Source organism: Pipra filicauda, unplaced genomic scaffold (assembly GCF_003945595.2).
Source record: "Pipra filicauda isolate LSUMZ 115617 unplaced genomic scaffold, ASM394559v2 scaffold23_size5868930_pilon, whole genome shotgun sequence".
Classification (NCBI taxonomy): Eukaryota; Metazoa; Chordata; class Aves; order Passeriformes; family Pipridae; genus Pipra; species Pipra filicauda.
The window spans coordinates 5,538,577-5,660,472 of NW_024104354.1; the positions used below are offsets into that span (position 1 = coordinate 5,538,577).

Sequence of the window (121,896 nt, forward strand, 5' to 3'; positions counted from 1 at the left end):
ACCAAGAAATACTACTGACAGTCTTTTCTCCTAGTCTCTCTCCCTTTGCATTCAGTTCAGCCCTCTGCTCCACTGTAGGGATGTTACAGTATAAATTACAGGGACACTAGAAACTTCTGGAGGAGTGTTTAGAGGACCCACAGAGACTTTGGGTTCTTTGCACAAAAGGAGGTGTTTATACACATAAATCCTGGCTCTCACTGACTTCAGTGAGAGCCACAGGACTGTATGAATTTGAAAGGTGATGGGGAGAAGGCTCTGCAGACGAGTGATCCAGCTACATACTACATAGGCAACGCTGATGGCTCATGCATCCTCACAGAAGATATTAAACTGCCTTTGGGGTTAGGTCACAATAACTGGGTCCTGTCCTTACGTACATAAAAATCTGAGCATCACTATTACTATATTTTCTACCCCACAGGGGAATTTCAGAATCCCTTTGTGGCACTTTAGACACTCTGCACTGTACGTACATCAGCCTTCATGAAAGACACTTATGAGTAGCACCTTGGTTTCCCCACCCTATGTCACCCAAAGGAATAACCTAAAGTTAACATGCTAACCTTACTTACAACTACAACTGGAGCGGGGAGGTCATGCTCTCTGCCTTGGAAGAAATCTCTTTTATGGAGAGAAACTGCACTGCACTGTTAATTGACAGAGATGTGCATCAATCAAATAAGAGGAATTGGTCGTGGGAAAACATGCACTTTGACATGAGCTAGAGCAGGAAAAGGAGAGAAGAAGAAAGCCTCATAAGGGATAGCACTAACGAATTTAGTTGGTTCTTTTTTTGGTGGGAACCTGAGGAGGTGAAAAGTAGCTGCGAAAACCTGTGTTGTTCATTAGAAGAACAAAACATTGTTCAGGCATGACCCTGCTTCTTCCCATTAAAGACAGTATTGACATCTGATCCGATGTGGGAAAAAATGGCTGATGAAAAAAGGGATTTCAGTGAATAGATTTCCATTTAAAGCTAGTGACGGCAAGACAATAGGTAGATATAAGCTGCTTCCTCAGACCTAATTCAGTAAAGGTTTAAGGAAATAGAAAGCCCCTCAGAAGGCTGATACAGTCTGGTGACAGGGCATAACAGGCTTCCAGCACTTCAGGGGAAGATCTGTTATTACTTAAAAATAGCAGACACTTCTTAAAATTGTAGATATTTCTCATCGGCTTTAGAGGGGTACTATTTATTAGTTTAGACATCACTGATTCCAAATGGCCATAGTAGTTCCTGTGCAATTAGAAGAAAAATTGCTTTTGACTCCCAGGAAAGTTTCCGTCCCAGCTCCCAGTTTCCCGCTCAGGGTCTTTGTGAGGCAAGTGGTGAAACTGCCTTTTGTGAAGAAGAACCACACATGCAATCCAGACCTCTTTGGACAAGGCACCATCATTCATGTTGCTCACATGTTGACAAACACTTTGGTTGTGTTGCTAAGGCAATGGTGCTGGTGTAGCAAACACATCCCTGTTAAACAACCCCTGGGGGCAACAGGGCCGGAGGGCAGCAGGACCAGATGGCTCCACTCATTCCTGGCAGTTGGCCACTGCTCTCTGTAGGGCTGACTGGTAGCTGCTTTCCAGCCAGATAGCCAGTTCAGAAGGCTTGTGGGTTACTTTTCTGTAATTGTCTCTTTTCGAGAAACATATCAAAGGCCATTTTCTTCTTCTAAGCAATACATTCAGTGACTCGAAACATTTCCAGGCAGCACGGGCTGCAGCAGCAGTGTGAGCAATCACTGGGGGTGTTGAAACACAGATGAGAGAGGGACAGAAGCAAGAGGCAGACAGTCACTGGGGCTTATATCCATAAAGGACTGCTGCCCTTTGCTTGGCCTTTGCAAGTGGCTTTCCTCATGGCACACCTCTTTGTAAAACCCTAGGTACTTGGACAGTCCCATGTGTTTGTGGTGAGGGCACAGGAGCTGTCATGGGAATGGGAGCAGGAGAGCGTGCTGATGCCAGAAAAAAAATGCAGTTGGATGCTTTCTTTTCTCTTCTTTTTGTTCACACAAGCATAAAAAAAAAAAAGAAAAGCAATGTATACCTGCTTTTATTCCATTTCTTTTATTTTCATTTCTCATTGCTTGGAGGTGGGGGAGGGAGGTGGAGCATATCGATGGAGGGGGTTTGCCGCAAAACATGAGTTTCTCATCTTGCCTGTGTGTGCGGATCCAGTTTCCTATCCTTGATCCCAGATTATTTTCTCCTGTCAGGAGACAGCTGGTTTGGCAGAGCCAAGCAAGAGGCAGCTCTGCCGGCAGTGCTGGGGTGCAGGGTGTGGGGCAGGGAAGGAGGGCCGCCATGGCAGAAGCTGTGCTTGAGGCCTTGTGACCGGCAGCAGCGAGAGGTCCTGTGAAAGCTGGCGGGGCAGCCTCCCCTGGCTGCCCTCCAACAAGTGCTGTTCACAGGCCTGTTCTCAGCCTCGCCTCGTCCACAGGATCCAACCGGCAACGGAACATGAATCCCTTTTTTATTGGCCTCAAAGGGGTCCTTTGACAGGCAGGCCCACGCCTGCCATCACTGTTTGATCTGCTGCTGAGCTGACCTCTTGCCCCCTGCCCTCACCCCAGCTCAGTGGCAGGTGACATTCTCCCATCCCACGGATGCCCTGAGGGGGTTTGAGCTCTGGCATGGGGCACAGCCAGGTCACAGCACCTCCACCAGGACCTGTGGTCAGGGCTGAGCCCTGCCACCTCACAGGAGCAGGTGGTGGTCGCTTGCACAGTGTTCACAATGTGTTTCCCTGCTGAGACTTTTTTCTTTCACCCGACAACTGCCCTAAGAGAGGCTTTTGGAGAGTACCTGCCTCTCCAGAAGGGGCAGTCCTGACCATTTTGGGGGCCCTGGAGCAACCATCAGCGAGGCAGGCGTGCCCACAGTGCCAGGGTACAGCCAAGCCCTCACAGCAGTGGTGCAAAGAGGCTGTTTGTCATCGTGTGATGTCTGGGTTTTGTGGGTGGGCTTTGGAGACCATATATCCCAGCTTTCGTACACCTCAGGAAAGGAGTGGGAATTGACTAAAGGAAAATAAATAAGGACTTTTAAAGACATGTTTATTTATGGACGAGCTTTCATGCATGCATCTTACAGCACTCGGCATAAAACAAGCATCACACTGAATATGATTCAGAAAATAAAAATGTCTTTAAATACAGTTTAGCTGCCAGCAGCTCAACATTCTTCATTCCTCTGGGGAAGGAGTAAGGGAGACATGAAGTTATGTGATTACAGAAGCCACAAGACATGGGTATTTTTAGAGGAACTGGGGGAAGCAACTGACCTGTGACAAGGGTTTAATACCAGAAATGCTCCTGAAGCCACCCAGCTCCTGGGGGCAGTTGAGCAGCCTCAGTTAGGCTCTCGGGAGAAGGACGGAGAGGGAGGTCAAGACCCATGAGCTCTGCTCTTGCAGCTGGTTTCGGACACCCCATGGAGTGGGGTTCTATTGGCAGGCCTGTCTGAAAGCTAGTTAACATCAGTAAAACAGTGTGAGATCCTGAATGCCTGCCACGAGTTTTCTGCCATTTCTGTTCTTTTTTTTTTTTTTTTTCTCTATTCCCATTCAGGTCACAAGCAGAGAGGCAAGTAAAGTTGCCTTATTGGGGCACCCTGCAATGCCATACAACCACAGACACAGGAGGTGCTTCCTGCAGCTCCATGTCATATCTTACAGTGCCTGCTACCAAACTGGGGCAGTATGAGCTTGGTTACAGCCCTGAGAAAACAGAGATGCTTTTCTATATTTGTTGCTTTGTTTGCCACCAGCACTGGAATGAGCCAGCATGCTTGCTCACAGCCTCTGTTGAGCAATCAAAGATGAACACACGCAGAAGCTCAAGTAAACCCAACCTCTAATGGGAATCTTTTTCTTTCCTCCTTATGATCATATCTGACAAGTCAGAAGAGCACTTTTTTGAAGGTAAATACCAGTCTGGTGTCATGCTATAGAGCTGGAAAGGAGAGCATGGACTCACCAATTTTTTTTTACCTATGGACATTTTACCACTTGTGTGACTTTCTGAAGATTTTTGCCAGTATTCTTTCCATTAGACATACCAGGATAACGGTATTTCTCATGTGATTTAAAGGGAACTTTATTTTAAATACCTCTGGAAAATACTATGTCAGTCTAATAGTGTCTGTGATTTTCCCACATTCTTCATAGCAACAGAGGTAATTTTCAACCTTTCTACCATAATAATTTCATATTTTATGTTTATAATCTAAACAATTTCTAAGGGAAAAGCCTCAAATTCATTTTCACAGAAATGTTGTTCTAAACCTGAAGCAAGAGCATACAAATATTCCGAGGCACTGAAGAATCAGGCTTTTTAATGAGCAAATTAATTAATACTGTAGATTCACATTTTTTCTTTCTTATGTATTACAAGTCATCTCAATGTATGCAGCACAATAGGTATCAGTCTCTGTTTTTTAATTTCCCTATTCTTTTTGCAAAAGAAAATGCAATTCTACTACAGCTCCTGTTGCAACTGAGGGCAATAGCAAAAACCCAAAAGAACGTTAAAGGAGTCAGGATGAATCTTCTTTAACTGCAGAATCTATAGGGTAAAATTTACTCTTAAGAAAAACCCAGTTTTAGATTACAGATTTATGAAATCAAAGACCTGAAGCAATAGATTTATACATATAATTGAAAATTCTTGAAACTCAGACATTCTTATTTATTGTCAGAAGTGCTAGATAATTTACCTGCGTAATTGTAATTATACTGCAGTAGTTCATGGGTTTTTTTGTAAAATGAAAATTGCATATAGAAGACTGATGTATGTTTTTACTATTTAATTTTAAATGTGTTTTCCAATGGGTTAGTTTCTACTCTTAGTTGCTTTTTCTTATTCTGAGTGTTTAAATTTATTTCTAAATTTGTGTGGCAGATGGGTCCTCTAATTCGATGGATATCCTTTCTGCTTAGCATGCATCTAATTGGAAAAATATGACATCAGAAAATGAAGCCAACTCAAAGCTGTGTACTACTGTGTTATACAAATACAGGTATTTTAAATGCAGGGGTTTTATCTTGAGTTTCATCTTTCCATTGCACCTTATAACAGGTAACAGGTAAGAAAATGAAGAGTCAGCCTTGGAGCATAGAATCATAGAATCGATTGGGTTGGAAAAGACCTCCGAGATCATCGAGTCCAACCCTTGGTCCAAATCCAGTCCATTTACTAGATCATGGCACTCAGTGCCACGTCCAATCTGCGTTTAAAAATCTCCAGGGCTGGTGAATCCACCACCTCTCTGGGCAGCCCATTCCAATGCCTGATTACTCTCTCTGTAAAGAATTTTCTCCTGATATCCAACTTAAATTTCCCCTGGCGGAGCTTAAGCCCGTGCCCCCTTGTCCTATTGCTGAGTGCCTGAGAGAAGAGACCACCCCCCACCTGGCTAGAACTTCCCTTCAGGTAGTTATAGACGGTGATGAGGTCACCTCTGAGCCTCCTCTTCTCCAGGCTAAACAACCCCAGCTCCCTCAGCCTCTCCCCATAGGACTTATGCTCCAGGCCCTTCACCAGCCTTGTTGCTCTTCTCTGGACCCGCTCCAGCACCTCAATATCCTTTCTGAACTGAGGGGCCCAGAACTGAACACAATACTCAAGGTGTGGCCTCACCAACGCAGAGTACAGGGGAAGGATCACTTCCCTGTTCCTGCTGGCCACGCTATTTTTGATACAGGACAAGATCCCATTGGCCTTCTTGGCCACCTGGGCACACTGTTGGCTCATGTTGAGCTTCCTGTCAATTAGTACCCCCAGGTCCCTTTCTGCCTGGCTGAAACCTGAGCAAGGTTTTTTCTGCTGAATTGACTGGAATTTTGCCAGTGATTTTACAAGGGACATGTCTGAAACAGCATTTACCTCTAAAGTGTATGGTCTAGCTCTGCCATATATTCCAGATTATACACAATCCAGTGGGTTCCTTCATGGGTGAGTAGATAGTGACTAGATCAATGCATTTGACCATGGCAATGAATCTACTAACCTCAGTTTCCACCAATACAGAGAAACCCACAAAGGTCATAAATGGACTGTGTGTGATCGTATATTTAGGTACACAAATATATACCAGTAACCAAGGCATTAGGGCACTGCCCAGGTGTTTGCTGCTTGATGTGCATATGAGCAGGTCTGGAGGAGGAAAGGAGTCAAATAGCACAGTAGGGTGGGGAAGTTGAAAGGTGGTACAATAACGCAGAAAAGTATTCAGGCTGTTGTGGAGAACTGGTGTTCCCTTGCAACTTGCTACATTTGAGGAACTTCCCAGAAACTTTTACCTTTTTATTCATTTATCTGCAGTTTTGCGTTATGAACAGAGAAGACAAAAGGAAAAAATGGCATTTGCAAATAAAACCCCAATACTTTAATCCTGTTGTGGATATGACTGTTGCCTTGAAGACCTAACACTCCACCACCAGTTAAAATTAACTGGATCTACAGAGCATAATCTTGTGACCAGTGTAAAACCTAAACGTACAAAATCTCAAACTGCTGTATAAATGGGCTCTGACATCATCCAACTGCTCATTTTCAGGTACCGAAATGCAAAATTGTGAAAATTATGTCTTGGCTCTCAAGGCTAAAAAATGTATTTGTGTTCCTTACCGTTCACTGAATATCTCAGCTCTGTCCAAATGCATGGTTGTGTTTTCCCATGCATCAGGAGGAAATGGAGCATCTCATTGCCCTACAGCTGTGACTCCCCCTGCAGTGAATAGGTGATGACAGATGGGACATTGGTTTTGGAATTCACGTGATTTCTGAAATCCCATGTACTTGCTGGTGGGCATGGCAGTGTTTATTCTTGTCATTTTACACCCAAAGTTTCCCTCTTCTGGCTTATCTTAGAACATATAAAGACAATTACTATACGTGTATGTATACATTACTATTATTTCAAAAAACCTCAGATATTTCCTGCTCTTTTTCTACTCCTGCCTCCTGCCATGGCCCAGCCCAGCCCACCCCGGCAAAATGCTCTTCGTGCTGAGGGCATGCATTGTGATGGTACTGGCAAGTGCTCAGGGGTTACGCTAGAAGGGAGGCAGCAGCTGAGTCAGAGGCACTGTGGTAGCGCTGTGCCGGGGGCAGTCAGCAAAGAAAGAGCAGAGAGGCAGTTCTTCTGTTTCTGGCTGCTAATGAGCTTTTTGGTGGCAGCACTGTTCTCATCAGGACTGTTTGTTTTTACAGGCTGCCCTTTGTTGACTTTAGGCTTGTTTTCCTTGCCATGCAATACAAATATTCTCAGGCGTTAAGCTTTCCTTGCCCCTTCTGCCTTCTTTTCATGTGGGACCATGGAGGCGCTAAATTTAAACTTGATTGATAGTGTTTAATCCAGAGAGGGTCAGGGTGCTATTTTCCTCTTAAACATTCTCTGGTTTGCTTCTTCTGTTTACAATCATGTCTTTAAAGTACTGTAGTCAGTCCTTCTTCCCAATGAAATCTTTTCTGCTTTCCTTGCCGCTGTGGGATAGTTGCTCTTAATTATGTGGAGCCTCATGCCTCTTTGTCTCATCCTAGATGGAAAAGAACAACAGCCATGGGCCTTTAAACCAGATGATGCCATGACTTGCATACTCACTCCCATTATAATAGATCACAGGCCCTGAATTCCACTGTTGTAAACCACTAAACATGGAAATACGAAAGCAGTCCTGGTTGTGTTTTCCCTTTCCTGACAGTCTTTGAGAAACATCTTCCTTGAGCAACCACATGTTCAGCATAACCATATGAGTTCTTTTTCACAGTTCTGAAGACAGTAATCTTAGTGTCTGTCTCAGTACTGCAAATAAGTAAAACTTTTCTCTCTACCAGATGCCTGGGCAATCTTATGCACATTATTTGCACATACTTTGAGCATGATACCTCTTGCTGATGTATATGTATGCTGATGATACCTCAACTAATTGTATGCATAGGCTTTTACTGACTTGACATAATTTATACGATCATTGCCTTCATGGCAAAACTCTGACATTCCTATCAAGAGTTCAGGGCTAGAGAAGGAAAGACAGAGCATCTTCACTTAATGCTCTACACATTTTCATTTTTTTTTGTTCTAGAGAATATATGCTCTTTTACTGAGGAGTTACAGACCTTTTTTTCCAAAATAATTCCTCCAGCACTGATGAAACATGCACACATGCACACGCATAAAAGCAAATGAAAGAAAAACACCTCAACCACTATGTAAAGCTGGAATTGTTTTTAATAGTTTAAAAAGCCCTTTTCATTTGTTCGCCTCTGTAGTCATGTCATATTCTTCATGACATACCTGCAGTGTTCCTTACAGTACATTGACAGTCATCTGCTACAAAGGTGTGTGGGGTTAACTAATTGGTGCTTTTCCACGCTATAGTTCATCAGGATTAGAAATTAGATTTTGTGAGTTATTGGCAAATCTACCCTTAAAAAACAGGTCCTGACTCTGACACTGTTCTTGAGTAGTTGATACCATCTGTTCAGACAACCTGTGAAAAAATGTCTTAAATATACAGATTTTTGAGTATAAATTATTTTTTAAATGTATCACGGCAGTGACCCACATCACAGTCTAGAACTCTGACATTTTGTACACACGCTTCGGCATTAACCTGCTGCTGCTGCAAGAACTGAACTCTATATTTTCTTCTATATGGGTATGTGTACACTCACTCAAACCATCTACCTCATGCAGAGGAAGAACACATTTAAACAAGTAAGTACAAGTATGTTGCTAGAATCTTTAGAGCTTAACTGCTAGGAAACCAACAGCACTAGACTGGCTTATGTGTTAAAAATGATACTGGATGAAACACAATTTGTCAACTGGAAGTGGAAAATTTGGAAACAAAAAATTACTCTCCTGAGAAATACAAAAACAATGCAACAATCCCACCTCCCCGCCCCAATGTCTCCAAAAGCCTTACAAGGAAACATGAGGAAAGTACTTGAGAAGAACTGGGGACTAGTATTTGTCCAAGACTGTGTGACCCCGTGAGGTGGAAAATGAAGAAGGTCTAAATAATTTTTTTAAGAAACAATCACAGAGCAGATCTCTTCATGTTACATATCCAAGACAAGGGCTTCGTTTTACCTAGTTTAGCAGTATAAAAATCCATTGTCTCTCTGGTATGGTACTTTCATCTGACTGAATCAGCATGGGGCGCAGGAGTGGCCACAGGAATGTCTGTACTAGTTGAGAGCAAATGTCCCTTTTACCTGTTCTTTCTTCTCCATAGAAGTCCATAAATGGATGATTAGGGGTAAAGAAGGACACTACACATGGAATTGCCATGAGCCAGGTGTAGGACTGCTGGAAAGAATGAAAAAAAGCAAAATCACTGCAAATTCAGGCAGCATGTATATGGTGGTGGTATACAGGACAGTATAAAAGTAAATATTTTAATAGGCTTGGGAAGTGGTGCAGTCAACTTCCCTGGAAGTGTTACAAAAACAAGTAAATGTGGTGCTTTGCTATATGGTTTAGTGGGTACGGTAGTATTAATTCAAAGGTTGGCTTTGATGATCTTGGAGATATTTTCCAACTTTAATGATTCCATGATTCTAAGTAACACAATATTGACTGACTTTGTAAAACTACTACGGGTCTGTCACCCTACTACCTTGTCCCATTTCAAGGCAAAAATATTTTCACAGTACAATTCAGTTCTTGAACTACAACTGAACATTAGTCATAAAATATTAATGTGACCAGTATATATTAGGAAGGTATAGCCCAATTTGAGGAAAGTTCACCAGATTCCTTACATGTACCAGCAAGGGGAAGGAAGACCTCAGAATTCCCACCTGCCTTGTATTTTTAATTATTGTAAATGAACAGCGTAACAGAAAAGAAGGAAGGCTTCTGGAGTGCAACCTCAGAACTTTTATTCGTAAAATATAGGGGGTTATTGTCTCCTCTTCCTCTGAAGAGAAGTAGTCCAAACTTCACCTAGGGAAATGAAGTGACCTTGGGACCTGAGAACACTACCCCATGTGAAGTATGTAGTAAAAAGAATAGAAGGAAGAAGGAGCTGAGGATAGGGAAGTTTGACCTATGACAAGGGTCAGAGGATGTGAGTTTGTTTAGTCTGGAATGTACGAAAATGAGGTATAATAGCAGTTTTCTAATATATAAACAGTTATAAAAAAAGATTATTTTTTTTTCAATATGTTCAGTAATCCTAGGACAAGAAATAATCAGATTAAGTGAAGTGTGTTTAAATTATGTATTAGGAAGGCCAATTCCTAATAAAGAAACATTGAAACAGTGGTACAGGCAGCCTAGGGAGAGTAGAGGTTTTTAAAAGGAGGTATGATAAACCTCCCATTCAGATTGTCTTGGCAAATGTCATCCTACCTCTGAGTAAAAAGAGGGAATAGCTAATGGTACTTTGCAGCTTTTCTGTGATTAAAGGATTCATTTCTGGAGACATGTAAAGTCTCTAGCAGCAGCCTGCTCTTTCCAGAGAAGGCTCAGCAGCCTTCCAACTCTCTGGAAAACCCGTGGCACCTAAGGTGCTGGATCAAAGACCCTTTTCTCCTTGGCCACCCCCCAGAGTATTGCTATGTCTACTGGATGCAGAGAGAAAGTGCTAATAGGTAACTAAGATACTCTGTTTCACCCTGGAAGGGTCTGGTCTTCTCTTCAACCACCTTCAAAAGGCTACATACGAAAAATCAACAGACGTAATAAAACGCATGAGAACAGAAGATCAAGCCAGTCAGCCAGAACCTTGCAGTTTTAATATAGAAATGTCATGGCTGTACACATGGTGAGAACAAAGTCTAGTCTTCCAGTTCTCCGTCTTGAAAATCTTCTTAGCAATTACTTTTGGTATCTGCTACTATTGAGGCCTTGACTAGGTTTGTCCAACTAGGACAGAAAGATTTCCCTGCTATTTTCCCCCAGCTTTCTGTCTAGGCCTGCAGCTTCTATTTTCTACTGTCCTATCAATCTGTTGTCTTCTTGCCAAAGTATATCAAAAGTGCCCTGTACAAAGGAGGAATCTCACGTATCTCTACTCACTGCACAACTAGAAAAAACTAAATTGGGAGCCAAGAAAATTGTCTATTAAATTCTGAGTGTTGATAATCAAGATGGTTCTTCAGAGTGCTTTTTTTCTTGCTAGGTGTTCCTTTCTTCTAGTATTCCTTTTCTTGCTAGGTGTTCCTTTCTTCTCCCTGTTCTGTACTTACCAAAATCCGACACACTTTTAATGCTGCTCAAAAGGAGAAAGGTGACAGTGGAAAAGAAATGGTTTGTTGCAGTGTAGCTCACTTAAAATCCTTCAGCTGTCTTCCATGCTTAGAGATCCCTGTTGAGTTGCCTGATCAGAGGAGTTCCAAATATTCTTTGTGAATGTGACTGATTCCAACCCTTTTACTAAAAATTAAATTCTTTCTACCCTTTCCACCACCATCTTTGAGACCCAACACAGATGGGTGTGTGAAGATGCCTCAAAAGTCTCTGCAGTCCCACACCAGGCCTGTAACAGAGCATACATGAGTGCCCTGTGAGAAGGAATGCAGGGAGGCCACCAAGCTCTGCTTCATCAGTTCTCACCATCCCACCGGGGAGAATAAAACTCTTAAATTGTTTCTCATTCCATAGAGTTGTCTTTACTCTTCTAATTACAACTGTATTGTTGAGCAATCAAGTACGTGATTTCTAGCAACCCCAAACAACAGCCATTGCCCCAGTCTCTTCAAATTTGGCTCAGAGCAAGCTGTTTAGCTTGCACAACTCCTCATCTGATCATCATATATACAGCGAGTTCCATGAAATACCTGCTTCTCCTCTCAAATGGAAAATTCATTGCTTTTCTTCAAAGATGGTATCCCAACACATTTTGGTGCTCTTTGTCATGGCATGTTACATTTAAGACACTTCATTGTTTAAAATCCTTATTGTGTTGCTGTTTTACTGCGATCTCACTGTAGCTAAGAAGTACTCCCAGTAACTGCAAGTCATGTTTTCCTTGATTCGTCCTTCTTTCTTTTCTCCTTGGGACATGCTGCTGTATATGAAAATGGGCATGTCAAGTTGAAAAATTGCCTGTAATCCATCCATTCATCTTTAGTGTTTCAGATTTCTGCACACTTTCCCTGCGGAAGTTTCTTCCCACATTATTCTTTGTTTTCTTGGTCAACAACTTGTAAATCTTCTCTACTTTAGCACTGTTCAGGGCTCTCCATTGCCTCCTTGCTCTCTTTCCTTCTCTTTCCTACTCTTTCCTTCAGCAGCATTCATGGTTTATTGTATAAGCAAAAGTCCTTTCCTCCAAGTTTGACAGATCTCATTCAAAATGGGACCTTGATAAAGGGTTGCAGTTGGCTCAGACATTGGTCACCCTGAACTATGGAAATGATCCTTATGCAGTTAATAATTAAAATTATTATCTACTTTTGTTTGGATGCATTCTAAACGTCTCCATTTCATTATTCTTTGTTATCAAAGGCATTAGGTATTCAATATCTGAATTTGCTTATTCCAGAATATCCAGCAGAGACAATGCTCGGGAGAACCATGGGTTAAACAGGTTTGTATTGTCTGGAGCACTTATAGAAATCCTCTAGGGATTCATTGAACGACTCTGTGTTGTGTCATCATTGAAAAGCTCAATTCTGCACCCAAGTGTTGTAAAATTTGTCACAACCGAAGGTTGTAGTTTAAATATCCTCACAGTGAGGCACTGGCTTCCTCAGAGAGGAGGGTGTACAGTCTGCTCTTGTGGTTATCAGCAATGAAAATCATGTAAATTCCTTGGATTTTCAGGCATCAGCCGAGCCCAAATCCTCAAAGTACGGAGCTGGCATGTACATGACTGGCTGATGAACTGCATTGGCCCAGACAAGCTTGACTAGTATGCAGAGATGTGGCCATGGATAAGTCTGATGCAATGATATGACAAGACCAGACCACAGGTCCTGGACTGGCCAGGGAGGTGCAGTGGGAGTCAGTTCCAAGTTTGCAGCATAAAAGAGAAGTGTCTCATCTCCTTCACCAAGGAATGAGCTCACTGCACATGGCAGAAGGAGCACTGCTGCTCACCTCATTATAGACACTCTGAATTACAGTGGTCTGTTTTAGACATCTGTGGAATAGAAGATTAAAGAGGCAGAGCTGTGAGTGGATGGTCCATATAAAATGAGTTTGTTACATTTGTTACAGAATACAAGCTTACTAAGATTGTAGCTGAAATTCAAAGCACAAGGTATCTGAGTCTGCGCTTAGTTAAATATTTCATCTATGTCTTTAAGAGATACAAACTGGTAAAAATCTGAAGGTAGAGTGACATAATTTACTCTGCATGTGTGGAGATGTAAAGAGAGAAACTATCCATTGTGACTGTTATAGTACAGCATTTAGCAGTATCGTAGGCATATCCTCTTAGCGCTTAAAGTAGCAAAAATAATAAAAAACCCCTAGATTGAACTTCCATTCTGAGTGTTTCATCATAGTAATTTGAATTTATTGTGCCCTGTTTTGAATTCCTGACCCAGATAAAAATTGCTGTAACTTGTTTCACAAAGGCCTGAGCAGGGCATAGAAAACTGGAACCATTTTACATGATAGTTTTGCAATCAGATGGGCATGTCTTTGAATGAAACCAGTGCAAATATTAAGCATTGCTTTCTGGGATATTTAGCATGGAGATTATTAGCTGATCTCCAAGAACACAGCTATGTGTCAGGTATTATTTTTTCTCCTTCTACACATAATACTGCATAACTATGCTAGGTTGTGGTGGAGTAATGTACCCTCATACTCCCTTACTTAAAATGGTATTTAGTAGCTTAGATCACAACCAGTTTTATTTCACCATCGTTCCTTTTTCTATTAGAGTTTGGTTTTAGTAAGGAGTTTGCAGAAGTGTAGGCACCTGGGAGGTGTAAGGCAATGTGGAAGAGGAAGCTGAAAGTGAGCATGTAGCACATTTTTGGTTCCTCCCTGGAGCAGAGATGACAGCTGCTGTGCCTAAGCAGTGTCTAATGTGGGAAGGCTCACTGGCTAACTGCCATGCCACAGGCTACGGCATAAGACGTTTAGAAATGAAAGGAATAAAACCATGTTAAAATCCACAAGTTACTTAAAACTTAAGGAAAGAAAACTTTGCCTGTCTTACACAAAATACTTATGAAAACAAGCTTTAAACGAAAGGATTTTTGGAAGTATTCTCAATAGCTTCAAATGGCGTGTTTCCAAAGTGTCTTTTGAAAATAAGGAAGGGAAGATTTATTGAAAGGTGCCTGTAGGGGGAGATGGTTGCCCGGGAGATTGGCAGTAAACATTTCATCTCCAGGTCACCAGCTCAAGCCAGCTCCGCTCACTAATGGTCAAAATCCTACTGCATTATTGTCATTAGGAAAGGACACGAATCACTCAATAGTCTGTGGAGACGTGAAAATGCCTGGTTCAATAACATATATAAATTATTTTCTTAGAATCCTTTTGGGGACTTCTGAAGTACATACAAGCACAAACATTTTCTGAATGTTTATACAAGTGCTAGTCTAGAAAATACTAGTCATTTTTATTTAAGAAATAAACTCACTAACTACACCAACTATCTGAAAATCTTCCTTCCTTTCTTTCTTTCTCTTTCTCTTTCTTTCTCTTTCTTTCTTTCTTTCTTTCTTTCTTTTCTTCTTTCTTTCTTTTTTCTTTTTTCTTTTTCTCTTTCTTTCTCTCCCTCTCTCTTTCTTCCTCCCTTCCTTCCTTCCTTCCTTCTCATGTCATTCTTTCATTAGCTCATTCTTTACTCCTTTTCTCTTTCCTCATCTTCTCTCTCTTTTTAAAAAAATAATTTCAATTTACTTATGAAGTCACTTAAAGAAGACATAAATCTTTATAAGAAGCCTTTATCATCTGTTTTCTTTTAAAGTATAGCAGACCATTGGAATTCTGGAGAAAAATAAATTATGTTTGGGACCATTTTTCCACTTGCAAAACAATAATAAACAAGACACTAAACAAAATGTCATGGAGCAGCCACTGTCCGAAGCACATTGCAACAAGGCATGATATGCAAAAAGGAAACTTGATCAGATTTGATTCGGGGTCATGTCTTTCTTTAATTCAATGGAGAAGAGAACAAAGCTTAAATGATTTTTATTTAATAACAACCAGACAATAATATCAATAGTACTTCCCATTTAACTTTTGGCAACCATCAGTATGTGCTGCACGCATACCCAAGAAAAAAGAAACATTTTCCCCCTTTGGTTGGTTTCATCTTTTGAAGCATGTCTCCACCAAAAAGCAGATTTCAATTTCCTTCAGGGACCACAAAATACCCAGCTCTTTTCCTCTCCCTCACTGTGGTTAGAAGTTTATTTTTCAGTTGTGGTAAGTGCTTTGCACCATATTTATCTGCATGTTGTTTGTTTTAGGAGTGGAGCATAGAACATAGAGTCTTCTACCAGGGGAAAGACTAACAAGCAAAACACTGTACAGAAACAGTTTAAAGAAATTGTTATGGGTAACCATACTGGTTGAATCAGAAAGTCTGTGAGAGTCTTTAGACCACAGCTGAGGAGCTCCTTCAGCAAGAAATATGCAGCTGAGGCATGTACCCAGGCACAGTTAGCAGTGAAGCTGGGCTGCCCTTGGATTTATAAATAACCCCAGGCAAGTCACTTCCCTTTACAGAAACTTTGTCTTCATAAGGGACATTTGCTATATAATTTCTGCTCTTGCTTCTTTCACTGGCTTTACAAACATGTTCAGTGTTCCTGCAGTTTTTTATATTGCTGCAATGGTAAATAATTGACATCGACAGGTGCTGAAAATGTAAAGTCTCATGGAAAGTGGGCAAGCTGTCCTAGGAGGCCTCCCTATTTCTGTAATTTGTTTGTGTGATGATTCTACTACCAGCAATTTCAACAACTCCCATACATTTCTACTTGATTTGCAGGTGTGTAAGCCTAAATAGGATTTGGCCTTCTTTTGGAGGACATCAGGGAGGTGGTGGTGGAAGTGATCACTGTGTAGTGAGAAAAGGTTTGTCATCTTCTTTTACTCTGCGTAGGCTGAGGTAAAGAGACAAAATAGTATAGAAAATAGAAAAAAAAAACCAGAGAGAAAATAAGAATTAAATCAGCATTAAAATGCTTGTTAAATATGTTTGTGTGTACATGCCCATTTTTCATGTTAGTCTCGGCAGTTTGAAAAAGAAGATTTTAATTCATTATGTATATTTATTTGTTGTGAACTTCTCTTTAGTACAAACACTCCAAAAGAGTTGAATGGGAAGACCTAGAAGATTCCTAGAAAGCAGGAAAGAAGCAGAAGAAATTCTGATACTTCCATGTAAAATTCACAAGGCAAAATGTGTATGATTCTTGCTTGCAAGTGGAAAACATGTTTTGCTTGTTTCCTGATTTCTCAGGTTTGCTTTATACATTTTTGCTTTGATTTTTCTCCTTCAGATTCTGGCCTTTATTTTCCATGTAAACATTGGCAAATTTTGCAGCTGTAGCGATTCTGATCCCAGTTTCATTACCATATGACTCCTCCATCTCCTGATAATATCATGTCGAAACAGAATAAAATTAGTGTGTCTCTCCATCTTGTCACAGCATCCCTCTTACACATCACCACTCTTTTTCTGAAGTGGCTGTATTCCAAATGCATTTTTTATGAAAAAGCACTCTTGCTTCTATTTCCAGAAATCCTGCCCAGTCTTGCTGTTGAAGTCATCTTTCACCCTTACCTTTCCTGCCTGTCCTTAGTTATTTTACCTGTGTGGCAATAGATTCTTCGCCTTCTATAGTTGCCCATGTATGTATTGACCTCATACAGAGTTGCATTAGGCAGCATCACCAGCAGGTCAGTGGAGGTGATCCTTCATCTCTGCTCAGCCCTGATGAGGGCTGGGTCCAGTTCCAGGCTACTAAGTACATGAGAGACATGAACATCCTAGAGCCAATCCAGCAAAGGCCACCACCTTGTGCCAATCTCCTGGCTGTGGGCTGTAGCACTGAACTTCCAAGCAGAGGCTGAGGGAGGTGGGTCACCCCAGCGTTAAGAGGAGAAACCTCAGTGGAATCCTCAACACTTGGAATTGCCTTTTCACATAAAGAAATTATGAATTAAAAATTAATGTAATGTCATAATTAAAAGGAAAATAAGGTAGCAGGTGTGTTTCAACAGTCTGTTGAGGTTTTCAGCAGCTTCAAGAAAATGTCACATGAATTAAAGAGTAACAAGGAAGGTGATAACACATGCAGTACAGAGGTATCTAAATCTTGGAAAAGAGTGATATTTGTTTACCAGTAAATATAGCACACCATAATGGCCCATCATATTTTGAAGATAATTTATCTAAATCATGCCACATTTCTGGCTTGAGAGAGACACTAAGGATTTGAGTATGCAACACATGCTTCCAGAAGTTAAAATAATATGGCTGAGGAAATGCTCTTTATTAGTTTTTATGTAATAAATTGATATAATAAACTTTTAGAATTTTTGGAGAATTGCCTTTTCAACATCAGGGTTAGTTTTTTTTGGGGGGAGGGTGGTCAATAACTTAGAATTGATGACACCAAGACAACATTGTTGTGCATATCGCATAACATTAATGTGCAGTGTAATTTAATAGAATCATAGAACAGTTTGAGTTGAAGGATTGCCCATGGGGGCAGGGACACTTTCCACCAGACCAGATTGTTCAAAGCCTCATCCAACCTAGCCTTGAACACTTCAGGGATAGGGTATCCAGAGCTTCTCTGGGCAATCTGTGCCAGTGCCTCACCACCCTCATAGGAAAAATTTCTTTCTAATATCTGATCTCAATCTATTCTCTTTTAGCTTAAAGACATTACCCCTCATATTATCGCTACACTCCCTGATAAAGAGTCTCTCCCCATCTTTTCTGTGGGCCCCTTTTAAGTACTGGAAGGCTGCTATAATGGGTTTCCATCAGAAGGTGAATTTGTCCCCTTGAAAATGAGGTCTGTTTGTTCATAGCTGAGAAAACTTTGTCTTTCATTAGTTTTTGACACTTAGGACATTTTGGAAGGAAATATTCTATTTAATTAAATAGAAAAACTGGATAGAGCCTGAATGACAAATAAAATACATGAATGAAAATGTATGGGAAACTAAATGAACATTAACAGATGGGGCTGTTCTATGACATTTTTCAAATCTACAGTCTCGTTCTTTATTTTTTGATTTGTGCTTAAAGATATGTTTTCATTTTTTTTTCATGTACTTGCAAGTGTGTATAGATCCTTTTTATTAGTCTGCAAAGAAATGTCAGATTTAAAACTGAAAAAGTGGAATTTTAGCAGCTCTACTAACTCTAACAAAAGGCACATTCCACAAAGCACTCTCATCTAGATCCCTGTTTAAGCAGCATTGAGAAATCCTAAGAGTTTACAGAAGCAAAGATAAAATTAACAGATTTTTTAGGAGGGAGAGTGTAATTAAAAATGAATCATATAAAAAAGTCTTTACAGCTTTTGTAAGTAATTTATCAGGAAAATTTGCACTGATATCAATGAAAGCCTTGACTTAGTGTACACTGAATTAATATTAAGAAATGCCTACAGGGAAATCAGAAGCTTTTTACTGCGAGCCTATAATATGCTCTATTTTAGAGCCATTCCCAAGTTTTTAAACATTCATTTAAAATACATAATATTTTTTTAATACCTAGTTTCATATTAGAGAGTGTTTAGGAAAGCTGCATGTTAAATTGTGACACACCATCATTAATGTTAAAACTGAACACCCTTTTTTCCTTCATTTTGGTTATGTTAACTTGTGCCTCTATTCTTCTTCGATATCGTATTCAAAAAAATTCCCTGTCAACATGACGTTTAACCAAAACAGTCAGAACAGTGACTCTTGCACAATTCCAGTTTACTGAGTTTTCCCCCAGCTTTCCAAGCTGCTGAGGCCAGAGTATTCATCAGCATACAGCAGTCATCTTGTAGAGCTCACCTCAGGTTTGGGCTGATTTCCAGCAGCTTGCTGAGGCTCAGGTGCAAGGAGGTTTGCGTGGGGGCCTTGGCAGAAGCAGTGCACTTCCCTTCAGAAGTGCTTAGCAGTAGGAGGTAGTAGAACCATTGCTGACCTGCCCTGAAATGAGTTTCCCTGGGCAGAGCCATCTACAGAAAATAGCTGCCCATGCCAGGCACAATGAGGCTGTCCTGTGCTATGCTGTAACTCTGCGTGAAATGGCAACTTGGGTTTCAGATAGCACAGCTTTGGGTTTTAATCTAGGGTTTATTTACACACAATTCCCCCAACTCATTACAAGACCAGTTGAGGCATAAACTAGGGCTTTCGTGCCTAGGAAAGTTGTGCATGACCTCCAGTAAGGAACCCATCAGCCACTACCAACTCTGCATTAAGCAAAGATGCTGAACAGTGTAAGTACTGTGGATGTTGACAGGTCAATAAAAGCAAGTGGTCTACAACCCAACTAGCCCAAAGAGACCTGCAGCTTTAACTGGAAATGTCTGTAAGCAGGAAGCGTTTCAACAGCAATGATGAGGATATATTTTAGTCAGCTATTTTTGCAACATAGTGGTTACTGTTCACACGTCTAAAATGCATACAGCAATTTACACAGCTTTTAAACAAACACGTGATACTATATCTTAAAAGTATTTACATAGAGACAATGACTAGTAGTTCTGGATCTCAGCTGCAGGGTGCTATACTTGTTGCTTGATGTTTGGCCAGTATTCTGCTGCCTGTCATACCGCCTGAATGAAGAAAATTTGAGTAATGAGTCGGATATCAAGTTGAATTTGTAGCAAGGGGGGGATCTCATGTCTCTAGTTAATGGGAGTGGTAGCCCTAGGAGAAAAAGTCATTTCCATCTCCTAGGAGTCCGAATTCCATGCCAATGTCTTCTCTGCAAGACCAGCATTGTCTCAAGCACTGATTCTAATCAGAGACCAACGCAGAGTCTCCCTTGTACATGCTCAGCTCCATTTATCCAGCAGCTCTCTCAAAACAGCTAACAGTGTCAATAGCATGTGCTGTTAGCATGAAATATTTGCCTGCACACAGGCCATGTGTAGGGTCTACATTTGGAACAGACCTTTTGCCTAAAGGATCCCAGACCTCTCTTGTGGACATCCAGTACTTCCTACCACGACAACAGCAGTACCTAATTGTCAGTCACAGCTACTTAGCTTTTTTTGACATTAGTTCTTTGCTTCAGGACTCACCCTGCAAAGTAGAAGATAGGATGCCACGTGCTTCCTAACAGCAACAGGAAAAATTTAAAAGGAGACCCCTGATCTAGTAGTGTGTATTATAAAGTTGTGAGTTTTGGTACACTCCATATTACCTCTCTGACTTTATGATCCTGGGACAAACTTTTCCTGAGACCCTTTCAGCAAAGCAAGCAGACAATTTGCCGCAATCAATAGAATGTATTACAGGTTGAAACCTGCTCAGGGTACAGACACAGTCCCCTTGCCTGACTGGGAGGAATCAGCTATTAAGCAGCACTAGAAAAGAGTAAGAAGAGCCAAGTAATGTGTGACTGCCCTGTATGACTCATTGTCATTTCTGTTTCTGGAGAGCGTGAATAAATGCGATGTCAAGAAGGCAGTATTCTATATCCCCTCTGTATAAGGAGAACAACCACCTAAATATAAAGAAGCAGCACCATGCTCAGTATCTCCTACTGAAACTCAGAGAAAATTAGGTTGTCCAACTTTTGTTACTTATTCTGGAATTTGGCTGAGATAACAAGGCTAGTCTCATTCTTGCCAAATCTATGTCACAGGATATTCATGTGCTCAGCACCTTGGCAGCTACAATGTATACAGCCCCTGTTTAGATAATTCTTTTCATACAGATACTCTAGAAGGACCTGGCTTTTACATACAAAGAAATTGTGAACCAGAATGTACTTACTGCATGAGTGCAGAAAAATATTTCTGGAAAATTATTTTCCTCCTCCTCACTAATCAGTTAAAATTGGATGGGATAGCCAGGGTGTAGTGCAGATGGAAACAATCAGGAAAATATTCAGTTTCCACTAGGAGATTTACTTTTTTTTTTCCTCAAAGCTTAGAGTTTGATTACTCTTATTTTGATATTCTCCAATCTGTAACAGCAAAAGATCATCCTCTTCTCCTAAGAACATCTTGATTACAAGTTTTGGAGTTTGGGGTTAAATTCAATAGAGCTATTGATTTTTTTGGAGAGGAAACCCATGTCTTGCCCAAGGTGACTCTCCATAGACTTCCACTATAATCAGTGGAATGAAAGATACTCCTCCAACCAATGATTCACAGTTCCCACTTCAGGCTCCTGCTCTGAATCTGGCAATTACAACAAAATTAGATGTGTAAGGTGAGGCCAAGTGAATTCTTTGGTTCTTTCTGATGACTAATGGGCTAACTTGGGGTAGATTGGCTGAGGTATCTGTTTATTTTCAGAGATAACAGTTAATATCCAGATAAATGGTTTAGACAAGTACAAATAAAACAGGAAAGTACTGTGTCTAGTTGCCACTTTATGCCTGGTTGACACCTGCATTGTGGAAAGAAAAAATACCAAAGAGCCACCACAAATCTCTCTGACTATTCCTTGTACCAAAAGGTTGTCCTCATTCTAACCCCCTACATACAGGGAGTTCCAGAAGAAGGCATTTTGGGGCAAGCTGAGGAAGAGAGACAAAATGCCTAAAGGAATTTTGTACACTGGTGATTTTGTAGAGGGTCATTCAAAAGGAAAGCCTGTAGGGGTTACTGGTACTGTACCAAGTTGATGCCTATTAGGCCTTAAAAATTTTCATGTCATTAACTTTGGCACAAGGATATATTTCCCTATTATCTTTAATAAAATCCAGTACGGAGGAAAAAAGATGGAAGGGAAAGCATGACAGATGTGAATCACCTCTATTAACTTGTAAAAGTCATGTACATGTGTCAAAACAGCATATTAAAATGGATTAGCCATTCATACAAATAAGAACAACATGTGCATTTGTTTCAGCTAGGATAAAAGTCACAAAGGCAATCAATTCTCATACAGCATATGTGAAAGAAAACTTGGCACAAAGGACGGCTTACCCCAAGTGTTCAGATACATGTTTCAAGTACGCATATTATTTTTTTCAGCTTTCAGGTTACAAGTTTGCTCCACCAGGCCATGAGAAACCACAGATTGAAGGGAGAAATAATGACTTTACACTCCCAGTGCATTCTCTAAAGTCACTGTTTTTTGTTTTATTTGAACTTTTTTCCATGTGGATTTAACTCCTGTTCACATAGCCAGGCCAAAATGGCTTTAAACTGTACAGTAAACCCTGTTTTTTGGATAATAAATTGGTATTTGGGCATTTTTCTCTTTTTAACTATAGTTTTTCCATAAACGGGTGCCACTTAGCATGCACAGAGCACAGATTCTACCAGTTGGACTCTCACTGTCAACCATGTATGACAACCATATTGACAGATGGACCATGTTTATTTGACAGGTTTTGGACCAAAGAAGGAGGTTACAGCTTAGATAAAGCATAAGTATTCTGTTATTAGCACATAATATCCCCATTAATTTTCCCCTTTATTGGTATTTTGTAAATAGGTCCCAGTCATGTCGCAGAGATGACAAGAAGTGTCACTTTGGTCATTGGTTCTCACATGCTGCAAAACTATTTTGTTGTCCAAGAGCATGCAGCCGTGTCACATAAAAAAAAAACCCAAACCAAGAAACAAACAAACAAACAAACACGAACCAAACCACGAACCAAACCACAAACCAAACCAAAAAACACCCAATCCCAAACCAACCAAACAAAAAAACCCAAAATGGGGTAGAATCCTGGAACGATCCCGGGGAGGATCCCTTGGTAAAGCCTTAATTCCTTAGCTCCAATATCACTTTCACAGGATCAGCCTCCCAGCTTTCTGAAAAGTAGTCAGATAAAAGAATTTTGGGTAGACAAAATCATAGTGGTCAATTCTCCTTCATTTCCTCTGACAGTTCAGCACATCCACACATTGCTCACTCTCAAATTAGACCCCAGTGATCTGTTTTTCAATGGCAATCTTACAGAACTACAGTGTTGCTTTGGAAAGTAATTCAAAATCCTGAGATATTATTTTGGTCCTGGCAATTGCAAATATGCTGCTACAGTTGTCCCATGTTTTTAAGCATAGAAGCATCACAGATTCTCTTGTGAAGTAGAAGCATTTACACTTAGCACAAATTTTATGGACACAGAGCCCTGCCAGCACAAGTTGACTGCTAGTGGAGACAGGCTGCTCGGTAAGGCAAGAAGTGAGCCTCAAGGGTCACTGGTGGATTTTGTTAAGTGTTGGTTCTATTCAACCCAGGGTATATTATTAGGTTGTGGCCATACACAGAGATTGCTGCCTGCTGCTGTTGAATCAAATTAGCTTTGCCGCTGGTATCAATATCAAAGGATTTGATTCTCAGGCACCTGTCTGACAATTCACTTGAAGTCTTTTGTTTTCAAATAATGTCTCTTCTCAAATATACCTAAGTTGGTCACTTTCATGTTTCCCCTTAAATGCCAGAAATCAAATGAATTAAAAACAACCTCAGCCATCCTTGAGTTTCTTTGCATTCCCATCATTCAGGCATGGAGGCTTTTCTATTTTAATTAACTGGAGAATAAAAATCAGTATCCAGCTGAGATGTAGGATCTTTTTTTTTCCCTGTGGAATCAGGTCTCCCACAAAAAATAGGCATTTGAATTGGAAATGCCGACTCAGATGAAATCAGAAGACTGTGATCAGGCATGTCAAGACCACCAGAGATTAATGTTGCATTAAATCCTTGCAGTTGAAAAGAAGCCACAACAGTCGAGCCCCTTCTCCCTGGACACCCACTACACTTCATTGGCCTCCCATTTCTCCCTTCTTTCTCATATTTCACGATGTGAGTGTATATGTGTGTGTGCATACACATGTGGGAGGGTGCTCAACAGTGCTCTCATTATGCTCTGTTTTCTCTGGTAGTGCCTGCTTTCTTCCCTGCTGCTTGTGCTGCCGTGCATGCCAGCAACATCTATGCACACTCAGTGAATTATGTGCAGTTGCCCCAGAAGCCAAAGGAGGAGGTGACAATTGCTGGACATCTTTCTCTGCCTGACAGCATATGTAGAAACAGCCCAGCTGGACAGACTTCTTTCTGTGCTGAGGGGACCAGCAGATTATTTTTGCAATTTACTGACTTGAAAGCTCAGCATTTTAATACCTCACTGACTAGAAAGCTATTGGGCACAAAATCCTGAGAACATGAGAACTGACCTTGGAAAATGGTGTTTGTGCCTCCCCCTATTTTTAGATCTTCTTCTTCAGCAGACAGAGAGTATGGTCATTGTTGAAAGGAGAAGTATAATAATGCTGATAATTTATAAGCTGGCAATGGGGTGTAGTTTAGAGAGTCAAGTAACAGCCATTCAAGTTTCTGAAAATCCCTATAACAAGTACAATTTTAGCTGAAGTTTTGCCTTCTTCCTGTCTCTTCGGAGATAGTTCAGCTGGTTATAAACAGTGATGGAAACAGAAGAGGACTTTAATTTTTAGATGTATTCCCTTCAGTTGAGGTGGAACCACCAGGGCAAGGAAGGGTAAAAAGGGAAATGCTGCTTCTGCATCAGCCATAGTTACAGTTCTCTGGTGTCAGCATCAGACAATGTCACATCTTTTAGGATCTGGAATTTTTTTTAACTCTTACAAGAGTTTAAGGGTTACTGTCATTTTACCTAAAGCAGGACATGTCAGGGGATGTCATTCTGCTAGAAACCAGTGTGGGAGCTTTTTCATGTACTTACCAGTGAATTTCATATCAAAGGCACTTGTCTTGCTCAAAAGGCCATTCACTTCTCACGGGAATTATGTTCTTGGGTTGGATCCTCACATATGATAGGTTGTACTGTGCCTCTGAGGCCTTGTGTTCTCCAGGAAAAAAAAAAGGTCGGTCCTCTGAGCATGTTTGCTCAGGGCTCCTAGCCTTAGCCGAAGTATCCCTAGGGAGCTAATCTCCACGCTGGCCAAGGGCTCTCCACAGATTCACAAATAGCACTATTAGTAATGGTACTTAAGCTGTGCATTGCTGAAAGGTCCTCAGCACTAATCCTGATGCCATCCCCCAAGCTATCAGAGATCCTACACACCCCCTCCTGGGCTGCCCTTGTAGACTTTTGAGCACCCCTGGTTGGCATAAAAAGACCAGATTTTGCACTCCTGCTTCAGAAATATTTTGCACTCCAACTGCCTTTGCAGGGAAATTGTCTTAGAAAGCAATTGTTCTCACCCAACCTTGGGGAATAGTCTGAGAAAGAAGCCACGTTTTGAACCAGCATGTCTTGGTACAGGCCTTTTGGGTAATCAAAGGATATGTGATATACAAATGATATTTCCTTGATAGAAAAGTGCTGGTGCCTTTAGGAGAGCCAGAAGAAGTTATTTTTAATTTATGCATTTGGCCAAACACTGACTCTTACGAGACAGACAGTTTAAAGGAGTTCTGTAGGAACATTTGACATGTAATGTGATTATTCAAGTGCTTAAGCTGGGACACGCTTCAACATTTTCCTGAGTTTGGCATCATATAGTCAGTTACCATGTCCCCTTCTGCCATGGAAAACATAAACTCTGTGTTGCTCAGATCAGGCTGAAGTCTCTCAAGTGTGGGATAGCACAGATCTGAATTCCTCTTTGCCTGATCTGTGAGAGAACTGTAAGCACAGGAGTTCTCCACACCTAGTTGATGTGTATTGTTTAGGGCAAAGGGTATATTTCTGTTTATCTCTTACCTTGTAAAACACCACATTTCCCCATCGTTATGATGCTATAACCACTTGTTGCATTTGCCCCAGAATTAAAAAATGTGTAATCTTGAATTTTTTTTGTCTAAGCAGAGTTTCATGTCTGCAATACGCAGATTTTTTAGAGATGGGAAATCTCAAAACAATCCTATGACAGAAAGTGAAAAACATAGAAATAAATAAGAAAGTGTGGTACTGTAAACTGTTTTTTGAGGTAATTGTACTCCTTGTAGTAAAATAAAAGCTACAGTTCTTTACCTCTGACAAGCTGAAGGACATTTCTTTTTTTTTTTTGCTAGATTCAACTTTCTCTTTTATCATTCTTCTTTCAAAAGGAGCCACACTACAAAATAAAAGATGCATAGAAACAAAAGGCTTGGATTAAGTAAAGACGAGGTACAACAGATCTGAGACATATTATCTTCCACATGTGAAAAAGAGACAATCACAAAAAAACCACCTCAAAACACTTCATATTATCACACCAATTAGTGAAAGTTCTAGTATAAGATCTTTCTCAAGATGCTTCCTAAAACCTATCTGGAACTCAAATGAAGTCATGTTATATACTTGCTTGGAATTTGTAAATCCAGGTAACTTGGCCAAAGAGGGCTTCAAAGTGCCTTTTTAAGTATGTTTTTGTAGTATTAATTTAGAAATAGAAGGCATTACTTTTCTAAGACTAGTAAATTTTCTAAAACCAGCAAAATTTTATGGCTCCAAGAATTACTTGTTAACCATCCTACAGAATCAAAAATGGCAAGTAGATGTAGTAAGAAATCCTACTGGTTTTGTCTATTCACATAAGGGTATTTGGGTATATAGATGCAAACTCTTCTTTTTATAGATGCATACTCTACCCTGGGTATGATGGACATGACAGACAATTCTTAGAACAGCAGTTAACGTGCAGCTATGCTGGTGGATCTCTGCAACCATCACATAGAGGCTATTTCTGTTTCTTGCCACTTCTTTCATTACACATCCCCTGCAGTATTCACTTACATGCTTCACACCTTCCAGACACACAGCCACAGCCACACATATACATATAGATGTAGTCTCAGAGAATTTACAGCCCGCTATTCATTACCAATACCTAACCCACTCTGCCTGGAAAAGTCATTATTACATATAAAATGCCCAACTAGACTGAGTAAGAGGTGATTTATTAGCCCCATATTTAAATTAAATCATCATAATCTGGGAAAGAAATATTGTCATTCTTTGCAATGGAGTTACTTTTGATTTCTCTGACAATAATTTTAGCTTTGCAACATACCTGCTTGCAGAGAAACATTGCTTCTGAAAGTATGGAGACTGGCATTTTGAACTCTGGCATCACTTCTTTTGTCATAGATTACCCAGCAATTGCATTTATTTATTGCGCTCTCCATGGATCCTACAAAGAACATAGGTTTCTTTTAGGCATCAGTGGTTCTACTGACATCAACTGAAGTCAGATGAAGTTAAGTTTATTGTTAAAAAGTATTCAGGATACCGCTTGGACTTCTTCTGAAATTTAGTGTAACAGCTAGAAAGACAGGTCAGCTGCCTGATATTTTAGAAAACTTCAGAAATAAATTCTGCAGAGCTTTCTGCAAATCTTCTTAGTTTTGAATGCAATGGGAACTTTGATGCTCCAACCCTGACTTTGCCTCAATGTTTTTGGAGGTTGTGAAGTTAGGTTATTTGGAAAGGTTCCATTGAGCTGACCTGTCTCCACTTGCTCAAAAATATCAAGCATCCAGGTCATAATCAGTGAGATAGTGAGATAGACCACGATGCCATCCTCAGTCTGTAGGGTTGGGGCCCACAACACATAGTGCAGAGGCATGTTGCTCCATCAGTAAGAAAAGGAAAGACAGGGGCTAAGCCCTCGTAGCCTACTCTAGTAAATCTGCTCTTGTCTCAGACACATCCACCACATTTTGATCAAAACTTCTATCTTCCTCTGCCATGTTCTTGTATCTTCCAGTAGCCTAGCTCAAAACAACATGTCTGTATGAAAATGTTTCCTAGCCCTAACCTATTGGAAAGGCTGGAAAAGCATTATTGGCCAGTCACTGTGACAGTGATTTTATGTCCAGGTTGCTCTCCTGCTGAGGCAGGGGCACGACTCAGCCTGCGGGCTGCTGTCGTCCAACCTCTCCACAAACCTCTTTCTGCTTTAGCCCATGTCCCTAACTGCACCCACAATGCTCTGGAGGGTCTCCAGGATGGCTTTCAGCAGTGCCTACACAACTCAGCTGGGTTCAGCATTGCCCATCTTTGACTCATTTTGATCTGAGTGTCCTCCTGCCCTGCTTCTAGACCGTGACCCCAGCTTCATGGGTTCTCCCACAATGATTGCTTACGATGGATGGATGCAGGTGGAGTAAGTCCAGACACCAAAGAAAAAAAAAAACCCAGACGGAAGAGCCTTCTCTTTTATCTTTTCAGTAAAATTTGTAACTGCCAAATGCATTTTCTCTTTCCTGAAGTGATAATTGTGTCCCTCTTCCTGCATGACCCAGTTGTAACCCTGGGAGGAGGAAGTAATTTATTTCTAGTTCTGTTGTTCGAAATGTGTCTCAGCTTTTAGGCTGTCATCTGAGGCCATCTGAGATCATGTTTTTCACCTGCCTGCCTGCTCATCAGTCTCCAGGCCCCTGTCAAGAGGAGCCGGGCACTGGGCAGCCACAGCGATGGCCCCACACAAAGGGCTGACAAGGGAGCACAAGCGAGGCTTATTTGTTTTAACGCCATTTCCCCAGCGCCCGTGCTGACAGACAGACAGCCTCCCACCAGTCCCTGTGGGGCATGGAGCAGCCCCAGCACCGCAGGCGTGCAGCTGAGAGGATGCCAATGCTCTGCATCTCCTACCTGTTGCCTTAGAAACAAACAAAGAGACATAGGCCTGCTTTCTTTCATCCTTTCTTTTTCTTTCTTCTTTTTCCTTCATTTTGCTACTCAGATAATGCACCGTGTGCCAAGTGTCAAGGTGGGAGGGAAGAGTGAGGAGGAAAAAAAGAAGGGAAAGAGAGGAATGAGAATATCAAGACCAGGAAACATATTTTGAGACTAAATATGAAAGCAAGATGCACTGAGGCAGCTACTGGGCTTGTCCCTGACTGCTGCCCTTGTGTGGTGTGTGGTAGGAGGTCACATTGCCACACTGAGAGCAGTTGTAGGAACCAGCTGGGACATCTGGCTTACATTGAGGGATCTGAACGCTGGAACCGGACAATGTTTGTTTTCTCTCGCTTGAGCACGAATCAAAGTTTTAATTAAAGAAAGCTCAGAGATGCTTTCAGCAAGACTGCCCAGGGTCAGTGTGCAGATGGTGCTTTTTCAGGGATATAAGCTGGTTGTGGTCCAACATGCTCCCTGAGGTGACGGGTGTGTTTTGAGGGGAGGGAGTTGTTTCGGAGCCTAAAGCAACAGGAATAGATGACACTCGGAAAGATCCTACAGCTGCCTTTGCTTATGTGGAGGCCCAGACCCCAAAGAATAACCACTGTCCCCAAGGATCCCATTGCCTCCTGCATGCCGTCTCTTCTTGCCAGCAGCTATTCTCACGGCTGATCAGCCTCACTGCCCTTCTCCTTGTAAAATCGTCTGATCTTTCCTGTGCTTCTCCTTCATTTAAAGCCACTCTTAGGGATCTCCTTTCCCCATTCCCAACAAGGATCACTGGAGCTATGCCCTCTGACACTGCTGGCTACAGCTCTGTTGCTGCTTAGCTACTACTGTAAGCTGTTACTTCTCTAGCTTTTGTACTAGGCAATACTTTTTTTTTTTTAAATAATTGTTTTTCAGACTGTTAGTAAGCCTTTAGGATAATTTCTGAAATAGAACAATCCTATCCCCATGTCTGAGTGGTCAGTACCACCATAATAACATATTTCAAACACATCGGATCTCTAGAAATCCCTTAAGTCTGTTCCCAATCCCCATTAAAATTGCAGCAGCAGTACATTTCTCCAAGGCTACACTGGTTTGGAAAAACACCTGGCACACATCATATGACTTCAATGCAGAGCACACACTGTACAGCTGCAGCTTAGGCGACACATCTCATAGTCACAGTCAATCCGTAGCAACAACTGAAAAACAGGAACCCAAAGTAGAGGAGTAGGTTTGTGGGATCCCTTTGTATAAAGAATAGTATTAAAGGGCATTAGTCTTTTGGATACAGCTGAGACTTCTGGACTGGTTGCTGGCTCACGGCCACACGTGTACCCTATAAATCTATTTTTTGTTTTTATGTGTAAATGATGTAATGCCCACAAGCTTCCTCAGTCAGGGTTCATTACTTAATTTCTCAGGTGGCTGAAGTCATAGGCTTTGTGGCGTCTATGGCCACCCACGATGTGCTCTTACTGCCCAGAAATGAACTTCCTCTTAGACCTTGTATTCTAATTGGCATCTGCAGAATTAAAAGTCCACTGACCACTGCATGTCATGGGAACATTTTAGAAAGCATCTCTGGAATGATAAAACCATTTTGATCCCAAAATAATGTATGCGCTTAACCTAAGACCTTTTCTGATAGAAAGAAGACAATTAAAGCCAAGTTTTGATATGATGCCATGTTAAGAAAAACCCTGTTTTCATGAGCAAACATCTACTTGGAAAGTAACACTAAGTAAGATAAAATCCGTGCTTTACCTAATCTAATATTCCACATTAACAGAATTTTATCCCAGATTTTCTTTACTAAATGGAAGTACATCTTTACTAACATCACCAGTCATTCCTGGGGTCAGTTATCATCAGTAGAGTAATGAGGATTTATCTGCTTCCTTTGCCTTACCCATTAGTGATAAACATACCTCATGTTTTCTTTTAGTCCTGCTAAACTCATACCCTTGCTGTTGTTTTACCTAAATGTTTATAAATCCAAGAAGTTAATAATGCATGAAAAACAGTTTCTTGGGCACAGAGGCTTTCCTACACCGGTTCAATTTGCCCTGAGAAATTAGCCTTCTCCATAATACTGCCAAATTTCATGGTACCAAACCCAGTGGTTTTCTGATAATAGCTGTGATCATTTGCTTTTTCGCAAACTGAAATACTGTGCCTTATTAACAGTTAAAATAAATTGAATGAAACGGTGCACAGGTCAAATTATTACCATATAAACACTGATCATCATTTCTTAAACTGTGTAAATTCTTAAACTCTGAAAGCATAATCTTCACAAATTACAGGTATTTTCATGAGCCTAGAATCAAGTATCTCAAAAAAAATTAGATGGATGTGGTCTAAAGCACAGTGAAATCTTTGTATCCCAGAGACTTTGAGTAAAATTCCTCACTGCCAGAGTTAGGATTCTTACTGAGGAAAAAGAACACAAATGACAACAGTAGATAAAAGCATGTATTTATATAGGAACACAAATATATTATATGCTTGCGGGCAAGTTCATCAATGATGTCCATCTGTAAGAAGGGTCAGAAGGAGGATCTGGGGAACTACAGGTCTGTCAGCCTGAACTCAGTGCCAGGGAAGGTCACGGAACAGATAATCTTGAGTGCCATCATGTGGCATGTGCAAGACAACCAGGGCATCAGGCCCAACCAGTGTGAGTTTGTGAAAGTCAGGTCCTGCTTGACCAACCTGATTTCCTTCTGTGACTAAGTGGCCCACTTAATTGGTGAGGCATAGGCTGCGGATGTGTTTACATGGACTTTAGTATAGCCTTTGACACTATTCCCCAGAACATTCTCCTGGGGAAACTGTCTGCTTAAGGTCAGGAGCATGGTTTGTTGAGTAAAAAAGTATCTGTATAGCTGAGCCCAGAGTGGTGGTGAATGGTGCTACATCCTGTTGGTGGCAGGTAACCAATGGTGTTCCCCAGTGCTCAGTCTTGGGGCCAGTTATCAATGATCTGGACAAGAGGATTGAGTGCACCCTTAGTCAGTTCTCAGATGATACCAATTTGGGTGGGACCGTTGATCTGTTGGAGGGTAGGAAGGCTCTGCAGAGGAATCTGGACCAGCTGGATTGATGGGCCGAGACCATGACGTTCAACAAGGTCAGATGCCAGGTCCTGTACTTGGGTCACAACAACCCCATGCAGTGCTACAGCCTTGGGAAGAATGGCTGGAAAGCTGTTGGGTGGAAAAGGACCTGGAGATTTTGGTTGACAGCGGCTGAACGTGAGCCAGCAGGGTGATCAGGTCAAGAAGCCAAGAAGGCCAATGGCATCCTGGCTTGTGTCAGAAATCATGTGGCCAGAAGGACCAGGGCAGTGACTTGTCCTCAATTCTGGTGAGGCCCCACCTCGAATCCTGTGTTCAGTTTTCCACCCTTCATTACAAGAAAGACATTCAAGTACTGGAGTGAGTCCAGAGAAGGACAATGAAGCTGGCAAAGGATCTGGAGCAGAAGTCTTATGATGAGCAGCTGAGGGAGCTGGAGGTGTTTAGCCTGATCCGAGGTAACAAGCAACAGGACAAGAGGAAATGGCCTCAAATTGCATCAGGGGATGTTTAAATTGGATATTATAAGAAATTTCTTGTACAAAGGAATTGTCAAGATTGGGACACTTTCCTGGAATCCATCAGGGAAGTGGTAGAGTCATTACACCAGGAGGTATTTAAAAGACATGTAGATGTGGCACTTAGGGACATGGTTTAGTGGTGGACCAGGCAGTACTGGGTTCACAGTTGTACTCAATCGGAGAGGTCTTTTCCAGCCTAAACAGTTCTATGATTCTATGATGCATTTTTCAACAGCAGTAAAGTCATATACAAGAATCTTCAGATACTGGTTATTTAATTTCAGTCTATATGCATTATAAATATTAAAAGGAGAAGAAACACACCATTTTCTCACAGAAGAAAATCTGTTTAAGAGTCTTTAACCTGCAAGATTGTGAGTAACTAAAACATACTGTTTATCTTCTCCAAGAATTTTGGCAAAAAATAGTACCACGAGAAAAATGGATGTTCATCCTGTAGACAATACAAATGGCTCCTGCCTTTTCTTACAGTGAAAATGCTTGAAGAACATTTTTGGACAGGATGTTTCCAGCAAAGAGTCTCAAAACAACTTTTTGCTTTCTTTCTGTTGAATATAAAACAGAAATAAAAGGTGGCAATGAGAAAAAAAACTCATAAGGAAATTTTTTGTCCTCAGCAGCACCTTACTACTCAGAGAGAATTTTATCTGTGGAAGAAGAGGCAAGAACAAAGGTTCATTGGTCATATGAAGCTAGTAGCAGAATCATAGAATCACAGAATCAACCAGGTTGGAAAAGACCTCTGAGATCATCGAGTCCAACCAATGACCCAAGACCACCCTGTCAACTAGACCATGGCACTAAGTGCCACGTCCAGTCTCCTAAATACCTCCAGGGATGGTGACTCCAGCACCTCCCTGGGCAGCCCATTCCAAAGTCTGATTACTCTCTCTGTAAAGAATTTCTTTCTAATGACTAACTTAAACCTCCCCCGGCACAGTTTAAGACTGTGCCCTCTTGTGCTATTGCTGGTTGCCTGGGAGAAGAGACCAACCCTCATCTCACTCTGACATCCTTTCAGGTAGTTGTAGAGAGCGATGAGGTCTCCCCTAAGCCTCCTCTTCTCCAGGCTAAACAGCTCCATCTCCCTCAGCTGCTCCTCATATGGCCTGACCCTTCAGCAGCCTCATTGCCCTTCACTGGACACTCTTCAGCACCTCAATATCCTTCCTGAAGGGCCTAGAGCCTCACCAGTGCTGAGTACAGGGGCAGAATCTCTGCCCTGGTCCTGCTGGCCACACTGTTCCTGGTACAGGCCAGGATGCCATTGGCCTTCTTGGTCACCTGGGCATATTCAACTGGCTCATGTTCAGCTTCCTGTTGATTAGAATCCCCAGATCCCTCTCTGCCTGGTCACTCTCCAGCCACTCCCCAGCCTGTAGCACTGAAGGGGGTTGTTGTGGCCAAAGTGCAGGACCCAGCACTTGGCCTTGTTGAACCTCATCCTGTTGGAATCAGCCCAACTCTCCAGTCTGTCTAGGTTCCTCTGTAGAGCCCTCCTACCCTCCAGCAGATTGACATTCCCCCCAACTTGGTGTCATCTGCAAATTTGCTAATGGTGGACTCAACCCCCTTGTCCAGATCATCAGTAAAGATATTAAACAGAACTGAGCCCAACACTGATCCCTGGGGGACACCACTAGTGACTGGCTGCCAACTGGATGCAGCCCCGTTCACCACCACTCTCTGGGCCCGGCCCTCCAGCCAGTTCCTAACCCAGCACAGGGTGCCCCTGTCCAAGCTGTGGGCTGCCAGCTTTTTCAGGATTATACTGTGGGAGAAGGTGTCAAAAGCTTTGCGAAGTCCGAGTAGACCACATCCACAGCCTTCCCCTCATCCACCATTAGGGTCACCTGATCATAAAAGGAGATCAGACTGGTCAGGGAGGACTTGCCCCTCCTAAGTACCCGTCCTAGTTAGGACAGCTGAGACCAGTTCATCACTGGATAGGTGTAACCCAAAACTGTGTATTCTATAGCCTTTCATGCCATTTCCCAGAAACTGTTATCAATGAACAATTTACACTATCTGCACATAGAGCCTGACTCCTCAGGCTATAAACTAGGTGCTAAGAGGCCTGCGAGATAGGAGTTGCTCTTGTCCTCACGCCCATTAAGGAACCCCCTGCCCTGAGGGAGATACTGAACATTCCTGCCTGAACTGGAAGATATATAATCTTGGAGTCTTGGGACCTTTTTAACCACTCGTGGGATCCAGAGGAAGACTGCAGACCACCGCTCTCAACCAGACTGCAGACCACCACTCTTGACTGGGCTGCAACCACCACTTTTCAACCAGACTGCAATCACCACTCTTGACCAGACTGCAACAGCACTCTCACTAACAGGTTTTCCCCTCTCCTTTTCCTTTGGACTTAGGGGGCCCAAAGAACACCACTCTGTTCATGCCCCAGGGTGCTGAGTTATATATTTGGGTTTTGTGGGTTAAAACCAATTGTTTGTCTGTATAATCGTACTTATTGTATTATTTTATTAAATTGTTATTCTGATTTATAATCTCTCTTTTGAGTTGAGTTCATTTCCCCTGCTGGTTTACCTTTAAACCAGCGCAGTACCTCAGCCTTATCCTCGTCTTTGGTAACTATGTTCCACTCCATGTCCAACAAAGAATGAAGGTTTTCCTTGCCCCTCCTTTTGCTATTGACGTATTTTTAAAAGCACTTTTTGTTGTCCTTACAGAAGTGGCCAGATTAAGTTCAAATTGTATTTTTGCCTCTCTAATTTTCTTTCTGCATGACCTAACCATATTCCTAAACATTTCATGAGTTGCCTGCCCTTTTTTCCAAAGGTGATACACTCTCTTTTTTCCCTAATTTCCTGCAAAATCTCCAGGCCAGTTGTTTTCCCCACCAGCTCCTCTTTCAGCACATAGGGACAGTCTGCTCCTGTGTCTTTAAGATTTCTTTATCGAAGTATGTCCATCCTCCTTGGACCTCTTTGTTTCTAAGGGCTGTTTCCCAAGGTGCTCTCCGAACCAGCCTCCTGAATAGGCCAAACCTCTACCCTGCCCTCTGGAAGTCCAGGGTAGAGGTTTTGTTGATGCCCTTCCTTACTTCACTGAGTATTGAAAACTTTATAATTTCATGGTCACTATGCTCCACACAGCCCCTGACCACCACATCTCCCACCAGCCCTTCTCTGCTTTTAAACAGCAGGTCTAATGGACCCCCAGCCCTAGTAGGTTCGTTTATCAGCTGCAACAGGAAATTATCCTCCATACACTCTAGGAATCTCGTAGACTGCCTCTCCTCTGCTGTGTTGAGTTCCCAGCAGACATCCAGCAGATTAACGTTGCCCACAAGAACAAGGGCTGGTGATTTTGAAACCTCCACCAGCTGCTTGTAGAATAATTCATCACCCTCTTCATCCTAGTTGGGTGGTCTATAACAGACTCCCACCAGAAGGTTGGCCTTGTTGGCCTTCCCCCTGATACTGACCCATAAGGACTCAGCCTTATAGACACTGACCTCAAGTTCTGGAGAGTCGTGAGACTCTCTAACATATAGAGCCACCCCTCCACCTCTCCTACCTCTCCTATATCTTCTGAAGAGCATTGCAGCAATCCAGTCATGCGAGTCATCCCACCATGTTTCCATGATTGTAACTATGTCGTAGCTTTCTTGCTGCATGATGGCTTCCAGTTCCTCTTGCTTGTTTCCCAAACTGCGTGCATTAGTGTACATGCACTTCAGCTGGGCTGCTGATATCACTCCTAACCCTGGCTTTCCACCCTTGAGCTCTTCTCTGGAGAGCTTCATTTCAACCCCTTCCCCCTTCAAACCTAGTTTAAAGCCCTCTTGATCAGCCCTGCCAACTTATATGTTAGGGTTCTTTTGCGCTTGCTTGATAGATGAAGCCCATCCAACCCTAGCAGGCTTAGTACCATAAATTTTGCCCCATGATCAATAAAAACAAAATTCTGCTGGTGGTACCAATCCTTTAGCCATCTATTGATAAAATGTGTTTTCCTACTCCTCTCCTCATTCATCCCTGCTCCTGCAGGAATTGGTGAACACCACCTGTGCTCCTGTCCCACCAATTCATTGATCCAAAGCCCTAAAGTCCTTTTTAGTTGCTCTGGTACCGCTTTTATCGATCTCATCGCTCCCAACCTGTACCACCAACACTGGGTAATAATCAGAGGGCTGAATTAGCTTGGGGAGTCTCCTGCTAATATCCCTCACCTCGGCCCTGGGAAGGCAGCAGACTTCCCTGTGGATGGGTCCGGTCAGCATACAGGGCCCTCAGTTCCCCTCAGAAGGGAATCCCCCACTACAACTACCCTCTTTTTTTTTTTCTTAATAGCTGCAGTTGTGATCCATCTAATAGACAGGGTGCAATGGAGAGACATCCAGACAGATGTTTATCTTGAGTGTCATCTGCCTGACTCTCTAGGCCCAGAGCCTTATACCTGTTCTTTAAGGGCACCGTGGCAGGTGATGGGGGTCAGGAGGGCATTCTTTTACCTCTCTGTCCAGGGACCCGTTTCCATTATCCCCTTGGTCTGTTCAATCTGCCTGATGGCAAGAGGGGCAGGGCTTCTCTGACTCCCGCTGAACTTCTTTTGGGGTTGAAAGGATGCAACTTCACCAGTCTATTTCCCCTTCACTTTCCCTAATAGTCTTTAGCCTCTCTACTTCTTCCTTAAGTTCTGCCACTAAACAAAGCAAATTGTTCACCTGATCTGACTGTATACAGGTGTCTTTCGCATTGTCCTCTGGTACTAATGCAAGGCTCAGACACTCCCTATAGCCAGTGGCCTGGACAGCTGTGTCCTTCTTGGGGGGTTCTGTCTGGGTTAGAACACTCCTGCTGGCAGCAGCAGCAATGGCTTTTGATCCTTTGGAAACCATCGATGGATCTACTTGAGTTGGAGAGAGAAAAAAACCAAGAAAACAAACAAAAAAACCAACCACTAAACAAAACCACACACAGCTACCACAACCCACCAGCAAAAGCCAGAAGAGTGGCTGTGCCCTTCCTCCTCACTCTGCCTTGTGCAAACTGCTGTGCCACGCCCTCACCGCGGTGCCATGTCCCTGTTTGCCCGCTCCTGTTTGCAATGCTCCCTAGAGATTCTTTAAATCACCTGCAAATGGACCTGGCATCATCCCTTGCTTACCTGGTTGTCTCCCAAGAGTAGCCAAGCCCAGGTCAAAGGGTTTGCTCCCAAATATTTCTTCATGTATTTTTATTCAGTCTTTTCTACACTGGATGTCTGTTATCCAGGGTTTCATCATTGTAAACCTGTTCCCCTGCACCTTCCGTCTGATTCTGATGTCTTTGGTTTATCTTAGGACCCATGTTCCTTACATGCCTTTTCTTTAAATAATCCTTCCCAGTGGCCTGGACTCTACCTTCTGTTTTGCTTGTTTTCCCCACAAAGCACTTTTGCCTGGCTAGAGCTCTGCACCAGACACAGACTGTCCATTGCCATACACAGGACCCAGCCTGATGCTCAGCCTCCATGGGCACTGCCTCCCAGGCACACCACACCACCTTCCATAAGCCTACTCACTGTGTTCAGAGAAGGGCACAGAAGGAAAAAGGCAGGTCCTGGAGGACTGAGTGATGTACCAAACCAAACCAAATTTGGCAGTGCTAAGTTCCAAATATTACAAAAGTGATACCATTTCCACAGAGGATATGAACAAGTACTTTGAACTGGGACACGTGCTCTGCCAGGAGGGTAGGCGCTTAAGCAAGTCCTCCCTGTGTCCAGCCCTCTAGGTTTAATGGCAACACTTGGCCACCTGGAAAAGCCACCTCACTTTGCAGACCTGCAGCTGACATCCAGAAAGCTTAACTGTGATGACAGCCAGGCTCAAAATCTCCCCTACACACACACAAGGCCTGCTGCTTCCCAAGTCTCAAGATGTCAACCTGGGCCCCAAGGGTTGCATCGTGGAGGCCAAAAAATAAACAGCCAAGCATTGCAGGCAGCTGCCGGGCACCCTGCATTCCCATGAGAAACTCGCAAAACTGGATAAACTGCGTCACAGCAGCCTGCAGACTGGAGGCCTGGATGGTTTAAAAATACTGCCTGCTGCAGATTTCCCAGGCCATATATAGTTCACACATCTCATGGTAGCAGGAAGGAGCTGCAAAGACACAGAGAGACAGAGAAAGAAGGAAGTAATGAGGGATGTGACTGCCAGCGCACAACAAAACCAGGTTAAAAATAGCCTGAACTGCAACAGCTCTCTCCTATTGGGGGAAGGCAGAGCTGCTGGTCCTTCCTGGCCTCTTTGACCCCTCTCTCAACTGCCTATTTTGTGCCAGGAGGAAAGGGCAGGAAGAAAATTTTTGGTTCCTGTAGGCAGAAGAGAAAATGACAGCCCTGTTTGTTTTGATACTGGGCAGGCTCCCTGGGGCTTGCACTGACACCTGGCTAGTTCTGCAGGACCCCCTCCCCGAGGAGCAGGCTGAGGGCATGCAGAGAGCACAGGCTTGAAATGCATCACTCACACTCCCCAGCAGCAGCAGGCATAACCCTGAGGGATGTGGTGCCACACTGCCCTGAGTTGAGGTGCCATGCTGCCAGGTGAGGAATGCAGCCTGCACATTGAAAAGAGCTTTGAAACAAGTCTCATCTTCCTCCCCCCAACCTGTGCATGTTGAGTCCTGATCTGGAGGCAAAGTCAAGCTGTCCAACCCTATTCTGGTAAAATAAAGAAAAATCACAAAAAACTTGTTCTGCCCATCACTTCTCCTCTCCCACAGTCTAGCCTCCCCAAAGCCATTGCAAAGGGAAAGCAGCCACATGCCAAATGGAGTTATTTCTCTGTAAGGATCTTCTCCATCACCTTGTCCTAGCCCAGTCCCCCGAAAGGAAAGCAAGAATATGAAGTTGTGTGCCATCAGGCCAGGGTGTGTGACTCTAGCCTCCTGAAATCCTCTCGCTTGTTGATATTTCCAGCAGCCAGGTGAGCACTGTCTGAGCTGTGGCTTGGGTGGAAAGAAAGATATGTTGGTGTGTCTCCAGAGGCCAGGCAACTCCTCATAGGGCCAGCTTTAATGAATGAATTAAATTAATTGATTTTTTCTTTTATTCCTGGTAATTTACATCACGCAGACCTGGGTACCCCAGCTGCAAACAACTTCGGTCAACTCCTAGATGCTGACACGAGGCACTGAGAGGGGTCCAAGCCAAAAGCCCAGATTCCAAACGTCCCTGAACTCTGGAGAAGTTCAAATCAGAGCACACATCTTTAGTGAGAAGAGGAAGGCTGTAATATGATCCTAGGCCTGGGCAATAGAGGTAACATTCCAGTGTGGTCTGAAGGTGACTTCCAGAATATGTGGTGTGGAGCAGAGTGGAGGAGGAGAGGGAAAAGCAAGAAGGCATTTTTCATATGTGAAAAAAAAAAAAAAGCACTTTAAGGGGAGCTGGGTGTCTGCTGTCTGTGGTGGGAGGGCGAGAAAGGTTGATGACAGAGTAAAGGGGGTTAAGGAGGTGGATGAACTCTGAATGGAACTATGAGTGATACCAAAGAGCCCTGTAGGCTGTCAGAGAGATGCTGTGAAGGAGTGGAAAGACCAAGAATGCATTCAGGGAAAAGTCCATCACAGCACACCTGTATGTCTATGAGATCTTGAGAATATAGAGGCATTCAGGATCACACACTCTCTGCAGTGCTCTCTGCCTCCTTTTCATATGGATCAATACCCTCCTAATGCCTCAGGTCCAGTTCTGTTTGCAGGGCAAGAATGCCTTCGCCGAGAAGGGCAGCACTGGGTGCTGCCTGTGCCAGTGTGGGGGACAGCGAGCAGTATCAGTTCCTCTGCATGCTGCCAGCATTTCCAGCTAGTGGAGCAGGTGGAATTTTCCCTCTGGAGCACAAGAAGCTGCATTCTGCTCCGTCAGCTCTCCATCGTCTTGGGTCTCAGTTCATCACTTCAGCTTGCAAGAATTAAGGTGGGGCACTAACCATGTCAGGGTGTAGAAGCACAGATGCCTTTTTTATTCCACATCATAATATGGACTCTTTGATCCTTGCTCCCAGAAAGGCTCCCTAAATGGCCACAGAGAGACAGCAAACAGCCTAACTGGGTTCCCCTAATGCTAGATCAACATGCTGAATGTAATTAGACATATCAACCTCTGTACACCACAGGAGGAATATTTAGCCTGAATTTAGAGGGCACCAGTCTGCAGGATTGGGAAGCCACCCCCATCAGATTACACAGGGTTAAGGTTTAAGGTCAGGGCAGTGCACGGCTTAAGGTGATAGCAGCTCAGGCCTTGATCGCAGGAGGGTGTCATGACAACCCCAACTGTGACCATGCATGAGGTGTGCATGCAAAGGTGACTGTGTGTGCAGCACGTCCCTCTCATGGGTCACAGGAATGAACTCCCTGGTGATACCTAACCTCCTTTTGTCCAGCTGATGGTGACTGGTTATATAGGTTTTGTGCCATGCCACATCACTGACTTCCTGGCTCTCACTTCCTCAGTTAATGAATGCTACCACTAATTAACTGACAGTATTGGAGCTATTCTTGGCCACAGGTGGATCTTACTGAGGTCATACTGGTTGTTGGTAATATAATTTATTACCCTGTGAAGTACTTTGGGATATAGAGTGAGAAGGCCACTCGAAAAGTGCCAAAACAATAATCCAACTCAGGATTTTCCCAGCAAGGTAATATGTTCCATACTTGCTGTGCCTCTGAGAAATAAGGCATCGAAGTTGCGTTGGCTCTGGTGGAATGCTGTAAAGATTTCCAAATACACTGATGGAAACAGAGGAGTACTGTGCGCAAAAGGTGGGTCCCTTTTTAGAGAAAAAGAAGGGCAAAGCATTTATTTTTTCTTAGAGCAACTCTGAAGACAAAAAATCCCATCCTGTGGAAAGGCACTCATCTGCAAAAGGGAAGTACTGTGCTTCAGGCAGGCGGGCAGCACAGCAGCAGGGTCATGCCATCTGGCCCATGTTAGGGCTGGAGCTGTACTCTAGATGAACTCTACCAAATTAGCTGTACATGATGCTGCATTCCCTCCTTTCTCGGAGGATCAAAGTAGTTGGATCCAATCCCAGCTTTCTGCAGATAAGCAGGTCACAGGACTAGTTTGCACCTCTGTGCTGCTTGTAATACACTGTGTTACAGATTCTTCTGGATTTCCTAGTTTGTGCCCATATGCACTGGATACTGCTAGTCACATTTTTTCTCTTTAGTCCTCTGAGCTAATCTAGGGACCTGGGATACTTCCACAGACTCTTACTTGCCAGTACAGACTCTCTGGCAGTGCTATATCTGATTACAAACTACTACCACTGTTCTTGCCCACATGCATTTTACGTTTCCTTGTTTTATCTAAAAAGCTCATTCTTTCCTTGAAAAGGCTTCTCCCACCAGCACAGCAGCACGAGGGCAGGCACAGCAGCTCAGCAGCCTGGCTTGGATTAAACATTTGCTGAATTGTGGAGGGAGAAAGGAAGAAAGACAAGGCTATCTGGTTTGGTAAGCCACGAGGCATCCTGAAGGCCTAAGCAAAACGCATGTGAAGAATAGGAAGGAGGGGGGAGGCAGCAATAATTGGAAATCCATTTCACTTGTATAAAAGTGCTAATTAGTTGTTTATCTGCAGGCACACTGAGGGCTTCACAAAGGCACACACAAGTTACAGCGACTAATTACTAGCAGGGTCTGGGAGACTGTCTTCGTAATTCAAATTTCTGATCAAGCGGCAGCAGTAGGTGATTCAAAAACAAAAAGGAGAATATATACATATCTATTCTTCTTTAAAAAGATAATGTAATTTTGTGTCATAGGACTGGGTGATAAACTGATTGTAATTTTAACCGTTGCTGTTTAAGCAACAGATACATATCCAATATGTAAGTAGTAGCTTTAAAGCAAGTAATTTTTCTTACCTATGCAGTTTAGAAGCAGACACATGTTGAAACTATGCAAAAATTTATGTCAAATTTGGCAAATAGTTTTGGATGAAAAATAGAAGTAAAATTGAGAAAAAATATTTTAAGAAAGATTTATTTGAATTTTGAATGATAGTTTGTGAACTGTGTTCTTATTTTAATTAAAAAAAAAAAAAAGGTCTGATTTGTCCAGAGTGCTCTGTTGATTTGAAGAGAAATAACTTTTTCCTGTTCTCACACTCAGTATAGTGGCAATTGAGAGAACATGCTCCCATCGTCCCTCTTTCCCGGGACATAAAAAGGTTTTAAGAAATGAATGAGGAAGACATTTAAACAGAGGCATTCTATGAACAAAGAAAAAACATGTAAATGCTTTGGATAAAGCATTTAAATGTTGTATTTCACCTGTCAAAAATACATCGAGTATAATAATAGAATAGTACTCAATTAGATTCGCACAGCTCCAGTGGGATTGGAAGCATCCTGAAGATTTTGGCCTGGGATCCTTCTTTACAATGTGCTTTTTCGCAAATCTGATACTGGAGCAGTGAACACCATTACCTAAATGAAAGTGCTTTTTGTAATTATTTTGATAGACTATTTTTGACAAGTCTGCTTAATTGAAAATGATTTCCAATGAGTGTATTTTAAAAGCAACACATTTGTATTTTCTTGTTGCAAAAAGTTCCATTCACAAAAATATTTGGTATTAAAAATTACTCATGACCTCTTTACCAGAATATTTTTTTTGCCAGAAGATTGTTTAACACAGCTCGTGAGTGTTGTGCAGCCTGTGTCTAAGCTGTGTTCCTCACAGACAGTGACTGTGGCATTTTCTGTGCTCTGCTAGGTGGCTGAAAAACACCTGTAAACAAGTGTTTGGAGGCACTGCTTCCCAACATTTATTGAAACTCCCATTTCCATGTTCTGCAGGTCACGAAAGATCTGCTTTTTCTTTTTCCCCCAGAATATTGCAGCCAAGAAGCCAACAGAAAGGTTTGCTGAAATGTTTACATGGAGAAAACAGAAAAAAAAAGGAAGAGAATAAAGTTCCAACTGATGCCAACAGATTGTATTTGGTACAGTACAGCATGTTGCTCACAGCTGCATTCAGAGAAGAAGAAAACATTTTGCTGGGTCTAAGGACTCCCTGCACAGGAATGGGCTTCCCGCAGGGAGAATATGCAGTGCCATGCAAGCACTTCACAGCAGTGAAGCACAGGATCATATGGCAGCCGTTTGCTGTAGAAGGTCTTCCCTTTTCACTTCACAAGTCACAAATTCAAAGCAAAAAGTTGCATAAAATAGAGCTGTAACTCTATACCTAAATCTGTAATTCAGTTATAAACTGAGCACCTTGGCCATCAGCCACAATAAATTAATATTTCTAAAAAAAAGAGTTCATATTTCCAAAATTAAAAATTGAAATCCAAGACCAGCCCTTATTTACCTGGGTAATGACCACAGACAAACTCACAAAAACCCAAATTCAATTACCTGAAATGCTATTGCTTCATAGTACTTTAGTCTTCTAATTTGGACATTCTTGATGCAAAAACAGGGAAGGGCGAGACCAACATTTTTTCCTCTGCCATCAAACTCAGTTTTGCAGCTTTTGTTGAGCAAAATGCTTTTTTATTTCACATTTGTATCTACTTAAACAACTTACCTTATAACATAGCTGCTAAGATTTGAGGGAACAGGAAACTGGAAAAAAAAAGTGGGGAGGGGAATAAATTAAAAATAAGTTGAAGAAAAAAAACCCTGAAATTGAAAAAAAAGGCAAACTCAAATAGAAAAAAAGCGCAAATAAATCTTTGATCATACAAAATACGTTTTGTGAAAAAGAAAGGATTTATCTTTCACCCTTCTGCATATGCTTTTTTTTTTTTTTAATTTTTACATCCAAAAGTTCACAAGAGAAAGTCAAGTAACAGTGATGAATAACTGACATCCGGTGTGAAAAAAAAAATTTAAAAAAATGCAAAATACTTATGAAATTGGGGATTTGAAGGGGATTTACACTCACCCCTGGGAGTATCTTGAAAAGAAAATGAAGTGCTTACCATAAGTAGAGAGTAGAGTCACAATCCACATCAGGGAAGGTACAAAACTTTAAGACATGAACCAAGGCTGAGGAAAAAGTCTTTATGAAATTAGCAGAGCTAAACTTCAGTCAACCAAGTAGAAGACTCTCCTTTCAATCAGTTAATTTAGATAGCCAGTCCTTTCCAGCTCAACAGCCATCTGCACCTCTTTAAGTTGTCATATTTGGTTTGACTGAAATGTTCACATAGAAAAAAACCCAGAACTTTGAGAGAGCAAGAACCCTACTGACAAGCTTTGTAAAAATCAAATCTATTAACCAAAAAAAAAAAAGGCAGCTAGACAAAGAAGGTAATAGACAGACATTTTATTGGGGTAGGTTTTATTGTGAATTGTGAATGGCACAGTAACCAGTTTACAAAGGCCGACCAACTACATTAAACAAGACAATTACAAACTTCACCCCAACAATTTTATAATGTACCTCTTTTGTAGCATTCATTGGAATGACCCTCCAAATAACCAAAAAACAGGGAATATTGTTCATGTGGAATCACCATTCAAACATTCCTGTCATCTTCCTAATGTCACCACACCGACCTGTCAGTGCCCTGCAATGGAACACTTTTGCACGGCACTTTATCAGGGTGTCTTGCACGGGGTTATTGCAACTTCCAGCGGTCCTGGAATGCTTTCTTGAGTCTTTGCATGCACGCTGTGCCACTCTGACACTCAGAGAGCTCTCTGACAGGGATCTCACTCTTCTGCTTATGAAAACATTCATTAATGTTACTCTTAGCAAAACAATTAGAAACTAAATACATATTCTCACAGAGCAGATACACAACTGCACATAGGAAGGCATATATAAATGACATCTGCCAAAGCACTCAGTCGAAAAGCTTAGCTGTGATACAAATTTCACAAAAAAGCATATCTTCTATTTAGATATATCCGCACTACCTGCAAATTGATTATAAATTTACATTAAAACATAAAATATATTAAGACCAAGTGTCCAAATTAAGTCTTTTTCAGAACAAAACAGAAGTAACTGTCTAAATATTTGCCTCATCTTAAGAACCTTAGTTTAAAAGGCAGGTAAGTTAAAATCAGCATTTATCTGCACAGCAGAAATTCTGATTGATATTACAGTACTAGATTTCCCATATGAAAAATACAAGATATGAAAAGCTGCAGAACCTGAGAAGACAACTAGTAATACTGAAAAACACTTGGGAATTTCAATGGTACATGGCTGCAGGTTTTAGCTTTAAAATTTTTTGAGGATTTATGATCCAGTTCCAAAGAAACAGTAAAATTGTGGGCATAAAGAATTACTTGATAAAATCCTTACTCAAATTTTTTACATAAAACTAAAGAATGTGGACTCAGCGAAGCAAAAAGTGGAAATGTTAGCATCTTTTTAGTTCTCATTTTACTGTATCCTTTTTTTTTTTTCCACTTAAACAGATGCAGATGGGAAGTTCCTCTCCTTGTAATGGTGTCACAAAGGGATGATATTTTGTCAGTGAAGATGACAAAGAGATATTGCAGAGTCTCCACCCCTGGAGAGAGTCAAAAGCTGTATGGACATGGTCCTGGATCACCTGCCCTCACTGACCCTTCTTGGGCAGGGGGGTCAGACCAAATGGTCTCCAGAGGTCCCTTCCAACCTCAAACATTCTGAGATTCTGTGGTCTTCACTAACAAGAATGACATGTGATGTTGCGAGAACATATCTACTAATCACAACTCAATACTGTGTATGTGATGTACAATGAAAGGAATTCAAGTATTTTTAACAAGAAAAAAACAGAAATAACTATGATATTAAATAATATTTGATTATTAAATTCTGATTTCCTAGGAAGTATCTTTCAGGTGAATGCCTTAATGCAATCCTATAAGACTGAAGAAAATTTTCTTTTGCCTGAGTTCTGTAAGTCTTTATTTGATGATGAGCAGACAAAACAAGGGTGATAGCTTACAGCTCTAAACATTGCATTTCATTAATGGTTCATCATGGCATACACGATTTCACATGTAACATGTAACAAAACTGTCACTGACCACCCCTACTCTGCTCTATGTGTTTTACAAGAAAGAAGAACTCCACAACACAAGGATGTAAACTTAGAAATTTTCTATCTGAATCGTCAGTGGGGCCTTTCCTTTTCCCTAGACTGAGTCTTCTTGAGCAGTGAATCCATATAAAACCAAAAATCACAACATCTGTTTTTCAGTGCATGCCATTTTTTATGCTTTGTCAGGAATGCTCACCCACAGTTGGCTCCTCTAGTCCCATTTCAATCTTTGTACTGGTGAAGAGCCTAAACCAGGAAGAAATGGTTGGACTTTGAATGCATGGTCATCCTTAATAATTTTTCCGTGCACTGCATATACTACATCCCTCTGTTTCTTCCTTATCCATGTCCTGGCCAGGATGAACTCTCCAACAGCCCCAAAGTAGATCCTCACATCTTGCATGCAACAGCAATCATTCGCCTTCACATCAGTGGTCGAGCAAAAGTACAATCATTCCCAGTAAACTGTGCCTAAAATAAAAAGATTTGCTGATAAAAATTTGAGGTGTACGAAAAGTTGCTTCTGTGTTAAGAAGTGTTGGGCAGTTTTAAACAAAATATTATCTCACCCTACCTCTTGGAGACTGTAATATTTTTCCAGCTCCCCCTTCATAGTTCCCCACAGTTTGCAACTGCATTTGGCAAAAGCTTATCTTCCACAGTCTGAATGTGCAAGAGTTTTGTTTATCTATCATGTTCATTATTATGTGATTAGACAGTAGCCACCACCTGTTGTAACTATGATGTGAAATGAGGAATGTGTAAAGATTTACTGCTTGCTGTCTAAACGCAGCTTGGAAATATATCTCTACAGGAATAAACTTGCTTTTCAACTTAAAAAGTGTAACATACAGCTTGCTTCAGAATAGAGGAAAATAAACGTAGCAGGAAATCCCCATGTTGACACACTCAGGTTGGTGCCACTGTTCTGACCTAATCAGTAAAGGAAATGACTTACAACAGACCTACAAGCTGGGGTCAGCAGCCTCCGTGAAGCAGCAGCAAGGGGTTTTCAAGGCTTGGACTTGACTTTCATGGTGGCATTCAGTCACTTCTATAGCATCTCCTCAGACTCCCAGTTTGTTAGAAATAATAGAGTCAGAGATCAAATTAAGAAGCAAAGTGTTACAGTGGAAGCCAAGTAAGGCTGGTTTCTTCCTTCCTGCTAAACCACTGATGACAAGACTGCTTTATTCCCTCATGGGTTTCCACGGCTCCTCCAACACCGTTCTTCCTGGACAAAAGATCATATACTCTCATTCGTCATGCTTTGCCTTCTACAACTGTTTCACGATCCACTGATCCACCTTCTGATTACAGCCATCCATTGCCATAAAAGACACTTCTCATAACACCTGAGAGGGCTTGTGGGTGAAGGTAAAGCTGCGGGTGGGCAGCATTGCACACATATCTGATTTTGGGAAGGTGGGAGAGAGAAAAAGTGCCCAAGTGGTGGGTTGAAAGTATTCCCTCCAGCCATATTTGGGTTGTGGAGAGGAAAGACATACACACTTCAGCCTCATCACAGTGTGCTCTGGCCCACTGCCTGTCTGTGTTAGTGGGAGACCAGGACCTGGGGAATGCTGCTGTGCTCTCTGGCAAACCATTGCTGTGCCCTATGGGAATGCTAGTTCCTTCTTAGGGTATGGCAGGATGCCAGAGCCTCAGTGAAACCACGTAAAGGTTGTTTGCAAACTAAATGATTCTATGATTCTATATGGAGACAGACATACACCAAACTGAGGTGTCTGAGAGAAGATGCAAGCCTTGCGTGGCTTCCCCATGGTCCATGTCCCTCACAGGCTGGTTCAGAGGCAGAGACAGATTTAAGGAGTGGTATCAGGGAATGTGAAAATCCTCACATTTTCAGCTGTCAAAGCTCATTAGGATTTTACCTACATGCCTTCTCCCAGCAATAGCAACTCAGCAGCATAGTGCCCCAAGACACAGTATCAGCCCCAAAAACTGCTGACGGCTGGGTGCCCCCTGGGCCAATCAACCCCTCACAGCTACTTCAAAGATGTGAGTCCTCCCCAGAACTTATTCATGAGTTTTCTTTAGAGTCTTCCCAGCTGAAAAGTACAGTAACATTAAATCTCATATGCTTTTTTTTTTTCCCCAAACAAAGTCTCCAAGCCTGACAGGCAAGGACAGGGATGGGATTAGGCAAACATCCTATACAGACGGTTCCTCTTTCTGTTTGTCAGTTTGTAAGTGCTTTCTCTTCTGGAACTATACAGTACTAACTGAGCCGGAAACAGCTATTTAAAAAGTGATTATAGTGTGACATTTTTGTTTGACCTAACATCAAGCCATGTGCAGCTTAAATGTCAGCAAAGCTATTTACTATAGGGACAGACAGGCCCTAGCATGCTTACACTTACCCAGCGTCTTAAAACTGATTGCTGTCTCCACTCATTGCACATGAATGACACCAAAGCCAAGATGTAAAGTATAGTGCTCTGTGAGATGTGATGATTGACTAATATGCTGGGTGGCACAATGCATTCAGCAGGAGGCTCACAGGGAGGAAGGCAAAATAATGGATAATTAAAGTCAATCTCAGGTTAGAAAGCAGGGGCCCATGCAAAAGATTTCCTTGGATTAGCAAGAACATGCCAATAGCTGGTGTGTTTTGTCCAGAGACGTCTGAAAAGCTCAAATATTTAGACAAAATTAGCAAAGCAGATTTTTCTATTAGTGTAGGAGCTGTACTGTTCACATGAGAGAGGAGGGAGTGCAGCCCCCAGCTGTGGCCAGTGGCCCTGCCCTTAGAAGACCCCTTGAAGCCCCTGCAGCAAAGAGCTGTGGCCTGAGGGTGTACCCCGCTCTCTCTCCCCACTCTGGGGCTGGTAGGGAACAAATCAGGCCGCCCAGCAGTGGCTGCCAGGCAGGGTGATAGAGGGGAAGGGAGGCTCCAGAGCCGTGTCACCAGCCATCAAAATAATAGCTGAGCAGTGGGGAAGCATGAGGCCAAAGCAGCTAATTATGTGCGTCTCTCCCTGTGTGAGAACCGACAGGAATGAAGCGGCTTCAGATCCCACAAGGATGCAAGAGCACATACAGCTATAAAGAAATAGATAGAGTTAGGTAGGACTAGGAGTTCTCTCTGGAAGACAATGAAAACTTTTGCAATGGATGGAGATAAGGGCGCTTGTAGGTCCTTAATGGGACTAGAGGCATATATCTGGACAGCGTTCCAGTCTGACCTTCTTCTCAGAGCCTAAAATAACAAACAAATCACTGTGCCTTTATTTTGAGAAAACGTTGCTCACAGAAATAAGGGTGGGTGGGGGCACTCAAAAGGAAGTAGAGCTGTGATAAAACTTCCATTTTGTTCTTTCTTGCATGTCAGAAAAAAATGTACATTATAATTCAGAGTGCCTTTCAAGGTTTATTTTTCTTTACATTGTTACATGCCCGATCACATCTGATTTTGGAAACTAAGCAGGGTCTGACTTGGCTGACATTTGGGAGACTGCTGAAAATTCAGGAGACTGAGCCGGATCTGTGTGCTCATTATATGAATGTGCAGTGCCTAAAAGCATGATGGGGGGAATGACTAGAATATTCATAGCTTTTCTATATCTTAAAATACTGCTTTTCTCCACATTTAGCAACTGAAAAAACACTATGACTGAAAATAACATAATGAATATTTAATGAGCATTTTTTTTCAAATAATAAAAAGCTTCTGAATATTGGTTAATACTTTCCAAAAAGCACAGAAAAACCCTTTGAGCAAACTGATCATCAGATCATTAGAGATACTGCCTGCTTGCTATTTACTTTACTAAGTGCTGACATGTAGGGGACTGTTAAAATCCCTTCAAAAAAATCATTTAAGTGCAACATGTGCATGTGCAATAAACAGTATAAACAGTATAAACTTTTTAACAGAAAAGATATCAGAGGTAGCTAGAGGATTTTTTACACACAGGATTTACTCTTTTCTTGGTGTTTCCAGTGACAAAGGGCTTAATTATAACAAAGCTCCTTCATTCTCACGTTACCTTAGAAAATTTCCAAAGATCAAGGCTGATCTGTTACTATTTTAGTTTGAGGGTCCCAAGCAAGAGTTAAAATTTTAAGAAAAGTTTCCTTCTTTTAAAATGCTCATTAGTTAAAACAAATGCACTTTTTAAAAAATAACAACTGTAACTAGAACTCCCTTCCTCTTTTGCTCTCTTATCAAATGTCATCAGTGGGTACCTCTCAGATCCTGAGCGGGCCTTGCAGTCCAGGGTGAGCTCCTTTTTTTTTGTCACCTCTTCCCCATGCAAAAGTTAAAAAGGCAAAACCAATAGTGAATTTGTTATAAGGTAAACAAACATCAAACAGATTTTTGAGTATCTGTCATCCATCCTTAAACAAGAAATAAATATGATACGGCAAAGCAAGGCAAGATTCACAGGCTGTAAGCCTCTCCCATGTAGTGCCCAAGATGCCCTCATTCAGTTTTGCAGCCCTTCTTTGTTACAGCAAACTGTAAGGGATTTCTAAATCCTAATTTGGATGCATCCCCCAGCAGCAGAGACAAACCAACAATTACTGAAGCAAGGCAAGTTGTTTTCAGTTTAGCAGGTTTTTTTCTAAGCCAGGCTTGTGGTTTCATTTAAAGTTTGAATGCTTCCATTCTCTGAGAAGGCCAGTGGCTTTTCAATAGCAGAAGATCAAATGATGTTAATCGGGCAGTGTGACCTAATCCTCTAATTCAACTGTCTTTTTACATTAGAAATGTTCTGCTCCTGTAAGATTGATTTGCTCTTAAATTGACTTTTTTCTGTTGTTCATTTTTAAAGGTGCTATTCTAAAGTTCTACTCCTGGTTCTGCAGATATGTTACGCAAATAAAACAAGACCACTTTTTCTCCCTTTTGAAGGGTTAAATAGGATAATCTGATAGAAAATCTCTTGCTAATTACAGAAAGCCCAAGATGTTACGCAACAGCAGCAAGAAGAACATTTTTCTTTTTTGGTAGTGATCCCACAGGTTAGCTACACTGAATGTGGATACTCTGGACAGCTATTGCCAACTATGGGAAGGCTACCATAAGTGTACATTCTCTTCAGCCTTCTGATATGCCTTCCATTGGAGTTCGCACACATTTCACCAAAAACTGAAACAATCTTCTCATTTCATTTTTGTTCCCTTGTTTTTTCTGATGCGGTGGTTCTGTTGCAGTGCCACATGTGAGGGGACTTCCACAACACTGCTGGGAAAGGGCAGCTGTCCCAATGCTCCTCCGCAGCTGTCCCAGCACTCCCCTGCAGTGTCCCCAGTGCTCCTCTGCAGCTTTTTCCTTTGGAGCCCAAAGACCAGACTCTCCTGAAACGTTTGGCTTTGCGGTCAGATGAGTGTTAATGGCCAGCATAAATGAAGTGGCATTCACTTACCCCTAGGCTGCATATGGCCAATATTTACAGATAATAACCAGACCACAGGTAACATTATTAGTGTTAACCTACTTCCCATGAGGTGTAGAACATGAATGGGCTTTTCAGCCTGCAGAAGAGAAGGTTCCTGAGAGACCTCACAGCAGTCTTCCAGTATCTAAAGGGGCCTGCAAGAGATCTGGAGAGGAACTCTTTATAAGGGCATATAGTGACACTGTCTGAAAGAGAGTAAGTTTAGATTAGATATTAGGAAGAAATTCTGCCCTGTGAGAGTGGTGAGACATTGGAACAGGTTGCCTCGAGAAGTTGTGGATGCGCCATCCCTGGAAGCATTCCAGGACAGGTTAGATGGGGCTTTGAGCAACCTGGTCTAGTAAAGGTGTCCCTGCCCATGGCAAGGGGGTTGGAACTAGATGATCTTTAAGGTTTCTTCCAACTCAAACCATTCTGTGATTCTGTGAAGTCACAGCAGATGTTCAGCCCTTGGCACAGACATCAGTGCATGGTGCCTCTCTCAGGTGCCTCTCTCACCTGCTTTGACAGCCTGCGCAGGGCAGTACGGGGCAGTGAGTGCATGGCAGAGTGAATGGAGCTACGTGGCACACAGGTACCTGTCACTCCAGAGGTTTGTTCTTTCCGTACCCTTACTGAAGTATTCTTGAAACAGATTTTCACTAGCTAACTCTACATTGTTGATAAGATTGGCTCAGATAAAGAAAGACATAATACAGTCTGGAGAACTAAAACAACCAGTTACAGTGTCTGGCAGGTGCTCTTCAAACTTTTGCCTCTTAAGGAGGACATCAGGTCTGTTATTGCTGCCTGATGGGTCTGTGATATGCAATCATTTTGCTATGTCCACTGAACTATACAACTTTTTCTTTTCTTTTTTTTTTCTCCCACCAGATGAATCCCATCAATTAATTACTTTTCCTGAAGGTATTTTGCCAACATAAGGTTTATTGTGTCCATATTGGCAGAACACATAAGAGTTTTCAAAACCCAATTTGTTATTGTTGGTGCTACGTTACTTAAACCACAAACGGATCAAGATTCATGCTATGAGTAGTTAATGGGTCTGCTCTCAGTTGTCTGACATCTGGAGAGATGATTTTCATATTACTGAGCCAAGCGTGTGAAGCATTCCCTTTTTCCCAGAGCTATTTCTTAAAGAAATGGAAGCACAATTTCAGGCTGGCATTGGGCAGCAGCAAATGCAGTCGAAGCAGAATTCTGTGGACAGAGAGCGCCATCTCCAGCTACTAAATCAGAATTACTCGGTGGTGACAAATCAATTAATTTGGAATTTCTCCTTTGGAATTGCCATCTGTTCTGGAAAAGATGGAGAAAAAGCCAGCTGAGACTGATGAAAGATTGAGATTTAAGCCTTAACACTATCTTAATATCCTGTAGGGAGACTTTGCTAATCCTTGCTAAAGTTTCTGAGTTAAATGAAAAAGCCGCTTAAAATTGCATGGAGATAAGCATCCCAAATTTGTTTCTTTTTTTCAGGCTGCTTAGTAAAGAATAAAATCATGATAGAGCTAAAATTTGTACTATATTAGTGTCCTCCAGCCTACAGAAAGTCTATGTTTCTAATATTCCACATGATGCATTTGATAAGTACTTGAAAAAGCTCATAAATGATACCTCCAGTACTACATCAGAAAAACCGGGTAGCAAACCAGTGTCAATAAGCAATATGCAAAACCAGCACACAAAGTACATGCAGAAGAATTATATACATGCACATGTTACAAAACTGACAAATATTAAAAAATACACTACATAAATATTACATAAATACATTTTATATAAAGACAAATATTACAAAATACTAAAAATATTACAATTTTTACAAAATCACAAAAGTTATATAAATACCTATACAAAAGAATTACAATGGTTGTATTAAGTGCATTATTTTGTGTACATTTTATCCCATGTAAATGGTACATATGTCAGGGTATACTTTTAAAGAAATAAGTGTTGCAAAAATAAGTCAAGACGTTATTTACGGCTGATGCCTGGAAATGCTTCTCCACCACAATGTCAAATGATGTTGTTGCCATCCTGTTGCCCATCAGTTTTCCGTACTTCCCAACACCATGGGAAACCTCGGGTCTTCAGAGCAATCACAGCTCCAAAGGGTTCAAATCGAGCAGAGATATTAAGTGCATTAGAAAATCAATCTGTAAATGAGAGTATGCTGCTTTTGATAGTGTTTTCTGAACTAAATAGAGAGCTGAGATCAGTGCCTGTGAATCCAGCCTCAGTAATGTCCCACAAGAGTTTGTTCTAGAAACCTATCTTAAGGACACCAGTGGCAAAGAATTTGTCAGACAATAAAACTGAAAATCATGCCTCCTCGTGTGTGCTGTAGAAGACTCATCCATATTAAAGAATTATTAATGGATTTGCAAAAGCAAATGGATTTAAAAGGCTACAAATACTAAATATGTACATTGAATACATACATTCAAGAGGGGTTAAAAGACAAAGCAGCCTTAATACGCTCCTCAACTGGATACAGCATCTTATTTAAAATGCAAATTATTAACTTACTCTGTATTATTTTCATGACTGAGTTCAGAAGGCATGTTTTTCAGCTGTTAAAGAAACAATAAAGATTCTGTTTGCAGTCACAAAAAGAAAGTTGATGAAGCTCTATTAGAGAGACCCGTACAGATCACGAAGGCAATCAAGAACAGCTGGCATTGATTTATGAAGAAAAAAACACACTTGGTCAACTTGATTGCACCCTATAATGGAACGGATGGTTACATGGACAAGGATGAAGGAGTGGGCACAATAGATCCTGACTTCAGTACAGGGATTGAAATGATTTCCTGCAGCACTTTCACTCACAAACTGAGGAAATATGGCATGAACAAGCTGTTTGCTAGATGCATTGAAAACTGCCTAGGCTGACGGGCTCAGTGGGTGGCAACTGGTGGCTTGGCAATGTGCCTGAAGGCCCATAGCACGTTCAGTACTTTAGGGGTTGATACTAGGGTATATATAGTGCATTGTCTTCATCAAAAATGTGGACCATGGGACAAGATGCACTCTCTGGTTATTTCAAGGTAACAATAAGTTAGGAGGGATGGTTGACACACTAAACAGTAAAGCTTAAGTTCTGAGAGACTTTGCGAATCTTCAGGACTGGGCTGAGAGAAGCCTTAACACGTTCAACACGGAGAAACACAAGGATAAATGCTCAGTCCTGGACCTAAGGCCGAATAAGCCCTTCCATTGGTATGAGCTGGGAAGAAACAGGCTGGCTATCAGCTTCATCAAAAATGACCGGGGGTTATGTGAAAGCTGAGTCCAACACAAGCACATAGTGTGCTCTCATCCCAAAGATGGGAAATCACACAGTAGCCTACATTAGGAGTATGGCCAACAGGCTGAGGAAAGTTACTGTCCCCCTTTGCTTGGTGTTGGTGAGGTGCTGGCTGGACACAGGGCCCAGTTTGGTGCTTCCTCAGCTCCAGTGAACACTATCAAGACAATCAGGACCTAAATCACATCATCTTGAAGGAGATGTTGAGGTATCCTGGGACTGTCTTGCCTGTTGAAGAGTGTTGGGGGTCATATAACAGCAACATTCAACTGCTTGAAGGGGGATTGCAAATATGGGAGAGCTAAACTCCCCTTGGTATGGTATGCATTACAACAGGAAACCATGGGCACAAGTGGCTCAGAAGGTCCAAAGAAGACATCATGAAACAAATTATTTACATGGAAGGTAGTTAACCTGGACAAGCTATGTAATTTTTATTTTGCATGGTTTCAAGAGCTGTCAAGACAAAACTGCAACAGATGTGATTCACTTCAAGCAGGGAAGCTGGACTGCAATACCAGAAGTCCCTTACAACCTTTATGATTGCGCACAGGTGTAAAGGTGATGACTTTCCTGGTCTAGGATTCTTGTTTATTGTTGGAAGACAGCCTTAAAACGGTCACCAAAACAGTGTCTGGACTTTATTATTAATTTATGATTTTAGGCATATGCATGAGCAAAAATAAAAATACTCTGCCATCTGTTGATATCTGGCAAACTGCAGAGGTTGTTTTCTGAAAAAAAGACTTTCATCATCACATTTAAACTGTTACTTGCTATTGCAGTCGGCAATATAAAAATAGCAAAGAAATGTAAGGTATTTTGAAAATCCACCAACTGTCAAGTGATTCAGTGTGTTATTTATTCAACTTGTAAAAGTGGTGGAAGTGCCTGTAGCCAGACTCTGTGAGTCCCCAGAATAATTTAAAACTCATTAGCAACCCTGATAACTAACCTATCTTCTGTTAAAATATACATGAGTTTCCAATATCTACCTTTCGCTTTTTCTTTTAAAGTATGATAAAAGTCACCGAGATGCTCAGTTTTGGCTGCAGTATGAGTTATTCCTGCCTTCGAGACTGCCTTTCACTCCTCCCCGCTGCACCCTGGGACAAGAAAGGACAGGCCGCCCACCTCCCTTCCCCTTTCACGACCCGTGAGCAGCCCAGCTTCTCTTGCTGTTTTCCCGTTACAATCGCAGTCCGAAGCATTCTTTTTTTATGCATCCCCGAGGAGGCAGAGCTTCGGGAGCGCTGTTCCGCCACACACCCGGCACCCCGCAGACACCGCTTCCCTACAACCCGCGCCCTCCTCCCAGCGCTCAGCTGGAAACGGGGCGGGCAGCGCAGCACTGGCCCGGCCGCCCGCTTCCTTCCGCTCTCGGCAGGAGGAGGTGGAGCGGGCGGAGGCGGTGGCTGCCGGGCGGTGGATGGCGGCGAGCGGCGGCGCCGGGCTGCTGCCCTTCCTGCGCCTGCTGGGGCAGCTCAAGGTGGGCGCGGGCGCTGCGCAGGAGGGGCCCGGGGCAGCAGCGGGGCGGCAGCGGGGCGGCAGCGGGGCGGCAGCGGGGGCTGCCGGGGCGTGTGCCCGCCGGGGTGTGCGTGTGCCCGCCGGGGTGTGCGTGTGCCCGCCGGGGTGTGCGTGTGCCCGCCGGCCTCCCGCGGGGCCGGTTTCCCCGGCAGTGCTCTCCCCGGTGGAGGCCGGCGGAGAGCCGATGCCTTCTCCCGAGGTGTGCGTGGCGGCCCCGCCGCGGCGCCTGCTTAGCGGAGGCGGCCGGGCCGGGCCGGGCTGGGCTGGGCTGGGGCTGCGGCGAGGAGAGGGGGGCTCTGGGCAGGGCAGGGCAGGATGCCCCGATCCTTCGGCTGCGGCTGGGCCGTGCTCCTGGCACAGTCTTGGGGAGCCCGGTCAGGTCGTTGGGGCAGGTGTTTCCTGAAAGCATCGAGGCTCACCGGCGCGTGGAGGTCACGGTGGGGCAAAATTTCTTCTGGTCTCTCTGAAGAGAGGTAGTTCAGTTCCAAGAATTTTAACGTTTACAGTGCCATGGTCTAGGAGACGTGGTGGCGTCCTGCCAAAGCTTGGATTCCGTGATCTCAGAGGTCTTTTCAAACCTGACTTATTCGGTGATTCTGTGACACTCGTGCAGAGAGTACCACGGACAGGATGGGTGTACAGGAACGTGGCGAAGCCAGAGAGCGTATCCGATCATATGTACAGGATGGCAATGATGGCTTTGGTGACTGAAGACAAAAGCCTTAACAAGGACAGGTGAGACTGCCTCTAGTTATCAAGACCATGTGTTAATGTTGTGGGAGAGTTGCAGACAAAATGCTAAAAAGAGCTGTCGTCCTAAGAACTTTTAAAACACACTGAAGGAGTTTGAAAACCTTTCCCCTCTTCTTTTCCCTCCATCCTTTGGACAGGATGCTGTTTACCTGGAGAACTGAAAGGGGCTAAAAACTTCTATTGCTAGACTGTGAGTGCAGAGGCAAGTCCTTAGTGCAGAGGCTCTGAGCTGGCCTTCTCTCAAACCATAAGTAAGCAAGCTGAAGATACTTGTTGAACATAGTCTGAAGCAACAGACAGCAAGGGCAAATCCATACACCATGTGGATTTTGACTGAACTAGCACTTAGCAGCAGTTAAGGAGCCTCAGTAAACCTCTAGCACAGTAGAGAAAGCTTCATTATTGAATGAGTTGTCGAGTCCTCTACAGGATCATGCTTGCTTAGTCCCTTCAGAAGCTGATGTGAAGGCTTTTTTGAGCATTTTGCTGCAGACTGGCATAGCCATAGAGCTGTGAGTGTCAGATTATATAATGAATTTGAGATGGCTCTAATCAGATTACCTTCTACCTGTTGGAGGAATAACATGAAGTATATCATAGTTAATTATCACAACATCTCTGAAAGCCAGGTGTACAAAAGCTAAGTACATGACTTTTGAATGCTATGCTCTGGTACATGGTGTATTTATACTTAAATCTGTATTTACAAGCAGCAGGAGCTAGAAATCAGAAACTAAAAACATGTCTGGGTGGAAACTACTTCCTGTGGCAAAGAAGTGAAAAATGTAAAGTTTAAAAAAAACTCCAGCCAACCTGTAGAATATAGGAAGGGTATAAATTCTGTCATCTCTTAGCTTTGTGGATAACAAGATTTAACTTAAAATGCTGAAAAGCTAATTATTCTGTCTTTGCTTCTTGTCAGATGCATACGATTAGCTTTGGTTCATGATATGGCTGAATGCATTGTTGGAGATATTGCTCCTGCAGATAATATCTCAAAAGAGGAGAAACACAGGAGAGAAGAGGTATGGACATAAGGCATGAAAACACATCTGCAAAGCATTCTGTGTGTTTTTAATGGTTTGGTGAGGGAACACTAAGCAATATAATACTGTCATTGGCATTGCACAAGTCTGCCACAACCAACTACAATTTTCAACTCATTGTGATTTTTGTATCTTTAGCATCACCAAGTACAAAGTTATGACAGGGGAACCTTTGAAGTAATCTTCATCTTGGCCATTTATTTCCAAACTAACTGTAGTTTTGATAGCCTGAATAAGTCATTTCAGCAGCCTTACCAAAAGGTGGAGAGCAGGGTCTGGGTGCACTGACTGGGATGGATGACAGTTCATGTCAGATCATGTGTGGTGCCAGGTCGTGCAGTTGTGACAAAGACTTTATTGAAACCTTTTGCATGGGACTCCAGACACAGGTGTCTTTTTTGTTTTGTTTTGGGTTTGTTTTTGTTTGTTTGTTGGGTGGTTTTTTTTGTTTTGTTGTTATTGTTGTTGTTGTGAGTGCAGCATGCCTAGAGTTACTTTATTTTTGGTCTTGTACATATCCAAACTGTTGGTTTGTCATTTCTGGTTTGTGGCATTATTTGAAGAAAATTGAAGAAAATGTAAACCACTTCTGTAGCCACAGCTAGAGGGCAATGTGTCGCCTCAGAAACTCGTGATAGCCTTTTTGTTCAGTGTAGGAACATGCTAGGAAGTACATTAAAAAAATGAAATACCACAATTACAGTCAGTAAAGATATTACTTCAACAACACTGAATATGAATAGATCTGTAGTTTTCACTTTCTTAGCAAAAAGCTTACTCGTAGAGTTAGTCACAGCCCCCCTAATCCCAAGTTTTAAACAGATAAGCATTAAAGAGGGAGGGGAATAATCACTGAAGCATTATGTTACACTCTTTGAAGAGCTTCAAAACACTGAACAGAAAAAAAAATCTTTCCTAGAAGCCTTTAAAGGTTGTTGTGTCACTGAGAATCAGGCTTCAACTTTTGTCTAGAGAGAATTTTGATTTAAATTTAGGCAAGGAAAAAGGTATTTTGATGCCTAAGTATATTTAAAAAGTTTTCTTGAGTATTTTCAGCTCCTGCTCTCATTTCACTCAGTGAGAACTTTGCTGTTGACTTTGTGGGAAGGAGAGTAAAGCATTAAATATTTAGGATGATTCTGAAATACTTTGTTGAAAAAATACAGGAAGGGTGGCAACTTCAGGAGGTGGCTTGAGGGGAATTATCAATATTCTGCTTCCACTGCAGAGTTCTTTTTTCCTCTTTGCTCTACAGCCGATGTTGACCTGGTTTTGAAGTTTGCTGCTTGTGCAGTAAGTCTAACCAGTGAGTCTTGCCCAAGGCTAAGGCAGCAGAAAATGAACTTGATTTAAAAAAAAATTTTGGGTTTTTTGAGGGGGAAGTTTTTCAGGTTGGGCTGGGTTTTTTTCCAGGTAAGTCATTTTGGCCTGCTAACCTTGAAATCTGATGAGCTCCAGAGCTGGAAGGAGGTGGGAAGGAACAAGACCTTGATGCTTCAGTGGTGGGGGGCAATGGAGTGCAGTTGCGCAGGATTTTTTTCCTCCCTTCTTAAATATGTTATTCCAGAGGTGCTACCACCTTGGCCTTGGCCAGTGCTGTAGCCCTCTTCCCTTTCCCCGCCAAAACCTTGCCATGCCAACACAATACAATAATATTCTGTCTAGTGTATGTTTCTACAAACTTGGTAACAAGTAGATAATTATTCAGAAAAGACAGTGATAGAAATGTGTTTGCTCAAAAGATAGGTAAATTGAAATGGCCTCTTTTTTTCAGGCAGCTATGCAAGAACTGACCCAGCTTCTATCAGAGGACCTCAGAAAAGAAATCTATGAACTCTGGGAAGTAAGCTTGCATTCTCTTAATCCTATGGTAAAATTCAGGGTGACCCAGTCTCTTCTTCCTGTATACCTGTGAAACTGTGCCATCTCTTATTTTGACCTCAGAAAGCTAGATTCATTTGCTTAGGAGATAAAGTGTAATGGTATGAGTCAGTGTCATTTTAGAATCCTTGTCTAACAGAAACCCTGGACTTTGCCAAAATAACCAGTTTTGGCCTCTGGCCTCTCAAAGTTCCAGATGAACCTGTCCAGGGCTTGATTTGTACAGCTGAAAGAAGGGTTTGTCCTCTACATCTAGCTCACTTGGGTATAAATCTGGTTTTTTTATTACGTTACCTCGTTCACATCTGGCCCTTTGCAGCTTTTAATACAGGAAGAAAATAATGGGAGCTGATGACGCCACAGATTATTTTTTGCTTTTTATACAAGTAATTTCTGTGGTTTCTGTTTCTTGATTATAAAGCCCATTAGGCTAAAATATTCAGTAGTAACTTAAAATGTTAAAGTAAATTAAAACTTAAGTTTGAACTTAAATATGACACAAAACAGCGCTTTTCGACAAACACTATGGATTTCTTGCCTTGTGTACCTTAAATGTTTGGATTGGAAAGTATCTTCTGTATTTGAAGGTGATTTAACTTTTTTATGTGAATTCATGCAGTTAATTGATAAGATCTTTTTTACTTGTAAATGAGGGATGATTAGATTGTTTCCAAAAAATTCAGTTTTATAATTACTGTGCTTCATCTTCTCCTAACATATGGTCACATGAGGACAAGTCTATCCACAACCTCTCGTTCACATGTTGCTGCAAACAAAGCATTCTGTGTTTCTTGGACCTGATTCTGTATCTTATATTGATATTCTTGCTTTTCTGCTTGGAATGTATTTAAATTCCAGATATTTGCATCCAATTTCTGTCTTTTGTTACAACACCCTGTTTGTGGGGGTTTTGTTTCGCTTTGGTTTTTTTTCCCTGTTATAGTCGTGTGGTGAACAGGCAGTGAGAATGTGTTCTCAGAGCTATATTTCAGGGTAAAGAGGGTAAATCACCATCATCAGATCTGGGAAATAAAGTGTATGCATTTTTTTACTGAGCACTGGTTCCTTCTCCCTTGGGAAGCTGTTATAGTTGAGGAAAATGAGGTTTTGATAGATAAGGTTAGTCCTGTAGAACTGGTATTTTTCTTTGCTGGTCTCAGTCTTCTCTTATGGTTGTATAAGAGCTGGTTCACTATGGAGTCAGTTCTTCAGCATGTTAGCTTTTCATCATTCTCATTAACCATAATTTAATATATGTGCACTTTTGATCATTTGGTCTTTGTTTCTACCTTCAGGATAATTTATAGGCATTGAGTCTGCAATGCATAGCATGAGTGCAACCCACATAACAGCGAGGATAACCTAAAAATCTAACATTCATATGTAGTCCCTCTAGTCTTAAGTGAAACAACTAGGTGCTTCTTAAAAAGAAAAGAAAGAGGCAGAAAATAAGAAGCCTCCAATCATTTGGTATGATACTCAGCTCTCACCTAGCCAGAGGCATTTCCCTATGATTTCTTTTGTGAGTGAAGAAAGTTATGGACCAGAGCTGAACGGTGGTGGGGCAAGATCTGTTGATACTCTTAGCAAGTCATTCCTGCACTGCTCTACCCTTGTCTCTCTACCTCTCTTTGCCTTTCCGCTTTACAAGGACTATTGCTTTGGGCTGTGTTGGTGGGCACTCTGCAAGTGTAGTGTAGGGGGGAGAGGCAGCAGAAAGATGCCTCAGATATATTTTCACTCTATAACAATCCAGAATATGTTAGAAAAAATAATTAAGTAAACGAGTCAGCACATTTTGGCACTGTCCTGCTTTTTTATTCTCAACTGCAAAAGCATGGGAGTAATTTTTAAAAGATGGCCTGTGGCGTTGGAAAGACTAGTTACTGTTTTTCCAAAGTGTGCTGTTGTTTCACAGTCTTAAACACCTTTGGGGAAGAAACAGTGTTTATTTCAGCACTGTGCACAGTTGCACATATAATAACTGATGTTTCTTGAGGGTAATGTGAGCTGACCTATGAATAAGATCTGGTGGGTTGTATGACCCAAAGAGGCTGGTAACAGATTGATACTCCCAGTTTAATTGCTGGTGGTGGGACCGACCTTTACAGGAAAACAGTCCTAGTTGTCCTTCTCCCGAAGTTCTCCTTTGTAATGCTGCCAAGAGTTTGTTGTCTTTGGTGGAACACCCCACTCCCCCCCCAAAAAAAAATAAGAAAAATAGTAGAAATAGATTTAAGAAAATAAGAAGTAGTATTTAAGGCAAACAAACTCAGGTTGAAAGGAGAAAAAGAAGATAAAACATTGAAGTGAAATTGATTACTAAACTAACAATCAAAATGTAACTGAAAATTCAAAGTATCATTGAAATCCAAGTAGAATAGTAAATGAGTCAGTCATGGCTGTCAAAATCTGGATTTTTGACTTCAAAGGTAAAGTAATAAGCCGAAGTACAGGCTCCTAGTAGTATGTCAGACAAGGAAATGACTGTCACGCTTACCTGTGCTGGAATTACAAAGCCAGGATCTTGCCACTGTGGTGACACTCACACCACAGCTGTTGTCTTAAGATGCAGAAAGGGATGCCATGTTCTTTGGTCAGTAGGAAAACCTCTTCCTGTACTTGTGCTGCTCTTATCTGCAGAACTGCTGTGAGTCACAGGTTCTGTGCATCTGGGAGCACAGATGGGATGGTGTGTACTTAAGACTGATTAATGGTGATGATGAATGGAGTCGGCCTGCCGAGGGTATCAAGGTGATTGGTAACCTGCACAGAAAAAAACCTTTTTCCTGGGGTTGATTTTGGAAGTCAGGAGAAGACCAGCTAATGAGACATCACATGCAGTGTGACAGAGAAAATGAAATGGCAAACCTGTCTGCAGCCATCATTGGAAGCAAATGACAGCAACATTGTTCAAGTTGACCAGAAATGGGAATAACTCACAAATATATGCTGATGATTACTGTAGAGAGGGAAAAGATAGCACAGAGATTAAAGGACTTAAAGTCTGACGGGGGGGAAACCCCTCAACCACTCCTCTTCCTGTCTCTTGGGAGAGACATAAGGACATAAGCAGCTCAGACAGATTAGACCAAAAAGATTAGGAAGGAATGACAGGAGAAATGTAAAGAACAGCTCCGTATGGAAACAGCAAGTGGTGGAGAAAAGTGCAAAATAGGTCTTAAAAATAGGTGATGACAATGCATAGGCACACTCTGTGGTAATCCATATTAGGCCAGGCCTCAAATGATCTTTATATGTAAAATGTTATTAAATGGAACCTATTGTTTAACTTGTATATGGTGCAGGGTTGCTTCCGTATCATCCCTGATTCAGCCAAAACAAGTGATATATTTAGACTTAGATTATGCAAAAGAATTGTGTTCTGAGTCCCATTACATTTAATATAAATTTGGCACATACTTATTTCAAGTGTTTTGCTGAATAGCGTCTTAAAAACAAAGTGAAAGACGTAACTGCGGTGGATATTTATGGAGTGGCTTGTACTAATGAAGAAAATTCTTGATACATAGAGAGCTTTTAATACTTTGTTTCGGAGAAACAAAATTATTTTCCTATAACTTCAAATCTTTTCAGGAATATGAAAACCAGTCTACTGCAGAAGCCAAGTTTGTAAAACAGTTGGATCAGTGTGAGATGATACTACAAGCATTTGAGTACGAAGAGTTGGAAAACACACCTGGCAGATTGCAAGATTTTTATGATTCAACTGCTGGTATGACATTTGGGCTTTTTATTTTTCCTCTTTCATAAATGAAATAGATAAATTGCCTTTTTTTCTGACAGACATTCAGAGCAAGTGAGAACTAGTTATTTTACTCATTGCTCAAGTACCCTAAATATTTTGAGGGAAACTTAATGCAGTGTGAAAATACCTTATATTTATCTATAGATATTGAGTCTGAATTTCACTTATGCCAAATTCCTTTTAGATCACTTTTTATCTAGACAGAGGCCCAGCTTTCATTACACTTGCATGTGTTTAAGGAACTCCCTGAAACATCAGAGGGGGCCTAAAGGAGTCTTCAGCCTTCACAGATGCTCGGACAGCAGCTTGTTTCTACTTTGTTAGTGTTTCATGAGCCAGTGAAGTAGGATTTGTTATCTCTACATGAGCTGTGGTTGTGTGTGACCTGCCCAAGGTTCATGTATGTGAGAACCACCTCAGTGAAATGGTTTAGCTGCAATTGTATTACCTTTTATTCTATCCATTACTTTTCATCCTTTGCAAAATAAACTGATAGTTGAAAGGAGAAATAGGTAAAATAATAATCTTTATAATTTTAGCAAGGGAGCTGAACACCAGAAGAGAACTTGTGACTAAGTCAGCCAGTCCTGGAAAAAAACTAGGGGTAGACAAACTCGGGAAGAGGACTAGCAGTCACCAGACACTTCCTGACAAGTCCCATTTATACTTTAGAGATTCCTCAGGGAGATAGTAAGCTCTCTGAAAAATGTAGTAATTTGTAGGGAAGACAAAAAAAAAAGGACAACATGAACAAAGCTGGAATACTTAATTTTCTAACTGACATCTTTGCCCTCCTACCACAATTCAGTAAACTAAACTGAGCTGGCGTCTGAGTAGAGCCTACAGCATACACCCCAAGTTCACCTGTAATCGGAGTGGTTTCCTGTAGCAGGATACATAGTATTGGATTATCTTGGTCAGGGTGCATCCCTTTTTCAGCTCTTAAGGTCTTAATATGGCACAAAATATAAGCTTTTTGGTAAGAAGGGCTGTAACTACTCTTACTCCATAGTTGGATCAAACTGTGAGTATTCACTTTCTTAAATAATTTGACATTTATTCTGAGCCTGAAGTGACATCACTGCTATCATTCCAATGCCACCCTTTCACAGGTGGGAAAATGACAGCCTTATTCATTAAATTTCCCTTTCTTTTCTTTTGCAGGAAAGTTTTTTCACCCAGAAATACTTCAGCTTGTATCTCTGATTAACACAGAAAGGAATAAAAAAATAGCTGCTACATCTCGTCCACATTCCTGAGGTGTTCCTAAATGCTGTAGCTGTAATAAATACTTTGTTTTATATTCTGTACATTATGTTTCCTTCTGTAAGATCACTGATTCTGCCAGCAAATTTTTTTTCCTGTGCATTCATTGCAGGGAATCCCAGGACCACTTAGATACGAGCAGGGAGCATAGTTACCTCCCAGATCAGAGTTTGTGTCAAGGACCAAATATTTAGAATTATCTTGTTTGGGTTTTTCCTTTTTTTTTAATCAGCTTTTGATTAATGCAGTCTCAGTTACAAATAGATTCTCCGCTGGGGAAATTCAAGTACGTTTACAAATTAGCTGATTGCAATCTAATCAGTTCATGTAATGCACTGTGTATGTCTTGTTCTGTGACTTCCAAGTATGTATGGATTTAATTTCCTTTCAGTGGGTTAATATCCACTCACAGTGCTACACAGAAATGAGACCAATGAGCACGTTCCTCTATGAGCTCTTGACTGAGCCTAGAGATGAGATTTCCTTCGAGTACATAAGCCTTAAGAAGTGATGGTGGATAAAACTGGTAATCTCATTAATTATATTTTCTCAATATCTTCATTGTTTCATAGGACTTTCCCACTGTTCATGTGCTGTGTCAAGGACTGGTGTCAACATTTCCATAATTCCAATATTCCTTACTCCCTCTCACCCCAGACTGGCAGTTTTACAGACTCTTTGACAGGTAATTGATAATCACAGAATAGCTGAGGTTGGGAGGGACCTTTGGTGTTTGTGCAGTCTAACGCCGAAGCCTCTACACCTGTGTAAAGCTGGTTCCCTTCTTCTGGCTGTTACACACTGGTACTGATTCTGCTGTAAATGAGTTTCTGGCAGAAGTAATATTGCCAATGTAGAAGTACAGAATGATTGGGAAGCAAAGCTGTAGTGATGGTAAATGCCATAATGAGGCCAGTGTCTGCACGGCCAACTGCTGAGTTGTGTGCAGCTGGAGATTAGGGCAATGTCATGATTACCAAGTAAGCAAAGTTTGCACCTGGAAAACTTGCGTGGTCGAGACCTGGAGCTCGCTTCTCTGTCTTCCACCTCATGTCAAATGAAGCAGCATAAAACTAAATTCAATTGTCATTCAGTTTAAAGATAGGTAATGTAGCTGAGCACACATTTTCAGGCACCATGACTCAGGAAATGTTTCCTTTATGCAAACCTCAGGGGCCTGACCGAAGCTTGTGCAGCATTCTGCAGCTGGTGCCTTTGGCAGAGGCACAGAGTGCTGGGCACAGCTGCTGGGAGCTCTTGTTTTAGGGGTTGGCACAGTGCACAAAATCTGCAGAGCATATTGGTCCGGTCCAGAGGAGATGTGAGATGCCTGCTCTGCTGGGAACCCCACAAGGGAGCAGTTGTGCCCTGTGGAAACCCTGGAAGAACAGGTTGTGCTTTGCTGAGCAATAGGAAAGTGGTTATTGGCAACAGACAGTCATACTGCAGGTGGGATGGAGTGGAGCCCACTGAGCTCTCTTCAGCATATTTATTCCTCCAGATTGTAGTCTCTATTAGTTTCCACTGAATGCTGAGCGTGAAAGAGCTACAGATGCATTGAAAGACAGAACTGAGAACATTCTTAACCAACCAGAAAAGTGGCCTTGAAGAGATGCTTGGTAGAAACATACACAGCACAAGCACTACCCTAAATGGGAACAGTCCATTCCTGCAATGGAGTAAGGAAGCTTCCCTGTTCTGCAGGGGATGTAGGGGACAGTGTGAAACCCCAGTGCAGTGGTGCTAGCCTGAGAAGTGGAGACATGGTTTGGGTATGCATTGTGTTGGATTTGGTTTTAAAAAAATGTGTAAAATTACATTCCCTTCTACTTGCTGCCACTGCAATCCTATGTCAGTTTTGGACACTGCATTGTGACAGAAACAGGAGTTAGTTGGAAGGAGATGGGAGAAGAAGGTGTGATCAGAAAGCACGAGCTGTGATGAGAGGTTGACAGATAGGTTAGCAAACAGCCTGTGGGGTTTCAGGCTTCCTAATGCAGTTCTAAAGTGCACTACTCACCTGTAGGAAAAGGTGCTGGACCCATGACCTGCAAGAGGAACTTGCCTCCTCATGTCTTTCTTCTGATCTGTTCATATCAGCATTGACCCTACACCTAGTGGCAGCTGCTGTCATGACAGTAACATTTAAGAATCTTTATTGAAGTGAAGCTTGCCTGGCCAGCCTACCTCCACTAGCACTATTGAAATTATGCTCTTAATGAATCCAATTAAATGCAATTTACTGCTCCCCAGAAGTATTTTCAATGTGTATACATACATACATAAATAAATAAAATGAGGTCTAAATTAGTGTCCCAACAGTGTTTGAACTCCATGTTTTGAGCTTGGTTTGGCTGCTGGCCCTGTTCAAAAGGTCAGTGGTTTTAGACCTAGATGTTTTCTGCCATGCATTTCACTTTTATTGAACTTAGTTCAAGTATGTTTCTCCATTGAACCTCAGAATTTTCAAAACTTGGGCCCCAGATTTTTCATGGGGAATTTCAGGCCCGGAAGAAACTGAACAGATTTTAAAAACTGTAAGTAAAAATAGCAGATTATGTTCATGCAACTTACCTTGATATTCTTCCATGCAATAGCAAGGCTTATAGATGCACAGTAATCATAGAATCACAGAATGGTTTGGGTTGGAAAGGACTTTTAAGACCATCTAGTTCCAACTCCCCCCTGCCATGGGCAGGGACACCTCCCACCAGACCAGGTTGCTCAGTACTACTAGTAAACACAGAATTAAAACATCACAAAGGGTAAAAGAGTAAGAGAGAAATTTATTTTTAATAAGAATATCAAGAACTTCATTTACACAAACTAGACAATTAATAGCTTACATTTTAAATATGCAAAAAACCACATAAAATAAGCTAGAAAATTGTCACAAGAATACTAGAAAAGCATAATTAGATTTGCTTCCATGCTAAAAATCACACTAAAGAGGCATGTGATATAAATGTCCAAAGTTAACTTATGTCCAGTAGAACATTACAAAAAGACTTTCAACTTTGTAAAAACTACCAAAAGCCACATAGGAAAAAAAAATCACTTAAAGCCAAGTTTTCTCACAAAATTTTAAGCAGTCTGTAATGTCAAACTCACTAACACTGATTTGAAGCTTTGGCGTATGCTCAAAAAATGCATCCATTTTCAAAGTAGCCAGGCTTTTTTCCATCTTGTTTATTGATAACATTGTGCTCTCCTCAATCTGGTGAACTTAATAATGCAACATGCATACTGACACGTGCTCACTAGACAGCCAGATAGTGTCACAAACGTGCTGCTCTTTCCTTAGAAAAAATGTTAGAAGAATGCAAGAAAGCATGCTGAATCAAAGCTGAGAGATGCCTGGCTCTTGGTGACTGAGCAGAGATAATGGAGTTGGTGGAATTTTGTCCCAGAGCGAAGCATGACAAAATTTGACACCAAGAGTGAAGTAAAGTTTTTACTCGTCCGGTATATTGTGAGATGACAGGGTCTATCCTAGCAGCTCTGAAATGTGGCCTGAAGGCAAGGGCTCTCTAACCTATGGCACATCTGAAGCCAGTTGTTGGGTTTGTATTCTTTCACTTAAGGCTGTAGCTTGACTGAAGCTCATAAATACTTTCCTTATTTTTGAGGGTAAGATATGGAGGCAAAAATATTAGAGGTTTCCTCCGCTCCACTTGATTTTGTAATTAACTTATAGTGTCAAGCCTTACCAAACCACAGAGAGCGAGCAATGGTACATATTTCTAAACTGAAACTTTTCCAGCCACAGTGACCATCTTGAATCCAGAGCTGTGATCAGTTCAGTTTGTGCATGAATAACTGGGGGTCTCTTCCTGTCCTTAGATCTGCCGATTAACAGGTGGAAGGCAATGCCAGACTGTACCAGTGAAGGAGAAAAATTTTTTTGTGACAATAAGTGATTTTAATTCTGTTAGGAAACAGATCATGTACTGAAACTCCTGAACAAAGGGCACCTGGTATGGCTGGTAGACAGCTGGTGTATGGGCTGCTGCTGGCAGCTGAAAGCTTAGCTCTAGGTCCACCTGTCTGATGTGGCACTGAGAAACCAACACATACAAAAGAGTAAACTAAAAGAGATAAGAAACAGGAACTGGGAGACTGTTGGAGGGAAGTCATGTGAAAATGAAAACTATGTTAGTCACTTAACACAGAATTTAGTGCATTATAGCCAATGACTGGTGTGTGGTTTCGATGATGTACAAAGTACCTGGCGCTAAAACGGCCCATCTAAAATAGAAACAGGGAGAGGAAACATTTCTCCAACACAAGGCCAGGGAGGCAGTTTTCCAAAGCTGACAAAACCTTGTTGCACAAGTTGTGTGGTGAGAGAAGGTTGCAAATCACTGTCTGGGCAAGTCTCTGAAGAGAAGTATGTGGGGCTCAGGAGGGCCTGAAGCTTAACACTGAAGCTCTTCTTCACTCTCAGGAAGTCGGGTACCAGCAAGAGAGCTCTGAGCGCTGGCATGGGCTGTAGAGCTGAGAACTTCTTCAAAACTGCCTCCTGTGTGGCTTGTCCCACCAACCTTGGTCTGAAACAAGGCAAACAGAAAACAGAAAGTTCTTCTGTTCACATTGAAGCAAGTCCCATTTGCATTCCACCCCATGGTCATGGAGGGCTGAGAACTGTTCAGGCAGAGAACACGTAGGATGTTTTTTCTTAGAACAACAGCTACAAAAACAGTCAAATAAAGCAAATTCTTTCCTCCCCCAATTTCTAAACTAGGCTACCATTGTAAAATCTGCCAGTGGCATGTCTCGTAACACTTAAAGGAACCAGTCCCTAAGCAGATCCCAAGCAGAATCCTAGACCCTACCACTAAACCCAGTGTGAGTAGCTCACACTGGTTTCACTGTTTTTTTCCAGTTCTATGAAGCCTGGATAAGAGATGGGTATTAAAATGAACTGGTTCATTTGCTAAGTGGCCCATCCGCCTGCAATGGTAACACACCTTCTCGCAAAATACATAAACCGTACTGGGATTTTGGACAGCAGAAGGAATGTAGTAACCAAAGAACAAACCCATCAGCTTGTCTCCCTTCAGGCACTTGCAGCTACATAGATATTGACATACCAAACTGCCTGCAGCATTTTCATTGAGGAAGGTGGTGAAGAGATATCAAATTACATTAATGAAATATGTGACAATCTGCTTGCACATCTACTTCCAGAATGCTTCAGGTCACTGAATTTGTAAATGTAGTAAAAATAAAAACCAGTAAGACCTAATCTATGAAAAAGAGTTTTCCTAACAAAGACAGAGCTTTATCTAAAGATTTGGAAATGACCAAGCCAATGTGACGAAGAGACAAAGCTGTTTTGACTAGGTTGTCTTGGTAAGAAAATGTTCTTTTGTGGCTTGGCTTGCTGATATGCCCACTCAAAGTTGACTCGAGTCTGAAAATAGGGCAAAACTCTGTAGTCCATCCTAGAATTGTAGCAGGACTTAAAGACAAGCTGTCATTTTTCGAGCCTGTCAGCCACTGAATGCTCAAGAAGGTTATTTTAATTAAATGAACTTGGTGTCCTAAGTTTCCAAAGGGTTAATCCTATGTAATCCTTTGTTTCTTTAGCTAGCTCAGCAGTTTGCCTAGCTTGAAATAAAATAAGGTAGTACTGGGCTTGATATTTGCTCTGACAGTTTGAGTCACTGATTAAAAGTTCCCATCTCAAGAGGTAAAAATCTGTATCCAGTCTAGTTTCAGAAGGTGTCGGTCCATCACTGATTTTTACAAACAGCAATATGAAATACATGTATTGTAAAATGCTGGTGGGCCCAGAATTTCCAGCAAAAAGGCAGCTACTGCCTAGTAAAGCTAGTATTAAGTTTTTATGGCAAGGCTCATGACTTTTATTTGCCAATTAAAATTCTCAAAAGAACATTGATTCAGACTAATCAGGGTGATTGTGAAAGTAAACTATTCCTGCACTGCTTCAAATGACTCAGATAACGTGCATTTTGATTTGGACACCTCAAAATAAGAAACATTAATGCAATTTCATTTTCTTTTTCTTTCATTTGCTTTTCTGCCTACTCTTCCATCCAGAACCAAGAATGAGGAAAGTCACTTCACTGGCCAGTACCCCAGTGTTTATGCAAACATTTAATTCACCTGTGTTCAGATTTTCAGAAAAGCTGAAAAGAATGAGGCACCCAGATGCTGTTTGATTACCAGGGGAAACTGAACTAATATATTCTCCCAAGAAAGCTGCAACCCACAGACCAAACTCCAAGAGCAAATCAAATTTATTTTTAAATTTGACTTCTAAATGTATGAAATCTAAACATCAGTTTTGGCTAATACAGGAGGTGCGAGGCACATGATAAGACTGCTGTTGTCCTTTTCTTTTTCTTTAGAAGCCTCTCTGGGAAGTTCTCCACTTTTTCAGACCACAACAGGATCCTAGAATTGAAGAGGAACCACATGATTTCTCCCCCCATCCCCCAGTCCTCCTAATCTTACAAGGCTTGGAAAAGAGGCAGGCAAAAGGAAGAACAGTGCTGAGACATTCCCATTTGTCCACAGTCTATACTGGTGGCACCCTAGGTCCATAACTCCAGCTTCCCCATTTGCACAAGGAAATGAAAGAAAGAATGAGAAAACAGACAGAAAATATTTCAGAAAATGCCAGTGGGTTTGCCAATGGACAGTGAATTATTTCAGACTCAAAACTTACTGTACTGTCCTTCTTAATTAGAGATTCCTTAAAGGATGATCTAAGAGCACTCTGAACACAGCAGGCTGAGCTGACCTGACAAATAGTCTCCTCTAGAACACCTTTGCTTCATCAACAGAGTAAGTTCTGCCTCCTCAAGTGAAACACTGTGAGAGGAAATGGTCTTCAGAGCTGTGTAGTTTGAACTGACTTTTTCTGAATCACACTGAGGTGACTGGAAACAGACAACCCCTCCTTTGATGCAGAAAGAACATCACTCACATTTGTCCTTTATCCCTGAAAGCAAGGTGTTAAGCTGTCTCTCTCAAAGGTTGGCCTATGTGTAGGAAGTATGGATTTCTGGAGTCTAGAGTAGTCTAGATGCAAACTTGGGAGCTAGAAGTACTACTGAAAGCCCCAAGAGTAGGTTTAGTGACTAAATGGATACAAAAAGTGCTGCACTTCTCCTGCTCGTGAAAAATGGGGGAAAAAAACCCCCACCCTCCCCAAAAAAACCAAACCAACCAACCAACCCAAAATATTTCAGACTTCAGGTGTTCCAGTGAGCTGCATCCCTTATATCAATAGGTAGAAGTAGAAGGATTATAAAGTGATATATGCAAGCAATAGGCTTGACTGCAGGAGACAGGAATTCAGATCTTCCGAGCTGATGCACCCCACTGCATGAATGATTCCTCCTACAGTAAGGGTGACTATAAAATGCATTTGCAGCTAAAGTAAAAAGAATAGGAAAGCATATACAGGCACTGTTCTGGGGCTCTGGGGGTCTGAGTTCTGTTCTAACTCCTCCTCCTAGACACACTCAGTCTTTCCTGGGATGCTGCCTCCCACCTGTGAAACTGAGATGACTGTTCCTTCTCTGACACAGTGCAACGAAGACGAAATTGCCCTACACCATCATGACCTAAAGTTGTCAGAACAATCTATCACTAAATAAACACGAACACTCAAAATCTGAAAATGATAAAGCATTCTATCACAGCCAAGTAAAATGCCATGTTATGAACACACTTGACTTTATCTGATCAACAAGAACCATTAGGAGACAAACCCTCATGTTGCCCCTTTGTGCCTCACCATGCAGCAAAGATTAGCTAACTGCAAATTTGTCATGCTCTGCCCTGCTGAGTAAGAGCCTTAACTAGTGCTGCCTGGTAACTTTGCCATTAGATGTTCCTCTCCTGCAGCAAATATGTCAATATAGTTTTGAAATTTTAAATCCAGATAAAACATTTAAATTTTAAAGGAAATACACCTGCAGACAAAGAAAGACTTAGCGGCTTAGTGGCTAAGAGCTGCTAAGAGGGTAGTATCAATCACACCTGAGTTACACGACAGCTCTCACCACTGTTTTTGGCATTTCTGAGACCACTTGCTCACTTTGGCAGGCAACAGAAATAATTTCTTACTAACAAAGCAGAGAAAGGCAGTTTCTTTGCATATTGCTTTCATTCTCCATATTGCTTTCATTCTCCATTAGTGCTCTTGCAGTTCCATGAAATTCTTGATGGAACAGCAAATTCAACTGGTCTCGTGTATAAATGATAGGGACAACTAAGGTGTCACACTTTAACACACACAGCCATGTAACTCTGCCCCTAACCTTTACCTTAAGGCTTGTGACAGTGGTTTCAACCTTCTCCTCAAATGATTTGAAAGTTGGAGAATTCCTACAAGAAAACAAAAAAAGTTGAAGGAAGGAAAAAGAGTCAGTTGCAAACATCATGGGATAACGCCACAATATGATCAGTTCTTACCAGGCAACAATGCCAGGACAGAATGAAGGCTGCCTGGCAGCACAGGGCTATAGGCTGATAAGCTATGAACACTCAACTTGTGCTCTGTCAGTTAAATCCAATCACGATAATTGGATGAGTATTTTTTAGCTACAAATTTGCAAAAGCAGAACCTGCCTAGTAATGGAAAACAAATGGTGACTGGCCTGCCTACTCTGTGATACATTTATCATGCTCTCAGAAGAACAGCCTTAGAATGCTGGCTGTAGAGCTGCATTTCTATGGTTTTATCATTTTTGTTGTAGCTTTATCCATTTGTGTTGTTGCTGTAAACAAATGAACATTTTTTTTTCAGCTGATGAGCAAGTTTGTAACCTACATTATTAAAAAGATGACAAGTTTAATGTCCTGTGGATGAGAAAAAGGAGATTAGAACTACATAGGAAGTGGGTCCCAAATGTCTTTGAGGAATCCTGACCCCCCCCCTGTAACTTTGTCACTGCAGATGTATCCTGCTGCTTTCAAAGACAAAGACTTTAGGGAGACTCTGTGCCTAAGGTGCCTCTCTGACAAAGCTAAGCTTTTCTCTGTGTTCAGCCAGCACAAAGGACTTGGGCAAATCTGTAGTGGGTAAAGGGGACCTTCTGGTTCTCTGCTCCTCGCTTGACACCTGAGAGCTCAATTATAGTGCTCCATACATTGTGCTTCATAATTAGTGAAGGCTCTGCAGCTCAGATGCTGATGTCCAGCACAGTTCCTATTTCTGCAAATACATTTGCATTGTATCCCTCATCAGGCTAAGTTAAAATGACCTTAATTTAAGGAAAGGGAAAACAAAAGCCAGTTGGAAAAATGACGTAGATTTTGTTTCTGTTAATTAGATGACAAATTTTTCACAGGGCAAGAAGGGTCAAAAGGAGAGAGAAACTGAGTTTTATGACTTGCATTTGACCCATAGGTCACATCAGTGGGTGAATGCTTGCCTTAAACTATTCACCTGTTGAAGCTGAATGAATTAGCATCCATCATATAGTTGGGAGATTTGTTTTTCCCCCATGCTTGGCGAGGAGGGGGGATATTCATGTATTTACAGGCCAAAGGAGTAAAAACAAAGCTGGATTCTAATTTTATTGAAAAAATAGTCAGAGCTTTACTTGAACAGACGTCAATATTGGGCTGCAATCAAGTAAAGCATGATTATAGCCATTAAAATATGAAAGCACTCATGTAAAATCCCTCCATAGGAGCATGATCCAAAGCCTGTTTGAGTGGAAAGCATCTCTGACATTAATGGGCTTTGGACAACGTTCTAGAGACAGCAAAACAACTGAATTTCAGATTCAGTAATACAAACCTGATAACAATCAGCTACTCAAATATATCTCAGAACTACTTCATTTACTCAAAGGCTTGTACAAGAGATTACACATTTAATACAATTAAAATAAAAAAAAAAAAACCACAACAAAACAGATGGCCTGTCCTGCAGCCCTCATCTACATGAATAACCTTAATTGATTGAAGTGAGACTATTCATCTAACTAAAAACTGCAGGATCAGGATCAAAGTACGCAAATCCCCCTTAATTACATTGCTGAACATTATCATAGCAACAGAATATGGGTAGCATATTACCTCATTGCAGGCATGCTTATGGAATGGCGAATAGAGTAGCTGTAGGACAAAGGTAAAAAATAAAGAAAAAAAGCTGTAAAATCCAATTTCCAACATGATTATAATATATTTTTTTAAATCAACTTTAAATGTACATATACATATTTTCAAGAGTGCTGGTTTTCTTCCTCTCCTGATGGCAACAGCTTGTCAAACTTACTTGTGAACTCCAGCTCACTCTCAGCACTCATGTCAACTGACTAGCAATGGGGCTCAAAACAATTACGCAAAACAGTTCCTGGAAATATGCATTTAAGTGGCACAGGGTCCTGCTATCTAGACAGACACACAACATGTGAGAGTGGAACAGAGAGCCATCCCTGTGACTCAAAGTGACAGGGGATGAGCTCTATGTTGGGCAAGTGCAGCACACCTCCGGTTTGTGAACATCCACAGAGCTGGCTAAAGGCAGTAGGTGAGCAGGCAATTGCCTTTGCCGCACGTGCAACATATACAGTCTAAACAGCCAGTGCTGACTCCCAATTTGAACAGGCTCCTGCACAACTGGATACCTAAACAGCTACCTTCAACCAGAGAGGCAGCACTCTCAGTTGACCACATCTCTCTCAGATGTTTCACCTCCTCCTTCACCCCTCAACTTTACCAAAGGTAGGAAGCTGTTTTCCACAGCTCTCGTCCAGCTTTCCTTATGACACTTCCCTCCTCAGACTTCCCAGCAGCAAGAGCATTGGAAGGCTGCAAGCAGAGGATGGAGCCTCTGCATCAAATCATCTTGCACACCTTTAAACTTGCAGATGACCACCCACACTAACTGCTTGACTTACATTAACCAAATTCTCCCACCTGAGCCATCAAAACCAACTCTGCTGTCACATCATCACCTGCTCCCCACTGCTGGGAAGCATCAAGCCTGTTCCAAATAAGAATCTTTATTTAAGATTTAAGAACTTTCCATAAGCACATTTAGATCTGAGCATTTTAGGTAAAGTGTGCGCTGCAGGAGTATGTCTTTTTTCAAAAATCCATGCATTGCCACTTTCAGTGTTGACTGACAGCTGCAGCCTGGTCTGATTGAGAACAGTGAGAGCTTTACTTAAAGAGCCACTAACATTTGGCTGCACATAAAGCATGATTATAGCATTAAAAAATGAAAGCTCTCATGAAAACAGTATATGTGTTTTTTCTAAGCTGTACAAATTCAGAGCAGCATTGAGTCCATATACAGATTTTTTTTCCAGATTAAAGATTCAGAAACGGGGGTGGGGAAGGGAAGGAAGAACTATTTGGCAAGCAAGTGAAAGAGATCTAATACGAAATGTTTGCTGTTGTGTATATTTTAAGGCTTCTGCTAAGCTCAGATTGACGAGAACAGACAGCAGTCAACGCAAATGTTTCATGTTCAATTTTGCATATAATTTTTAAGAGTTATGAAAGATTAGCCCAAACATTTCACAAGTGCAGCAAATCTTTAACAATCCTAGTTAAATTAAACAAGCATGCTTGCCTTTTTAGTCTTGCAACATATGACAAATAGGCAAAAATAGAGTTTGGAAGTATTTCAGCATAGGCTGCTCCTCTTCTAATAGCAAACATTCCAAATATGAAGGTTTAAGTAAGAAGACTACATTCTGCCAAATTAAATTCACACATGGACATGACAGACAATCCAAATATTAAGTGCAAATTGCACAATATTTATTTATTGAGTTCATCTTTTAATTTCTCTAAAGAGGATGCAGGTTATAGAAATAGTGGCAATATCTTCTTTTAAGAGAAGCCTAAAACAATAAGGATTTTTTTAAAGACATACATGTCTGTGATGGTGATTAGGGCAGAGAACAGAGATCCTTCATGACAAAGGTTGCTTAATATTACATTTCGGTTTCATGTCAGAGTGAGATAGGAAGGTCAATCTATGCCATGTTTTGAAGTTTTCTCAAAGAAGTAAGAGTCCATGTTAGGATAATTTAGCTGAATGGAAAAAATATTCTTGGGCTCTCCTGTACACTGAAGTCACTAGAAGGCCAGAGGGACTGGGAGGGGATTCAGGGCTGTTCAGGCTTTCTGCAGGGTGACCTGACATAAAGCCAGACTACTTATAGAATCTTTGAGTACACATAAAATTGTTTTCTTATTCATCATATAGTGAAGTGCATTACAGAATCAATAAGTTCAAACTCTAAATATAAAGAACTCTGTTATCATGTTCAGAACTTGGCCTACTATTGGAAATTTTGCCAGGACTCAAGAGTCAAGATACTTTTGCTTCACTGAAGAGGAGGTAATTAAATACTTCATAAAATCTTTCTAAAATTCAGCTGAATAGAATTTTTAGTTTGTTGCTTTTGTTCCAACCTCTGACAGAAAACGATGGTTGAGAGAATGCAATTATGTATAAATAGGTTTTCCCAAGACCAACATCTTTTGAACACATTCATTATTTGAATTTCAGACTAATATACTCAAGGCAAACACTTCGTCCAGTCCATTTCTTGTTATATTCACTGTGCTGCATATGCTTTTATCCTATATAATGATGCTAAAAAGAAAGAGGTTACTGCCTTACAGTCCATAAAACAAATCCTGGCAAATACAGAGGCAGTATTCAAGGAGAGTAATGTTTCTTACCTAATTGAATGTGATCTGTGGTGGATGCACAAGGAAAGAAAAGCAAGAGTTAAAAGTAATAGGAAAAAGGAACAAATATATACATATATATCTGTGACATGTCAAACTGCCCAAGGAGAAAAATAAAATAATTTGCATTCAAATCTTGATGCTGGAATTCACTCTAGAATGTGAATCAGTTAAGATCCCTTCAAAGCAAAAATTTTCACAAAGTCCTTCACTATGCAGTCACCTATTCTGTATGGATTGGATAACAGAAGTATTGTCTGCTAAGTTTTGTGTTCTCTTATTAGATCAGATTTAAACAATGTTAACTGGTTTCCCTACCCATATCCTACCTTAATATTATTACAGTATAGGTGTACTGGAATTGTACATGTACATCAATAGCAAATGTCTTTTTTTCCCCACTGGATTTCTTAATCATCTCTCAGTTAAGAAGGCTGGGATAAAATAAGGGCTTTTAATTCCTAAAATGACATTTTCTAAAAGATTTGTGTTGAAAACAATACTTGAAACACTTTGACACTGTGTTCCAGCTCACAAGAAACTTAATTAAGGCAGCAGAACTGGGAAAGGCACACTGATATACAATATTCAAAGGATGTCGTTAATGTTCCAAAGTTGAGACATGATGAGGCAGACAGCCTCTCTTCATCCGTGTTACTGATGTAGTCTTTAATTACAGACCACTTCAAGGGAACACTTGTCTCATACAGTGAGCCAGATAGATGGTGCACTCTTAATGAACGTCTCTTCGATACTTATTTCTCACATCCTTTCTGAATGTGTGGAGTGATGCATTATTTACTGCACAACATTCATTCCTTCCTCCAAAGAAAAGTATTGATTTATTCAGGCTTATTTACAGGGTTATACATATCATCATGTATATTGGTGCTTCTTCAACGGTCATGGGTTTATCTTTATAACACAGTTCTGCTTAGACCAGCTTAAGTAAAACTGTTGCCATATACAGCCTCCTTTTACTACCTGCTGCCTCTCAGCAGCAGCCACCCTCTTCTCCATGCTAATACAGATACTTACACAGCCATATGATAAGGAAATCTGTTACTGCAAACCACTAAAAACCGGCGCAAATGAACGGGTGTCAGTAGAAATGAGAGAAAACAATGCCTCACCCATCAGCAAAAGAAATGCTTATGAAATTATGTTCTGAAGCAAGACAGTATTACTATTTCCCCTATAAGGTTATCAAAGACAGAAAGGTTTAAGAATGGTAGTTTTGAGCATGACAGCTACAGTATCTGAAGGAATTCAGTTCCAGCAACAGTTTTAAGTGCCCAGAACATTCTTAGATCACAGAAATCGTAAAAGGCTGTGCAAAAACTCCACCATCACCACAAACCACAACAAAGAGCTCCAAAAGGCACAACAATAAAGGCACAGCAAAAATCAATTCCCAAAGCGCTAAAACAAATTATACCTGGGCCATCACCAATTGATATTGGCCCAACCTGCTTCTAAAAATGTTACATGAGAGAGATTTCATAGCCTTCAGAAATAACCCCTGTTCAGCTGTACATGTGAGCCTCCAGCCTAGCATTTGCTAGGCCCTTCTCTGCAAAGCTGGCTGGTCAGCGCTCCCCATCTCCGATTTTGTTGATTTTTTTTTCTATCTGTCAATAAAGCACCTTATACTTTCCTACATTGAATAAATGTGGAATTCTAATCCTGGTGTCTAAAGTGCTTGCATACTGCCACTGCATTCATATGGGAATTCAAAGTGATGCCGTTGTGATGCCTTCATCTAACCCAGTAATGAAAATGCTGATAATTAATAGGCTCAGGACAGATGCCTGTAAAATCCTGCATTATGGTGAGCTACTGAGACCTATTCTTTGGATATAATTTTCAACTCCCTATGCTCTCTTCCTGCTAAAGCAATATCACCTAAGCTGTATTTCTCCAGTTCTGCAAAAACAGTACAGACAGCCTTATCAAAGTCAAGCTCTATGACATCTCCTGCCTCCCATCTATCAGCTATGACAGGTGCTGTCAGTTCAAGATAATTGTTCTTGACAAACCCTTTTATGTTTTTGTCTTCATGCTATCTTCTAGATCCTTAGAAAATAACAGGTTAATGCATTCTCCCAGTATCTGCTTTGTATTTCCCAGAACTTTCCTTGCCCCTTGCCAGAGGGATGAACTTTGCCTTACTCCATCCCTCTGGGGCCTCGTGCCTTCTGTGCTGATTCCTGTCATCTCTGAGGGGCACAGTCATGCCCCCAGGCTCTCCCTCCCTGCAGTCTTTTGTCTCTTTCCACATGTGCCTTCCAACTCCTGGCAGGAATGAGGCATTATATTATCTTCATTCATCTTGAGAGCTGGCTCATCCCAGGCACTGAATTTGAAAGGGGTCTGTGTGATCATGTAATTAAAGAAAATGTATGAGACAGCTCAATGAAGCCTCTATAGGCAGTACAACTGCTGACATCCTACATTGCATGCATGCCTTTGTTACCTTAATCTTTAAATACATTTACTTGAGTAGTAGCAACGTATGTGGTAGCGTGCACATAGTAGTGTAAGTAGTTTCCTTTTTTTTCCCCTTTTTTAATTTCTTTTAAAGCAAACCAAAAACCAGAAAGTCTCCCACTTGGTATCACAACTTGTTTCTAAAAAGGTCATCAGCAGGGATGAAACTTAGATCCACACAGATGGCTGCAGAGCAGTCCAACAGTACTGCATGAAGAGATCCAAACTTTAGCAGTATGTAAAGGGGAAAGGGATAAAGACCCTCAACTCTTATCACATCTGTGCTCTACATAGCAAAAGCCATGTTAAAATGTCAGCATAATAACTTTAATATTGAGACATCTGAGCCCATACTACTGCCTTGTAAGCGACCCGAGCCCCCACTCTTCCCCTTTGCCTTCCATGTCAGAAAAATATTAAAGGAGACAATATGAGCTGGGGGTGGAGAAGCAACAAAAAATCTTGATGGCATATAACTAATCACAAGAGCTATTCATAAAGAATCTATAATCTCAGCTACATTGCTAGTGTCTGATTTGTATCCTAAAGCAAAAGTACCAGTACACTGTCTTTATATGCATTTCTGGTATTTCTAGTAACATGATAATATTTAGGATAGGATGCATTATGACTGCAAATAGACCTTACAAGCACTAATATAAAATTCAGAAAATGTAAAATGCTACTGATTATTCATGCACAAAATGAATTAGAGAGTTGTGACACCTGAAAGCCAGGGTGGGGATGAAAGAGAAGCCCAGCAACTGCATAAAAAGCACTTGGTCCCCAAAGGCGGCATCTCTGTTCTTTCAGACACAGAATTTTCTCATTTTTCTTTCTTGTAGATTTTATCTTCTTGAATGCTAACACAGCAGAATAGCACATTTGGAGGAATCTATCTGGCCTGTTGCTGTTATATGATGTCTTAGTAATATTTTTAGAGATAATACAAGGTGAAAATTAACATACAGCATCTTCAGAACAGAAATACATGTTTCATGTAGTGCTCTGTACAGTTGACATAGCAGGCAACATAGAAAGCAGAATTTTGTTTCATAAAGAAGGCAGGCTTCAGTATTTAGTCAGGCTGACTACAAACCCTTTCAAAATCACCATCGCCACAGGCAGGGGGTAAGACTGCTGAACATACTGGGAATTATGATGACATCTGGATTTTAGAAATCAGTTTCAAGTGTCTGCTCTGAATGAAAGCAGAACAGGGATTTGCATCTGGGTGCCATTGGTGACTATCAGCCTTAATGCCTAACCAAGAGAATTAAGCTAGAGTCTGATGTTTGTTTAAATCGGCATTATGGGAGGGGGTGGTGATAATCCATATACTAGATCACTGAAATAAAATTATTTGGATTAGCAAAAAAAGCAAGTAAACAATGACACAGAAAATTCCTGTCTCTTTACAGTTAACTCCCACAAACACAACTGGGATTGGAAAGGGAGGGGGAAGATTTTTAAAACCAGGTTATGTAAGTGATAAGGTTTACAGTGTGACCCCACACAGAACTGCATCTGCCCAAGCTGAGCCAAAATCTTAGGCCACCTTTGTTGCTGTTAGGATGTTCAGCAGATGCAGAAGGCCCAAGTCATGCCACTCTTTCTATAACTATGGGAATCTGGCTAGACCACTTGCTTCTTCATCAAGTGCCAAGAAAACTCTCCTAACTGAAAACTCAACTGAAAACAGTATGTGTCCACAAAAAAGGCAGTGCTGGTAGTTCATATTTTCTTGAAAAATTCTCAACCAATTTCAAGAAAAAAATTTCAATCAAAGGAAGCTACAATAAACCATCTTCTTGATTAATCAAAGTGCCTAGGGACTCAGCCTCTGCCTTGAGCCCTTGGCTAAAGGGCTAATGGGATAAATACCTTCCATCTGCCCTCCGAGTGCCAGTCAGAAGGATGATTTCCAAGGGGATGAGAATTGATAACGACAAAGGCATTTGGTAACAGTGATTAATTAGGGGAAATAATAAAGGATAAACATGCTCTATTTCAGTGAAGACATTTCTGCCTTTGCAGTTAATCTCACACCCTGTGCGAAGCATAAGTAACAGGAACTAAGAAATCTTGAACTGTTAAAGTCATCCTTCCCTTTGTGATCAAGAGCCAGTGCTTAAGGTATTTGCACACCAACTCTTTGGTCACTGCTGTAGGGTCTAAAGTATGGAAACAGCAACAGCACCTGTTTGCTAAGCTGTAGGCTTTTTTACAAGAGAAAGTGCTCGGAATGAACAGAAAATGAAACAGGGAACACATGCATCACACACATCTCATGCACTTCTCAAGAACATAGAATACAACTATAAATGCATGGAAGGCAGAAAGAATATACAAAGGTAGCAAAAAGGCTTGTGAAAGTGACTTATACAACTGGAGCCTGGAAAGAGGGAACTGAAGTGAAATAAAATAAAACCACAGGAAATAACGACTGACATGAAGGACAGAAGAAGGACTCACTCACTGTTTCTCATAATGGAAGAGCCAGAAGGCATCAAAAGAAAGACATCAGGGAGACTCCAAATAGGGAATGAATGAGTGAACAAACAAACCACACACTTTACTACATAACTGCCTATTCATCTGGGGAGACATGAGATGTTATGAATGTCAAAAGCTCATACAAATTAAAATAAATTCTAAATAAAGATAAACTAATTAAGAAAAATCTTAAAAACTTTTAAATGAAAGCTCAAATCTATGTTTTAGAAAGTTTTCAGCTCTCAGATTGCTGAATGCTAAAAAAAAATGTAACAGGAAAACACAATTGCATGCCTCTTTTTACAAGAGGCTATTCTTATAGCCTTTGATAGGCATATACTACCCATGAATGTTTAACTGCATCAAGTCAAAAATTCTTAGTTATGTTGATACCCTGGTTGCAAGTCATGCACTAAATTTCCATTTTGAACTGCAGTGTGGAAAAAGACACTGTAAAGCTGATCATATTGTGATGAAGATTTTCCTTTTCTATTTTCACCTTTACAGCACTTCTGTAAAGGGTTTATTAAACTGCATGTAAAAGGTAGGTATAAAGGGGAGACTCTAAAGATAGCTTAAGATTCAGATTCAAATTAAAAAAGTGGAAAAAGAAGTTTTAGCTGCCAAGAACCATGTTTCAGCCATTTGCAGCACATGCGTCTTAGAATATGGTTACCTCATAGAATACAAAATGACAAAAAAGTGAATATATACCAATATCTCTAATAAATGAGACTCTAATTCTGCAGCTCAAACAATACATTGCAGAGTTACCCATGTCCATTTATTTCACCACAAAAAAGAAAATCAACTTCTTCAAACACTCAAGAAGTTCTGTAATCTTGCTACCTAATGAAAACTGGAGTGCTGGTTTACAGTGTACAATTTCTGCTCTCATGCCGAGGGACTTTCAAGATCAACATTTTAAAAGCCACATCAACATATAAAGCTTGACACTGAAGTTGCATTTAAGTGACAGTTCTTGTACTGACCTCAACTCCTGTTACTTCCATCGTATCTATTTTTATACAACTTCAGAACAAAATTTTGCAGTACACTTCGAAAAAAATGACAAAAAATAGCCTAAAATATTTTTTTATCTTTTCACAAGCAGCTCCTAGGCAGGCTTCTTTTCTTCAGATGATATTTTTCTCCAGAGTCCATGTATGAATAAAATTGGGTTAATAAAGATCTAACAGCAATTTTTTGTTCCATTTTACTTGTATATTTCCTTGAGCTTGCAAAGTTATTTCAAAGGGATTTCCGACTGTACTTTAAAAAACAAACAAACAAACCAGGACTCTAATAAAAATTACATCTTCATTCATCATTATACCTTCTTTTCAGTTAAAAACATGAATGCTGCAAAATACTCAAGACTACAAACTACTTGAACCCGTAAAACACTAACGTAGAAGTAAAAGAAGAGCTGACAAATAATTTATACATTTTGTTCTCAAAATAAGACCAGAGAAGCAGCAGATGCCTATACCTCATATCTCCAAACTTCTTGCTGATAGCTGTTCCTACATTACTGATAGCTGCTGTTGCTTTTTGTCCTGCATGGCTCAGGGTCTCATGTGTTTTCTTGTAACTGAAAGCAAAAAACCAGAACAGAAACAGTGGTAAGTATTAAAAAAGAACAACTAGAATCCCATGCAATTAATTCCCTTTTCCCTTATTTCCACATCCTAAAGTCCCAAACACTGAAGGGTTAAGAAACAAGGTAACTGTAGCACAAAACAAATGGTGAGGAAGCCCACTTCTGCGCTGCTTCCCAAGTGCAGTTTAATCCTCATATGAGCAAAACGCTCTCCCAGAGCAATCCTTTGCTGTGTCTTTCCCGCTGGCAAGTAACATCCCCCAGATGGGCCAGCACATGCTGTTTAAAAGCAGAATATGGCGATTTGTTGAATACCTGTTTGATAAAACTTCGGTTTACGTAAAATCACATTTACATCAAATAAGCATTCTTACAGCACACACTGACCTCATGGCAAAATCTGTTATCTGGAGCACAGAAAAGAATCAGGACAAATACAACTCTGCTCTTCCAAGCTTATACATATTAGGTACATTTAACAAATGCACTTCAAAATGATTCTGTGACATTTCATATTGGAAAAAAAAGATCAAATCTGTTTTTATATGCTACAAGTTTCCTTTTTTTATTTTTTTAAAATTTCTTTAAAGGAAGAAGGTTTGGGGAAGGACACAGAAAGAAAGATGAAAAGACCTAGACGATAAATGTATACTGTTGGGATTGAATTCTCTTAGAAGTTACTAATTTCAGTTATAGCATACAGATTCAAACACAGAATCACCTTAATTACTGTTTCAGAATACATGCTCTGACCCACACAGACCCTTCAGTAAAGTTCTCTCTTAGAGGAATCAATAAGCTTTTCTGCACAGATGCTATTCTGCTGACTAAACCAACTCTCAGCATGTCAGAGCCTTTCTTCTGAGTAAATTATCTGATACTCCCAATGACGCAGACAAGCTCAGAATTAGAAGTACTGACCTAGTAACAAAAGGAGAGCACATTATAATCAGTCTTGTATCCTGTGGTGTGTGTTGGCAGACAAGAACTGAAGAAATGATAGTGAAAAATTCAGAAATACAACTCTACTGGTTCTAATTCTCCTTTGAACAAAAACTATAGAACTGCAAACATGTACTAAAATACACTGGAGATTGATTAAAAAAAAATCCCACTGCATAATTCCTGCAGCAGAGTATTTTCTTCTTACTTTTATGTATATGAAAGCAATATGAATTTGTGGAGGCAGGAGGGAAAACAAGATTAACGTTTGCAGCATGGCACATCACATTTTATGTCATGTCCTTTTAGCTCCAGCAGTAGCTGTTGCTGAAAGTCCTCTGTTCAGGACTGTGTTTTACAAACCACAGGTTGGATGGCAGATGTCAAGTAATGCTCTGGTCTTTCAGACAATATACTTTGATTTTATGTTCCTAAGCCACAATATTTCTTACATCCTACTGGCCTAACAAGTTCTAAAACTGCCAAGTGAAAGGGCTCCTGCTATGAATGTACTTGTCTCTGTCTTCACTGACTAACAAGGCAATCTACAGGGAGCAGCTGAAGACTAGGGTACCAATTCCCTAGGAATCTCCAGTTAGATAAGCAGAATCAAACAAAGGTACAATGCTGAATGCCAACAAGGGCTAAAACATGGCAACACTGACAGGAGCACATATTATAATTAGGAAGGAAGGAGCACTGGTTATGCCTGTTTTGTTTATCCTGATAAAATACAGAGAAGATGGGAAAGGTTGTTTTCACCAGATCTCATTTCTTCTTTGCCAGTCTGTCCCTGGACATAGCAAAAATTGCAATGCTCTTATTTCACTGAGGTCTCTTTCTCTAGCGTAACTAGTTTAACAGCTCTGTCATTCTCTTGCTGACAGTAGATATACTCTCATATAAACTAGAATGGGATGAGACCCTAAAAAAGATTTTAATGATACTTTAGTCAAACTATAAGCACGTAGCTTTTTGATAAGAGTTGCCTACAAAAAAAAATAAAAATCAAATACTCTAATGCCTGTGGCATACAAGTCTTAGACAGTTTGCTGATAGAGAAGTTTCCTAAACCATTCAGCACAAGTGGAATTTTGCCGATGACAAAATGAAGGCAAAGACTTGACTTCCAGGTCTAAAAGATCATTTGTAAAACAACCTATTTATGTATAGGTTGAATGCACATAGTAAAATACTTTGCAGATATCCTTCTGAAATGATTTTTTGAAATGACACCTTGGAGTTAAATTTATTGATAGGCATATTTAACCTTATGATAAAATATCTCCATGTCTTACCTTTCTTCCACAAGTTCTTCACACTGTGTAAAACCGTTAAGAGAAACAGTTCCAAATGCCACATACAGCAGACAGACTCAAATTTCACTGAGAAACATTAGAGTCCCCTACGTATTTCTGAACATTACGTTGGTCAGAATACACCTCCTGGGAATTGGCTGAAATGACACCGATTTTGGTATTCCAACAATATTGTGTTCTCTGCAAATCCTGTAAACCCAACATCCTCCAGTATTTCCACTAGCAAGGAAGACATGGAGACTGCATTTGTGTTCCTAATACTTCTGACATTACGTAAGAGCATAAATCCAGCTAAAACTATTACACAATTAGTCTTTTTTCAGCACCAACTTCATCAAAAATGACCTTTGAAATTAACTACTCCTCCCTTCAGCAATGCTGAGGATGAGCTTTAAAAAACAATAAAATAACAAAGGTGAAAATGGAGTACAACATACAGTACCTGTCAGCAGAGACAAGAAGCAGCAATTTGCATCTCAGTAGAGCTCGCTGATAGATAGCTTAAAAATCAAGCCCCCTCCATTACCTCCTCTCCACCATTATGCATATCACTATGCCTTCTTTATAAATAAATTATCTTTCCACAGAGCACATTGCCTCACTGTAGTTAGTTATACTTTGCATTGACATTTTGATACATGATGCACAGTATTCTGGCTCAGATATTTTTATCCTTGTAGTTACGTCACATTTACAGCATCCATTTGATGACTCTCGAAACACTCTGGTAACAATGATCTCTTCAACATATTCTCTTTGACATCTGGGAATATTCGCAGTTATATGTAGCAGCAGTTTTCATTATGTCATGTAAGACACAACAGTTTTGTTTTAATGCACTGAACAGCTTACATAATTTTCAGAAATCTTTATGAACAGAAATAAAGTTGGATATTCTAGGTAAGACCTACAAACACTTACTAATTGGAAAAAGTGCTGTATGTATGGCTTAAGTCCTCCTTACACCACCAAATGCTATGCATGCTAAGTTGTCTACACACTCTGATCCTGTGAGCAGCCACTGCTGGCAATCAGCAGGTGAGTACTGACCACCCAGTGCATCAGAATAGGTGACAGCAACTCAGCAGTCAGTCAACCAGCAGCTGAAATTAGACCAGTGACCCCTAAACCTTATAGGCAGAAATGCTCCAGCACAAACAAACTCAGATAATTTAAGATACAGATATTCAAGAAATAGCACCTTCAATCCAACCCATGGCATGCATTTTTACACAAAAACATCATTAGAGTCTACGCTTTTCTTACACTAATACAAAGGCACCTTAACCTCCCTGAGTTTATCAGCATTATGCCAGGTACCCAGTAGCATTAGTAAAAGTAGAAACAGGCTACTTGATTTATTCAGTTAGAGGAGGAAGGCTTTCTCTGATTTTGCAGCATCTGAACATACTCTATAGCACAGAAGAATTGCTGGCAGTGGTTAACAAGGATCATATTTCATGCTTTCACTTAGCGCTTATCAGTAAATATTTATAATGTATTTGGTAGACACAAAGGATTAAACAAATATGTCAATTGCTGTCACAATTACAAACTTGTAAATACACTCACCTGTGAACATTTGAACATTTCCTTTATATATGACACTGAACTATGAATTTCATCTATCAACTTCTGATTATAATTTTGTTTTTAAAATAGGGTATTTCTTTAAAAGAAGCAACTGTTTATAAAATGGATTATTACAGGTTATCACAAAATATGCCGATATTGCAGTTATACTCTGATAATATACCCAACACATTTAAAAGAAGTTTTAGACATAACTCACATCTCCAGTGCCATAACATACTAATTAGACAAAGTAGATTTGCAGCATATTTTGACTGCATTTTCACCTGACAGTTTCATATACTACATTTAGTTTATACTATCCCATGACAACCATGTCTCACTAGCTGATTTTTACAGCCAATGAAAGCAAATGTAAGGAGAGACTGTGTCATATAACACAACATGTGAAGGAAATAATGCTTCATAAGGAGTGTAGCCAGGCGGTAGCCATATAGAGAGGTCAGAGAACTAGACATTTAAATGACCATCATCTGCAGGATAAGACAGGACAGTCACACTCAACTCAGTACAGAATTGCCCTTCACGTGGCAGAGTTAAATCTAACCTTCCTTCATAGGTGCAATACATGGACTGCTAACAGAAGTAGGCTATACATATAATATTTATATTTTGCATGGCAAGCTGCACATTTGACCCACTACAGTAAATTATAAAGAATTAAAATTCAGCTTCTGTAAAATTAGTAGATCTGCACATTTGTCATTGTGCCTCTCCATTAATGCTTGCTGGTAAAATTAATTCACTTGAGAAACACTTGTCTGTGATAAAGCTTACATAAGATGTCACAGAATGCAAACAATTAACAACAAAACCATACAGTAGAGCAGAGCCTGGTAGCACAAGCCATGCCCTATAGAGCTTGTTTCTTTTCAGTTTTCAAACCATTAGTCAGCTTAAGAATGGCTTTTCTGGAATCAATGTAAAGCATCTGGATATCTGAGAAACTCTCAGCTAGAAAACTATTTTTCTGTTCATTTTCTAGGAGAAGTGGGGCTCAGCATTAACTAAACTGTGCTAATGCTCAAATGAGATAAATGCATATATGAATGACAGATAACGTGTACATAAAACATTCTCTATTCATATTGCTATTTTACCCACAAATGAACTCTAAACTGCTGTGCACTGTTTTGTTTGTTTTTGGTTTCTTTTTTTTTTAGTACTCTCTTGAAATTCATTCCAACTTCAAAACCAAATGTACTTTTTTTGACATCCTTCCCACTGACAGGTATGTTAAGAATTAACTGAAACTGTGATGGCACTTGGATGGGTACATATGCCTAAATCAAAGGAGGTATGCCCCAGGTAGTCCCTCTCCCACAGACGGAAGGGCAGAACTGCAGAAACTGAACCTCTGCAGAAATCTGTGTGCAGCACACAAGAGATGACTGTTCAGGCTGGCTGGAGAGAGTCACAGGTCAGAAAAGGTGCCAGACAACGGTGACAAACATTCTGGGCTGTTCTGCACTGTAATCTTCAAATACTTGGGAAAAAATGGGGATACAGTTGTGTGAAATGCATTATTTGTGCAATGCAGCATAGAGTAGGGGAAAAAGTAGCAGTTGTGGTACAGTTACTCTCCAGGTTATTGGCTTAAGCACAGATGATCTTAAGACATTCAAGGCCAAAACTTCACAGCTCTTCACACCTTAAACTATGCCAATAACACTGTCTATGGGCTCTGTATTGTACATTAGATTAACAAAATTATGCAGACTAAACCTACGTCAGCCTTCCTTTTCCTTTCTTCCCCTTTCTTTCTCCTTTTCCTCCCTCTCCCTTTCTTTTCTTTTCCCTTCCTTTTCCTCCTCCTTTCCTTCCTCCCTTTAGTTTCCTTTTCCTTCTTTCTCTTTCCTTTTCCTTCATTTCAGTTTTTTCTTTTTCCCTCCATTTCTCACTTCCCTTTCCTTCATCCCCTTTCCACTGACACTTTCCTGGATATTATTAATCCTTTGTCATTTCAAAGGTTCCAACTTACATTCAGGCCTCCCTTCCCATCCTTACTGTTACATATACACATATACAGACAACTATAATACAGGTATATATTTTCTGTTCCACAATTATAATTACAGTGGGCTTTTCCCTGAGAAACAAACATTTGGAATAGACCACCTGACCTTGCTACAGAGCTTCCAATTAGCTGAAGGTCCCGGTGCAAACAAATGGACATACATCTGCTGGAAAAGGAACAATGAGAACAGACTAAGTTAACTTCTCCAAGTCCTTTCTCCAACCTTGTGACTCCACCCTTCCAAATTCAAGGACAGAGATACATGTGGAAAAGCAGCAAAACAATTATCTTTGAAGATGGCATGAACATTGCCTGATCGGACCCAAAGCTCCCTTTACTTCCATATAGCATTGCCTCGCACACAGGTAACGTACTTGCTAAAGTCAACACGCAATTTCTTCACTTACACAACTGATACATTTACTTGAAAATTTAGTAAAGAAAACACCAAAAGGTGATTACACATTGCAGAGAACGGAAACACCCACATTTCTTTTACTACCACTCATAAGAAGTATGTGTGTGGGAACATAGTATACTTAATTCCTAAAAGTCACAGTAGGACTGTGGTTGTCCACAAGTTATATCTGGCTTCCTAAGAGAATTCTGAACCTATGGAACACATTACTATATATTTAAGGTTATATAATAAAGACTGCATGTACTGTAGATTGTAAGCCTAAAACACATGCAGCGTAACTAATACTTTCTATTTTCTTATCACCTGGCAGAAATTTGAACTATAAAATATTAGGTTCCAACTGTTTGTGGAAACCCATGCAATTGTCCTCCAGTTACCTATTAGCAGAACTAACTTTGCTCACATAGTTCAACCAGTAGTCAATGAATAGATCTTTATTCTGCCTCTGGGGGAAAAGGCCAAGTCCATGTTGAATGCTCTTGTCCCAAATCTCAAGTAAGTACTACAGGTCACAGCAGAGCAACATTGAAACTTTCCTAAAAAAACTCCAAAGAGATTAACCATTTAAAATAGAGGAGGCTTATGTCTTTTAACAGCTGATAACATTTCAAGAAAGAATGACCAAGGAGCTTCTGGGAACTATTAGGCTGGAGTGAGGTTATTTGTGGGTAATTTTACAGATACAACTGCTCTTTAGAAACTCAATAGTACTGAAGTATCTCCCAAGAGGACAGGACTATAATATCTTATGTCTTTTTCCAAAGAAGTACAGAAGACCACCAAATTAAAAGCTGAGGGACAGAGCTGAGCATGGCTACACCATATATACTTAGCAAAGGCCAAGGTATCTTGCGGACCTCTTTCCTTAGTCCCTCTTCTTACCCTGCTTCAAGCATCTAAATAAAAATTAATTACCTATTTTTAAAATATAAAAAACCTGCATTGCTAAAAGCTATCTGAATATCCACCCACCCCTATTCACTGAAAACCCAATCATTAAAAAGGTGTGTGTGGGAAGTCATTCCAGTTGAATGCCTTACCACCGTGAAAGCAAATTAAACTCAAGGCAATCATTTGCTCTCTAGATACTGATCTCCTCTATAGTAGAACCCCCTGCCTCCCCCAAACACATAGATTATACTAAAAATCAATGCAGTGAAGAATAATATAGGAAATCAACAAGGAATTTGAAAAATGCATAATGATTCTGGTCATAAAAAATGAATGGCTTCCAGGTGCCTTTTATAAAAGGTTGGAAAATGCAAGTAACATTACAGCTTTTCCTTATAGAAAAATAAAGCTGATTTAAAAAAAAAAAAAAAAAGCTGTTCTGGTACAGAAAAAGCTGCACATTATTGTTGCAAATGTAACGTCTTACCAGAGGTAGCTAGAATTGCTTTTGCATACCCTAAGCCATAAATTAATAGAAAAGAAACAGACTGTACTAAACTGTATGTCAAGCCTAACACAATCTCCAATCTATGGAGAACATCAGCCCACTGATGTCTATCCTTCCTCAGTTCGAAAACTACTACCTTTGGGGTTTTTTTCTCTCTTTTTAATCGTAGCAATCCTTTAATGATAATTTCTGACATCTACATGTCAAGCATGCTCAGCCTAACTCCTAAGCTACCTGTGGCCATCCATTTAAAATGTAAATGCTTTACAATAGTCAGAATCTCAAGTTAAAATTTAGTCATTACAGGTGGCATCCGTCCTGTGAGTTAGGTCCTGAGTCCTAACTAGGGATCAAAAACACTTTACAGAACTGTTGCTGAGAGAAGTCTACCCCTCTGCCTCTAAGTCCACTCTAACCCTAAGAATCCATCCCTAAATGGAGAGCTTAAAGTGGGTTTAATTTACAGAGAAACACAGCAGCTAAATGAAAACAAAATTTGCAGGCATGTAAATATTTTGAACTTTTATTTTTTAAAACAGCCTTTCTTCCTTCCTAAATCAGAGAATCTTGGTGAGTAATACTATTCCATTGCTATTTTGGTACAGCAACAATGAATCACCTCTGTTACTTAACACAATCATTCTTATGAATGCTGGATTACCATGGTTTGTACTGGCATCAGTGTACTGGCATGAGTGTCAGCCAGAATTATATAGCAGTGGGACCATGAACATAAGAATTTTCAGGGGCACAGATGGGCTCCTGCTGCTCAGTTCCACATAACTATTTCTGGACACTTATCACCGAATGGCTTGCTGTTTCTGAAAATCATCTCAAATAAAAAGTAGCAGCTACCATACTGACAAAGTCTTCTGTGTCTATCCTTGTGGAAAATGTCAATGTCATGAAGGAAAAATGAAAAGCTATCTTGGAATTTGCTACCAAATTTCAAGTAAAAAATGAAAGTTCTTGTTTCAAAATGTTGCTAGTGTCTCCCAGTAACTCTAGCTCAGGTGTTTTTGTTCCCCTCCTCTCTTCTAAAGTTTAGTGTTTCTAAACTACCCTCTCCTAGCACAGGTCATACATGCTCACCAAGCCAGCATTGATGCTCCTGCTAATGACATGTCATGAGAAACAGGACTTAGATGAGAAACTTGTCCAAAAGTTAGAGATAGGAGACAAACAAACCACATTTTCTATTAAGGACTTTATGCCTCTTTTGACTTCCCATGAAAATACAAAGAAAAATTATTTTAATGCAAACCCATACATTTTAATATATTTTTTCAAGTCTCTGCTAGTGCCTTGAATGCACCAAGAGACACTGCAAATGCTTCCCCCCACCACTCCCCTGAGTCTGGCTGCAGGCTACCTCTGACACTGCACAACTGTGCAACCTTGGGTGAGACTGTTATCAAAGTGCCATGAAAGAAAGAGTTGGGAGAAGTTTTGTTAAGCACATCTTCCCTTCACTTTGGAGCTACACAAAAGCTTAGATTGCATTTAAGCCCAAGTCATATTACTGGTATGCCTCTATCTGGCTGGGTACCTCATCGATCTTGAACTCATAGGTTTGACTCCCTGGCTTGACCTTGGACCTGGCTCATCAATACAGATGGTAGATCTGAACTCTTGGCTTGACCCCTCTTTACTGTCACTGGACCTGCTCTGCTCTCTTTGTTCAGATACTGTGGGATTGCTCCTTCATGAGTGATGCCACTGCCCTGCCTGCCTTGCTGTCAACTCTCAGATCAGCTCAGTTGTGGAGCAGCTCACTCTTGCTTCTCCTTAAGTGTCAAATTCAGTTGTCAAATGAAAAGGAAAAAAAATATCAAATGACTTTTCAGACAGCACTTGATGAAAGGTGGATGGTTCTTTCTACCAGTCTTGCTATTAATTCAGCCCAAAAAGTTTGAGAGGAACATGGTATGTTCATATGTGTAAGTATCAAGATCAGTACTCACGCGGAAGTTGTCTGCACATCATGCCAGCTTTTGCTAAAGTTCTGCTTCAGTTCATTCATCAGACTTATGCCAAGCTTTTGTTTAATTTCAACCAGGTGCTTCTCTTTGGCTGCTAGCACTTGCCGCAAAGTTGAAATTTCATCCTCTAGCTGAGAGAAAAAAATGGGGAGGAGAAAGGTGTTAGCCTGTTCCCACAGAATGATAAACACACGTGATGTTAGGAGTTAAATGAATCTCACATAAACTATTATTTTTTGTAGGTAACTACAGAGACAGAGTCAAGTGCTTGTGGAGATCACAAAGGCATGCCCAGAATAGAGTTGACACTACATTAATGTCTCAAACTGTGTCATCTATGTGCACCATCATACACATGCATCTGATAAGACAGAGAACTGTCCAGTAAGGAAATGACTTGACCAAGATCTGCCTTAGGGCATTAGTAGTCTCAAACATCAGCTTCTCATTCACTGGTAAAATGGGAATGGGCAGGACGAGACAATTCAGGCAAAAATCTGTCTTCGAATGCATAGGCTTTTAACTTCATATTTGCAGATTTTTAGTCTTCCAGTCCTGAAAAAAACAGATGCAAACTCACAGGAGCAGGTTAAAAAACCCAGAAAAATCGCCTGATAACATGACTTGAGAGTATCATAAAATGTTATAATCCTTGTCACGTAAATTTTACTTATGTATTTTAGGCCCTACATATTTCAAAATAGCAACATAAAAGTTTATAGATGGACTGTTAACATGAGTGAGCAGGTCCTACCCAAAGCATAGAAGCACTCAGAAGACGCAGCAGATTAACCTTTTCAGAGGTCTTAGTCATTAACCAAACTGTGCGTTTTCAAGTTGTAAAGATGCCATCCAGCCCAAATAGGGGGATATAATTCTTCCTGCACTGGACATTTTTTTGAAACATTTAAACAAAGCCAGTGTTTCTACAAGGCAAGGACCAGAACACAGGGCCAGAAGAGGGACAGCAGAAACATCCTGCCACTGGCTCAGGATCCTGCCCCTTGGGCAACACTCCTGCAAGCAAGCACAGGTTTGCATTCCTCATCTGGAAGCTTCCCAATCCAACCTATACAAGCAGCACTCAGGGGCACTGAAGCTAACAAGGGCAAGTGACACCAGAACAGCTGCCTTTCACTTCAGGTTTAGAAATTCCCTTACCAAATGTGTTCCTTCTTCCATATGTTAATAGGATAACATATGGCAGTGTATCTGATTACCATATGCTAAGTTCCCTGGAACCACAATCTCCCTGTGATATAACTCCATAGGCTGCAGGGAATGATGCAAGCACCAGCTGAAAAAGTGCTGACCTCCAGGGCTATATTTAGGACACCAATACCAGCATTATTTTTATTTTACACACTCTGCTTCCCTGTAAAACCGGCTGTAAACTCATTGTTCTTGGAAAAGTCTCATCCTTGAATCCCTCAGCTGTCAGTTTCTCTTTTGTCACTACCTGCTACGTGAATTATTCAAGCAGCTCAGGAATTAAGCAGCAAGACTATGAACACAAAGCAAAACCATGATCTGAGCGAAGCAGATATAAGTATTCACCAATGCCTGTGATGCCAACACTTCACCTGTAAAATACACAACAATCCAAATTGCTTTATTCCTGCCCATGTCCTTTATGCTCCATTATATTCCTAACCTGCAAATGAAACACTGTCAAGAGGCAGCTGTCAAGAGTCTCTCTTCTGACAGAATAACTGGTTAAATGGTTACAGAAAGAAATCACAAATGCCAGCATTCCTCAGGCAGCAGTTCAGAGCTCCCTTTAGTTGTTTCCCCCAGCAAAGCCCTTAGTGCACATCTGCCTGAGTACCATTGCTGAAGCATTTAACTTAAACCAATACCAGTGTGCTTACTTGTACTTAAACATTAATGCTTTCCATGTGGGCTAGCACTAGCCTGATCATTAGGTACCTGGATACATAAACATTTGAGGGCTTCTATAAAATTACTTTCCATCTGTTCCACTGAATAGACATCTAAAGCTGTAAAGCCCTAAGCAAGCATTAGCCATGTTCTCAATGGCATAAGTATGAATAACATTTTTGACTAAAGAAAAATAATTTAATATTATTTTTAATACAGTGATCAGTTTTGAATTGACAAAATCCTCCTCAAGTTCCATCATTCTAAAATAATGACAGATACAAAACCGCCCTCAAGTGCTCAGATATCGGTGACTGAAGACTTTGAAGTAGGTAGAAAAGTTTAGGGACTTACAATAGGATACTGAAAAACATTTAAGTATGCTACATACCTAGCTCCCATGATAGTCAGGCATCACCTGCTTAGGCATTTTTTAAAAGTCCTCTCATATAAATGCAGAGTCTGTTATGAAACTAGGGCTTAAGTCAACAGAAATACAAGCTTCCAAGGTAGTAAGCAATTAAAATATTAAGGGGCCCCAACAGAAAACAGAAGCCAGCATGGTTAAATGTAAGTTAGATTAAGTATCTTTTTTCACTACTACTACATCACCCAAATATGTAGTGGCCCTGTCTGACTGTTCGCACAGCCCTCCTCGGTGGACTGAATCAGGTAAAAGCCATCACAGAAGATCTTTTAACCAGATCCACTACAGAGTGATGCACAAGTACCTGTACGGGTACAGCATTGGGAACAGAAACAAGCTGAGATGGAGAAGAGAGGAAGGCAGGGATGAAATAAAGCAGCACATGAACAAATCATATAGCTCAAATTTTACACCTCTGGGTTTAGAATCTGTTAATACATAAGCTTTCCCTTGGGTGAAAAACACCCAGACACATCAGGGACACTCATAAATAAATTTAGGCATAAGTTTGCAGAAAAAACGTATTAGCATCTTTCCTCAAACTGGGAGCAAACATGCAGTAACACACACTGCTGAACTTAGAACCTGTGCATCAGCTAGATCAAAGCAGATAGCTCCTTTTCTGAAGGTATGGGAGGGGGAAGACAGAAAAGAGTAAATGACTACTTTGACAAGTGTAATGGAAGGACAACTGACAGCAGTGAGCAAGTCTCAGCTCACAATCTCAGCCCCCATCATGACTCAAGAGTCATTGTACCATGCTTCTCACAGCAAGGGAGGAAAGGAGAAAAGAAACCTGTTCTGCTAACAATCTTCTGGCCTTATGTAAAGTTTTTGGGCTACAATTTTCTGCTATTATTCTGAAAAGTCAAACTGACCTCTGTAAATTCAAATGACTGCTCAAATTTTCTGTAAGAGTTAGTCATTTTAGATCAACTGTAGGAATTCCAAGGCTTGTTTAGAGTCAGAGCCCTGCTGTGTTAGCCAGACTACAAATACAAGAACAGAATGAGTCCATGCTCTGAGAAACTTCCAGCACAAAGAAACTACCAGCAGGAGAATAGGAATAGAGGATACAAAAAAACTGTCAAAAAAAAACAGTGGTGCTTGTTCCTCTCTTAATGTTGGAGAGGGAAGGAGGAAGAGGAAGAAGACAAAGAATACATACAGCAGATACAGCAGATGGAATATATTTTTTCTGTTTAACTACATGCACAACAGCTGCTCAGAACAGCTCCCCAGTATATTAACTACTGATAGAATTAAGGATGATTTTTACATTTTACAACAATAATAAGAAAGGTGTTTGTTCCTATAGGTTCAAACTGGTATTACATAACACATAAAGACATGGAAAAAACCCAAAACTATCACTGGTGGAGCAAAAAGGGCTTGAAAGTAAACACTAACAGCTTTTCAAAAGGAAACAGCCGATTCCCATAGAGGTTTTTCTGAAGGAGGTAAGGTCATACATATATTTTTATAGTCTTTTCTAAGAGTCATAAGCCTTATTTAAGTTTAGACTTTGCTCACTCTAAATTCAAGTTTTCCAAACCTTCCTTATCATAATTTTTTAGTTTTATTTTCTTTTTAGGCATAAGTTGTATGCCAGTAAACTGCTGCGAGCAATTAAAAAAATAATTCCTAGGTCAGTCAAGATCATAACATTTAAAAGGCATTCTCTTAGTACATGAATTAAAGCATTTCTAGCATTAGCCACTGAGAACTCTCTGCTTCCATGGGAATCAGTAGGCAGAAAGGACAACCAAAAACTCTTCAGATTAATTGTGTTGAGAGGCATATCATTCTCAGACGACTGCAAGAAGTACTGAATTTTTTCCTTCCTTGTTTTTCATCTGCCTATTAAGTCCCTTTCACCAGAAAAGAGAAGAGAATCACAGAAGAACTGAAGTTGGAAGGGACCACTGAAGGATATCTGGTTCAAGCCCCCTGAACAAGCAGGACTACCTAGAGCATGTTTCTGAGGACTGCACCCAGACAGCTTTTGAGTATCTTCAAGAATGGAGACTATACAACATTTCAGGGCAATCTGTATCACTGCTCAATCACACTCATGTTAAAAATGTGTTTCCTGATGTTCAAGGGGAACCTCCTGTGTTTCAGTGTGTGCCCATTGCCTCTGATCCTGATGAAAAGCCAGTGATGAATAGGCCAACTTCTAACTTATATGATGAACTGAACATGTAAAGTTTCAGCTTCCTTCTGATTATTTACAGATGTGACCAGATCAGCAAAGAAGTTAAAAATAACTAGTGACTCAGAAACTATAAGGCTTGATAAAATATTAAAGTGAAAAAATAGCCTTTTGTTTCACTAGAAAATCCTATCAGCACTAAAGGTGAATGACTTGAAAATTGTTAAGAATGTGACTTCTTAGAGTACTTAGTATTACAACTTAATATTAATTTAATATTCCAATTAAGACAAAAACAACTCTTCCCCTTCATACAGTTGTAATTTCTGTTATTTGACTCGTATTTAAAATAAGTAAACTCACACTTTTTCCCATTCTCTCATTTTCCATTTTTCAATTTCACTTCTGTTTCTGTGGTATTCAGCAGCAGTAATTAAAACTGAACACATCCTCCCCTTGTAGACCAAATCTAGACAATTTCTTTAATCTTTATAATAAAAAAACCACATGGTTCCCACCTTTTTCCTTCTATCTCTTTGTTATTATTTTTAAGCCTCTTCATACTGTCCTGAGTTCCAGACTCCTGAAAGAAAATATAATCCTCTCCAAACACATCAGTGCCAAAGAAAACAAAAAAAAAGAACCTTTTCCATCAGGTGGCACAACCACTGTAATAACAATACCACAGATCTAATAAAAACACCTTCCATTCTTTATCAAGGAAGGTTTCTAAATAAAGACAAGTCTTTACTAAGATGGTAAGGTATATTTAACTTTCTCTGTACAACCATCAAGTAGAACATATTTAACCCTAAAAAAAATCTAAAAGGAAATTAATTCCTTCACAGTATTGTAGCCTAGAATAATTTTACCAAAAGAAAGGGCATACATTTATGATTTTATCCTATAATTAATATCTTCCAGTTTAAAGAACTAGAAACAGTAGCACTCACACAAATTCGAATTCATTACCTTGGCTAGCTCAATCTTTAACTCTTCTTTTTCTTCTTCAGAAATCATATTGGTGAAATCAACGTCAGCGACCACATCTTCATCTGCTTCATGCAACGACTGGGTTTCCAACAGGCCTTAAAGAGTTAAAAGGTCAAGACAACCATTATTAATTATTTCAGTTATTGATTATACCAGTTATGGTACTGGCCTCCCCTAAAATCTAAGAACATTATAATATTCACCCACTAGGAAAAAAAAAACAAAACCAAAACCCAACCTTTTCCTGCTACAGATCATCTGGATTCTGTTTCTCTTTGTTTCTGAAAAGGTATTGGAACTATCAGATGACAATGTCTGCACAAAAGCAGTTTAATATGTATAAGCACCTCTCATTCCAAGAAAGCAAACACCTTGGACCCCACTAATCCATGATAAGGCATTTCCTTGCTTCTAACAATATGGAAGAAAAAAAGAAAGCTTTTTCATCAAAATAAGAAAGCTGGTTAATGTGGATCATAGATGTAAATAGTAGCAATAGTGCACTGAACAATAAAGTATATCACTGAGCAGAGTTTGCTTTAAAAGCACCTCTGATTGCAGCAATTTGAAACCTTACAGATGTACACAGTTTGCAGAAGCAAATGTCATACCTACTGTCTGAATTTTGTAAATGTTAGTGAGAAGCATACCTTGATTGCTCAATCTAAACTTGTGAAGGGTGGATAAATATACTCAACCTACAGTCACTTTCTTCTTTTGCACGTCCAAGACCACTAAGTATAACAAGCAAGATAAGTGCATACAAAGATGTTTCCAAGACCTGGGCCTGCCTAGTATAATATGTACAGATGAAACAAAATATATCCTATCTCCCAGTCATTCACTAAAGAGAAGATCGCTGGGGTTCCAATCACTAGGAGCCACTAAGAGCCTCTCATTCTTTATGGTCTGCAAAGAAAACAACATGAACCATGAGATAGCAGAAGACATTCTTGTTCCTTTGCAACTTGTTTTAGAGTTCTAGATCTTTTTCTGTTGTGGAAGAAAAATCTCCTTCAGGCTACATCTGGGACAGCACTTTTCCCTTTATTTCAGTTCTTTAGTGGGGTAATCAGCCACCTCTGCTGACTCCTGTACACTGCTTATTGTGGAAGAGAATAATTTCTTTCCCAGGTCCACGGGGGCCTGTACACTCTATTACACAGAAATCAGAATACAACTTAGTTAAGTTTTCGCATTAGGGAACAGAGGTTACAAGCAGTAAGTTTGTTGAAATTGAGTACTTTACATTTTCATGCAAAAAACTAAGCTCCCTCCAGCTTTCTGTCATTTCCCAGTGTACCTGGATTTCCTCCTGTTTAACAGAACAGAACTGATTTGATTCATACCATCAACCTCACTGCAGAGCACAATGGGGTGAACTCAGCCTTGTTAATTACAACCTTCCCTGAGTGGGAAGAAAAAGAGCAGCAAAACAGGTGCTGAACCCCTGCCTGGCACCATATGCAGAAAAAGATCACCACCCTTAAGCACAAAACCTTTTTAAAAACATGAAAGCATATAGAAGTAGTTGATATCTTAGCTATTACCCAAAAAGCTGCTTGCCAAGAAAATCTAGATTGCTGAAGTCCCAACAAAAGAAAAGCACATTTATTCAGTATGAATACTCCCAAATCACCTTTATTAACACTCCTCCATCTCCAAACACAATTGTTGTTTGGTATTTGAGGATTAATAGTGTTGCTATGGAAATCAAGCTAAACTTAGTCCCCATAATCTTGAAAGCAGTCTCTTTTTTCATGGATGGAAGAGCATCAGTACAGGGCAGCTCTGGGAAAAATCTCAGGGGCAACAAGGCTAAGGTTGAAAACCCTTAAGGGAAGCCTTGGGGTAGATGTGAGATGAGGTGACCTTGGAGCAACGGATCCTTGAGCTAAAAAGAAGGCAGACCTATGCTCAAGGGACAGTATTAGTTTGTGAATAACATTTAACTAGATCCAACTGTCAAGTTTAAACTTCAAGACTGGACTGAAATTACAATCCATTCCAAAATAGCACATGCACGTCAATCTTCTGTATGATCCTCTGCAGTGCAATGCCAGTCCCAATTCTTACCTTTTGCTTCTTGTTTAAGTCTTCCAAAATCTAATCTGATCCTTTAGTCTCTACTTTCTTGCTCAAGCCACTACCAGAGTCTTCCCTAATGGTCATTGTCCCTGTGCAAAGGTTTCACTTCAGTCACCTCACAGTTCCAGTCTGAACATCTCTCCACCGTACTATGGGTCACAAACTTCTTTAAGTCAGTCTCAGTTCCGAAACTTCCTCACATGAACCTTATCACAAGCAACCAATTCTCTCAGTTCTTCCCAGCTGTTCTCAGTCTCTGATAGTGTTGCACCACTTATGACTGACCACTTCTGTCCTGGGCCAGGACTAGCAGCTAAGTAGGGTGCTTCAGTTCTAGTGCTAGGTCATATGAACTCTTTTCCCCACTTGAGCAACTGACAGTCATTTCTGAAAAGGTATCTTCACCACTGCCTTGGGCTACCCTCACAGACCACTTCTCTAATTTACTTGTCTTAGTCTTCATCTTAGGAAAGAGGGGAAACAAAAAACATTAGGAAGACAGCAGGCTTCCTGAGGCAGAGGAGACTCCAACCCTTTCCATCTACTGAGAATGTAAACATAAAACCTGTCCCTGTGATTTCTATCCTAAAGAATTTAGCATCCACAATTGCTACCAACTGCACAGCAAAGTACGCAGGCAAGGTTCCTGAGATCTTATTCTTCTTAGTGTATTTTTTTTTTAATTTATGTGCCTGTCTCTAGTTCCCCTTTAATAACCACTGAGTTCTGTATTAGATTTCAAAGAGTTGGAGGTCTTTTAAAACAAGTTTAATGAAAACAGTCAGCTGGTAAAGAAGATTTAAAGTAACGTCACAGACAGAGTGGATGCTAAATAAGCTCATCCTTATATGAGGTATCAGAGAAGCCAAACAGGGAAAAAGGATTGTTCACAAAATCTGTTTTACAATAACAGGAAACAATTTACTTCTGGGTACCACAGCATTCATTCCATGAAAGCCCACCTGCTGTGAGGTTCATATAGCACCTTGCCCAGGAGGAGTTCAGCACAGCCTCAGGAAGAGCTATAGCATTAACTTGATTCAAGGAGTCAGCCAACCACATGACACAAAACCATAGGAAATTAAGCTATCAACATTTTCCTACTCATAGAAAACTTGTTAGTTTTTCAGTCTCTAAGGATAACAGAAATTTGCAGCAAAATTCACAACAATATATATAAGAATTGGTAATGACTGTGGTAGCCAAACAGCTCCTATTGCTAAGTACTGCTGACCCCAAAATATTCTCTCACCTTCTACTCTGTGTCCTCTCAACCTTCCCTGTAGTGTTCCTTCAACCAGGCAGTCTGGGAAATACACCTTACAGATATTGGTTATAAATGCAGCAAGCACAGAAACACAACAGAATAAAAGAGCTTAGTGCGATTGCTGATATATCTTGAATTAACCACATGAGCAGTTCTTTAAGAATCAAGTAACAAGTTAGGATCCTATTGAGTGTGTTTAATCTATCTACACATTTTGTTAAACATACTTAATCTAATTATTTATGAAAACACAAAAACGGATGAGTTGATTCAGCTAAATGCTTAGAGTTAAGTCCTAAAATCAAAAAATTTTTCTACACAACACAAGCAGGCCAGATTTAGGTATCTAAAAGCCAGAATTTTAAGATAATACTACATGTACATTCAATTCCAAAAATTATTTACTTTATAGAGGAAAAAAGAAATCTGCACTTTAGCAAGGCAGACATTAATTCATGTGCATGAACAGACATTCCGTTTATACAAACAGTTCCTGGAGCTGAGAAGGTAACAGAGCTTTTCTTTTCAGTTTCATGCTTCTTCCTTTGGGGTAGAAGGAACTTAACTGATTTCCAGTAAACCTGGAATTAAATATATCTACATAGTGTATAACTCTATAGATAAACATATCTACTCATAGTCATAATGTATTTACATATATAAATGTAAATATCATAATGTATATACATATATAAATAATCTGTAACTTCTCACAGGAACTAAAATACAGAATGGCATTTTGATCAGATGCTCAAGGCAAATCTTTCCTGCAGCACTGGAATATGATAGATTTTACAGTGCACCTCAATTTCCATTCACTGATCTCCACGTTTTCCTTTAAATTTGCTATCTTAAATCATAGTATTCAAATGATCATTAGCTGCTTATTAAAATAATATTGTTGGGAAGTTGCAAATCTGGTCAGGTAACATTTCAAGGCTCTGTTTTCCCAATGGCTTACTGAAAGTATGGGGAAGCTATAAAATTAATTTAAATCATTCTTTCTGCTAACTTGCAGGATCAGGGAAAATATTTATTACTTATTAACTTTCAGTTAACGCTCCTGATGATAAAATACAGGGAGACTAAAATTTCAGAGTGAAACGTTTCCCAATGGCTAAATCAGTTTTCTGCAAGAAGTGACACATACACGCCTGGTCAGAAACATTACTGCCAAATTACCAACTGTTTTTATGTGCAAGGAGCTAAAACAGTTTTACCTGCACATAATCTAGGTTTTCTAAGTCTAAATTTGTAAACACCAAAAGAACCTACTCTGCTAGGATTCCCACTTGAAATTAAGTTTAATGACTTCATTGCACTGAGACTCACAGTATTTTTAGAACTGCAAGACATCTGATACTCCCCAGACCAGTACGTAAAGAAGCTTTAATCCTGCTAAATGAAAGTTCTGCATAGTTAAAGGCATCGCTAAAGCAGCAACAATAAGCAGAGCTGTTACAATTAGGACATTATATTTAAAATGGAGCATCACAGAGATCAGCATCTACAAGCTCAAACTTGGACTACAACAGTATGAACTCGCTCTCTGCTAGTTAGCCACTGCAAGCTACACATATCATCAGCTCAGGCATGCTGATAACACAACATACTGCTCTGGAGCCTTGAGTCAGGACCGCTGCTTTAGATCACAGGTATACCTATTACTCAGAATTTGTGGGTATCTCTGCACTGTGCTACATTGCACAGCCAGTAGAACATTCCTAGCAGTCACTGGTTTCTCTCTCTACTGTCTTCTTGCATACTTTAGTCTCAAACTGAGGGAAGTTCTGTGACTCCCTAATGATGACAGAGCCAGCCTTTAAGGGCAGGTGACCACTAAGCAGCCTAGCATCCTACAGCACACTTGAAGGGATGTCATATAAGTCCACCTACAAGTACTGCTCTTGTACAGTCTCAAAATCCTGAGTGGGTATAGAAGAGAACCACAGAATATCCTGAGCTGGAAGGGACCCATACCGGTTATTGAAGTCCAACTCCCTGCACAGGACAACCCCAAGAGTCACCATGTGTCTGAGAGGATTGTCCAAGCACTTTGTGAACTCTGGCAGCCTTGGTGCTGGAACTACTTCCCTGGGGAGCCTGTTTCAGTCCCCAACCACCCTCTGGGTGAAGAACCTTTTTCTAATATCCAACCTAAACTTCCCCTGACACAGCTTCAGGCCATTTCCTCGGGTCCTGTCACTGGTCACCACAAAGAAGAGATCAGTGCCTGCCCCTCCACTTCCTCATGAGGAGGTTGTAGACTACACTGAGATCTCCTCTCAGTCTCAAAGGAGACTGAGACATTTTCCTCTCCTGCCCAGCTATGTAACTTGACCACACACAGGTACTTAACCTGGGAAAGATAGTTTTTTTGCCAAAAGATGCATAGGTACTAGTTAGGAGCCAGGAAGATTTGGTCACTCTCAGAGGGGAGTTGCACAAGTAGCAGAGTCATTTCCAAGATTAACAAGTCTTTGATAGCAGAAGAAAAAAAAAAAGAATAAAAGCCTGAAAGGTCAGTGTAGGGCTCCCAATGCACCCTCTTTTCCTGACTAGTATATGTGTGCTTCCTCATGAAGGATTTGCACTGAAATTGCACTCCCCGCTCCTCTTACCCACTTACCCAGAAATACTAACAATCATGCCTTGTTTCTAGCCTCCGTAAGATCTTCCTTTATGGTGAACTTGCCACTGGCTGCCACATGAGAGGAGCTCCAAAGAGAAGATACAAGGACTCCCTGAAACAACATCCCAGCCTTGGCCATATTGATCATCATAACTGGTCTACTCTGGCATCCAATCGGGAGGCCTGGAGACACACCATCTATAACGCTGCTGATGCCTTTGAGAATGCCCGCAGGATCACTCTTGAGGAGAAAAGACAATGCAGAAAGAATTGTGCCTTGCAGAATATACAACCTAAGGAGTCTTTCTGCTGCGTCTTTTGCAATCGGACGTGTCTATCTCATATTGGCCTTTTTAGCCACCAACGCGCTTGCAACAAACGTGGGTAGAGCCCTTCCCAAATCTTCGTTCGCGAAGCCCAGCCATGATGATAGAGGATAAGTGGATCCTCCAATAAGAGGATCTGTAACTATTTCACAAAATTTAAAAATAAAACTTATTTAATAAAATTTAAGAAATTTACATATTTTATTTAATAAAATGTTTAATAAAATATTTTATTTACAATATTTTATTTACATAAAATATTTAATAAAATTTAAAATAACCAGATAATACAATGATAAAATCCAAGGCAGGTATCTAAAGGTAAAGATGTTTTAATTAGTGCTTTTTATGTATTTTCTCTGTATTAATCTCAGGCCCTTGTTCTAGATTGTTATGTATCAGACTAATTCTTGTATGTTGACTGTTTAAAAAAAAACCCACCAAAAAAACCAGAAAACCCAACCAAAAAAAAAAAAGCTCACACTATATGCAGTGATGTCTATTGAATTAACCATAATGGCAGCAAATATAAAGTCAAGAACATCAGTTTCCATTTGTGTACATTTTCTGACATTCATTTGAAATATATATATATATAGGTGATCCTTTATTCTAATGAAATACTTAAGAATTGAAGCCCTTTTACTGCTCTATTTTTTTGTTTCCCAACTAATTAAAAATAGAATGCCTACCTTGTTATCTGGCATTCATATCAAATAGTGAGAAAACAACTCCTAATTATATAACCTTTCCAGTAAGCAAAACGACTTGTTACAGCCTCTTTTGCCATGTCATTAGAGTTTCTTCTTTAAAATTGGAAAACTCTTGTTTACCAATTTAAATTGCAATTAAGTCTTCAAAGGGATGAAATGATAAGTAGAACAAAGGAACTGTCCAGACACTGCATTAGTGTCTTTGATCTTCTTTATAATGTAGTCTTAATGACAGATATAGAGATTAAGGGGGGAGAAGGGGGACCAGAAGCAAGTACTAAATAACTAAATTGATCAGAAAAAACTATCAGAAGTTGCAAGGATTTCCAGTACCATTTTTTCCACTACAAAGTTATGGGAAGATCTAAATAGGAAAATATGTTTTCATTTAATTCACCTAGAAAACAAACTACTGGAGGAAGATCTTCCCTTCTGTGCCTGGTTCTATCTGTGGACAAGTCTGAACTGCTTGAGCCCAGCAATCACCATACAATCTGCCTTCTCCCTAAAGGACTTAGAATATAAGGAAGGTTGTTTTCGAAGCTATGATTGGAAAACAAACTTAAGAGGCTGGATTCATCTTAGTTCAGAGAGGCAAGAATTCAAGACACACAGGTCATGTAGATTAAAAATGTAAACATTAAAGAAAACTGTAGATTCTACTTTTTGAAACCATGAGGGCTCAATCTTTTTTCTCTGAGTATGCTCCTTGGAAGGGAGAGATGGATGGGCAAGTGCCTTCATTTCCTCTCTCCAACAGGCTCTGGGTTTGGGGCGGTATTAAGGGGAGGAAAGGAGTACAGCTTTTGGGTGTTCAAGAGCTCTAGGATGTAGTCTAAAATCTCAGAATGTGTTCCCAGTCATCCTGGAGCAGCTTATTACAGACTTTACTAAGGTTTTCCCTTCCATCTCTTAATGCCTGCAAAACCAAGCAATAATAAATCCATCCATACCTATGAGATAGACTGGCAGGTTTCCAAACAAAGGAATGCTTTTATTTGAAGCTCCTGGATAAACAGCTGTATTGTGTTGATTCTTTTCTCCATTTTAGTATAATAAGAAGAAATTAATCATGCCTTGAGGATGTCTCTATCTTATTTTTCCCCCAGAAACCACTGACACAGCTGACAGTCTATGCCAGTAAAGAGACACAATCTACACACAAATAACTGGCAGAAAACAGAATTGACAGCTTGACCGCTGCACGAGGAAGCCACACACACTAATAAAGAGAAGTGCAGTGGAAAAAAATGAGAATAGCAGTAATGCTAAAAAAAATACATATCACTTACTTCAACCTAAGACTTCAACCTGAGAACTGATCTTCCTAAAAAAATCATTATCTGAAATGTCCCAAAATGCAAGGGATGATCTTGTGCATTTTATCCAATAGCAAGCTCTCTTTGTTTAAAATAATAATCCTGCCTGCCTGGGCAAGACAAGGGTGACATTTTCAGGCTGTAGCTATGGAAAAACAAAGCACTTGTTGTGAAATGTAACAGTTTAAAGACAGCAGAAGACTCTTTGTATTATGTTAAACTGAAAGTAATGACAGCATTGTACCACCTTCTGTGCTTCCTACTGATCATTCTGCACAACTTTCCGTGATATCAATGGGAAGAAAAAGATGCTACAAGTGGAAGGATTATCCTCTCTTTCTTTAGGTAGAAGAGGGAAGGAGAAAAAAAAAGAAACAAGATAAAGTCACGATGGAATAATAGGGAATGAGAAAGTGCAGGACACTGAGTCACAAAAGGGACTTGTTCTCCGCAAATAAGGTACTCTAGAAACTGTAACAGACTGTATAAATCAAATGAAGGAATAAAGTATATATAATCAGACTAGAGAAAAAGCAAAGTAGGGGAAGGTAGCTATGACATGGAAATGCTGGCAGTCAGAGGTGGAAGTCATCAGTCACATTTCTTAAACCCACCCTTTCATACTAAAAATACATGAAGGTACATTTTTTTAATCTCAGAATAGACAGACACCTGGGGTCCCATCCTCTGCTGGTAGAAGTGACTGTAATCCCATCAATTGTATAATTAAGCTCACGCTTCATGTCATGCTCATCAATTCACCCTCATCTGCTTCACTGAATCAAAATCACTGCAACTTAAATGCAGGATTTAATAACCTTTCTCTTCTAAGAACGGATCAGTTTACTGTACTTTTCTAAAGCCCAGTGCAAAAGAATATAATTAGATAGCAATCTAGCTGCAGTATAGTTAAGCTCACAAGCCTCCTCAATTAACTTCCAACAATGTATCTGTACTGCAAGAAGTGATAAAATTATATTTTTAATTAAAAAATAAATTCTTCAAGTAGCTATAATTTGTATCCTTTAGATCTCAAAACACATAACTAACAATACCTTTAAAAGTCTAATTTAAAAATGAGCAAAATCTTAATGCAGCCAGCAGGTTGCTTGCTTTCCCCACACCCCAATTCAGGAATCTCAACATCTAAGGCAGATGTGTCACTTTTGGTCCTGTAAACATACTAGGGAAAATACACAGGAAACAATTATAACTGGGTACATGACAGATTCTTTATTCCCTTCAGGCTCAAATTCATTATTGCTTTAATATAGATTATCTCGGCATAGTTACATTTACTAAAGTACACATTTAGGAATGCTGAGAGAGAAGGGAAAAATTATCTTTCCCCTATATCTGCTCAATCTCTCACAGTGGGAGAGTAAAGATCACAGTTTTAAAGGACTGGGACTGCTTTTTTGCATACTGTTTGGCACAAAACGTCCATGATCTGTGACTAAGCTTTGCAGGCAGCATAATTATAAATTAGCAACAATAAATCATAGAATGATCTGGGTTGGAAAGGACCTTAAAGATCATCTAGTTCCACCCCCCCTGCCATAGGCAGGGACACAGTCACGGAATATGCTGAGTTGGAAGGGATCCACAATAATCATCAAGTCCAATACTTAGCCCTGTACAGGACCATCTCGAAGAGTCACACCATGTGCCCAAGAATATCATCCAATGCTTCCTGAACTCTGTCAGGCTTGGTGCTGTGATGACTTCCCTGGGGAGCCTGTTCCAGTGCCCAACCAGCCTCTGGGTGAAGAACCTTTTACTAATATCCAACCTAGACCTCTCCTGACCCAACTTCAGGCCATTCCCTTGGGTCCTGTCACTAGTCACCACAGAGAAGAGATCAATGTCTGTCCCTCTTCTTCCCCTCACGAGGAAGTTGTACACTGCAATGAGGTCTCCCCTCAGTCTCCTCTTCTCCAGGCTGAACAGATCAAGTGGCTTCAGTTGCTCCTCGGCTTCCCCTCAAGGCCCTTCCCCATCTTCATTGCCCTCCTTTGGATGCTCTATAAGAGCTTAATATCTTTCTTTTATTGAGGTGCCCAAAACTGTCACAATATTCAAGGTGAAGCCGCACCAGTGCAGAGCAGAGTGGGACAATCCCCTCCCTCGACCAGTTGGCGATGCTTTGCCTGATGCCCCCCCAGACATGGTTGGCCCTCCTAGCTGCCAGGGCACTGCTGACTCATATTCAACTTGTCATTGATCAGGACCACCAGGTCCCTTTCTGTGGTACTGCTTTCCAGACACCTTTCATTAGACCAAGTTGCCTGAAGCCCCATCCAACCTGGCCTTGAACACTTCCAGGAATGGGGCATCCACAGCTTCTCTGGCCTTGTTCCAGTGTCTCACCACCCTCACTGTAAAGAATTTCTTCTAAATATCTTATTTAAACTTACCCTCTTTGAGTTTAAGGCCATTACCCCTTGGCCTTACCTTAAGGCCATTACTACTACATGCCCTGCTGAAAAATTCTCCAGCTCTCTTGTAGGTCCCCTTTAGGTACTGGAAGGTGCTCTCAGGTCTCCCTGGAGCCTTCTCTTCTCCAGGCTGAACAAACCCAACTTTGTCAATCTGTCTTCATAGAAAAAGTGGTCCAGCTCTCTCACTATCTCCGTAGGCCTCCAAGTCCTTCTTAAATTGGGGGCCCCAGAGCTGAAATCACTCACTAAGTTAGGAGAAAGACACAATTACTTTTCTCAGTTTTTCTTAATTTTTAATGTTAGATTACATAATAGCTCATGGCCACCAAGAAAAGGCAGTGAATCAACACGCTCCTCAGATCAGACACGTCTTGTGTGTCACATCCACCTCCCTTCCTCCCTCCCGCTGTCCCATTTTTTAAGCACCACCTGCTTCACCCCTTAATCCCTTCATAATTAAAGACCAACTACTTTGCACCAATGCACTTTTGCCTGCCTAATGGGGGTCATCTGACAGTGTGGACTTCCTCTAGTCTTCCCTAAATAAACTTGACCTACTCTTGGATGCATCTATCTCCAACACAATTGTATTCCTATTTAAAACCAATAAAAATAAAGCTTATTTATATGAAAATTATTTGAAAACAATCCATTTTAACAGACACAATGGCCATGTACTCTGTTGCACAGGCCCTATATTCAAGATAAAACAAATTTTTATTTTTTAAAGCAAATACTACAAATACATTGAAAACCAGCTCACTTGTGTGCCACCTCGATTCCTGGAAATGCACTGTCTTACGTCCAGGCAGTCTTGCTCTGACAAACCTGGAACTTGGAGTTAGTGTGACACTAATTCTCTGCACACAGGCCACACAAAACACTCCTCAATCAGCATAGCACCATCTATCTGGGCCTGCCCAACTCCAAGTTTCATCTGTTTTTCTCACAAGTTTTTTTGCCAGCATACTGAGCTGTGAAATGAAGCACTTATTATTCCGCTCCTAATGTTAAGCTTCATGTTAAGGCCTTCAGAGTTTTTGGCATCATTAACTTTTTGGCTTTGCCAACTCAGTGTTTTGCAGAATGCCATTACAATGAAATGTGTCTGCTTAGTGAGGTTGTGCGTGGGGGCATCTGGGGTTTAGGCCTCGAGTATCTGTGAATTTCCTATAGAAACAGGCTTTCCTTCTGTCGGGCAGGGTCTGAAGACAGAGGCATGCCCCATGCAGCCTGCCCAAGTGACACAGATGACCATACTGCAGGAAGGGAGGCTATTTATCAGAGCAGGAGACAGAGACTGGCACTTCCAGACACACCATACAGTCTCAATATTTGAGGTTCCTGAATCATCCTCAAATACCAGCAGAAAATGGCAGCTGCCACAGGCAGATTTTATGGTTTTTTCCTTGAAGATCAGCCCTGAACCAAAGAGGGTCAGCTTCTCCAACAGCTGCTTTGGGTACAGGCCAATGAGTAAGAGAGGCAAGGGGTTTAGTTAAGCACAAGGCAAGAGTTGCTGTACCCCTGAGGTTGCATTAGACCACACTCAGTGGCAAGAACATCATTCAAACCTCTAACCTATCTTTACAGATCACCGAGTCTGGAATCATGCCTTTTTTAACTTCAGTACCTTAGAACAGTCTAGATGGAGAGCACAAGACAGTTTTTGTCTTCTCCACTCTTCTACTACCTTAAGTAAGAAGATTTTTATGAGGAACTTGTTGCAGGATGGACATAAAAAAATGTACTTTTCTGAAATAAACCAGTATTCAGTGCTTGCATGTCTGCTAATAACTTCCATTCACATCTTCATCCCTATTCAACTTAATTGTTAAAACTTCTGACCCCTCCCTGTCCTTGATTCCCATGCACAGCACATAACTATGATCAGAATACTGCTGCTCCCTTTTCAGGTCATGTTCACGCTTCATATTTCTGTGCAGAACTGGACACAACTGAGAAGCCTTCTAATTCTGGATCTAGCTGTAAACCTGGTTCCCATCTTTGAACCTCTCCCAAATGAGTACAAGCTATTATCATTACATACTCTAATTCCTTGTGCTTACTGCAGGCTTCATCAATATTGCTCACTATCTATGCTTCTCTGTTTTTTGAAGCAATTTAAAACCAAGAGAACAGATATTTTTCCTCTGCCTGTAATATCTGACTTCCAGTTTCCTGCCAATATCTGTTATTTATCTCTGCAAAGACCCCATGTAAGTCTTCAAGCCTGCATTGTGATTCAGTTTATATGAATGACATTATTCAGCAGCCTTTTTTTTTTTTTAATCAGTAAGGTTATTCCAGTAATTGTTCCTTCTTCACTGTCATCTTTTCTTTGCTATCAAAGCTGCGGCACCACCTGGTGCACTACATGACTGAAGGATTTACTATTGCAAGACCACAGGGCTTCACTGGTTCTTCATCTGCACATAATAGTGTACAGCTGGCTAGATAGTTTAATTACATGACAAACATCATTCTCTCTGATTATGACTTTGATTCCTTCCTCCCACAACAACAAGTTAATAGCTGCCATCTACCTAAAATACTTTGAGCAGAAGATAATCTTCTGTTCTTGGCATAATTGCCCCTCTGACTCTGTAATGTACAGACATTTTACTTGTCTCTAAGAAAAATCTGGATGTGTTTAAATACAACTATCTCAGATCACTTTTTAATGAAAATTTAGCATGCACCAGCCCAGCAGAAAAAGTATCCTAGGCCTTCAGAAGATATTCTAGCTAGACACATTCACACCACATCCTCCTCTAAAAATCTGCCAGCATTTCTTAGCGTGACCGATCTGTGATCTACTCAGTGCAGTTAAGAACATTTTAATTAAAGTGAGAAACATAGAAAGAGGAATTAGTTAAGCACCTAAAATGCCTGAGCCAACATCAGCTTGACAAGTTACTACTAAATCCACCTGAAGCACAATGAAAACAGTTATTCCAAGGAAGCTATGCAAAAGTATTTTAAAACTTCAAGAAGGTTATGAGAAACCTGGTTGTAACCACAAACCTGCACCACCTTAGTCCCACCGAGGTGACAAGGCAATTTCCTAGTGAGGAAACTGGTAAAAAGAGAACACCTGAACAAACAGGTGAACACAGGAAAACCTAACTCTCTACTGAAGAAGCAAACATGGAAAGCATCAGCTCCCTTCAGCTCCCATTTATAAATATTTACAGAATATAAATAATACGGTCTTTTAAATTCATACCATACATAGTTTTAAATTATGCTTTCCATACTTTACTTACAATTTATAAGTTAGTAACTCTATTTATTAGGCAATTATTAAATACAACTTTAAAGGCACAGGTACTGAAGAGAGACAACTTATGCATTTAGATGGCTAAAGAGGAAGGTGTTTCACAAACTAAAGTAAAACTCAGACAGAAATCAACTGTATAAATGGAAAGAAAATAAAACACAAAGAAAGGTTCAAAACAGAGGGAGAAATAGCTTGGGCAGGATCTGGTCCTAACAACTTCATTGATCAACAAACAAAAGTAGCCCTTTCAGCAGGAAAGCATGTGGAAGTAAACTGTGCTGCCTGCTACATAAACATTTTTTACTGGGAAAACCAACACTGTATCTATAGGCACTTCATGCTTGCATGAATATCAAAAGTGTTTTCAGAGTGTAACTTTATATCTCTCTCTGCCTAAAGTACCACTAGAGCCCTAGTTCCAGTGTTATACGAAATGCTAAACTTTTGCATTTGAGAAATAAGTTGTAAGATAATAGAATTTAAAGTACTTTTAACAACAAAAACATTAAAAGTCTAATTTTGTCTTTAGAACAGCAAAGCTGAAAAGTGACTGCTTTCCATTACATATTTTAAGTAGTTTCATTAAGTTAAAACACTTTACTGACTAGGTTCTTGGTGGGCAGCAAGGATAAGTGCAGGCTAAAGTAAATGGTAACAGGACAACTTTACAAAAAACAAACCCCAGAAGACCAACAAACCCCCCCCAAAAGTAAGCATTTTTCCCAACAGGCCTCCTTGCTTTAGAAGGAACTCACTGCTCAAGGCATAGCTTTGCCTTCCATTTCTGGAAATGACATAAGGCATTAGACCTTGTTCTGTTTTTATACCCCCTACCTACTTCTCTGAGCATCCTGGATTCTCCTTCAGTGATTAGAAATGCAAAAGATGTAAAAATTACCCAAGAAATGGATCCCTGACTACATAGTTCCTAAGCATTCTTGCACTTGTTATACACTTTCAGAAAAGAACATTTGCAACAAGATCCTCTCTGCTACCCATCTATTTCTTCGTACAAAGTGAAAGAGGAAATAAGAGGCAGTACAAGAGAAAGAAAAGGGAGAATTACTGCTAAAGTACAATGCAAACACTTCTTAAATGTGTCTTTTCCAATTATTCACCTGCAACTCTTAACCACACCATGGATGCAGAAGTGTAATGATGATAGACTAGTTAGATATTATGATTTTGATCCATGGATCTCAAATATGGCTAAGCAACATTACTTCTGTCCTAGAGAATCAAACAAATCAACTAGCACGCCTAGGGTTTTGGAGAAGGTCAGTGTGACATCTGATAGTAGAATCCACATTTGTCAGTCCCCTTTCACGATTTCTCAAACATGATGAGTTTAGAGAATGCAGCAGCCAAAAGGCATAGTTTAGAGAGCAGTGATAGGACTAGAGCATACTATATATATAAAGTTTGGCATTGCAACTGTGCATTTCTATGAGATATAAATACAATCAGATAAAACTACCCTGCTCAGATCTCATATTTATCTACTATGCCAAGAGGTATTTTCTAATTAGAAAGAAAGATTTAATTTAACCCTTAAAAAACACATTCTGAATCAAAGGCAGACTACAGTCTTTCTAAACCCAAATTCTAGGATTACACTAATATAAGATATTAAATGATACATAAATTTCTAAATATGGCCACACAGAACATCCTTCAACACCTCTGCAATCTCCTACCAAGCTTGTGCCACATCCTTCAAGCAGCACACAGCCTAAGCAAAGCATCTCAAAAGTTCCATGCATTTCTGTACTGTACTAGTCATCAAGGCATGTCAGGACAGCATCAGGAAACTCATCTTTCCACTACTGCACTTTACACCACCGACAACAGAATCAGATTATACTTGTGCTGCCTCACAGTAGGACTCATACCAGCAGTCCTGTGAAAATAAGAAGATACAGGAGAAAAAATAGAGTAAGAATTTAAAAACATGTTTTAGGGTTTGATGTGTTTGTTTTAATATGTTCTACATTTTATATCTTCATGGTTAGGAAACTGGCAAAGTTACAAAGTCTCATAACATTGGTCCTAGATTTTAGAGAAGGTATTTCTTTTATATATCTTTTTCAAATCCCACCAGCATTCTATTCTCAGTTCTCAGGTGTAACATGAAACCACTGAAATTTTCTCAGCCTCAGCAAACTGAATTTCATCCTGTGACAAGTGTCATAAAGCTGAAAGCAGCACAGGTTTAAAGGGTAAAAGAGAAGCATTTGCTTGCTTGAAATCTGATATACACCAAATAACTCATTCCACTCATGTATTTTCTCTCCTTGTAGTACAAAAAGCATGAAAGAGCAATTATTTTGAGCTTTGTGCACTCTTGTTAAATATTTAAGAATCCTATCAAATATTACAACCCTACCTTTTTCACTTGACCTCCTCTTCATGTGGTCTTATTAACACAGCAGCTGAAACTTCCATCATGCAGTGAAATAAGCAGGTTATCACCAGGTGGTTCAATTACACCAATATCCTCCTGACCTTCTGTGAAGTCTTACCTCCTGCTTTCCATAGCAGGGTCATGGTGAGCTCAAGAAGGCAGTATGGAGACAACACAAATCCCTTGATAACTAGAGTGAATCCTGATGCCTCAAGAATCATGTGCGCCAGGCACTTTTTTTCCCATAAAATAATTATACTAAATCAGCTCCAAACCACCAGTTTTACTCTGTCCTTAGGGGAAACGTGAACTAAGAACAAAACAGTCAGTGCTCCTTGGTAAAGTCACCAACCTCAAACACAAGGTTAGGGAAGATGCTGCCCTCTCCAGCATAACACAGGACTGCTTTGGTGTGATAGCCACAGCACTGCTGCTGCTGCAGCAACATCATCGTGTGTTCCTTATCCCCACCTTCCCACTGTGAGGCTGACCCTCCATCCAGATTCCTATATGTAACCACATGAGTAGCTAGCAAAGAGAGAGGGAGAGAGAAGGTTGACCAAGATGCCAGTGCCATTTTGCCATTTGTACATCATTTCACAGCATTCCTCACACATTCCTCAGCAGTACCTCCCACCACGGAGACCTCAGACCACCTGACTGTGAAGTGGCAGGCGCCACTGTGGCAGGGAAAGGACTACTGGGCTAATGCTGTGACTTCTAATGATATTCCTCTGATCATAAATTCCAGTCAAATTGCACACGCCACGATGCTGCCTCTCTGTAACCTCTCATGCCAGAGGCAGCCAGCTTGAGGATCGCAGAAGGAGCATGTCAGCTGCACACAGCAGAGGGAAGAAGCGAGGTGCTAAAGGCCTCCACAAAGAGTCATCTATCATCTGAACTAACCACAGCTCTCACCACAATACCCAACAGATGAGTGCATACACAGCAAGCTACTATGGCTACAATGCACAACTAGCTGAGGATGCAGAACACCTGTCACGAACAGCTGTAAGAATTGCTAGGAGATGCCTCAAAAACCCTTTTGGAGGCCTGAAGTGCAAGAAGTTGGTTGAGCTACCTGGGTAGGAAAAAGGGAGCAGAAAGCTGCATACCAAAGCTTTGTCAGAGTAAAAATCAAGAAAGGATACAACAGAGAAAGAAAGTATGATTATATCTGGATACATAAAGAAAGGGAGAAGAATTGCAAAAGGAGAGAGATGTTTTATGAGCAAAGCTCCAGTGTTAAAAAGTCACATAGATTAAGACATCCATTGTACTGCCATTATTACAGGACATTCACAGTTTTAAACTAGAAGGCAGGACTATGCAGGATAGTCAGTTAATCTGGACTTGGAGTAGAACAAGTATGATGAGAGGCAAATACACACTTCTGATTTTCCTCTCTTTGAGAGAAACACTGTTCTTCAGACTTCCAAACTTTTCACATGAAAAATTACTGACAGCCATTTGAAGGAAAACAAATATGCTCTTATGGAATTTTTAGCACCTAGCATAAATATAGCTGGTGTGTTCCTGGATCAGCTAGCTCTAGGACCATTAAGAAGAAAAAGTAATCAAAGAGAAGAGCACCCAGAGACTTAAAGACACATTGTCTGTAAAGGGAAATTAATTATTTTTATTATACATATGAATTTGCTTACATGGAACATCTGGTTATTTTTTAGAAAGTAATTTTAACTTTAACTACTATTACTCTGTGTGATTGACTGCCTCATCTAGTTCATTTGCATGAATGTTCCAAGACATATTCAATATGCTTAAGGATAACAGTAATTCCATTTCAGTCCATGAAATCTCTCTACTACTTCAAAGTAAATATCAAAGCCTTAACTTTCACAGTCTTTGGGGCATGGACAGGTATTATGTTATGCCTTGAACCACACAGAAACTCCTGATGTTTAGCTATGACCTCTACCCAGTACCTTGATACAGTTACTCGTAATACTTTTCTCCAGAGTTGCATTAAGATTTATAAGGTTGATTCATGCTGCTATGTAAAAATTCTGACAGAAATGATTTTCCTGCTCTGAAGAAATGTACATTTTATACTTGCACGTGTGTGTTTCTTGAACATGAAATTGCTCTACTCAGGCATAGCCTCCCTTAAAGACAATACAAAATGGCACAAACAACATATTTATGTAGAAAAGTCCTTCTGAATAAAGTCTTTAAATTGTTAAACATGAATTCAACACTACTTTTAAATGAATAGCTTTTACTTTGTCTTTTCAGTTGGAATGCAATCTCCCAGCAGAGCACACTGGAACAAACCATTCAGGATTCATTTCTCTGTAGGCATCTGAAAGTTTTTTAGAGGCAATTCATAAACTCTTTCAAACATATACAAGCTTCTCCTGCTGCTTAAGCAGATATTTGAAGTGGAACTTTTTTCCAAGCAAATTGCTATTGTTTTGTTAGTAAACTCCTATAACTGTGCTCTGGAAATTGCACAGTGGGTTTGAAAAATTCAGATTTCTGGCCAGTGCTTAGATGTACTTAATTGAATTCGACAGCATTAGACACATGCAGGTTAAATTCTTTTTGCCAGCAAGGCTCCGTAACTGCAGTAGCATGCACTTACTCAAGTCTAGAAGGAAGGGGGTATTTTGGAACAAAGGTTTGCTGGCATGCAAGTATCTAGCACAAAAATCTTAGCTTGTACTACTTGTTTATCAAAGCAATATTTTATTTTTTGTTTTAGTAATGGGAGACTTCTGAGAAACTGTAGAAATAAAACACACAAGTGAGAAACAGAAGAAAAAAGTGACTTAAAATTGAGTATAGGTAAGATGAAGCAATTCAAAATGCTTTTATATTCATCTAGAAGAACTTACTCAAGACCTGTGGAAGTAACAGAGTTGCTGACCCAAATATACACTAGCAAAGCATATTTACTGACCTGAATTTTTAACATGCACTAAGAACCTATTTACTGATCTTGCTAATCAGAGAAGGTAAAAAAATCACATCTACATATGCCACTATCTAGCTAATTAGAATCTGATACTGTTTTCCATCAGTTCCACAAAACAAGAAATGATCAAATTCCTTATCCTATGAAGTTAATGTTTAAAGAACAGGAGCTCCCATCATAGTAGCTGTACAGATGTATTCAGAATTTAGTTTAAATAACAGTCTTATTCTATAATCTTAATAGTGACTTTTAAAAACCCTGTGAACTGAGCCACAGATCTATTTATTTTGCCAAGCAGCTTCAGCCACGTATCCATTAGGACAGCACATACACCACACTTGCTGGAAACACCTTCTCTTTCACAGGCATCATGAACTCAAATTTCCCGCTGTATTCCTTTGTGTACAACCGTATTTGCAGGCAAGAGTTGTCTCTCAAGTGTATTTGTTTAAGGCAGTTTTTAACTATTCTGGAAGCCTATTTTTTCAGTTAGTTTCAATGAGCATATGTCTCCCTCTTACTTCATTTCCCTGTTTTATAGATGACATAAAATGTTTTCTAAACACTCTGCTTTTGAAGAAACATTTGTACCACCTGCTTAGTACTGGTGACTTCCAGACATGTGTGGTGAAACCATGAGGTTCTTTAGAAAACAGAAGCAAGATTATAAAGGTGAGCAAGACCTGTGTATGCTAAATACCTTAGGTTGACCCAAACATCATTTATAGCTCGCATGAAAAGTTTGTTCTTTGGAGGTCAATTAACTTTACCGAGAGTGTAAAGTCATGTATGTATGTATGCTAGTCCTAACTGTTGCAATAGAAAATGTTCATCTTAAACGAACGGAATGCCGTGTTTGCAAAGCTGAAGAAATACTTCAGCGGATCCAATTTTAAGCAGGTCTCGGTCCCAGGGTCCCTGCTGCTGGAGGCGCCTCCCGCACGCCGAGAGCTCCCAGGACGAGGACGGCGATGCTGCTCGGGCTCGCACCGTCCCGACCAGCCCCGAGAGGCAGCGGCTGGAGCCTGACCGGGGGACAGCTTCCCGAGGAGGGACGGACAGCCAGGCAGGACACGGCAGGACACACAAAATTACTTCAAACCCAGGAAGCCCCAAACCCTTAAGGGACTAACTTAACCCGGAGTTGTCTGCCAGCTAACTGACCGTGAAATGCCTAAAGCCAGCAGGAGGAGAAAGCGGCCACCACCACCTCAACCATAAGGAAAGGCAGGGGAAGCCCGGGTCGGCACGGAGGACGGGACGGAGGACGCATCCTGGCCGAGCCGGGCCGGGCCGTGCCGCGCTCCCCGGCCGAGCCCGGGGCCGCCACCACCGGTGTGGTGTCGGGAGCCTCCCACGGTACCGCTCATGGGCACCGCGCTCCTCTCGCCGCCCGGTGCCCGGGCCGCGCCTTCCCTCGGGCTCTCCCTGCCGCCGGGCATCCCCGCCCCGAACTCCCGCTGCCCCCGCGCGGGCTTGGCCCTTCCCGAGGGGGGAGCGGCAGCCCCCGGTAGCGGAAGGTCCGTGAGCCCCGCGCCGCCCCGAGGGGCTCTGTCCAGACGAGACTCACCTCGTGCCTGCGGCTCCATGGCAGAGCGAGGAGCGCTGTCGCCCCGCGCACCCCCGGCTCCGGCGGCGCTGACAGCCGGGCCCGGGCCGCGCTGCCGCCCCAGCCCCCGCCCCCGCCACACAACCGGGGCCGGGCGGCGCCACCTCCCGGGCACGCGCGGGCGCTGCCAGCGCCGCTCACCTGCGGCGTCCCCGCTCGTCCCGTGCCAGCCCGAGGACAACCCTCGTCCCGGCGTCCCTATGCCGCAGCCCAGCCCCTCGTCCTGGGCCAGCCCCTCAGCTCCAGAGGGCCAGCACCCGGCTTCCTCAGCTGCACAGTTGTTCGCCATCTCCCCCGCGTAATGCCTCAGGTCACGGCTGCCCCCGCTGAGGGAAGGCACTTGGGACTTCTCCAGAGGGGGAGCAAGGAGCCCCGGGGCACCGGCAGGTTACGCTCCCCACCTGAGCAATCGGGAGTACCTGGTGTCACAGCGGCACAGTGAACTAGTTAGGTGCCTTTCGTGAATGAATATTTGGCTTATCTGAGCACCCGTGGATGTCAAGTACTACTACCTCCTATGGCAGAAGCATGGAAATACATCCAAAGGAATACTGACAGAGCCTATACTGTCACATCTACTCAGCAGTTTAAATAAAAACGATTTTATTTTTTTTCCCAGCACACAGGTCTGTATCTTACTATTCACTGGAAGCTGGAGTGCCGATACATAGTTCACACTGCAGTGCAGATTTACTCTATGTTTTGCTCATGTCAACATAACTTCCACAGTCTGTTAAAAGTCCACATTAGCTTCACTTGTGGAAGGATCCAGAATACTTGTTTTAGCAATGCTGCATTTGCCATGGCTGACAGTCCATGCATTTATCAGTCAAACACCATATGTAATTTGAGTATATGATACTACTGAAAGCCTCCAGGACATACTAAGGACACATAGCTTCTCGAGGCCTGTAATACTAAAAATAACAAAGCAAGAGAGTAAATGCAGATGAAGGAAGTACTGGACATCGTTTGAGAAATTGTGCAAACAGATAATACTGTAATTGAAGAAAACAAATCCAAAAGAAAATGATTATGCAGTTTGGTTAAAGAAAAAAAGAACATTCATAGCTAGAAAATAATTTTTTCCCCTTAAAATATTGTAGAGCATAGCATCAAATCT

At 40.8% G+C, this 121,896-nt stretch overlaps 2 protein-coding genes across 4 annotated transcripts; one reads left to right on the forward strand and one right to left on the reverse strand.

Moving 5' to 3' along the window:
* The first annotated feature begins 56,413 nt into the window (after positions 1-56,413).
* On the forward strand, positions 56,414-65,371 carry HDDC2 (HD domain containing 2). The gene is made up of 6 exons (XM_027752107.2): positions 56,414-56,574; positions 57,226-57,347; positions 58,288-58,390; positions 60,186-60,254; positions 63,890-64,028; positions 65,226-65,371. The coding sequence occupies exons 1-6, from the start codon at positions 56,515-56,517 to the stop codon at positions 65,318-65,320; spliced, it is 588 nt and encodes a 195-aa protein (XP_027607908.1). The 5' UTR covers positions 56,414-56,514; the 3' UTR covers positions 65,321-65,371.
* A 2,722-nt stretch (positions 65,372-68,093) lies between these two features.
* On the reverse strand, positions 68,094-121,161 carry TPD52L1 (TPD52 like 1). 3 transcript variants are annotated; one of them, XM_027752071.2, is made up of 8 exons: positions 120,915-121,161; positions 99,730-99,845; positions 94,277-94,425; positions 84,511-84,612; positions 78,024-78,038; positions 75,396-75,434; positions 73,634-73,694; positions 68,094-69,877 (listed from the first exon to the last, which is right to left on the reverse strand). In XM_027752071.2, exons 1-8 carry the CDS (start codon positions 121,060-121,062, stop codon positions 69,746-69,748), a joined length of 762 nt encoding a protein of 253 aa, XP_027607872.1. In that variant the 5' UTR covers positions 121,063-121,161; the 3' UTR covers positions 68,094-69,745. The 3 variants fall into 3 exon arrangements, with proteins under 3 accessions (XP_027607872.1, XP_027607894.1, XP_039237677.1); XM_027752093.2 differs by lacking the exon at positions 120,915-121,161 and adding an exon at positions 120,735-120,845; XM_039381743.1 differs by lacking the exon at positions 120,915-121,161 and adding an exon at positions 116,206-116,279.
* Between the last annotated feature and the right edge of the window lie 735 nt (positions 121,162-121,896).

Bases quoted from the DNA above. Each gene is read 5' to 3' on its own strand.
- HDDC2 (XM_027752107.2), top strand. From the start codon at position 56,515: ATGGCGGCGAGCGGCGGCGCCGGGCTGCTGCCCTTCCTGCGCCTGCTG. The intron at 57,348-58,287 runs GTGAGACTGCCT...GCTTCTTGTCAG, and splicing joins AAAAGCCTTAACAAGGACAG to ATGCATACGATTAGCTTTGG. The intron at 64,029-65,225 runs GTATGACATTTG...TTTCTTTTGCAG, and splicing joins TTTTTATGATTCAACTGCTG to GAAAGTTTTTTCACCCAGAA.
- TPD52L1 (XM_027752071.2), bottom strand. From the start codon at position 121,062: ATGGCGAACAACTGTGCAGCTGAGGAAGCCGGGTGCTGGCCCTCTGGA. The intron at 99,846-120,914 runs GTGAGCGGCGCT...TAACTCTTTAAG, and splicing joins GACGAGCGGGGACGCCGCAG to GCCTGTTGGAAACCCAGTCG. The intron at 73,695-75,395 runs GTAATATGCTAC...GTTTTCTTGTAG, and splicing joins ATAAGCATGCCTGCAATGAG to GAATTCTCCAACTTTCAAAT.